This window comes from Megalops cyprinoides, chromosome 17, assembly GCF_013368585.1.
Source record: "Megalops cyprinoides isolate fMegCyp1 chromosome 17, fMegCyp1.pri, whole genome shotgun sequence".
Taxonomy (NCBI): domain Eukaryota; kingdom Metazoa; phylum Chordata; class Actinopteri; order Elopiformes; family Megalopidae; genus Megalops; species Megalops cyprinoides.
In genome coordinates, this window is record NC_050599.1 from 27,771,567 (window position 1) to 27,915,745 (window position 144,179).

Genomic DNA, 144,179 nt, shown 5'->3' on the forward strand with positions numbered 1-144,179 from the left:
TTCCCACTATTATTTTGGAGGCAACAAGGGCTCACTACCTAACAAAGACTGTCACAGTGTGTATTCCAGTTTTTTTTCTGACAAGTAGATGGTGTGCTGGCCATGCAGGCAGAAAAATGTTGCTTAATGCTTTGGATTATGCTATAATGTTCATTTTTGGCCAGGCTTGAGATTCTTGGCAGTGCATGGGAACCAGAATTTCCCAGAATGTTCCAGTCCATGTTCATGACTCCCTCTTAAGAAGAGACACAAACAACCCCAGAATATAGCTCATCTCCTGCCATATTTCACAGTAAACATTTTTCCTCAATAGAGGCTTGTTCTTTTTTTAAAATCAAGTGTAACACTAACCAGAATATCCACAAAGCTCCATTTTAGCTTAAAATTGTCACACCCACTCCCAGTCAGCCAGCTCAGCCACGCCCAGTTCAGCCCGGCTCAACCACACCCACTCATCAAGCGTACCTGTGACTCATTCTTTAATCAAGTCCTGGCTACTTAAGATCTCAGTTTATGTTGTCTCATTGTGAGGTATTGTTTGTTGCAACTCTATCAAGCCTGTACTTTGCCATTCTGTGTTTTGACTGCTGTTTTGACCCCTTGCCTGTTCTTTGGACCTTGTTCACATTTGGATCTGTTTTTGTACTGCTGCTTCTCGATACCGACCAGTGTTTCGTCCCTGACTACAGTTTGCCTTTCGTCCTTAAACTTTGTTGACCGCTTTTGGATCCCAGTCTGTTTTCATTACAGATGTAATCAAAAAGTATGTTTTCTGTTGTCATCCAGGTTGCTTCTGTTTGTGGATTGCCTATAGAAGGTGCTTCTTCCTTGCAACCCAGCCATGAAGGCATCACCTAATAGTCCTTGTTGATACTGTTAGGAGACAGTTTTGTGGAACGGCATGGCGTTTGATCCGGAGACACGCGATGTGTATTCGAATACAAATGCTGGAGACAAGCGATGTGTATTCGAATACAAAGCGATGTCGCTACATCCGACCGGAGCCAAATGGCGCCTCTTGTGAACCCTATGGAGCCAATTAGGTTACAGGGCTCAGGAAATACCCAATTAGAGAGGGAGCTGTTTAGCTATGCACAGCTCCACAAATCAGAAACGGCACCCTTGCTGGTCATCATAACTCGTATGTAAATGTGCCTGCTATTAACTATAAAAAAAGAACGAAATGTTATAGTAGTTGAACTTCTGCTCGATGCTGATGTTCCCACGGCCGGCTGTGCAAATAAACCTACCTGTCTTTTGCTGCGAACATCGGATCTGCTTCTTTATCAGAACAAAACACACTTTGGTAATTGGGACATTTACTAACAATACTATTTAGACGCGGGTGTGTATCTGCTATGCTGATACCCAAAGTATGTGTCAGAATTCATTTTAATATGGTGTGCATAGGCATGTGGTGGAAAGCGCTTGTGGGCTGGGACTACCCCTCTAATGAGGAGCAGGTGTGACAAAGGAGTGTTTGAGGCCGTCTGCTGGAATGTTAAATCTGCTTGAATTTACTAGAATAATATTAGATCAAAATGCTGACATGCTGTGCATAGCTGCTTATTAAACGGGTAGCCACATATTAACAAAATTTGCATTTCATTCTTAGGTATCCATTCTCTGATTTGGGAGCAGCTGGTTCATGATTTTCAGCTGCTTCATGAGAAAAAGTAATGTTAGCTTCAATGCACCACCTCTCTCCAACACTGCTGGCATTGTTTCCTTCTACTGAAAAGAAGATGTTAATGGTGGGAAATTCGCGAATAAATTCTTCCCTTGACTCTGTCTTCTGCTTCAATTTTCAATCCAGTTTTTAGGGCAGAACATAGGCCTACACCACTTGCAGTAGGCACGCCATCAGCTGATGCGGAATGTGGACATACTGTATACGTGAATTGTGATTGCTCAAGGGCAAATTGAAATTTGTCAATTTTTGTCACAAACAAATTGATTTATGTCGCTAATTTACTCAAATAGCTTTCTTGGCATGTTTAACCTGTTGACTTGGGGGTAATTATGATCATATAAATGTGGAATGTCATGTAATGTCTTGTAGTGGTAAGGAGTATGGCTCATAACCCAAAGGTTGCTGGTTCAATTCCCCAATTACCACAGCTGTTGTACCCTTGGGTGATGCACTTCACTCACAATGGCCTCAGCAAATATCAAGCTCTATAAATGGATAACGTAAGAATTATGATGTATGTGAGCTGCCCTGAATAAGAGCACCTGCTAAGTAACTAAATGTCATGAAATGTAAATTATATAATATGTTTGATTTGGTTTCCAAAACCCCTTGGTAAACTATGGTGCAATAGTGTGCTATGTAAAGAGTTTTAGTCAGATTCTTATATGCTCTAGATATTCAGATCTAGGCAAATGTAGGCTCTCTAAGCTTAGTGATGCTTAAAGTGACGGGGGGCCTCTTGGACACAGGCCAGAATGGAGGTGAAACATCATTTCCTACTTCTACAGGCTAACTTCAAAACGAGCATCACTCTTTAACAGTTTCCATAAATGCAGAAGTACAACTACTGAACCAAAATATTCAACTTAGGTCCACAGACTGAAGGTATGAAACAACGTTCATTTAGATGTAAGCCTGATTTAAGTTTTCGGTTAATCCAGCAAGTCAATATTTTTTCATGTCATATTTCTAATAAGATTTGCTATGGAGAAAATCTATGTCTTAATTTCTAGTGTTTTCTTTCTGTGAAATCAGGGAACAAGTCATTTTCCACTGAAATCTTCATCATCCATCTACCAATTCTTCCTTTTTTTCATCATAAATGCCTCCTCCAGGCTCTTCATTGCTTGTTCTTTGGTTATAGATTTCCATTTTGGTGGAAGGTCAGCAGGCTGTGCATCATACTCCTTTGCAAACTGTGTGTTGAACTTGGCAAACACATATTTCCAGTAGGCTGAGGCTTGGATGCTGGTGTCAGGCTGGATACGCCAATCAGGGTAAAATTTCTGATAATCCTTGTATGGATGAAACTTGCCATTTGTTTCAGCACTGCGGAATGTAATTTCACTGGCGACAAGAGAGGAACATATGTCTGGAACTAGTTTCCTCGAGCGCTTCCATTTGTACTGTCTAAGCCCTTCAGGACGATGGATTGAGGTGAAGTGCTCTGTGTGACCTTTCCCCCCAGCTTCACATGGAGCGAAGCAAAATGGGCACTGCTTCCCACAGCCAATCACCCTGTTGAAGAGCTCATCCTGTGGTTTAAAGGGCATTGTGGTCAGCCTGGTTCTCACATCCTTATGACTGTGGAACTCTGTGCTCAGGGATGCTTCCATTTCATCTATGGAGGACAGCAGCCAGTCAAAAAACTGCTCAGTCTTGGCATGGTTTAGAACCATGACTGCATCCAGATCATCTTTTGGGATAGCCAGTGTCTCACTCAATTTACCACAGATGTCCTTGATGAACTGGTGGATACTCATCTCCTCTTCACTCCTCACTGCTACTTTTGCGCTCATAACTGCTTCCTTTATGTTCCTGATGATCTTCTTCAGGTAGTAGTTCTCCATAACTGCAATTCTGTTTGATTTACTTAAGGCCCCCACAATCCAATTAAATATCCACTTCTTAACAAAGTTCTCATAGTTCATGATGTAGCCAGCGAAGTTCTCAAATTTGTCCTCTGCAAGCAGCTTTTTGAGAATGGAGAACTGGAAGAAGGAGCGGGTGCTGAAATCAATGGCTTTATTCCCTGTAATCATTTCATCCACTATGTCTGGTCCCAGGGCTTTACTGACATACTCTCTGACTGCAGGCTTCAGACATTGTGTACTGAACTCCTGTGCCTTCCTGTGACACAGGTCTCTTTTATAGAAGAGATCCTTGAAGTCAGTGTAGTACTGTTGTTTGAATTTCTGCAGACACTGCTGAGGGTCATTGTCCCTTATGAAAGCATCATGCATTTGTTGGAATTTTCTGGCTGCATGCCCACAGATGTGGATCTTCAGTGAGGCCTCGATGTGGGCAGTGAATTGTAGGTTTCTGTGTGCCTCCAGATGCTCATCTATCATTCTCAGCAGCTCCACAATGTATGTTTTCTGGAAATCTGTTCTTGTTTCCAACTTATCTTCAGTGAATTGCGAGCTGAGTTGTATGATGCAGTCAGACATTTCTTGTATTTTTTGTATCCATTCATGCATAAAGGCACTCTGGGGACACCTCACAGCGTACTTTTTGTCATCATTACTAACAATAAATTGTTCCTTCCCACATCTGTCCAGATGTGTGATCTGGGACAGCATTTCATGGACTGACCCTCCTTTTGTCTCCAGGTTGGACTTTAATAGGTTATAAACTTCTTGAACAATATTTAGTCTCTTCAGGCCCTTGAAGGACAGCATCTTTGTGGTCTTTGTCCACATCTTCTCAAATTCCTGCTCCAGCTGCTGGTCTAAAATTGGAGTCTGTGATGTCCTGCACAATTTGACTAATTTCTGCACCTGACCCTCCATGATGGCTTTGTGTTTTTTCTTGATGCTCTCCACAATAGCCATCCCCTTCTTTATGTTCATGGCTGTCTCAAGTTTCATAATCAATGTGGTTTGCAATTCTCTCTTCAGGCTCTTAACACTGTTCATGAAATCCTCCCTGTATTTCTCCACTAGGTACATATGGTCCTCCTTTCTCTGGTAATATTTTGTTAAACTCTCTGTGATTTGTTTTTCCCCTTTGTCAAGCTCACGAGAAACTTCATTTTCCAGAACACTCAATAAGTCATCCAGGCTAAATGCTTTCTGAGCTGCCAAGGCAGCTGTGCAAAAGTTTGACACGCTTGTTTCAGCCCCTGACACCCATGTGTACATGTGTTTTCTAAATTCCCACTCCCATTTGTTAAATTCTGTGCACAGCTTGGTATAAGCATCAGCCGCTAGACTGTTCTGGAAGCTGAAGATGAAGTTCTCGTACTTCACTGCCTTCCACAAGCTCTTGGTCCACTCCAGAAGCTCCGGAATCGTGTGTGCAGGTCTGGTGCCTTTGAGCTCTTCTAATGTGTCGACCATCCTGCTCTTGAACTCATTCACAGCCTCGCTGTAACCAGCACTTACTGCTGCCATGGGGGGGTTGCCATGCCAAAGGCCAGGGATGTACCATGTATTCCTCTCAGGGTCATAATCCATCACATCTGTAAATGTCATGGTCTCTTCCTTTTTCTCCATCCTGGCAGCGACTTGGGTCACCTCGTCCAGCTGTTCCAGGAGAAGCTGCCTGTCCCTCAGGTTGTTGTCATGGGCGGAGACGTCTGCCACATTCTGGTGGACGAACTGACAGCAGGGTTTCTTCCCCACCTCCTTCATGCGCAGGAAGGTGTGCACCACAATCTGCAGGATGTCTTTCATTTCTGCTGAGTTCTCCATGGCGATGTTGATGATTGTGATGTCACTCAGCCCCACCACCAGGGTGGCCAGTTCATTATCATGCTCATAACTGTCAGTCAGCTGGGCCAGTTCTGGGGACTTCAGCCCTTCTGTGTCAATGACCATGAGAAAGTCACAGCCAAGCTGCTCTCTGAAATCCTCCTTGACTCCAATGAGCAGCATGAAGGCACCCCTCGTGCACCTGCCACTGCTGACAGCAAACTGCACCCCAAACATGGTGTTGAGCAGAGTGGACTTCCCAGTACTCTGGACGCCCAGCACGGTAACCACACGGATCTTACTGTTGCAGTTCACATGGCTATGGAGTTCAGACAGTACTTTAGATACCCACTTTATAGGGATATTTGATGCATCTCCATCCACAAGCTCAAGAGGGAAACCATCCAGAAGCATCTGAGCGCACAGTCTAGGCAGCTTCTCCAGTCGCTTTCTTGTTGAGCTGTTTTCTGGGAGGGAACAAGAAGATTCGTACAGCTGTCCCATTTCACGAAGGAAGTGTTCAATTCCTAAGGAACTGTTTGAAATTTGTCTATCAAGATCCGCAATCATCTGTTTATTTCTGACAGACTTTTGACAATGCTCTCTATATTTTTCCCGCAAATCAGAGAGACTCTTACATGACAGATTATCCAAATTAATTCTCATCCACTTCAGGAAATAGGATCGTTCTATCCTTGAGCTTGCCATTCCAGCTATGAAGCAATCCATGGCTTTTGTCATTGTGAAACCACATTGCCTTTCTCTCAGTTCCTTTTCTTTTCTCTCAAGTGAGCTCTTGTAATGTTCAATCTCCTGGTTTCCTGCCTGTTTTAGTCTACACCTCTCCTTCTCTATCTGAGAAAGTTCTTTCCAGATCTCACCTTGTAAAGGCAACTGATCCTCCTTGAACTTCAGAGTGTTCTCAATGTTGCCTGTGAGTTCATCAGCCCTCTTCTCGGCTCTCAAGCATTCATTGCAATTCTCATCCACCTGAATGCCTAACTCAAGGGCAACACCATACAGGTCCTTCACGCTCATTTTCTGTGGACTTTTCTCAATGACTTCTCTCACTGTGCTGCTCAGTTTTCTCACAAAGTCTGCATCATTCTGGTTGGTCTTCATGATAATGTTACTTCTTTCAATGTTACAGTCTGCTGCAACTTTTTGCAATGTGTCTGGACTGATTGTTTTCCCCTGAGAATTGATGATCAGAAACAGTTGAGCTTTGACATTCTTGACCGTCCAGTACTTGAGATCGAGCTTCAGGTTGTCGAAGAAAACAAAAATGGCCGCCGACGTGTGACACAGGAAGCTGTACTGAGTCTCAAAGGACCTGACGTCCCCTCTACAGTTAGCCACAGCCATGGGCTCTGAGAAGACGTCTATGTTTTTGTTTCCGCAGGGCAGGTACCAGGTGATTTCAACCAAGCCATTCGATATCCTCCGGGGGCGATCGCCGCATTCCATGTCGCGGTGGACAAAGGTATCATGGTACTGCTGAGGATTGCTAAGCAGCTTGTTCAAAATCTGAGACTTAGACATGCTGATCTCACCCAGCCTGATGAAGGACACCATGGGGAGGTTGGTGAGAGCGATGTTGTTCTCTGTGGAGGCTTTTGGGTAGGCCAGGGAGTGGGGTCTGAACTTCTTCACAACACCTCTCATGGCCCACAGCATTAAAGTGCATTTCTGCTTGTCACAGTGTGGAAGCAGGAGGGGCACAGCAAACTGACACATGGACATTTTCACAACCAGCTCCTGCTGAAGGAAATTATCAGAGCAGAGCAAGATGGCAGTGATGATGTCGAGAGGGTTAATGGCATTTCTGTTATCCAGGTCTTTAACCAAGTTGCCCCAGTCAGAGTCCGGTCCAGCGGCTGGTGCCTCATGATCAGAAGGGGTGTACTTTACACTTCTGGCAGTGACATTCACCATCATTAGTCTGTTCAAAACATATCCTGGAAGTGCCTCTAGAGACAGAGCTGGCTCTTCTGACGCACTTCTGTCCCCTATCTCAAGTGCCTTACTGAGTGTCAGCTTCATTTTAAAGAGGTCTTTCAGTCCCAAATCAGAAAGAAGCTCTTCAAGATTTCTTCCTGCGAATAAAACAGACAGTTATTACATTACTTTATTAAAAGACAGCTGTGTTGAACACACTTTACAATCAACAGTTGCTGTCCTATTTTTATATTTAAATAGCTTTTTAAAATAATTTGATATGATTCTAAAAGAGCCATCAAAGGTTGAAGTGACCAGGTTGATTCTTTGTAAGTGCAATGGCTTGTAGGTCTCTGTTGTAAGTTGTAAGTAAGTAAGTTTTTTCTTGTAATTTTTCAAGTTTTTCAGGCATACAGTTGAATGATTACTCAAAATCACAAGGCTTTAACTGAGGACAGGCGAAAATGCATTGCAGAACCGCTTCGCCCACATACATGAAACGCGTTGCAAAAGGCGCTTGGCATGGCAAATTATCTGCGGGATTTCATCCCAGACCATGCTAGTGTCACAATGCCCATATACACCCTACTGAAAGGGAAAACCAAGTCGTCGGATGTTCTGGAGTGGTAGAGTGGAAGGACGAACACAAACAAGCCTTCACAGAATTAAAACATAAGCTATGTTCAGTGCCGGCTCTAGGTTTGCCCAATCGATCAAAGCCTTTCCATATGCAACCTGACTGGGATAATTTTGATTAATAAAATTATTAGTCTTAACATCTGTTTGTGATTTCTCATTTGACCATTTTAATGATGCATGCAGCAGGATTTGAGGTTTTTCAGTAAGTTCTTGCCGTACCGCTCGAAATCCATTGATACTTGCGCTCGGTCAGTCTTAAGTATTGCACTATTCTGACGAGTCTTCAGTCCCTAGATGGGCCGCCTAACATATATTCTATGATTTAGAATATAAGACGGCAGCGAGTTATATTAAATGTGCTGGTACGGTATCCTACGTCGTGGACTATGCAGCCTGATCAGCTACAAGCCAAAGCAAACTGACAATTCCTGAGTTGCTAATTAGAATTGGGAATTGGGGAACTAAGACATAGGTTAATAGAAAATGGAGTCAAATTTTAGTTATTAGATAGGCAGATTTTTTCACAACATTACTTCCAAAGACGCAAACGCACACATCTGCCTTCAACAACCACCAATTCCCTCATTGGTTGTGACTGGTTGTCCTACAAAATGTTAAAGTGGATGAATGAATAACATGTAGACACTTTTCGGCTGCACAGAATTTTGGTTTTAATTGCATACATAAAACAAAACAAGGTAAGTCATTTGACCACATCTTGACTTGCACGGAAACCACAACTATTTTACATACTTCTATTCTATTCTATTTTTCATATGTCCCATGATGCACCAGGATAGAGAATGCTAGACTAACGATCAGGGCAGATGTGGTTGCAGGGTACAGACAAGGTGCAATGAAGGAACCCTGGCCAACAAAACCCACCATATCCAGCAGGACGGAGCCAGTTCTGTCCAAACACTACAGACTACTGGCTTTTATTGGTGAATGGAACAGCTTAGACTCACACCTGAATCTGTACACTAGGTAGCTCTAATCTGCACTAGAGCCTGGGCAGCCTTGGGCTCCTGCTCATATTAAGATAAGCTATCACACTGATCATCCTTCGGAGAAGGATATATGTCTTCATATAGTCCTCTGGAGCACTAACAGTCCTCTGAAGCACTAAATGAACACAGTGTATTAAAAACCATCATGTCATTATGACAGAGTTAGACAGCTTTACTGAGATTTTGGACAGACATAGGAATGAATCTCAAAGCATACTTTTTTGCATCTCAGACATTACCCTCTAGCAGACTGGAGTTTTTCAGAACAGTGTTGGACTGCATGTTGCATATTATTGACAGTGACATATGCTTTACATGTAATGACACAGGTGTTAATAATGCTTGTAGCTGTTAGACCAGTGATTTAGCTGCTACTTTCTTGGATGCTAAAGGAACTGTCAACAAATTCTTTCAGCTGGTGAAAGGTAGAAGGGAAAAACAACATGTATCTTGTAACTCCAGTAGGTCAGGAGTGGCACAGAAACAGTGCAGTATAATAACAGTAGCGGGTTTGAGGAGACAGAAGCTTCATGGTTTAAGGAGTACAAATAGTTGTTGCATATATAAGTTTGTTATTGACAGCAATGACTGGGGATTTAAAAGCATCAATAACACTTACGTTTACATTTAGTTGCTTAGCGGATGCTCTTATCCAGAATGACTTACATATGTGATTTATAGAGTAAATGAGTAAATAGAGTAAATGAGAATAATTTTTTTCTGAGGCAATGTGTTGTACTCTGCCCTGCTTTGGATAAAAGCATCTGCCAAATGAATAAATATTAATGTAAATATAATAATGGGTTAAATACCCTGCCAAAGGGCACAAAAGCAGTTCTGCAGCCTTTGGGTTGCCAGCCCTGATCCTAACCACTACCTCACACAGCTGCCCTACTCCTAACCACTACAGCACACTGCTGCCCAGGCTGCTCCTATTCACTGCACCACACTGTTGCCGAGTTCAGTAAATTCCACTGTATTTGCACCAGTAGTGGCAGTGCCATCCAAGACTGTGTTCTACAACATCAGACATCTGAACATCAGTGAACATTTGTTTCATTTTGCGCACATTACAGTCATAAAAACTTAAGTGAAACCACTTGTCAGGTGCCCCATGCAAACTGGACAGACCAGTTTTATAAACCAGTTTTACTCACCTATACATACACACAAAGCAAACAAACAAGATAACCCTTGCTGTAATTAAATCCACAGCATTACATTTTTATACAAATACGTTCCTACCTGCTGTTCTTCCAGAAGTTAGAAGTTGTAGCTCCTCTTCCTGATCATGCAAGGTTTTCCCAGCACACCAGCAGGTCTTTGAAAAGGACAGCAGTGTTTTTCATTATGCTCTATGTTTGTGAAAGAAACGGCTACATAATGTTCAGTGTCTGGTTTTCTAGTGACCTAAAAATATGGGTTGTATCAGTGTTTTTTTTCAAGTAGTATCCAATCAACCTTGTAAGGATTACTGTACTACAGATGTAAATGTTACACTTGTTCAAACACCTGTGTTGGTGTACTGCTCTGCAACTTCCATATAAAAGAACAAACTAAAATGCTAAAAGGAAATGTAACAAAGCAAACCAGAGTCCCCTGAGAAGACACTCAATGTGGTTTAGTTGTTTTGTTTTTGCGTGTCTGACATTCCCTCCCCTCCATCTCTCCCACTCACTCTTGCCTCTGGCAGTACTGGAGAGTACCGGTTTACTAGCAGCACTGGTACTTTCACTTATAACATATACGTATATATTTTCTGCTCAATCCCAAAACATTCTTAAATGAAGGCTAAAAATGACATGACTTTGTGGAAGGATAGCATCAGTTTAAAGGCATTTAGTTTAAAGCAAGTAATTATGACAAAGTACCTACTACTCTGATAAATACTCAGACAGAAAAATTATCTGGATTGCATGTTATCAATACTGGTAGTTGAAAATGTTTTATGAACAGTTTCAGTTTCTTTTTCATCCTCTCAGAATGTTGAGAGAAGGGGTGGCAGTCAGTCTAACACTCACCAGACATTCAAATAGGCACATGAACAAAGATAAAGATAGCAAACTATGATAACATTAAAATTATTAGATAAATATCAGCCAAATTACTGTTGATTTCAGAAATGTTTATTAATATTAGCTAGCTACTAGTGCACAAGGAATAGCACCAGCCATTTGCATGGTGATACTCAAAATGAAATGGAATCATATTTTTATTTTTATTTAATAAAGGGTCATATAGAAATACTTTGCTCCATGTTTGATAGCTAAGAGCATTTATCAGTTGAATTACATTACTTTATTGTCATTTAGCAGTCACTTTTATCCACAGCAACTTGCATAGGTTGCAATTTTACATATTATCCATTTATACCGGTGGATATTCACTGAGGCATTTCTAGGTTAAGCACATTGCCCAAGGGTACAACAGTAGTGGGGAATTCATTCATTCATTCATTCATTCAGTAATACCCCTTAACTATTTTACTATAACAATAATAAAAGTATATTAGTACAACTTAATGTGTTTCTTAATAAGGGTATTTTCTGACATTGAAAAGAATTATTGATACATTTTGTATATTGCACTGGTAAATGTACAATATGCAGAAAACATTACAGATTAAAATCAAAATGCATTAAGACTCTTACCTTGCAAAATGACATCTTGTCATGCTTCAGCTATGTTTATAAGTGTGGTGAAGATGTACACTGTATTTAACCTTAAGGACTGTTCCATCAGTAAAACAGGAGCACCATGAAGGAAAAAATAAAATAGTGAGCTACACATTCCTTTACAAATGGTTTCTCCCAACTGCCTCCACAATGCTCGTCATATCTGACTTTCTTTTTAATTGATGGTGTAATGTAAGTTATACTTGAAAATGTTTTAAATGAATTTGTCCAATACAATGTACTCTGCTTACATAAAATTCAGACTGAATCTGAAAAAAAAATACAAATTGTGCTCAAAAACAGTGTTCCAGTATTAACAGTGTTTAAATAATCTACTTTCAAGAGTCAAGCAATCCACTCATAGGAGTCATTTTGGGGTCACACACATATGACACTCAATCAAGTTTGTTGGCACATAAGTTTAAAAAGCCATTAAGAGCTTGAATGCATTAGTATTTTAAATTCTATCTTGTTCTAATTAGTGAGGTACTTAGCAAGCAGAATATTTTGAATAAAAGACTTAAAGTGCCTGGATGCATTTAGCAAAAGGCAGTCTGTTTCACTAAACACCTACCCATTGACATGCCCATTGATATTGTCAAGAAAAACATAGATGCTTTCTACAGATCAACAAAGCTGCCTATTTTAGTTTTAGGTAGAGATAGAGCCTTACCAAAGAGATGAAGCTGTGAAACTGGAAAGTCCATATCCTACACTGTCTAAGATTCTGAAAGATTATCAGGATGATCTTGAAAAAGGAAATAACATGAATGCAAACCAGACTGGTTTGCTAACACGTAATTGCCTACAGAGTTGATAGCATAGCTTACTGTAGACTGTAGTAGTACACAGTGCCAGTTATCACAGAGATACACAAATATTAGGGTCAGCAAATTATTTTTTAATTTAGTGAAGGACAGTGTCTGATAAATGGCACTGCAGACCACACAGATCTACTAGTTTGCACAGTGATGTCCAAATTATTAATGTGATTCATATTTTTATTTAGATTGATTTTACAAAGAATTACATGAAAACGCTGCACATTTAAACAGGAAAGATTCATGAAAAAGGAAGTAAAATAGACCATCTGATAAAGCACCTCCTGTTAGGCTTTTAAATATTTATTGTCTATATGTTAATGTTCTATACAACAGGAATATAGTAAGAGAAAATACTTGGTTGTTGAATTGGTTGAAGAAATTGGTTGTTGTCATGGTTTATTCGCACACATTCAGTGATGGAATTAAGTAAGCCTTAGGCTTATACAGACTGTAGACATATAGTCTTATACAGAAATAATTAGAAGGAATAAATAAGATGCACATAGTTTCATGCTGAAAGAACTAAGGGTCTGGGGAACCATAATTTTATAGCCACCTATAGCACAGCCTGAGGAACCACAACTCTGTAGTCACCTACAGCACAGCTTGTACAACATAGCTGTATATTCATCAACAGCACAACATGGGTGAACAGAGTTTCACATGGAAACTTTCTTCTTGGTAAACTAAACCTGTAGCAAAACCTTTCATGTGTACCTCTTGCCCATTGATAATAGTGCATTACCACAACAAATGTATATTTTGTTGTGCATTTACAGGTATAAAGTAGAACATACTTTAAAACCCACCACAGGAGGATGGATTGCGGCATTCAAGATATGACAGCACGACAAACCTAACGTATCACCTGACACAGATGCACTACATACCAAACATAATACCTGGCAAATTGTAGGTACAGCTCGTTGCTCATTGTCATTTCCTCCATGCTTTCACATGGAGGAACAAATATAAACATACAAATTTACACTTGGCCTTTTCACAAAGAAATGGCCTCTCATGGCAGAATCTAGAGTTTGAATGACCCAACTGCACGCGCCCAGCTAAAAATGTCATGAGTCAGTAAATCCAGGCAGGGACAGCAATTCATCCCATTCTCCTCTATGTCTGTAGTGTCTGTGTCTGTGTCTGTGGTGTGTTCCTGTTGAATGGGAACTGGGTCTTCACACTCCTGAAACACTGCTGACCCTCACTTTCTCTTATCTGCCATCTCTTCCTTGTCTGTCTACTCAAGTAGGTTTTGTGTGTTTGGAATAATAAGATCACTAACATTTGCATCTAGGTGCAAACATAACTGGTGCCGACATGCAAGTGCATACAAGTGATGGAATGAGAGATGAAAGGTGGGGCCAGTTTCATTCTCATGAAAATGACACACCTTGGCAACATTCAGTGAAGAATACATGTAAATGTATACAGCTGAGCTGCAGGTAGAGAAAAAAAAGTGTGTTGGTAGATTACAGTTGGAGAACACCATGAATCTGTATACGCAATCCACAGGTAGATTACAAGTAGAGAATGCCATCAATCTGCACACCCAGTCCACAGGTAGGTTACAGACAGAGAGAAGTATGCAGTCTGGAGTTTCTCCTCAGATCAGAGACTTGTTACACAGGTGTGTTGGGGGAACCTGGTTGAGGAACACCAGAACCCATTGCAAAAAAGAATGATACTGTGCCACATATCAGGTGTGGGTGTGTGATTAGTTCCACATGATTGTGACATTTCTTATAGTAACTGTTTTGTGTGGAACAAAACTAGCATGGGAATTCCACTCCTAAATTGGCCCATGGGAGGGACTGATGCCCTACCAGCTCAGCAACCTTGCACATATGAGGCACAGGTGTCACTGTCCTTACCTGACTCAGGTACACAGTCACATGGACACAGTGAGAGAGTGTGGTATGGACTTTGAAGAGAGAGAAGACAGCACTGATGCAGCTTCACACTAATGTCCTGTTTTGCAGTCTCTAGTGCTAACAGCTGGCAGTGTAGCATAGCAGTAGCACACAGGACTCTGGAACCAAAAGGTTGCCAGGGTGAATCCCTGCTGGAGCAGAGCGGTTGTAACCTTGGGCAAGGTACTTTACCCAGAATTGCCTCAGTAAATATACAGCTTTATAAATGGGTAATGTGTTCAATGAAATGTGACCTAAGTCGCTATGGATAAGAGCGGCTGTTAAATGCCAATAATGTAACGTCACATGATATTTCAATTATTAAACTATGAGATATAATTCCACTAAATATTATTATAGGAAGAAGTGAACAAGATAATAGGTTCAGTAGTGTGTGTGCTGCCACTCAAACCTGAGATAGGAATTAAGTCAATGCTCTGCTTTCTGAAACAGTGATCTATCTGTCCTGAACTAACTAGCGTTACTGTCATCCAGCTCCATCACATTTAAGCATGTGCAAAAATATGAGCCTAAAGCATTTTTATTTAGTAAGACTGGCCACAGAGCTGCTCAAGTTCATCTGATGTGTTGTGTAAGACTGCTAAAGAAGGTCCGCTCAATTTTAATCTATTGTATCATTCAGTTACATTCTTCAGAATCAATTGAACATTAATGTTGGTCTGAGGATTGTCATTAAATAGCTATCCCTAGTGTAGCAGAGCTGAAAGTGATAGCTTATGTGAGTCCTGCGTGAAGCTGGTAGGGTAGCAGGTAGGAGAGCACTTTCAGAGGTGACATCACTCCTTGTAACTTAGTTAACTAGTATCATTAGTGCTAGAGTGGCGGTTCCCAAGGCTCTGCTGTTGATTAGCTAGGAGCAAATTGCCTTTAGCTCAGCTGGTAACAATGTTTGTCATTAGAGTTTAGTTTTGTGATGAGAACAGGGTTTCTGAGCTCAGTCGCAGAGTTGCAGGCTGTCACAGGCATTACACTAGTTCCATATCTTGGGATCTGAGATATTGCATTCCGTTTCAAAGGAGGATTCAATCTGCACACTGACCACTGGCTTACACCCAAGACAAATGTTTGCTGGTTGGCTTGACTGAAACCCTGTATGAACCATGAAGCCACCATGACCTAAATTTAAAAACTCTAATTTTGTTCCTCCTGTGCAGAGTTAGTGTGGAGGGTATGTCAGAACCAGTAAAGGTAAACATTTCATGGAAAGAAATATTCCTTCAGGTTCATTTCACATTTAGAATTTCAGGATACCAATATAGTTGGCCAGTAGGTCCTGGCCACTCTCTCTTCTAGTGGCTACTCTCTAAACACAGAGTAAGAGTGAGATTCATAAAGATTAGGACTACATGTCACCTGAACAGCTTCTTTCCCCAGGCTGTAATTCTCTCAAATAAGGACCCTTCCCATATCCGTCCCCTGTCCAGTTGCACACTTGCACTTTAATTGCCCATCCCACAGATCCCACAATGGAACTGCAAAACTGTAAAATTATTGCGCAAGTGTACATAACAAAAGGCATTGCACAGTTTCTTTAACGATATTGTATTCTATTGTATTTATTGTATTGTTTTGTATTGTATAGTTCTGTCTGCATTTATGTTTTCAATGTTGACATCTGCACCAAGAGAAATTCCTTGTACATTTGTACTTGGTGAATAAAGTTCTGATTCTCATTCTGAAAATACACCACATTTGAGGTATGTGGATGCTAACAAGTCAACAAATATCTGTAATTGCATGACTTTTACTAGACTAGCTTATTATGTGAGTGTATGATTGGCACTCATTGTTTCAGGATATGGGCTTTCTCTGAATTGAAGAGGCTACATTCCAATGGTGAAAGGAACAAGAAACTGAGGGGTCAGTTTGATTCTGGAGAAAAATCTTAATGCAGAAAGTCTGTAACACCAGTCTGTGATCTTTCAATACTCATAGTGATTTTAACCAACACAATCTCATTGTTATAATTAAAATGATTTAATGTGAATTGAACTGAGGTAACACTATCACCCAATTAAGTGCATAGAAATCAGCTCAAGATGGGTGATTCAAACAAAGAATTGGCCACTATCAGTTTAAAGCTCACTTCTCTACCCTCTCTAATTCTTGATCATTGGATTGCCGCTGTTTTATGGTAATAACAAAATAAAATTACAAAAACATTCAGCAGGAAATAAAACAAAGAAAGAAACTTTGTGTGATTATGTGATTATAAAATCCCATATGAAATAACAGCAAAAGCAGACTCAGATTATGGATAAAAATGTCATTAGTGGGGCACACTGAGCTGCGTAATACACCATCAACCCATTCTCAGTTACCACATTGTCCTGTAGAGGGCAGTAGCGAGCTTCATCTGAACATAGCAGGAACGGCACGCTGCAGTTTTTAACATTTTTAACCGATATCCTCATCTCAGACTCCTGTGTGTGTGTGTGTGTGTGTGTGTGTGTGTGTGTGTGTGTGTGTGTGTGTGTATGTGGATATTATCTTGTTGTGTGTGTGTGTGTTTGCATCTGAGTGTGTGAATGTGATATACAATATGTGTGTGTGTATGTGGATATTATCTTGTTGTGTGTGTGTGTTTGCATCTGAGTGTGTGAATGCGATATACAATATGTGTATGTGTGTGTGTGTATGTGTGTGTGTGGGTGTATGTGTGTATGTGGATATTATCTTGTGTGTGTGTGTGTTTGCATCTGAGTGTGTGAATGTGATATATAATATGTGTGTGTGATATATAATCTGAGTATATGTGTGAGTTTTGTGTCCGTGTGTGTTTGTGTGCATGTTTAAATGTGTCCCTGTTAGGGACTGGCCTCTGTCTCACAGACCCACTTCCGTTCACTGGAGCAATGTGCATCATTCCAGCCTCTCTGACAGTCAGCACAGTCCTCTGACTTGCCATTCCTCCAGTACTGGAAGATAGCATTTTCAGCACAGTCCTCTCCAGTATCAGGATCCTTCTCATCAGTAATACCTCCATTAGAAGGCTGCCCACTCTGCCAGTATCTGAAAACAGCAACATCACTGATAATGAGACACATGCACATTCATCAGGAGGGACAGAGAGAAGGAAGTGAGGACATACTGAGGAGAAAAACAGTTACAGCCCTTATACAGTGATCACTATCTCTCTGTAACAGTGCTGAATCTGCTCTCTACAGAGATCACTGTCTCTCTGCAACAGTTTTGAATCTGCTCTTACTCTGTGGTCAGTGTTGTGCCATCCACCCACTTCCAGGTTCCCTCTGTTTTGCTGTCGGTAAGCCCGATCCAGACATTCTTTCTTAATCCATTGATGAATTCCTGAGGGGGACACATTATAAAGCAAGAAGAATAACAAACATCTTAGTCTAGTCTTTCCTTTCTCTCAGTCCTGATTCTTACTATTTGCATCCCTCTGTCTTGGTCTCTTTTGCTTCTCAGTTTCTCTGTCCCCCTTCCTCTCTTCTCTTCTTTATGTCTCCTTGTCAATTTCCAAAGCATCTCTTTAACTTTTTTCATTGATATCGCAAGCAAACTTTGCAACTCATTGCAATTCATGGCAGACTCAAACCAAACACATATGGGCATTTGTAGGCAAAGGGATTATTTGATTATTTCTGTTTTTTGTTGAATATTTCAACCACAATGTGCCCAATCTGCTGAGCAAAGAGGAGGACTGGAAGTGAACAGAAAATACTAATAGCAGATTACATTCATATAGTGCTGCATGACAGCCCTTTTGTGCCAGAATTTTCACCACACATCAGATGAGGTGGAGAGATAGGGAGTTATTTAGCCAGTTAAATTCGGGGATTATTGTCTGGTCAGATTGAAAGAGCCTCATTGGGACTTTAGCCAGGGCATGGGGGAAACCCTTTGCTCTTTGTGAGAAGTACCGTAGAATCTTTATTGAGCAGAGACAGTCAGGACCTCCGTTTAATGTCTCACCTGAAAAACAGCGCCTCCTACTGTGCTGTGTCTCCATCACTGTGTTGCAACATTGGCCATCCTATTCAGGAAAAGAGCCCCCCCCCCTACTGGTTTCATATGGCTCTGGGGAACTGATTACACATCCCACTTGTTACCAGCTGCATAGCAAGGCTACTCCAAGCTGCAAAAGGCACGACCATCATGAACACTATTACGGCTTTTCACATCAGTGACTTTATGACATGTATTTCAGTATTGTAATGGATCACAAGGAGTGAGGGTCATTGTTTTTAGTGGGGTCAGAGTCATTCGCCCCTTGCGAATTTCAGTGAATTGTAATGATCCACATCTCATGTGCCTGTTTCTCTCTGCACTTAATGTTCACCAGGTCGGCTGCTCTCTCTGTAATCTTTTCCTCTCTGCTAGTAATGATCACCCAGTCAGCTGCTCTCTCTCTCACCTGTTCCTCTCTGCTGTTAATGATCACCAGGTGAGCTCCTCTCTCTCTGCAGTCTTGTTGACTGTCACTCCAGGTCCTTACCCCACTGGAGACGTAGTACAATGTGGAGTTGAACTCCTTCCAATCTTGGGAACAGGATTTTTCTGGTGCACACACAACAGAAGCTGTTTCACTGCTCACACAAACACATTCACATCAAATACACACACACACACACACACACACACACACACAGATCTTTCTTTCTTTGTCACGCACACATTCACACAACACCATGTTTCTGTGTACCCTCACTCTCACACACACAAAGTCTAATACCCACCTCATACTCAGCTCCCACACACACACCCAACTCTCTCACACAGATATATACATACGCACACCTCTGTTTCCCTCCCTCTATACCACACAAAACACACAATTATCTCTTTCTTTCTTTCACATACATGCACACTCATAACCCAGAATACTGTACTCATACATGTCTGACATTGGGGGGTAATTTTATCTTTACTCAGTTTTTCACAGATATTTTACTTACCCACCCACCTCTGAAGCCTGTTTTTCTCACTCTTTATCTGGTCTCTCTGTGCTATAAGGTTGGTATTACTGGTCTTTAACTGGTCTCGCTCGTTTACCACTCCTTTATCTGCAGAGGAAGGGAAATCATCGTGGACTTTACTGAATCACACAGATAGCATGACCTACTCACTGACACAATAACTACACAGACAAGTAAGAGGCAGCAACTGCTAAACAGTGCATACAGAGTGCTGTGATGGTGGTCAGTAGCAGAACACACAGCAGCCCCAGATACTCACAGAGGATAGAGAGCACCGTGATGCCGATCAGTAGCAGAATACACAGCAGCCCCAGACACATTGCAGTCCACCTGAGTATTTTCCCTGTAGATTCAGATTCACACAGACACTTCTATCACTGAGGATTATGGGAAACTAACAAAAAGGGTTTGCAACTATCCTTTTCGACATTATGCAACCAGCAACACTCTTCGGTCAACATCAAATTAACGGCCCCTTCCAAAATGTGGACAAACAGGAAGACTTAGAGCAAAACATTGACGAGTGCTTCAAGAGACCGTGCATAGAGGAGGGTCAGCAGAAATGTACCCGTGAATCCTCCATACACACAGAAGACCTCAGTACCGACAAAGTACAGATTAACATTCTCATACCAAAAACTATCAGCCCTCAAAATGAAATTTTCACTCATCAAAGCACTTTACGAAGAGATGACAGACCTAAGAACAAGTCTAGACTTCAGACAGGAATCAGTCTTTCAGAAAGGAAACAGCAAACTACAGTCAGATCTCTTGCTGTGCAAATACTCAAGTAAAACATACTGATGAAATAAACTCTCCTAGCCATAAAATCCCGTAGCATGCACGCAAAACTGGTCCTCTCGGGAATACCTGAAAACACACCTGAGAACACTTAAACTCCTCTAAAAGAATTTGCACCAGCTGCCTTAAAATTAACACGAGAAACATTTAACAAAATACATTTTCAATAAATAAATTCGTTGCATTCGCTGTTTTGATTTAAAAGTCATCAGCACCAAAGGTCCAACACCTATCATTGCAAAATTTGAATACAACAAACAAAATGACTTGATTAAAATGAAGAAACACAGCTGAATGGAACACATTTTGACCTCAATGACTGAAAATAAATGAAATTTCCAGAAAAGAAAAATGCAAAAAAAAAAAACTACCCTCAAACAAGCTCAGGTGAAGCAGAGCCACACTCTTTTAGCAAAACACTCATTGTGTTTAGGAGACAAGCTGTGCAATGGGGAGTGATACTGTGACAGCAGTGTCTCTCCCTGGCTGTTCTACATATCCACCTATGGACATCACACTTTATATCCTTCACTCTCCCATTGCAGTCAAGAAACTAGGCAATATAATCTACATCAAAAATCTAGATAATCAAATATACTGCTGTAATGCAATGTAATTCCCTTAACTAACACCTCTTTACACCAAACCAAGCTGAGATTTACTGTCTTAAGACCGATTTTTGCCTGTACATATGTGTCACTATCCTGTGCATCTGTTTGTGTTCTGGACCATATGTTTATGTCTGCCTTTTCCTGTCCATGCCTCCATTAAGATGTATTCTTTTTATGAAATTTCAACATTGAGAGTGAAAAATATTGCTTTTAAACATTGGCCATTTCTTTATTACTATTTTGCGAAGTATCACAGACCATGCCATATTACTGTTAATGATGATGTGATGATGATGATGCATATGATAATGATGATGCCAACAATGATGTTAATCACAACAGCTATGTTGATAATGATCATCCTTATTTTTATTATAATTTTTATGATTGCACACATACAATTCATTCAGAATAATAGTAAAGACATCAAACCTATGAAATAACACAAATGGAAGCATGCAGTCACCAAAAAAGTGTTAAGCAAATCAAAACTTATATTTTACTTATATTCTTCAAAGTAGTCAAAATATTTTTAAAAAATAGTTTTTGAAAGAAATTCATGCATAGGCATCACCTTCACTACTTATATTTGACTAAGAAACAAATTTCAAGCATTTAAGCATAAGTCTTTCGATCAAAATGTCTTTGAATACGTTTCCCATTAACTTTTGACTGGTACTGTATGTCTCTTACAAGAAGCTCATCTTTCAAAATCTGAGAGTCAAAAATTAAGAATAGGAATTAAGAATCCCATAGATCAAATTAAAAGACTGCACTAAAAGAAACTAAATTTCAACTGACATTATCAATACTAAGAAAAAAAAAACCTGAAATGGAGACGTAACCATTTTCAAATTTTCTAGCACAGAAACTAACTCACAACCAAGGAAAAATATAGAAAAATATGCCATACCAGTGAAAAAGGAATCAGAGGGTAATTCAGAAATCTCAGGACAACAATACCCCTTTCAGACATTTATATAGTAACTTCTGTAAATGAAAGTTAAGAAGCCCTACTTCTGAAAGTAAAGAAGTCCTACATAAAGGGGCTTAGTGGTAGGAGAGAGAGAAAGAAAGACAACCAAAAAAGGAGAATAATTTCAGCAGGAAATATTTAGTTACCATTTCACTGTTTGTTTTTCTTGCTTTGTGGTTGTGTGTATGTACGTCAGTGATGATTTCCTATGTGTTCCTGTGAGGTGAGTTTGTGTATGTGAGAAGATGAAACTCAGCTGATCTTTTGCAATCTACTTCAATTCCTTTTGCAATCTACTTCAATTCCTCAAAAAGTTTCTCAATATTTCAGAAGAATTAGGTCTTTCTAGTTTGTCATCCTAAAAATGTTTATGGTTTTAGGGCAAATTAATATATGTATAGAATACCATACTTTACATGTGGTCCAGTATATCTCTTGTGCATTTCCTGCACAAAATATGTTTAGAGCAGAATGCATTCTGAATCTAAAACACAGACTGGTAACTGGGAGAGCTTTCCAATGAATATCCTTCCTTTTCTATGGTTTGAATTAGTATTACTTTGTTTTAACTCTTAAGACATTGTAGTTGATTGATTCATCTGTTATGGTGTATTTGATTCATTTGTTACAAGAATTATGAGCATTTGTACTTAGTTTTAGAATCATTAGTATTAATAATAACTAGCATTAGTAATAAACAAAATAGTTGGATGGATTTATAAGGAGGTGTTTTTGACCTGACTGAAAACCTATTTGAACCATGAAGCCACCATGACCTAAAATTAAAAATTAAAAATTTTGTGTCATCTTTTATAAGGAGGTGTTTTTGACCTGACTGAAAACCTATTTGAACCATGAAGCCACCATGACCTAAAATTAAAAATTAAAAATTTTGTGTCATCTTTAGATCACTGAACAATTTTTCCACCACATCTTATTCATATTGCATTATACTGGGCATTCATTTTCTGTACTGCAATCTGTGACAGTTTTCAATTCCATATGCGAATGCCTGTGTGTGTGTTCTTACCTGAGAGTTCATCTCCTGGGATATTCTTTGAGTTCTGGTCCACTCTGGTTCTGGAGTCAAAGGACTTGAAGATTTCTGTATTGGCGTACACACTGTCAGATATCTCCATGGTTCAAAGTCTGAACCTGTAACCTGTGTGTGTTTTGTGATTTGTCCCTACTGCACTGTACAGATAGTGGTGTTTTTAATATGCGCTGTACTAAACACAGGAAGCTGTGACAGATGTAGGTGCAGATAAATTAGCATAGCGAAGCCACAGAGACCATGTATGGTTGTAGTTTGCATGCAAAATTGTTTAAAAATGTTTCACCGCTTATTTCAGTGTTGAATCAAATGAACTGCATGGTTTATTCTCACAAGCATAAATTCACAGATATCACCCATGCAAAGTGTTCTTTGAGAATATTTTGTGAAGGACATGAAATCTTACTGAAGTAGAAGGACTGATAGTTTAGACAAAATCTACGAAATTAAAGTTTTTCAGCCTAGAAATTACATGAATAAGTACCTTATTAAAAATACTCAAGTATTTTTGCACTTTTAGATAGCTTTTTTGCTACCTTGTAATCTCTCAAACAACTATTAATTAATATTATATTACAATGATATTGTAATATGAATACATTAATATTATAATAGTAATACAGCTTTGGTTAATAAATGGTTCTACATGTATCATCAAATTAGCATAAGGGTTCCTGTTGATGATGATATCTCCACTGGCACAACTGCCATTCATGCTTTCCAAGCTGAGAAGTTTTTGCAGGTGTGGCCAGGGATGTTCTTCCTCGTAACCCCCTTCCTGTCTTCCATTAATGCCATACCCAGTCATTTTGCAAGCGAAATGAGCCTCCGTAATTCTGTCTTTGGCCAACAGGTACAGGAAAAAATGTAGTTGCTCTACAGTGTCTAGTAAGTTGAGTCACTTAGCCAATAGCATGGCTCCAGTTTTTTTTTTTCTGTGTAGCTGCTGAAACAATATGAAATAAGCATGTGGAGCGTTGCTTTGGATGCACCATGCGCAGCCAAGAAGAATCTTTTATTCATATGTATTTCTGCAAGAGTAAAAGTGTGATTTAAAAGCACTCAAAAAGAACAAATCCTGTGGGAAAAAAAACTAAGCTTAGAGTGAGTTTTCAGGAAGCCTGAATTACAGGTCAGGTCATGACAGCATGCCTCTGAAGACCTTCAACTGAGGACTCGGGTGCTTTAAACCTTTCTCTGTAGAGGAAGCTGTTGCTTATCAGCTTTTAAATTGCTCAGAAATATTCTTCAGAACCATATCTTTCAGCATCTTAGACACTCATGTTGCAAGCAATAATGTGACATATTTATAGAAATTGTAATGAACTTAAATAACTTGCATGTTCATTTCTCCATACAAATTTACTCTCAGAACCATGCTATGTTTTGAGAAAGTTAAATGGAATAAAGGTATATGACATTTCATTGGCTGTAATAACCCTGGGACAGTAGCGTATTCATTTTAGCAATACAAATACAACCTAACAGAGGCTTGCCAAATAGGCTAGCCGTAAAACTTCTACTAAACCCAGAATCTCGCGCCGGTTCCTTTTAGTGGCCAGGGATTCAACCGCATTTAAGTCAATTAACAATGGTCTCTAGATATCTAGCCAGATATCCCCTTTTGATGTTATTTTCATAGAAAATTTCGACAGTGTTTCATTAAGGGGTCTGATATTAAAACTGCTGACCCTCATACCTGCATTCTAATTTAGCAACAGCCTAAGAAGCATTGGTAATTATTCATCTTCCACCGTTCTGGTAGAGCTTCTGTATAGTCTAAAAATGTTGACAATAATTGCGAATAAATATTAACAAGATGCGAATAGCAGCCGTCGCCACCCTCCTTCGTACTCGTGGCGACAGGGCAGCGGACATGCCGCTGGGTCTACAGTGTAACATTGTCAGACTCGAAGCATTCAGCAAGTGGAAGAAACTATGTTTAGAGAAACTACGTGTTGCTGCTAGCATTAACTGTTAAATAGTAAAGATATGGGGTCTTCTTGCTATTTGGACTGGGTGAATCATACATGGGATCGTTTTACTTTCTCTTAAGTATTAATATAAACATAATATAATATAAACAATGAAATATTATACAAAAGCCTTGTTACGCCTCCTTATCTGCAAAACACAAAATTATATGATAGTCCAAGAAAAAAAGACGGGTTCCTCAAACTCTCTCTAGTAGATGATCGGAGACAGAGAAAACATGCAACGGTGAAAATATTTACTTGACCATTTGGTAACCTACTGGTAACTGGTGAATTTGTGCTAAACTGAGGCTCGGTGTCGTTTAGATTAACTTAACAGCACTTGAACTGAAGAGAAAATAATGACATTTCGGTTGTCAGAGAGCTGAGGCCACCTTAAAGATCGAAACGCCGTGCTTTCTTTTCAGTAAAAGAAACCTTCTAGTGTTGTGCTCACAGCGACCAATTTTTCTATTCATGATTTCCCTATTTGTGAGACATTAAACGCGTCTCCAGCAGCAGCCGGTCTTTTACAGACGCCGGGTTCAAAGTCAGAGGCTATATAGACGTTTTGTGGTAGCTTTCTATATTCTTCATCTTTCCTAAAACCGGTTTCAGAATAGTTTAAGCAACTTATTAAAGAAGAAACTAATATTACCAGATCTATCCGATGATACCTTGAAGGGTTCACAGACAGAGTCATCAGATTCTCTGCCTTTTCCTAACGGCAATGGCACTGATTTCCATACATTAATGTCATACCCAGAGAAAGAACTGAATTCACTTAAGCCAATGAGTACTGAAACAGTGCCTCTTCTATTTGTTAACAATACCATTGTACTATATAGCAGAGCATATAATGCAGTTCTGTGGTGTCTAATGGTTTATATATCTGCATCACATCCGCTATCCCTAGTGCTTCTGTGTGGGTGCAGAGCTTTCTGTGGTGGGACAAGCCTAATATGCAGCTGGCGATTTCAGCACACAGGTGCAAAAAGGGGAATGAACATCAAAAGTGTATCATTCCTTCAAAATTAAAAGGTAACAACGGCAGGCTGTGTTTTGTGGCACGCTATTTCGCCCTCTGCTGGCAGAATTAATGTATGATTGACTTCTGAGTTTATTCTCAGAAAATGCCGCAACCATGCCTGCTCTGGAACTCCAAAATATCTGGACTTTTTGTATCGTTTAATCTTTGTATGAACAGGATTTATGTTATGGCTAAAATATACAAAAGCAATCTGGCTGACTATGTCCTGTGGAGCATGTCTTCATCAGTCATGCAAACTGAAGTGCTGCTTGATTGCCGTGCGGCAGATTTCCGCAAACAGAAGCACCTTCAGCTTTCATTTTCCATTCTGAGAAAAAAAATGGCAAAGGTAGATTATGAAATGATGAATCCAAAACTCGCAGAACTGGAAACACCCCGAGTGGGTGTAGTTAAAGGAGGAAGTTCATCACAAGGACCGCATAATAATGGACCAACTGGAACTCGGACTGCCACTTATGTTTCCCGGCTTTTGAGGCTATGGAAACCTCACCCCTGACTCCCTGCCCAGCAACCTAACAGGCAATGTAAGTCAATGCTTCACAGTTCTCACAGCTCAATAAAATAAAATAAAAATAAATAGAAAGCATGGAGCCAGTCATTCTTTGGCCAGAGACCCTGGTTTTAGAATGGCACTGAATGAAGGCTGATGATTTTTGACTGCCACTGTCACCGATTAAAAAAAATCATGAAAGCTGAAAAATTAATTAGCTTAGCTGTAATTTTCTATTAGAAGCCAGACACTGGAGGGGTTCAGCTGTACCTTCTCTCCTGTCTAGGTTTTCCTGGAAAATGATAAACGTAATGCTAGACATTCAGCTGAGAATTTTGTATGTGGTTCCTGTAAGTCATGTGACCTATGTCTTTATTGGTAATAAAATGTATGCTGAACACCTTTCTCTGACTTACAGAATGCAACCGGCAGCTGCAGTTGTAAAAGAGTACCACAGGGTGGCGCCATTGGCTTCAAAATAACTTGACTGCTGCCTGAGCCATTCGGGTTTACACACCGATGAAGCAAGCTGCGGACTGGCTGTGCATTAATTTCATGGGTGCGTACTGTTGCAAGTTCAGAGGAGGGTGAGAACATGCGTCCCCCCAATCCCTCAGGGCCCTCTAGAGTGCAGGGTCACACTTGCATGAGTGAAGCAGAGTGCTTTGCAGTCCCATCTCTCACATTCACATTGCAGGTGAATCACTGCACCGGTCATGGTTAGTGGGAGAGTTTTTAGGGCGAGAGCTTAACCCAGGAACATGTTCATAAAAAAAAAAAAAAAAACAGCATAGTCACTTTTTGCAACAGACCCTGGAACTGAATCAAAATCTGAGGGTTGAGGGTTAACACTGGAGATGGGAAAGCTGATCTTAGGTATTTTCTCAGGGAAGCCTGGAGTCAATTAAAAGTGAACAAATAAATAATAAATAAATAAACTGCATGTTGATATGCCTGAAACATAAAGGCAAGTCAGTCTAACCTGTTCAGAGGCATTTTATTTGTAGCCTACTCCCACCCCTGAGTGTAGAGGTGCACTTACCATCAAATTGGTCCTGCTCGATTGAATGCAGCTTTTAAAAAATGAAGACCCAGAGTGCAGAGAATATGCTGTACTGAGCTGAACAGAGGCCCTATAGAAGTACCATGTGCACCTGGTTCCATCCCTCTGAACCCAGCTGTTTACATCATTACCTCAAACCGCTGTGTCATCCTTATCACATTATGGATGAGACAAAATGGGGAAAAAACAGGTAAATCATCAGTTTTGTAGCTGGCTCCCAGGGAATGAGGGAAAGGATGATTATGACATATTTTCCACTGCCGTCTCAGTGAGAGCTCTATTAGCTGCAGTGCACTGGCTCCCACCCCCACTCTGCTGGCCTAACACAAGGCCTCCTTTTCCCCCAGGTAGATTCTGGCTGCTGCTGGTCAGCCAGTCCACAGGGGGGCATTACACATAGAATTTAAGCACACAGGGGGGGTAACACAGAGCAGTTTTGCTTCTGGAAAAAAGACAGATGTATTTACCAGATTTGCTAAGAGTTGTAGATATCTTCAAAAGGCACATATCAGCTATGTTCAGACTGACATGGTTCACCTAAGTGTTACCTCAGCCATAGATACACTTAGCTGCAAAAAGCAAATGGGTGACTTCAGAATGAAGTAAGAAAAACATCATCTCTGAAACAAACTCAAATATCACATCAAATGAACCAGGTCACTCAGCCCTCAAGACCTTTCCCAAAAGTGAAAATGAGTTCTGAAGAGGACACCACACCGTTCAGTCTGTATTTATGTTCATAAACCAGTGATGGAGAAACTGGCCAAACAGCACCCTCATATGGCTCAGAAAGGCTTCTCTAACAAAAACACCAAAAAAATTGGCTGAATCATCAGCAAAGCTTTTACATTACATTTACATTTTTGCCATTTAGCAGACCCTCTCATCCAGAGCAACTTACATAGGCTACAGTTTCTTCATGTTACCCATGCTATACAGCTGTATATATACTAAGGCAACTGGGGGTACAGCAGCAGTGCCCCAGTGGGGAATCCAACTGACAACCTTTTGGTTACAAGTCCTGCTCCTTACCACTACGCTGCACTGCTCTTACATAAATGGTTGATAAAGTGATCTAAACTGAAACTTTAACCTGTATGTGAAGTCACTGTCACATTAATTGGAACAACTGACACAGCCTACTAGACTTTGAGGTGATGTGAGGATGTCTAGTACGTGTGCTGTGCTATATATCCCCTGCTGTTATGAATGGAGTCAATGTCCCCAGTCACAAAGGCGAAGGTGATGCCAGCTGAACTGCAGCAAAGGATCTGACTCTTAGAGAAAGTGAACACATACACTGCACCCAGGCTGTGCATAAACTATTGAAAATTACAAATTGTTGAGGGATTGCTTTCGCTCTCCTGAGGCTTGATGAGATGTTAGTATTAGTTGTTTGGTCTCCAGTGAAAGACAAGGCCAGGGAAACATGCCAATGGAGCAGGAAGTCAAAAAAGGACACCAACCTGATGCAGGATACCCAACAAGCACTTCATAACAGATTATGATTATAGCAACAGATAAGGCTAACAAACACATTCTGTATACACACTATATATACATCCTGTGGGATTGCTCTGTGTTAAAGAATTGCCAATTTCATACACTTAAATGATCAATGCTGATTGTGGTAATCCCTTGACCCCATAACTGAAAGAAATAAACTGAAAGAACAAGCAGTCCAATAGCGGGGTCCATTCCATGCATTTTACTGCTTTCAAACCAAGGACTTACAGGGATTCTTTCTCTTTGGCCTGGGTCATTCCTTTGGCTTGGTGTGAAGTAGCAATATCAGCCACTGTGGGCCAACACTGGTGGGGACCCGTGAGCAGGTGGCAGGGTGACTGTCCTCATTAAGGACTGTGCCAATTTAAGTAAGGATCACTTGTCAGCTGTCTGTTCCTCCGCCTAATGTCATTACACCTTCATCATAAAGATTGTTTAGTGTGAAGAGAACAGATGTTGCAGTCCATGCTTGACCATGTTTTTTTTTAATGCAAAGTTCACAAAGGTAAGCTGACTGAATTAGATGTAATCGAGTGAAAGGGAATGGTCACAATGGTTATGAAATAAGGGCAAGCGGTTTGCTTCCATCTGCAGCTGGTCTGCCCTTACTGATTACCGTACTTCCCTCTCTCTGCGGCTCATGAAATTTGCGAAGCCGTAAATCCCAAAAAAGCTTGCAATACACAGCTCAAAATGAATCTGCACCCATCTTGTTCTTTTGATGGCCAAAGAAAAACCACACAAAGCATGGGAGAAAAGCAGAACCAGAAAGTGTTTCAGATGGCAGAAACCAATGACTCTTCAAATTCCACTGCCATCAGCAGTCCCCTAGCAAGCACTCATTTTTTCTTTTTATCTGGTGCATGATTCCCGCATACCAGGATTCAACAATTTGTACCTGAGTGCTGTGCTTTATTGACCGTGCTGACATGATTACTCAGACTGGATCAGCTCAACTTTTATCAAGCTTTAGCTCTACTTACTCCAAGTTGAACTCCTGTCAAAGTAAACACCATGTGTGGTTGCTCTGTTCAGCAGACATTAAATGCAGCACTCATTTCTTTTAAAGGTTTAAACAAAAAAACACACACACACACGCCATTGTCTGTGACTCTCAGTCTTTTTCAAGGACCCAGCTGTTCACCCATACAACACAGGGTTGTACAAACCACTGGACACCAGAAGATTCACTTTCAACAGCTGAAATGCCATAACTTTAAATCACTGCACTCCAACATCACTCTGGGGGACCCAGTTATTCAGTATCAGGGCTGGTTTTAACTTAGCCATGTCACCATTTGCAACCACATGCAACACAGTAACCATTTAAGCGTCATGCTTCAATAACTCAGTAACCACTTACAATAAATTACTGGAACCTTCGCACAATGCAAAGTAGAACCCCAGCAGGCATCGGGTGGAGTTAAAAACGGAAGTCTCAAGTGTTGCTGCCAGTTGCATTTCATCATTTCCATGTCACCCCGTTTCCCAGCCATTAGCGCTGGTAGCATTACATGGGGACAGTGACTCAGCAGCTAAAGACAGACAGAAGGCTAATGGAGTGAATCATCGCTTCTCAGGCAATTTCTCCTCTTCTTAATTCAACTTTCCTTCATCGACCTTTAAAATGTTGTGTGAAAGCCAAAGGAGGCGTACCCCTCGTGTTAATACCCTCCTAACTGCAGGTCAGGACAGAGGGGGAGGAGGCCACTTTCTCAGTGGGGGTGGTGGAGTTTGGCCATCCGTGCACACAATTTGAGAAAAAGTTGCAAAGGAGCTGCACACAAATAAGTAATTCATATTCCTCTCTGTTTAAGGAAGGAGTGGGAATGTGTGTTGAGTGTTCAGGACTATGCAACACTGGCACAGGTGGGCAGACGCTGGGGGATAAATGCAGTCGTGAAAAGCTTATGCCAAGCCCATCCATGCAAAACCTTTCACAGAGATGAGGGGTCACATGAAAGACCATAGCAATGGACTCCATCTATTTTGACACCGTTTGTGAAGGAGCTCAGAGAGTTGCCGGTTTTGCATGCAAAGGAGAGCCTGTTATTTTTCAGTCTTCACTTCTGGTAGAGCAACAGGGCGGGTCCCCAGGGGTCACTGGAGGGTCATGATGCACTGCTGGGAAGGAGGATGCTGTGGTGGTGGTACCCATGATAGGGGAACCCAGGGATTCCAAACATACTTTGGTACCACCTGTCATGACCTTTGACCTTATATGTGTATATTCACTAAGAGGTCATAATTATTTCTAGTAATATTTCCATAAGTATGTCAGGAAAACAAGTAACACCTGTATATCCATTTCTCCACTGCAGCAGTCTTCTTCACCTGAATTTGAAAGGGTAGATTTGAATCGCTATGGCTTCTCAGAATGAAAAGTATGGATCAAGCACGCTTTTGGGCATACTTCCTTTTTTGGTTCTTCCATGTACATGAGACCACAACCAGGGAACTTTAATGCGCAATTGTCCTTTTTGAACCCTTAATATGTGACCACAACCTTCAGTACATTTTTACATACTTGCTAGTATTCAAGTACTGGATTTGGAACACAGGCTAAGATTCATCTAAAGCAGGATCAACTGCTTAAAGGGACTGGCTGAAAACACTTCGGACACTATGATGCCCATTAGGCCACATCAGAGCATTGTTCTCAGAATAATGACAGACTCATCTCAGCACGTCACCTTTGACACCGTAAGAAGGGTGAGTAAGGGTGTGCGAGAGTGTGTGTGTGTGTGCGTATCTTCCCCATTTGTAACACAGACCAGCACCTGCTTTGGGAGGCGCTCATCCGCCAGTTGCTGGGAACGGTGGCAGTGCTTCAGTATCTGCGAGCAAGGGAACATCTGAATGGGTTCTGCAATCTGATAAAGACCACAGATCCACTCCCTTCGTCAGCTGTGACCACAGTCAACTTCCAAAAGGTCACCTCCTGTAGTTCCTGTAGACCACAGTGGACGTTTTCAGTGAAGGAGAAGCCATGAAACACGACAGCAGACACAGCCCCTCTGCCTTCCTCGGCCCCTCCAGCACAGGGGCCAAACCCTCTGACCCACACCGCTGTGAACAAAGACTGGCAGTCACAAATCAGCAGGTACATTAAAACTGCTTTAATAGTGTCATATGGAAAAGGTCCTACCATCGAACCTCGAACCTAGCTGTTCCTAGTGGCTGCTACTTAACGTTACATAGAATAGCGTTGCTGATGTTAAGCAAAATCTTTATTAAATCTTGTAATGTTTTTTTTTTTTTTTGTAGTCTGCCGTAGACTTCCTGAGCTTCATATAATTGCTGAGTTCACCTGCCTCGCTCTGCCGGGCCTCCTTACAATTGTGTGAATCCGTAACAATAAGTAAGCAATTCAGCTTCATCTTGGAGATAAGAGCGTTTGATACAAAGATGTCTCCTATACCAACATTTAAGAAAATACATCTGAATGATCTCTTTTATACAACAGAAAGAAAAAAAAAAAACAAAACGAAAACAAAAACCTGCATATTCAAGATTTGTTTTAATATTATTAATATGTATATATTTGTCTGCATTAGAAATATCACTATTTTTCTTTAATGAAGGTGAACTTCCACTAGTGTAATGATCATTTTTGCCCCATCAATCACTGAATTACAATATTTATACATATTATACAGAGTCCATTTTAATCTGAAACAATATTAAAATAAATGTTCAATAGATACAAAGGTTTTAATTCTTTAATATTTTATCCACCTTATAGCTGTCTGGAGTCCTTGCTCACTCAAAATATTGTAAAGCCATTCTGTTCTAGCAAACTATTAAGTGCAAACAATTTTTCTCTTCTCCTTTAAAAAAACTATGATTGCAGCATCCAGCTCTCAGATTCAAAATTTCAAGCCAGGAGAACGTGACTTGCCATTAACCCAAGTGCATCCAGGCCGTCTTCGAACGTCTCACCCTTTTTTTGTTCCATCATACTTATAAAATGAAAAGAACAGCAACAACAAAAAGGAAAAAATAAAGATCAGTGCAAAATACTCAGCTGTGAATTCTAATTTAAATAAAAAAGGTTCAACCTAAAAAAAAAAGTTTTTTTTTTTTTTTTTTTTTCCTCTTCCTACCGAAGCAGAGGGTTTGGGCTTCCATCTCGCCGCACCAGTGGCCCGACTGGCCCGTACTGCATTCTGAGACAGGAAAACACAAGAGGGGGAGGGTGCCGACTTCCCGCTCAGGCTTGAGAAGATGGGGGCACATTGGGGAAGGGGGGGGGCGGTGAGTGGGAGTGTGGGGGGGGGGGGGTCTAGGGTGATGGGAAAACAAATATAAAAAACCCTAACCACCATCCCAAGACCCCCCCCCACCCCACCCCGCCCCGCCCCCCATTCCGAAACCCCCCCTCCCCTCCTCCCCCGCCTTCACATTAAAGACAAAACTGTCTTGACAATTTCAGCAGTCTTCCACAATCACTCCTCACCCTTCCTCTATGCCTCTGAAGGGCTCTACCTGCGCTGGGGGCGTGTTTTTGGGGAGGGAAAAAAGAAAAACAGAATGAGGGAACAAAAAGGAAAAAGAAAGGGCTTTGCGGTGCGCGTGCCGAGTGGAGCTGGGCTCTGGCGATGTCATTGCGTCTCTGTGACCAGGGCTTTTCTTAGCAGCTGAAACACGGTGGCTATACTACAGTCCCGCTGGGAGAGTTGGCTTGGTTTTGGGAGGACAATAAACCCTGCAAAGGAGAACAAGGAGAGCTGTGTTGGGGACCTTTCTGGGGAAAAAACGGCCAGCCTCGCTCGTGTCTGCAGAGAACAGTGACCCTCCATAAACTGTAAAGTGTGCACACGATTGAAAGCAGCCAGTGATCCACACCGGCAGCCAGCATAGAGTGGGTGTTTCTCACCAGTGTGAATGTAAAATGTAAAATACAAGTGGGTAACAGGCCACACCCCTCTCTAGAATTCTTATCTACTTGTACTATTGCTAGTGAGTTGTGGTATATTATGCAATTTATTGGTAGGTGATTTATGGTATTGTATGCATTTGACTTTCTACACTTTCTATGTTGTCTTACTTTCAGATTAGCACAAGTTAAATTATGGTGATGCTGAATGGTGTTGTATGCGCTTGCTGGTCTGGGAGTGTTACTCATAACTCAGGTGGATACAGATCCGTTCTCCTGCACTAGCATGTAGAATTAGGGGGTGGTCCATGCACAGTCAAGGTTTGTATACAGGGCCCGCTGTCCTTACACCACCTCTCTCCCTCACTACCCAACCCCTCTGTGTGTGTGTGGGTGTGGTGTTGTTCTGTGCTGCCTCACCCCAGCACACGGCAGCAACAGGGGTCTCCTGGCACAGCAAAACCCCAGCGCGCACGCACGCACACACGCACGCACACACACACACACACACACGCTCCTCTGCCTGTTACCAAAAGCAACCACAATGGGGCAGCTCTGTGCTCCCTGGGTTTGATTTTGGAAACTGAATGTGGTAAAGAGGGTTAAGAGGAACAGCATCAGTAATGCTGCAGGCTCTTAGAGCTTAATAACATGTCGTGTGAAGGCAAACCCCCATGACTGAGGGGGGGGGGGGGTTTCAAACTGCTGCCTACACTTACTGTTGTGTGCACTCCTCAAAGTGGCAGGGCGGCCGGCCGTGTCACACGGAGAAAACGCGCGCTGGCCAAAAGCCGCCACCCCAAAGGGCGGTGCTCTGCGTTTCCTGAGGCTGAACACTTACCACTTTGCCGGGCCTTGCCCATGTGCAAACAAAGCCCTCCTGGCAGGCTGTGACGAGGCAGTCCTCCAGGAAGATGAGCACGGTGAGTCTCTCGTGCGCAATCTTTTTGCAAATGAGCGGCTCTAGCAAGGGCACGTCCTCCATGCGCGGGCACAGCGCCGTACCCAGGGTCCGGGCGGGGTCGGAGCGGCCTTTGGCCAGCAGGTTGAGCTTGTCGCTGCTCTTGCTGCTGATGTGGCCCATGCTATGGTTGCGCTTGTGGTCCTTGTCGTGGTGCCGCTCCTTGCGGTCATGCAGCGAGAGCGTGGCGAACTTGCTGACGCCCGAGGCGATAGCGCTGTCCATGATGCTGGCTTTGCTGTTGGCGGTGGTGGTGGTGGGGGTAGGGGTGGGGGTGGGGGTGGGGGCAGGTGTGGCCGGCGTGGTGGTGGCAGGCGCCGCATGCGGCAGGCTGTTGGAGCGTGGGAGCGACGTCAAGAGGGAGTTACCAGGAGCGGTGGCCGGGTTGCCGTTGGCGCCGGGGTTGTTGCTGCTTGCCGTGACGCCACTACCCCCGGTGGGGGGGCTGGTGGTGGCATTCATGACGTTGGTGTGTGTCCTCGTTCGGGACAGCGGGAGGTGGGGGAACAGGATGTCCTCCGTCAGGTCCCACAGGCACAGCTGCGTGTCCTGCCCCACTGAGCCGAAGCGGTACGTGACGCTGACCGGCCGGCTGTCCGTGGAGTTGCGCTTGGAGAGCCGTGACTGCGTGCTGTTGGCCCGCTCGCGGCCGAAGTGGATTTGGTCCTGGAAGTCCTCGTCGCTGCCGCTAAATTCTAAGGGGTCGCTCTCCTCCACACTGGTCGTGTAGTGGTCAAACGCCACCACGCTCACCCATGACTTGTGCCCGTGGCCCCGCGCAATCACCCGGCAGTCCGAGAAAGACCAGACGGTCACCAGGTCGTCCTCGCCGCCCGCCACGATATAGCGACCGTCGGGGCTCCAGCAGACACACAGCAGCCCGCCGAAGTAGCTCTTCATGGTGCCGTGCAACTCCACAGCATCGAAGTTAAACACCCGCAGGAAGCCGTCCTGGCTCACGCACGCCAGAAACTTGCCGTCGGGCGAGAAGGCGAACTCGTTGAGCGCGCCCTCGCCCACCGTCCATTTGAGCAGGGGGTTGCGGGCCGACTTGCTCTTGCAGGTGTGCACAGCGTAGCCCTCGCCCTGCTTCAGCAGCTGGTAGTGCGGCGCTGCGGTTCCGCACGCATGCTCCACGTTGTACAGGTACATGCTCCCGCTGGAGTGCGCCACCAGGAAGAGGCTTTCCGAGCCTGGCACCCACTTCACGCAGGTCACCCGCGACTTGTCTATTAGCCTCTGAGGGGAAAGTGGGACAAAATGAGAAAAAAAAGAAAAACACGTGTTAAGCACGTAAAGCCTCGGTTAATTGCATTTTTAATGGAACTGTCACCAGACAGATTAGAGTCAATGTAAGTGACAGTGTCACTGGGTGCTTTTCCACCGTTGTTGCCTGCTTCAGTACTCTGTGCTGCTTGCGAGAACCTAACGCAGGGGGATTCACTCAAAGCCTCAATTAAAATGCACATCGCGACCTCTGTATAACCTGACACTCCAAATTGCAGGCAGCTCTCAGTGGGGCAAGGGGCATGGGGCAAGGGGCGAGGGCCGTGTCGCTACGCGTTTCCAGTGTGTGGATCATCCACCCTGCTGAAGATCGGAATCCCCTGTCTACCAGACCTCCCTATCGGATGTAACCGTTTTATACAGATCCCTATCTGAGAGGGATTTCCCTAGAGTCATGACAGTGATTCATTGGCCTGTCAAACCACAACCACACTATGAGTCATTTCCTAAAGAGCTGGTATCAGCTCTTCTTTACCACCCATTCATATTCTGTGGCATGTGGTAGATGAGTCTCTTCCCAATGCCCTGCCATACAAACCAAATCACTTCAGCATATCCCCATCACTACAATGACAGTAACTGCATAACCTATGCAGAAAATTACATACCGGCTTTATATCTTATTAAACAATTATATCCCCTGTGACAGGACTTAAAAAGTGTCTATAGTAGTTTTATGTGATCATTAAACCAACAGAAAGGGTCTACTTCCTGTAGTGAGCTGGTGTACACTTGGTGCGTCCACCTAAACACTTTCCCTGGGATCCATTTTAAATACTGGGTCTATTTTAGAAAATTTGATTTACTTCCACTGAAATGAGATGCTCTATCAGCCTTAATATAAAGTAGGGCTTTTCCCCAGGATATAGGTTTTAAAAACGCAACTCACGGTCATGTCAAAACCGCTAATGCTAATGCTAAGCGGAGAGACAAGGTGTGACTAAAGCAAGTGAGCTTCAGAGGGGTACCTCTTCATTGAAGAGCTTGCTGGTCTCCTTCTTGATGGGGTCGATGAGCTGCACCTGACCGGCGGAGAAGCCCACCAGCAGAGACACGCTCTCCGCCGTGGCCGTAAGGTGGTTAAAGTCATGGCAGGTGGGCTGTGTTCCCTTGTATATCCTCTTATCAATAGGCTTGCTAAGGTCAGCAGCCTGGAAGACACACACATACAGACACACACACACACACACAGGCAGACAGAGTCACACACATGCAGACACACACACACATATACATGTGTACACACAGATACACAATCCACATGGACACACAGACAGACACACAGATAAGATTCATGTCAGACGAACATTTGTAATTCCAGAAAATTTTAAACACTTAATTCCATGTCTTGCCACTCGCCAAGCCTGGCCGTCTGATACACAATACAACAAGAACCTTTCACAGTAACACAGCATGGATGCTTTTAACAGGGCTGCACCACAAGCTAAGCCAATCAGCTGTGTTTGTGACAGTGCAGCAGGGGTTGCCAGTTCCAGTCCTCTGTGGCAGCTGATGAAAATTGTGACTGACCTTGCAATCAGAACGGGGAGCTCAGTATGAACAAACATCAAAAATGGCCCCAAGATCAGTCAGAACCCATTCAAGGAAAAAACCATCACGGTGTATAAATGGCCTTCAATACCAGCATAAAAACACCACACCATTTGACCAAACAGAAATTCTACATCACTGCCAAATGCAGAGAAAGGAAGGAAAGGCTGGAGGAGTGGACAAAACACAATGACCCATGACTGTTCACACTCCCTTTGATGGGCTTTAAGTCTTAATATTAACAGCTGACACCTTGCTGGGTTCCCCCACACCTCCACCACCACTTCATGTTTCCATTACATCTTAATGCACGCCTTCAAGGACTCTGTGACGGTGACCATACAGGAAATCCAGAAAAACCAGTTGAGAACCACCCCCTTGTCCGGCCCCCTCCACCCACCAACCCTTGTTTACAGTGACACAGATGTCCCCAGGCTCCACAGCAAACAGAGAAACGGTGCCTATGACATCACAGAGGGCTAGGCTTCGAGGCATCATGGAAACATAGCACCTGTGACATCACAGGAGAACAGCAACCCTGTCTCTATGGGGTCTCTGTGCGCTCAAAGCCCCACAGGGCTTAGGAGCTGGGGGGTTACCGTCTAATAAGGATAGCATTACATTTTCAAATGATAAATAACATGCTTCTCCAAACTGCTTTTCCCCACCTGTTTTGGAACTGCCGTTTTCCTGTTGCTCATGGAGAGCGCATTAAACTCTGGGAAAACAGTCTGAGAGACAGACGCGTTCTGTAACAAAGGCCCGACATCCGCTCCCCTTCTTAGCCACTGCGATGACACCCTGCTGTACGGAGCCAGAGAAATGCCTTACTGCGTTTCTGCGGGCAGCTTTTAATCTACCATCTGGTATTTTCCGGAGCGGCTCTGTTCTGCTAATGTGTTTGGAGGTCGCGTCCGTGCCCATATGATCATCGCCTGTGCGCGACCGTGGCGGGCGACGCCACTGTGACCTGGAAGGGGTGGGATGACGTGTCGCCGTTACAGGCCTCCAGAACTATAGCGATACTCCATGCCAGTGCAACACTTCTCCTGGCAACACTTGTACTTCCCCTGGCAACAGCTATCTGCCCACAGCATGAGCACAGAGCCCGACTGCAGAGTTGCCACTGGTACGTTATGAGCACCTGGTCTTCTGCACCATGGTAAAATATGGCCCTCTATGTCGATTAGAAAAAGGTATCAGAAGAAGAAGGGGGGTGCTAATATATGCAATACAGTAATTCTGCCACACTTTTACAGATAAAAAAAGAATGGCAGGGTGACTTATAAGGAGACGTACGTTTTACTCAACCACAAACTCTGGAGAATCTGGGTGTGGTGCTGCCGTGGTCTCTTCTCAGTGGGGAAGGTCAGGGGCATGGTGGCAGCCTGGGTTTGAGGCTTATGACTGAGTATCTGGAGAGCAACACTCTGACCAGGGACTTGAGAAGGGAAGGGGAGGAAAATACACTATATGGACAAAAGTATTCGGACGTCCATTGACCATTACATCGTAATGCCATTGTGTTCAAATATATATACTTTAATATGGAGTTGGTCCCCCTTTTGCAGCTATAACAGCTTCCACTCTTCTTGGAAGGCTTTCCACAAGATGGAGTGTTTCTGTGGGAATTTGTGCCCATTCATTCTGTAGAGCATTTATGAGGTCAGGCACTGATGTTGGAGGAGAAGGCCTGGCTCGCAATCTCTGTTCCAGTTCATCCCAAAGGTGCTCGATGGGGTTGAGGTCAGGGCTCTGTGCGGGCCAGTCAAGTTCTTCCACACCGAACTCATCAAACCATGTCTTTATAGTCCTTGCTTTGTGCACTGGGGCACAGTCATGTTGGAATAGAAAAGGGCTTTCCCCAAACTGTTGCCACAAAGTTGGAAGCATAGCATTGTCCAAAATGTCTTGGTATGCTGAAGCATTAAGATTGCCCTTCACTGGAGATAAGGGGCCTAGCCCAAACCCTGAAAAACAGGTGTGGCCAAATACTTTTGGCCATATAGTGTATGTCATTTAAAGGACTTTGGGAGGTTATACTTATAGCCTTATAGACAAAATAATAACCCTAGGGCCCTATCAGGTAATAAGAGCTGCAACATTATTTTTATTAGTATTTGAGCCAATGCATTAGCCGATCACTTTTATGCATCTTTCTTTTTACCAAGGACCAACATGGTGTAATCACGTTTGTCCAAATAGAACACAAAATCTGGTGCTGCAGTAGCGTATTGTTGCCAGCAGATAGCAAGTGCGACTATGGCCTCATCTGCTAACTGCCCGAAACAGCCACCACAGAAGAAGTTAGCAGGTATCAACAGAGGATCAGAGAAGGTGAAGTGGAGGTCTCAGCTTATGCATAATGACATAAAAACATTCCACACTTAAAGAATTTCAAAGGCGGCATTCAGTCTTGAAAAGACGGGATAAATACTAAATACTTTTCATATGTTTTCAGAGATGAGGTTACATTTCTCTTCTGGTTTTTCAATGGTGAAAAATCTGAGCATGCTTTTCTCATATTTGTAAATAACCTAGCACAATTCAGAGACTGACAAACAGAAAACTGGCACCTGCCCACTTAATGTTCAGCTCAAAGAAGAGATCCACGGCAGCCAGCTAGCTAGCCAGACTGAAATGTTACAATGAATCACACTGTGACTGCGTCAACAGACCGCTGAAATGCACTGTTGACATTTTCATGACTGTGTTTGTCTAGCTACTGCCAGAGGCACTGCTGAAGCTTACTGAAGACAGAAGCTTACTCTGGAATGTTTCTTAAATAAATGAGAATGTTTTTTAAATGACTTGGAGTGTTTATACCAGAGGGAAAAAAACCTAAAGTTGAGCTATATAGCACAGGTTCAAACCCAGCCACAGATGACTGGGAGCCTGTGATGAGCTCGATTGGTTCCGCCCAGGATAGGGGTGTGTGTATGTCAGCAGGGGTTTCTCCTCTCACCGCTCAGGCAGATTCGACCACCCTCCCTGCGTTTTGCCAGGCGCCCACGACTCGCCTGGATGACGTCAGCTGCAGCACCTATCCTCCAATGACCAGCCACTTCCACTGTAGTGTGCCGGGTGACTTGCAGTGCAAAAAACAGGAACTGGCTGCTTGTAAGTTTGTCACAGGACTGCATCCGTCTTGCAGCAGTCGCAGTGAAACAATCACACCGTACAACAAGCGGCTCCGGAACAAGGTTCCAAAAAATCAGCTCTGTATAAAGAGCTGCGTTACATACACTACACTAACAGGTGCATGCAGGAAATTTTCAGTAAAATACTTGCCGTAGCCAGTCCCAAATTTCAGAAAAACCAGACTGAAAAACCAAAAATAATTAAGAAAAGACAGATCTTTAAAGGTTCAATAGCAGCAGGCCGCTTCTGAAAACGCAATTATAAGACACAAGCGGGCTATCGGTTTTAACCTGTTAACTGAGCCAAAAATTAAAATGGGGCATTAGCTTAACAGACATCAAAACATCAATTCAGCTAGGTGTACAGGTGGGGATAAGAGATGCTCTGCTCCAACAGCAACCGAGGGGTTCAGTAGAATGACAGGATTTATAACATTAGCATCAGGCAATGCCCAAGTTGATCGAAGGGGGAGCTGTGCCCTGAGCCACGTCTCCACGGTCTCTCAGAGTAAACTCTGAATTATGTTTACATGCCCCAACCGCACCCCCCCACCCCCGCACCCCCCCTGGGCTGGCAGAATGGCGATTGTCAGCGGTTAAACAGTGTGCCTCTTACGGGATTCCTCCTTGAATGTACTCCCACTAGGCAGTGAAGCGGAGGAGTGAAAATCTGAGCAACTAAATCCCAGATCGGATTAATAAATGTGTCTTTCACTATGGCTTGCTGTCAGTTAAAGCTCATTCAGCACTGCTGAACTTAAAAACTGGAGATTAATCTTCCTGCAGGCCTTTCCACAGGACCATCCCCGCGCTCCGCACTGTACGAGCGTGGTTATGTTCCATTGTTGCGGAGCGGTTCAGACACCTCGGGAATAATGACAACTCTAAGCCCCCCTCTGTCTCTGCCTGTCACAGGGATCAATACCGAGTGCTTCCTGCTGCAATAATCCCCACTCTACTGGTAAACACCTTCTGAGGAGGCCTGCACTTCTGAACCCGACAGTTCACTTCACACCGAACTTTCATCTTGAGCAGCACATTTTGAATGAGAGCAACTTGTTTAATGTGAGTTGGAGATGCTGGAACCGTGGCGGTGTTTTGCTAAAGGGGCTCCATTGTCCTTTTCCAGAGATTTACTGGAAACCACAAAGTAAACTGGACACCTACCCTGAGGTCTGCGGAGTGGTTGTTTGCTACAGAGCTCAATTTCAAATCCATCTCTTCGATAGAGAGTTAGTAATCAAATGCACCTGATCTCACACTGGCCCCAGTATCCACATCCTAAAAGCAAATGGATGAACATTTGACTGCTACTGTGAGTAAAGTGGCATGAAAAATTATTTGTCCCTTCTTGATATCCTCTATTATTGCCTATTTGGAGCACTGAATGGTTTCAGATCTTCAAACAAAATCTGACATTGCACAAAGGGAACCTAAGTAAACATAAAACAGTATTTTAATGTTTATTTTGCTCATTACATTTGTTCCTTATTGTACACCCATATCACCCCTGTGAAAAGTAGGCCCACTCCTGGCCTACTCTTCTTTGCAGAACTGCTTGACTGGTAGGTCTTCAAGCACAGTTCAGACCCTGCCACATTATCTCTATTCAAGTAAAGACTGACTAGTCCACTTTAAAACTTTAATTTGGCTTCTTTTCAGCCATTAAGACATGGACTTGCTTCTGTGTTGTGGATCATTGTCCTGCTGCATCACCCAATTACACTTTAGCTTCAGCTCACGCACAGATGGTCGGACATTCTCCTTAAGAATTGTCTGGTAAATTCATGCTTCCTTCAATGACAGCAAGTCGTGCAGGTCCTGAGGCAGCAAAACATCCTCATCCCAAAATTCTTGGGGATCACCCACATGCTTTTTAACAAGGGTGAGACAAGCTTTTATGTTTTTCTTGGTGAGCAGTGGCTTCCAAGAAGCCCATTTTTGCATAGTCTCTTTCTAATTGTTGAATCATGAACAAGGCCTTTAGCTTATGCTAGAGAGACCTGCAAGTCTTTGGAAGTTTTTCCTGGGATCTTTTGAGACATCCTGGATGAGGTCTTGCTGTGCTCTTGGCGAAATTTTGGCAGGTCGGCCACTGCTGGGAATATTCAACACTACTCCAAGTCTTTTCCATTTGACGATAATGGCTCGCACTGTGGTCCAGGAACCTTAGAAATGGCTTTGTAACCCTTTCCAGACATACATCTCAACAACTATGAGGCAGCAAATACTTTTTCACACCACTGTATGTGAAAGGGGCTCTACATGACCAAATCCCACTGCCCCGTTTCACCTCCCCTATTTGTACGCACCTGGTCTCAACAACTCTGGTGGCAACGATGCTCTGAACCAAGATAATAGACACATAAAGGTTGAGTAATCAAAACTGCCAGTTAGTCAACCTGCTCAATCATCGTGCAGTAATCATTTCTCATTATGTAATGAACAAGTGGACGGTAAGCAATGCACACCCTTGCCATCACTATGGGCGGTCCACACATTCTTATCTCAGTCAAGCATAGGGCTGTCACCAGACATATGTGAGCCTGTCTGAAGGAGGCACAACTGACACAGGGCAGGTAAGCAAGGAGAATGCTTTAACTCAACGCCTTTCAAATCTACCACCCACCTGACTGAACACACTTTGTCTGACAGGAAAGCTATCCAACAGCTCTATAATTTCCACCTCGATGTAATACACCTACATTCATCTCAACGGCAGCACGGTCTCCTGGCTAACTAATTCCTGAGGAAGAGAGTGCTGTCACCACGGATACAGAGATAACCATTGCAAAAAGTGGAGTAATTGAAACCAAGCAGTGACCTGTGGTATCTGCCGTGACACTTCTCAGTGCCCATCTCGTGGTTCTGCATGCCCGTACAGCTGCGCCTTAATCTCTCCAGCCTGATGGTTTAACATACTGCATTCCCCTGGTGTTTGCAAACGACGGTGGCAGCGGCAGCATGGGCATCTAATTTATAGTAATGACCGCCATTCGCCCAGGACACAGACACATGTGAGCCGACATATGCTCCCCAAATGGAGCGAGCACTCTTGCGAGCCAGGTAATCAATGAGCCGCACTCCACCAGCTCAGATGTGATCTCTGCATTATTGCTCAGCGGAGACTTTAGATCAGGTCCCCCCCCCCCCCCCCCCCCCCGACAAGGGTCATGCGTCATGGCTTTGTTAAGTGGGTCACGTAGGCCTGATGATGCTCGTGGAAGAGCCTGGTTACAGTCAACAGGCATGGCTGTAGAGCAGGTGGGGAGGGTTCAAGCTCTCTGCTCAGTCCCAGGGGAAAGTCAGGGTGAGGCTCAGCACACATTAGCACAGTCTCCCTCCCCTTCTCACAAGAGCGTCCTACTAAAAGGGTAAAAACAAGGAGACTCTGCAGGTCGTGGAGAATGTCAAAGAGGTGAAGGGGGAGACAGACAGAGCAAATCCCCTAAATAACCCTCCTGGAGACACAAGCCTCAGATTGGAGCCTTTTCCTCACATCCAAATCAGACGAGTGTCATTTCTGAGACACAGGGAACAGTTCGGAATATAAAAGGGCTGTTGTTCACGTCCTTATGAATAAACCCCCTTACTTTCAGAATCCTTCTAAAATATCACAGAATGAATGTTTGCTTTTGTACAACCTAATCCAATAAAACAACAAAAGACAATGTCTTATTTGCAAACATACGGGATGTTTGATAGTTTTCATCACAAGCCCACATGGTGCAGTTACAACAGGTCTCATTAATGGGATGCTGTCAGTGTTGAATACCAGTGTCTAAATGTCTTTTCAGTGTGGAGAGTAATCCATATTTCATCTTTCAGTTTAAAGCCTTGATTTCAGTCTACGCAGCAGCAAAGTCATAGTAAAAACTCAGCAAGATCTCACTAACAATCAGTTTCTTGTACAGTTTGATCCAACATAACTCTGATGTTCTTCGTCCTTGATGCTGATCATTTTCATCAAGCGCACTTTCAATTGTTACAGTACATTTTCCATTCCTTTCAACTGTGTGGTGGAGGGTCATTTCAAGAAAAAAATTGCTTCAATTTTCAAAGTTAGAGAGAGAATACACTGCTTTTATACTGGAGTTGAACGTCACACTTAATACCTCCATTGAAATCCATGTCTGCAAGTTGAACATTTTTCATGGATACTTTTTACATATCTTAGCATATTCTGCATACTAAAAACTAATACTTTTACCACAAGCAAACACTGAAGCAGTGAATTAGCCTCATTGGCCTTGACTTGCTATGCACTTTGTACCCTCAGCAAAGCCATTTCCCTTGGGTTCATTCATAAATACTTTTTTCCCCCAAACAGCTTCAGGCTGAGTTTAAGATGGAGTTAGATACACGCCTCACAATGACACCGGGTTAAAGCATGATTGTTTCTCAGTGAACAGCCCTCGGTGCCCTTTAAGCAGCCGAGCACTCTGGTGGAGTTTGTGTTTGCACTGCAGCAATGAGAGCATGACGTTCTAAATGTCAGCTGCGCCTTTATTTATAAATGTTATTCACAAGTGCAAAAGCAGCTCTGTCCCTGTGAAAAAAACAGTTTCCTCTCTTTTCTTGTGGTTATTGAAAACGCAGCACCATGTTACACTATGGCTACATCTGGAGGATGTCAGTGTTGCCTTGCCTTGCACTAACTCAGTATGAAGTGATGAGTTTAAATGAACACAGTAAGTCTTCACTGACTGACATACTCTTACCGGAGAGATGCCGAGATGGTCCAGTGATAAATTATTCAGTGCTTGTTTATGTAAAGAAAAGACTTTTTACAAGAAAGAAAGTCCAGTTTGAGATTTTAGCAGCATCTCCTTTAAAGGACATAACAGGTGATCAGTGAGTTCTGCCATGGAAACAAAGGCCTTAACAGAACATTACGACTCACCTGTGCAAATTGGACAGTAATGGGCAGATAAGGCTGGTAGAAATATCAGCTGAACTACAGCATTCAGCTCTTTGTCTGGAACTGTCCGTCTAACATACACTGCTCACAACCAATCCAGCATCACTGCTCTGATATGATTACCTGCTCACCACCAGCCCAGCATCACTGCTCTGATATGATTACCTGCTCACTACCAATCCAGCATCACTTCTCTGGATGTGATCACCTGCTCACTACCAATCCAGCATCACTGCTCTGATATGATTACCTGCTCACTACCAATCCAGCATCACTGCTCTGATATGATTACCAATCCAGCTTCATAGCTGTGAATGTGACGGTTCTTAGTGAAGTGATGATTTGTGGATGAGCACACGGGAAGAGGAGAAGGAGAAGATTTTCCCCTCAGAAGATCTACATAGAATTCTGAACCTCAAGATGGGTGAATAAACCAACACCACTCACTACTTATTTACACAGAAGCTTCATTCTCATACCTAATTTACACAAAAAAGCAGCCTGGGGCCATACTCCCATTTCATAGCGATTTACCTTAAAATTTATAAACCGTTATGCTTAACGATTTAACACACAGTAGGCCTAATGCTGACTGACATTAAAAACACATCTTTAAGAATGCAAAAAAAAACACATTACCTCCCCTGAGCAGAAGAGGGCGCTATGTGCAAGAGCATGGAGTGTCAACCTGTCTCTGACCTACAGGTCACATGACCGATACGAGCCAAGCCCACGTGTTGCTAATCAAAGGTGAAAGGCAAACAATGCAAAACAGTGTGGAATTATTTCACAAAAATGAACAGCAACACCTTGAAATGGAAGTTAAGTGATACTGTGCTTAAATGCAGTAGCGGCATGATCTGTTTGCACAGCCATTTGAAGAAGAAACACCCAGCCACCTCTTTAGAGGATGACTCTGAGAGAAGCCTTGCGTCTTCTGTGCCGGGCGCAACAGTATGCTGTGTTGCCCAACTCTCAGGAAGAATGACAGAGAGGGTACACAGCATGGTCACCGAGGGCGTGCTGCCTGCTAGCACAGTTGAGGGGAGGGGATTCATTGATCTCATGAATAACGGTGAACCCAAGCCCTACATCCCAGCAATGGACGATGATCGCTTGAAAAGCACCTCCATTAAAAAAAAAAAAAAATCAAAGGAGCTAAAAGTGCCAAGAGGACAGCGCTCACACTCCACCGCTGAACTGTAATAACTGCCCTAAGCTACACTACCATCACATACTGAAAGGGAGTGGCAGACTCAATCAGCTGTACAGCTGATGTGAAGCATGTCAGAGCGACACCCAGCTGGAAACCTGGCTGCCAAACTACCGCACTGGAGTCACAGTCACAGGGACCTTGAAGCCATGTGACGGCAGCCACCATGTTGAGTACGCTGTCACACGTGCAGGTTAATTTGTCAGGTTTTCACAGGATGGGATTTGGTGCCTTGTTTTGCATGCACTTTGCAGGTGGCCGTGGTGGTGGCGGCAGTGGATGTAGCATGTTTGTGTGTTGTGCTGTTGTGGCTGCTGGCTGACTTTGCAACCTATGCAATGCAGAAGACTGAGCTTCTACCACCCTGACACCACCTTATCCAGGCCTGTATAAGTGGATGGGACTCGGTGGGTATGACACATTTGGAAGGCTTAATGAGCAGCGTTACGCAGTCACAGCTGCACTCTCTGAACGTTCAGTCACTATGCTGTCAGACATCAGAACGCCAGTGTGACGAGGCGAACACTGGCAGATCACAGGAGACCGTACAGGTGCTGTCGGCACTGAAAGTGCAACAGCAGTCCTGTCATCGTAGCGGTTTGCCGATTTCACACCTCTACCCCATTCAGCCTCACACAGACACGGCTGAAAAGCAATAAGACCAAGAGGAGAAGGGTTTTGAAATTCCGAACAAAGGTTCGTGACTGTTTGGGGTGGGGCTAGGATGCAGGCGGAAGCTGGTGATCTTATCACCAGACCTGCTCTGATCCCATCAGCGGTGAGCCCTAACCACAAGCACCTCCGATTTGGAAAACCTGTGAAAACTGCAGTGAGCATTAAGCTGCTGTAAGTGGGGTCAGTGGACCTGCAGATGTGCCCCCGGTGACTGGTGAGTCTGATGTGACTGCTGGAAGGGTGCTGCATTTGGCGAGGAGGCCGTTGGGACCGGTAGAGGGGCTGATGCAGGCCGAGGTGCTGTCGTGACTGGTTGTCCTCATAAAAAAAAAAAAAAAAAAAAAAAAAGCATACGACATGAACAGAGAACCCATCCCGCTGCTACTTGGGAACAATTGCAGCCGAGATAACGACAGCGAGGTTTGTCCATCATCTCAAATATACCCGCCGGGCTGGCAGAAGGTCGAGAGCGATCAGTTCCCAAGGTCGTCTGGCAAAGCGGCAAGTGCATTTTCTCAGCCGCTGGCATTACCCTCCTGGACAGCCTGCATACTTGTTTATCTGCTTAGCATGTCCACATGCTCTTATTCTTTAAAAACATTTAGACTGGTTAGTCCAAAAGGCTAAAGAGAAGAGGACCCATTTCGGCCTACTGTCAACAGTGTGTAAAGTAAAGATGCACCACAGTGACCATTACGCTTAACTGGGCCCACTGACCATTCACTACACCACTTGGGGTCTGCCCTTAGCTCCAGGATTGTATGGTGCATCAGTGTTTAGCTGTGGCTGTGGACGCTTTTGATTTGCGCTCACATTTGCATTATGTGGCATGTGACTTAAAGGTATTGCCATGGACAGGAGAGACGGGGCGCTGCAAAGCACAGTGGGAAAAACAGCTAAAAGCTGCATCTCCGTCGAGGCTCAAAGTGCCTCAACTGCTGGCTGCCCATGCAAGATGGACAAGGATCACTTCTGCTGCTGACACAGTCAGACCAACGCATGAATAAGTGGTGTCGGGGCTAAGACAAACCCCCGGGGATGAGTGCAAAGAAAAGCTTTTCCTACAACAACAGATCTGCTTCTCTCACAGCTCAAAGCCTCTTTCTGCAGAGGAACAGACACACTCCTCACGAGCTGAGCTCTGATCATGTAGCACAGGTGGGGCGTGTTTCAAGTAGTGTGCAGGAGCACTGGCCCTTCTTCAGAAAAACACAAAGCTTTCTTAAAAACAAGGAGGTCAAACACTGAATTCTGAGAACAAACTCAACTGACGACCACACAAGTTTTTCTGCTCTGTACCACTATTGGTACTGCATTGAGCAGAAATCTCTGTTCATTTGAAGAGGGTGTTTTTTTTCGCATTTCTGAGGATCTCACACCTGCCAGCATGACCTCTCATGGAGTCCCATTTGGGATACTGTAGCTAATCCAAACCTCTCCAGCCCTCAAAACAGTTCCTCCAAGAACGCAGACTTCCTGTGGCTGTGCCAGACTCTGAGGGAGACAGGAAGTGCAGATTCATATGCTGCCCCGGCCCCATAGACACAGCCAGTGTCACTCAGAGACAGGAGGAAACAAACAAGATCCCAAGAATCATGAATTTCATTACAGACAAGGAGAGGAAAAACTCATGACTTCTGTTTCCAATACTGAGATCTGATCTGCGCGTATGCTCGAAAGCCAACAGATTTTCCAGGATCTCAGAACAACTAAAGAGAAACAATATTTTTAGCGGTGTTTGTCCTGACACTCTAAACATTAGGTGACCTCCCCAAGTGCTTTTTTTTATTCATTATTATTCTTCCTTCTTTTCTACCCAACTATTCACAAACACCATTTCAACATCAAGGCCCCCCCCCCCCTTCCCCCGTCTACCACAACAACAACAACTGTAGCCAAATGGGAGCATGGGGCTAGGCACGTGCAATCCTGATACAAACGCAAAGCAAGTACTTTGCACACTACAAGTCCCACAATGCATCAGGAGGCAGACACATCCCCCCGATTCTGGGTAACCTGCAGACGCCCAAGTGAATCACAAGTGACACACTAACCTTCACCTACCCCTCCCCATCCCCATGTGGAAAAAAGTCAATTTTTCCTGCTGTTGTCGGCTACCGGTGATCTTTGGCAAATGAAATGGCCAGTTTCAAACGCTGGCCATATGGTTCAAGCACTGAGACACTCATAAGGCCAACTTATGTTTTTTATACTGTCTAGCTGAAAAATTGTCAAAAACACTAGAAAAATCCCATTATGTTATCAATACTTTTAACTTAATTTACTCGTCAAAAATTTTTTTTGAATACCTGACGTGTAAATGTCTCAACGTACTCAATGTAGAGCCCCCCCAAGTCCTGGATTTGGATCCAACTTTTCAATCTAATCTGAACAACAAGACTGAAGACCTGTTGATCTAAAATCTGAGTTTAATTCACCTTAATTCATACATCTCTGGCCCTCTAACACTACAAGAACTGCTTCTTCAATGCTTCATTACAGACAAAATCTTCCCATGAAAAACAGTAGCCAAGCTATAGGCTCTGCAGGCTATATCTTTTCATCATAAAACAACTTCTGTGGAACATGAACATGGTCATACTGCTGATAAAGCTTTGTACACACACTCTTTGTAAATTTTCCAATCAAACTTCAGTTACACCTCAACTTACACCACATTTATGCAGTATTACAACTAAAGTAATGTTCACTGATATTCATACATGAGATGTTAACCTTGAAAATAGACAAAATATTATTATTATTTTCCCCTGCAATCAATCTTCTTTGAGCACCCATACACTCTCACCTGTTCAGGCAGATGTTAGAATCGTAATATGAAAAATGTTCCCAAAAGCAACTTTTTAATTCCCCCAGAAACCAATGCTCTAGAACAAACCTCAATTGCCATCTTTCAACAACAACATTTAACCTACTTTTTTCACCAACAGAGATCTCTCAAGGTGAAACTAACATGGCCCGTTCCTTAAGTCATTAGCAAACAAGGGACAAATTTGCAATGCCGTCCTGAAAGAAAGACTGCCTGGATCTCCTCTGAATTTTCCAATTCATGCAAAATAGCCCTCAGGTTTCACCCTTCCTGAAATATGCAAAGGCCACATGTGTGCGCACAGGGCATGTGAGAGAGAGAGAGAGAGAGAGAGAGAGAGAGAGAGAGAGAGAGAGAGAGCAAGAAAGAGAGAGAGAAGGTCAATGATCACACACTAAAGATGACCAATGAGAGGAGACTGGAGATGACGAAACCCTTTCATCCAAGATATACAGTCCTCAATCTTTTACAAAAGCTGGCGGCTGCGAGGGGTGGGGGCAACAGGGGCAGGCGTTCTAGCTCAAGCTGGACCTCTCTGGAGAAATTCTGCCTCTCACTCCCCTGTCAGGGATCAGCGGCAGTGTGCCCCCTCAGGAGCCAGACAGAAACGACTGGGTGACCTGTATACTTCAGTTGACAGTTTCGCCAGGGACAACTGCGACCAAACTGTCAAAACTTCGGGACAACTCCGGTGCACAGAGCTGCGCTAAGGGGCATGATTTGAATCTGATTCATATTAAAGTTTGACTCTGGAAAAAGTACACGCTGAAGGCACTTTGCGGAAGGGAGGAATGAGCCGACCACCTCAACACTCACATCTGACAGAACAACAAATGACCCTCTCTTCCAAAATCGATACTGAATTCTTTAAAAAACATTTTAGATTCAACCAAGTGGTCAAACATCTGATTCATCTGCTGGTCTTACAACTTACAAAAGAGACTGTGATTGGGCCTGAAAGTAAGCTGATAGATAGCGCAGGGTCTGTAACAGTCTGAATGCAGAGCCTAAACTACTGAACATGTCTCCCTGAGCAACGAGGTGCATGCGTGATTCACACAGAGAAAAAATATCCCTCTAATGACACTACAGGTTTCACAGTGTAAGTGATGACTGACTCTTCAGGGAGGGACAGCCGGGACTGACTCTGAAGACTAAACATATACAAATAAAATCCATGGTATAACATTAGCCACTCAGCAGCACATTGTGAATATATTTTTTCTGTAATATGGTCTCTTTTTTCAAGCCCATATTTAGTATGAACACAACCTCAGCCCTCACATGAGGCACGGAGCACATCAAAGTGCACGAGAGATCATTTCAGATGGTGAAAATTGCCTTTGACCCTGAATCACTGACCCCAGATCAGTTTCTCCTTCTTCACACGTTGGCTGGGTGAAAATAAGGGCTGCGTATGGTGAATCCCTGATTCAGCTGCTTTCTGAAAGTAGCTGCAATGCTTTAGAAGAGCAAAAAGAACCAAAAAAGTGTGGGTTTGTTTTGCATTTCACTTCAGCTAAGAAAACTCTATTCAGTGTCTCTACAGCACTGACACATATGAAAAAAGCATCACCACTGATATTTTACATATTATGAGATATTCTTCTCTGTATGCCTCACATCACTAAGAGCTGTTTCCTGCAGTTGCTGAAGCTCTGAATTTCTGAAAAATGCTTGAAGGGGCTAGTGGCATGGTCTAAAACAGCATGCATAGCTAGCATAACAATGGAGACAGCAATCAGAACCTCCTAGACAAGAACCTAGACAAGAATACAGAAAAAGAGAATACCACAGCCGCCCACAGCAACCAAATATTTGGACATAAAACAGAGTACCTGGTATCAGTCTCACCCTATTCCATGCTTTTCCAACCTGTCACTTAGACACACACGGGCGAAATCAGCTAGAGCTGTGAGTCAAGGGAGGCCTGTTCCATTTGCAAATCCACCACCTGCGATTACCTGAGAAGCTGAGGCTCTATGAGCCCAAACTCCCTTCTCACCCAGTACGGACATCCTCAGCACCACAGGCTGTTCGGTACCGGTACACTTATTGATTGTTGTTACACCACATTTGGCTCATTTCATGTCGTCACCTTCACTAAAACATGTCTATGACAGTATGTGGATCACTCCACTGGGTCATACAATAACACTGTTTAAACTGTTCTTTGAATGGTCTTTAGACTGCCAGCAGTACAGTATCACAGTTATTTCTTATGCACAAAGCAATGCACTTTGTAAGTCATTCTGAATAAGACTGTCTGCTAAATGGCTGAATGTAAAAGCAGATCTTGGGAAAGCACAGCTGGAAGGTGACGATACTGCATGACATGCAACTTCACAAATACGTCAGACTTCAGCACATGAATGGGGAGTCAGTAAGACACTAACAAATGGCCGACGCAATATGTATGGCATCTTTGCAAGGCGCAAAGTTTCCACAACAGCAGAACAGACACTCTGCACAAGCACAAGGCAACCATCAACTGAATAATCCACTTTTTTAACTACAGCTAGTTACTGTAAATGTTCCATGCAAAGCACCTGGCATCCGAGTGACAGCGATTGGGTTTATCTTGTGCCAGCATTCACTCCCCATGTGACAAACAGGAGTCAGAATGTGGTCACCCCCCACCACCTCGCTGTATCTTAAGACAGAAGCTGACAGGAAGCTGTCACGGTATGTGAGTAGAAGACTTGAAAAGGGCAAGTTTCCACAACCCCTCAGGGCCAGGGCATATCATACCAGGGCAGTAGGCAGCATGCTACAAATGCTAGATACATTCTGGAAATCAGACACTACAGTTCTACAACCACCTACATTCAATATGAATGGAAGACAACTGAAAATTAGTCTATCACTTTGCTGATACGACACACGTCAGTACTGGCACATCAGTAATTTCATTTTCTAACATTTTACTTTCACAGAATGTGGCTTTACACAAGGATTTGTGGTTGAAATAATGGCTTTTACTGTTATAATCTTAGTCTGTATGCTTATTTCTTCCAAGGATCCTTGAATAGCAAAGCTCCTACCTAACTAGATAGAAACGTATTTGACCAGTTCGCATAAACGTCTGCTATGGTCCCGAGTTCATCCACGAATACCACCTTCAATTAGCTCAATGGTGTAAACACAGCTCTTACACACACCTGTTCCTCTTGCATTAAACACCTTAGATGTTGTTCAAGGTTTAAGTGTCAATAACCGTCTTTATTTCTGTGCTTTGTCGTCAATACTGACACTGCTTTTGCTCAAGGTCTATCGGCTTGTCAAGATAACTCCACACTACCCAACTCCGGCCTCTTTTCGGCGAGCTAAGTCAGCGAGCTAGCTACTCATTCATTCGAGTACAAAGATCATTGGCACTCACGGCGAACGAGGCACATAACAAGCTATACCAGTAAAACTCTCAAGGGTGAGAAAGTTGCGTGCAGTTCCGTGATGATCGTGTAATACGCTGTCAGGTCATGAAACAGCCCACCATGCTGTGTTCAGTGTGTGCATTTTGAAACCTCGATCTCACGCACACAGACAGCTGGCTACAGAGGAACAAAAACACGAGCGTCAACACGATCAACAGCGTCTTATCTGGCGGGTCACCACAGCCCTAAGCGGCCAAAACCGAGCCGGAGAAATATGTCACTAACTGCGTGACCACCACGCTGCGAGTCACGTCCAGTACGGTCAATCGCAGCCGAGCCACGGTCACGCAAGCGAAAGGGCTCACGCGCATATTTATGTAGAACTTGCGGGTTTCCGTGGTCAATGGGAGGGTTTAAGTCCACAGAAGCAGGTGAACTAAGGCCCTTTCACTGGCAGTTGTGCATACCACAACATTTCCACAAGGGACGCACAACTAAACTAAGGGTGGCTGGCTGGGCTAGCTCGCCACCTATGAGCTGCGTCAGTCACAACGAAGCAAAACTAGACAACACTGTTTCTTGGCTTTAAACTCAGTTTTTGCAGTAGTTTACCCCGGGCTTGAAGAATGTTGGGTCCCGTTTACCTTTCTGACGCCTTTGTAGATATAAAAGTATAGCTCCCGGCCCACATTGAAACAGATTCTGTCGCCGTTGCCGGACTGGTCGTTGACGTTGACGAAGGAGACTTTGACCGGGTTGGAGCCCTGGGAGTTGAAAGGCACCCTGTTGGGGCGGCTGTATTCGGAGTGAGTGAGGAGTTTATAGACGCCTTCCCGAGTGGTGAACTGAGTTTTAATTTCGTTCATCTCCTTCCCTCCTCCCTCCGCCGCCATCTTGGAAATTAGCAGTCATCCTGCCCCGAGCCCGGATCTTACGCACAGCGCATGCGCGTTCCTGCTGGAGGAGCCGACGCACTGGCTTCCACCGTCACCTGATTCTGGAAGTCACATGCGGTTTCCGTAGCATTCGAGGTTACGCTTCTGTGGGTAGTCTGGCTTGTTTGAGTAGTTCAGTCCACGGCATGCATGAATACAAATACTCCAATTTTGTTTGATTTCAGATATGACTGCAAAGTGATCGTGCAGCTAAATCAGCTACCGTACCACTGTCGTCCTTACTGTACCCATCAGCTGTCTAATGTAACTTTCAAAAAGGATCAGTTGCAATCCTGTCTCGTTAGTTAGGATGTTGAAGCCCCATACAAACCATACAAAATTTTAAAGCAGTATAGATTGAAAACAGTCCCTTCCACATTCTTATCTACTTAAAATATAGACAGTGTTAGTCTAGATATTGATGCAGTCAGTGTGGCTGGCTATATATCTAGTTATTAAATGTTTACATGTTCAGTAAAAACTGATGTTCATGTGTCAAGCAAGACTGCCGTTTATCGACCGCGTCAGGTTAGAGCAGGTGCAGCCCAGAAATGTTGAAACATTAGTCTAATCGTACGTGTCCACACTAACATCTACACGAAATAAAGAAAACGGTTTTTGTGTTGACGACTAAAGATCGTGGTCAATAAAACAGCGATGTTAAAGTGGACACAAAACAAAACGTTGGTTCCATAGCGAAGCAACCATATTTACCCACAGGGTTTTTATTCCTCATTATTTTCACATTAAAGACGGTGCCTGTCTTTGCTCAGTGAAAGCGCGTTGTGAAGACTTGTCTGCACTTGGTATAGAAGGCTACACTAAGAGGGCGCGGCCTTAGCTACAGTGTCAAATAGTTCCAAATGATCGCTTATGTCACTAATTATTCAAAAGCTTAAGTGTCAGTAAATGTACTCGAAATCACTGCAGTTCTCTGTATCACTTTCGTAACAACTAATACTAGTGTCATTTTATGGGACCCGAAGAAACAAATCTGCCGCTGTCCGTGCGTTATTTCATGAACAATAGCTCCGCTTCATGGACTGCTGAGGTATTGCATAATACAGTTTACACTTGTCCAGTAATTTCCAACCTTTCCTGTTACGTATTCCTTGACCACTTTTCTTATCGCATTGCGTACCAGTGCAGGACAAGCAACGATACACAGTTTGCCCAATGTGCAATTAACAATAGTATCTACTTGACAGAAATATCTCAAAGGTGTTTTTCTTGGCGGTATGATGGGTTTATCGTTGGTACATCATTGATATTTAGCCATAACGCTATTATCATTATTATCTGTAAAACCTTAAAACATACACAACTAAATAATTGTGTTAGGTACTGAGTAAAATTCGCCAGAATAAAATGTATCCCGAAAAATACCTAGTCTCCATGGCTTAGTCCTGGACGCTATATAAACCTGCAAATCACAATTTTACTGCTGTTAAGAGAAAATTCATTTTAATGCCTGAACGAGAGGTTTGAGCCAAGAGCTTGAATAAGACACAGTGATTAAGTTTTGCAAACAGGAAACGTTTCATTCCGAACACTTGTCACGACGGCAGCCGCATGCAGGGCAACACGCCGCTGGTGGCTGTCAAATGAAATACCTGTCTTCTGGCTTAAACATTGCGAAACGGATGCGTGTTCAGTGAGGAACGTAGCGAGTGCAAATAAACAACTGTTTTCACCGACTAAATTATTCAAAGTTGTCATTGTCCTCATATCTATCACCAGTGTCAAGAGCGTAACTCGCCGTCAAGAGATTTCCAAATTTCTAGAAAAGCACACACTTCCAGCACACTCTAGAAGCAGAGGACAGCATGCCGCAGATGTCAGCTGTGTAAGCCGATTTTATTTGTAGAAGCAGTGTCCTCTCGTGGTAACAGAGAGTACGACAAGCGTGGGAGAAATTTCGCGTGCTTCCAGCACATTCTCACCCCACACAGCTCACTTCAAGCCTTCCAAGGAAAACACTGAGTCCTGTTCTTTTTAGACGACTTTAGCATGACTCCAGGATAGTAAGCATAAAACACTATCAGTGTAAATGAAACTTTTAAACATAATAAAGTGTGAAAGAAAATTGTCTGACATGAGATTGACAAATACTTGTCACACATTTTTTTGTGCTCTCTGTAGTGCAGATTTGATGATCATTCAAGCATTTGGATAATTTTCTAGCAAGGCTGTAGGTTTCATGAAGAAAACTTTATTTATCATAAATAAGTGAAACATGGCCATCGTAAGCATCCACCACTGCACTGCAATGTTTCATGAATTTGGCATTAACTACTAAAACTATTGATAGATAAGATATGACTGTTATTGGAAATGGGCATAAGCTACTAAAAATAAAAATTAGGCAGGATATAATCGTCAATGTTCCAGCTTAACTTACAATAAGTCTTACCGGAAGTCTCACAAGTTAACTTGTGGTGGGACTTGAATGGTGTTATGCTCACATTCACTGGTCTGGGAGTGTTGTTAACCTGGTCTGATACTATTGCTCATTTAACTTGGATGGATACACTTATGTTATATTGTACTGGAAGTTGCTCTGGATAAGAGCATCTGCTAAATGCATGTAATGTAACAGAAAATAACCATTTTGCATATGTTTCTTGCACCATGAGCAATATACTGTGATTGCAGCACAGACGGGCTGTGGAAAATTGAATCAGACAGAGGTGTGGATTTAAATAGTACCACATATGACAACTGCATGTGTCTGCTCTACCTGGGGACAATGCAAGAGAAGGCATGTAGGTGTTATCTTTGAGGGGCCTGTCATACCTCGAATGTGTTTCAGAAAGGTCCCAGGATCAGGTGGTGGTGAATGTCCATACACAGCTGTGACATCGTCACAGCGGTGACGACTGGGACAGGATGAGGGAGGGTGATTGGCAGGCCCACCTGTGACGCCTCCCTAAAAGGAGTGCCCCTGGCAGCTGTGCATGCGCACCCCCGCCCCCTGCCACTTCTCTGTGGGCCTCCCCCCCTCTGTAGGGGACATGCTTTCTGGAACTTTCTCAGAGAGGTCTTCGAGAAAGCCAGCCCCGGTTATAAAAGCCGCCATCGGGCCACAGGACCCTCAGAATACTCGAAGAACCTTCACCTGAACCAGGAGAGGTATCGCAAAAGAGCGAGCAAGCAACCCTCAGCACATTGAAACTCATTCTTAAACTTTCAGCAAGGTGAGTGCGATGCCGAATGGGAGTCAAATATGGCGTATTCACTAATTTGGATGCTAGAGGCTAAATAGACAAGTAAATGAAGTGAGATTTTTTTTACATATGGTATGGCAGTGAATTTGAGGGCATTAGGGCTTCTGCTTCTTTTGACCTACTTGTCATTCGCAGTACACAAATTTGTTGGTGAGGGAAGTTTTACTGGGAGTTTTACAGGTCAGAATGGCTCAGTTCTGCTCTAGGCTGTAGTCAGCATGAGGACTGGTGGAGAGATTTTTGGTTACATGCAATTTGACTTGTGATCTGATCTATGTCTTACTGTGAGTGGTTTAGTGGGCAATCGTTTGCATGGCTCTCTGCATGCAAGAGGAGCAGGCAACTGACTGTGGATTCTACTACAGAGCGGTGGAGAGGAAAAGATGGCAGATAGAGCACACTGCTGTGTGACCAGGGTAGGCAGAACAGTTTAAGCAGATTTTACAGTGTCAGTCAAGTTAGTGAAATTATTGACCAATCTAATATTCAGGATAGTAAAACATCCTCCTAATTACAAATTGACACCAACTGCAATTAAAACCTATAAAGTCTCAAATATTAGTGTGGAAAAAAGGTAGTTGATTGGATTTGCATATAATATAACATATAAAGCCAGTTTTATTTACTACTATATATTGTTCTATTCTGTATTTCAGTACTTTATTTATGTAGCCTTATGATATTTCTCACCATCAAAAGCAATGAATGAGTCACCTTTTTAAAATTAGCTGTGCCTCTTAAAGAGTGGGTGGGAGGCGCACTCTCTTATCTCAAGTGGATAAGATCATTGCATCTTTTAAAATTCTTTAACGTGGGAAAGAGCCGCACTGAATCGCACTGAAAAGCAGGCCAGAAAATCCAGAAGAATAGCACATTGGAAAGCATGTGGTGGTTTTGGTCGTGACAGTGGGGGGGGGGGGGGGGGGGGGGTGGTTGGGGGTTGGGGGTCGTGACGGTGGGGGTGGTTGGGGTTATATGACATTGGTGCAGCTGTTGGGGATTGAAGCAGGAGGTTGAAAGTAACACCCCACCCACCCCCACCCTCCAAAAAACAGGGTTTGACACCTGTGACATTTGCAGCTGCTGTGTGTAGTTCATTTTTTATCACTTGCTCAGTTAGTTACCATGAGGCTTCCATTGGTGATTATTACCAGAGCCCGTGTAAAACCTTAACACAAGTAGACACAATTTCATGTATCAACACATGATAAAAAGTTATTTATCATCTCACTATCTATGCAGTAGTTTTAGGAAACAACTTAATTATTTTTAGTACCTTTAGTACTTTAGTACTGTTAAAATTGAAATTCTGTTTTGAAACTCAGATCTTCACCATTACAAAAGCATTGTTTTTCTCTCTCTTGGTTTTATAAATGTATAATGCAGAAAACTGTAGGCTATGTAATTTAACCCAGAGAAAAAAAAAAACGTCTGCTGTGTGGCAGTAAATGTCATCCACACATTTCTTGACAGTTGAATGGTTGAGCAGATCAGTGGCATGCAGCTGAAGTGGGAAGTTTTACCTTCACTGAAAAATTGTTGGGTGTCAAATCGCTGAATATGCATCCAGGTGGTGAAAAGAAACAGACAATGGGGAAGAGGTATTAGCCAGCAGCTACGTGTAGGTAACGCGGCTGACACCTGTCGTTCCAGATGCCAGAGAACGCCAGCATGCACACAGAGGAGGAGGTGGAGACCTTTGCCTTCCAGGCGGAGATCGCCCAGCTGATGTCCCTGATCATCAACACCTTCTACTCTAACAAAGAGATCTTCCTCAGGGAGCTCATCTCCAACTCCTCAGATGTGAGTTTGCCTCAGTGTGAACTGAGCTATTTTAATAATCGATCACATTATTAGAACAATGACATTGTATACTTACTTCCAAAAACTTTTGGATTGACTGCAATGGGATATAGTTTATGATAGTGATGTGCCTTCGATATTTTTATGTTTGGATAGACTATGGCACTCAGAATTATTTAAAAATTTTAAATTATTTAAAATTTTTTTAATGATCATGTGTACTTTATGAAAGTTCCCTTGTGTATATAAAGTCACAGCAACGAGCTCTGTATCTCTGTATTTACTCAATGTTTAAGCCATTAAATTATCATTCATTGAGTCATTTTATGGAGGTTTTCTTTCAGGCATGAATATTGATAATACAATTATACCTTCAGATTTTTTTTGTTAATTTACAAACATTCAAATGCTGATCTAATTAATCAGTGATCTTGTGGTTTCCTTCCAAGTTTATAGTATCATGTACAATTGTCCTCCATTCCCTCAGGCTCTGGACAAGATCAGATATGAGAGCTTGACGGACCCCAGTAAACTGGAGTCCTGCAAGCAGCTGAAGATTGAGATCATTCCTGACCAACTAAACCGCACACTGACCCTCATCGACACTGGCATTGGGATGACCAAGGCCGACCTGATCAACAACCTAGGCACCATTGCCAAGTCAGGCACCAAGGCCTTCATGGAGGCCCTGCAGGCTGGGGCTGATATCTCCATGATTGGCCAGTTCGGTGTGGGCTTCTACTCTGCCTACCTAGTGGCTGAGAAGGTGACTGTCATCACCAAGCACAATGATGACGAACAGTACATCTGGGAGTCTGCTGCTGGAGGCTCCTTCACTGTCAAACCAGACAATGGTGAGCAAATTAAGATACCGCTGATATAATACATGGAGAAGTCTAACGGTGGACAAAGTATGCATTAATGGATATTAAGGGTTAGTGCTCATACACACTTCATACAAGCATGACTAATAAGATATTACTGTAAGACACTGTACATGTTAATGGTTTCATTTGTTAAAAAAAAAAACATCTGAATAATCATCATATGATTTCTGTGTGTATATTTATTAGTTCTGCAGTCAGGCTTAACTGTTAACTGTTTGTGCTGTGCCATTTGCAGGTGAGCCTCTTGGCCGTGGTACTAAAGTCATCCTGCATCTCAAGGAAGATCAGTCAGAGTACGTAGAAGAGAAACGCATCAAAGAAATTGTGAAGAAGCACTCCCAGTTCATTGGCTACCCCATCACCCTCTTTGTAAGTACTTGGAGAGCATTCCCTTGGAAGGGCTGATAAGTTGAAAGCTTATGAGCAGATCTTAAACTTCAGTGGAGTTGTGCTATCAAGCTGTTTCCTCTCTGTCTCTTCCAAGGTGGAGAAGCAGCGAGAGAAGGAGGTAGATTTGGACGAGGGTGAAAAGGAAGAGGAGGCGGACAAGGACGCCGCAGCTGCAGACAAGGACAAGCCCAAGATCGAGGACGTTGGCTCAGACGAGGACGAGGACACAAAAGAGGGGAAGAACAAGAGGAAGAAGAAGGTCAAGGAGAAGTACATTGATGCCCAGGAGCTGAACAAGACCAAGCCCATCTGGACCCGAAACCCTGATGACATCACCAATGAGGAGTACGGCGAGTTCTACAAGAGCCTGACCAACGACTGGGAGGACCACCTGGCTGTAAAGGTAATAGTTCCTCCAATTTGTAACTGAATGCCAATTAACAAAAAATGCACTAGTCCCATATCAGCCAGAGTCTCATTTCAGTTATATCTGACAATTTAATCCCATTAGTGGGCACGTGAAAATGTATAATATTTACAGCAGCTATGGGTGGACTATGGAGGGCTAACAAGGCTTACAACTACTTTTGACATCACAATACTTCTGTCACCTGCAGCACTTCTCAGTGGAGGGCCAGCTGGAGTTCCGTGCCCTGCTCTTCGTCCCCAGGAGGGCTTCTTTTGACCTGTTTGAGAGCAAGAAGAAGCGGAACAACATCAAGCTGTACGTGCGCAGAGTCTTCATCATGGACAACTGTGAGGAGCTTATGCCCGAGTATCTGAGTGAGTAACTTAGCCCTCTTTCTTCTACAGCATCTCCTGTTACTGTAGCACTACTGGCTAACATCTAACTGCCATTCCTCCTCTTTGGTCAGACTTCATCAAGGGCGTGGTGGACTCCGAGGACCTTCCCCTGAACATCTCTAGAGAGATGCTGCAGCAAAGCAAGATCCTGAAGGTGATCCGCAAGAACCTGGTGAAGAAGTGCCTGGAGCTCTTCACTGAGCTGTCCGAGGATAAGGACAACTACAAAAAGTACTACGAGCAGTTCTCCAAGAACATCAAGGTAAGCATTTATTCGTGTACTTCTGTATGAATACACAACTATGCCTTGAATGTTTTAGAAAATTGACATGTATGAATTATTTGATTTTTGCCTTTAGTTGGGCATCCATGAGGACTCTCAGAACCGTAAAAAGCTGTCTGAGCTGCTACGTTACTACACCTCCACCTCTTCAGATGAAATGGTATCACTGAAGGACTATGTGTCCCGCATGAAGGAGAACCAGAAGCACATCTACTACATCACAGGTGGGTGATCTTCAAATTAGTCATCCTTATTAATAAGGCACAATATGTCTCAGTAATTATAACTGGAGGAAAATAACTCGTACAAATGACACTACATTCCATGCATTCACATACAAACTAAGGCTGTGTTTTCCTCCATAACAGGGGAGACAAAGGAGCAGGTGGCTAACTCAGCTTTTGTGGAGCGCCTTCGTAAGGCTGGCCTGGAGGTGATCTACATGATTGAGCCCATTGATGAGTACTGCGTACAGCAGCTGAAGGAGTTTGATGGGAAGAACTTGGTGTCTGTGACCAAAGAGGGCCTGGAGCTGCCAGAGGATGAGGAGGAGAAGAAGAAGCAGGAGGAGCTCAAGACTAAATTTGAGAACCTCTGCAAGATCATGAAGGACATCCTGGATAAGAAGATTGAGAAGGTATAGCACTAATGATTCCAGGCTTAATATGGGACTTAAAGGTGATAGCTGTGTGGAATTTTAAATCTCGATCCGGGACTCCCCCAGAAGGCTCCCAAACCAAAGATCACCTGCAATGACTCATTTACGATGGCCATAGTTGTTGCTATTTGCATCCACACAAAAATCCCATTGCTCAAGCAACTTTGGGTGGGTCCACAAGTGCTAAATGGATCTCCATCCTGTTAGGTTAGAAATTACAAAGAAACATGACAGATATAAAACCAACCAATCAACCAATAGGCAATTGTATATCAGGGAGAAAGTCATGTCGCAACAGAGGGAATTTTTAGGAAAAAATCATTGGCTATAATGGAACTTGATTTTTTTGAGGGAGTACAGTTGATTAATTTGTATTGTCTCTTTCCTTACTGCTACCAGGTCACAGTTTCCAACCGCCTGGTGTCTTCCCCCTGCTGCATTGTCACCAGCACCTATGGCTGGACCGCAAACATGGAGAGGATCATGAAATCTCAGGCCCTCAGAGACAACTCCACCATGGGCTACATGACTGCGAAGAAGCACCTGGAGATCAACCCACAGCACCCAATCGTTGAGATGCTTAGAGTTAAGGCAGAAGCTGACAAGAATGACAAGGCAGTGAAGGACCTGGTCATCCTGCTCTTTGAGACCGCCCTGCTGTCCTCTGGCTTCACGCTGGAGGACCCCCAGACACACGCTAACCGCATCTACAGGATGATTAAGCTTGGTCTAGGTGAGTCGCACCAGCTATTCTTGTGTGTTATTAGTAGTTCCTCATTTAATACAGGGATTCAGTTCAGTATATTAATTTTAAAAGGAATGTATGGTAATATGTCACTAGTAATTTCTTTGGATATTTCATGAAACAATAGATTGGTCATAATTTTCAAATGTTTTTTTTTTCCTTTTGTCCTGTGTAGGAATTGATGATGATGATGCTATAGTGGAGGATATCATTCAGCCTTGCGATGAGGACATGCCTGTTTTGGAGGGTGATGATGACACATCACGGATGGAGGAAGTTGACTGAAAACACTCAGAAAGTATTTTTTTTTTTTTTTTACTTTTTAGTTTGTGAAACTTTTTCTTGAACATTCTTTTTTATTTATTTAATTTACTGTCAATATCAAAGGACTAAAACAGAGAGAGTCTACATGATAATTTGTTGTTATTGTAAGATATTACTACTCTGTTTAGATTTAATGTGTTGGTTTGTATTTTACCCTTACACAATTTTGAGACACATGCTACGACGCTATAAATGTCTAAGAAAGCAGTAACTGACTAATAGGGAATTGACCTACTTGACTTGTCAACATTTTTTAAATTGTGAAGCATTTTTCTATGCAAATATGTCATGAGTATTTATAATAAATTAATTTTAAAATGAAACATTTCTTTTCATTAACTGGTTCCAATTTTAATTTAAAATGAAATCGCTTTTATGTTTTCTGTTGATCTGAAGTGAATCAGATTTTGCAAGCGAAACATGACGAAAAAACACCTACACAAAATAAAAGGAGATAGGAAATGCTCCTTAACCGGTCTCTGCTTAAAGATGCACTAGACTAGTGTACCCAAACAGAATGTTCAAAAATCGACATCACGAACTCGATATTTGAATAATCAAGCTTGTTTGGCCTTCCTTTATTGTTTCGCGCCGTACAATATTCAAACCGAGACGCTTGGAATTAATCAAAACTATGCATCTGATGAAACTTAAGCAGTGATCGTTTTAACCATTGATTAACACATGTAAACACACGAATATAAACTCGTTGCGGATGATGAGTTCCCAGTTTCAGTTCTGCACGTTCAGATGCATTGCAGATCTTGTACATGACTAAGAGGTACATCATCACTTTCTTTTCCACCTGGTCTTCGCTTCGATTTACCCAAAGGTTCCTCTTCCTCTCAGAAAACCTTGTCAGATGGCAAAGGTAGACGTCTTTCAGGTGGGATCTGAGTCGTTCTGACCGTGTCTCCGACCCCGCCTTTTCCCATCGGTTCTGAATGCCGGTGGGCGTGCACCGACAAGCGGCACGACCGGCGGAGCGTCGTGATTGGCCTTCCATGGCGCCTCGTCGGTCACGGAGGAGGGAGCAGCTAAGAAGCTTCGAGACGTTTCTGGAAGCCGCGGGATGCTTTTCCACCTCGCGCTTCTCGAACCATCCTTAGCTGTATAAAAACAGCCGCGAGAAGCTGCTTCCCTGGATTCAACGGAAAGCGCAGGCAAACATAGTAGCGAGCCAGGGAGAAGACAGCATCGCGATTAGCTGCACTCCGAAGCCACTCAATAACACTCACAACATTAGACATATTTCTCGCAAACTTCAAAGAGAGGAGACAAGGTAAGCACAGAAACTGAAATGCACGAAATTCATCACCATCTTGCCAATTACGGTCAGCATTTCGCTTGCATTTTGATTATACAGCGAACAGTCCACTGATATGGTAGCTAGCTAGTTGTGCATCGACTAAAAAGAGGTGTTTAACATATTTTTAAATAGAATTAAAGTACCTTTAATTCTCTATAAAAAAATAGCGGGAGTTAACTAGCTGTCAATCCCAGTAACACAGATGGAAGCTTACGTTACCGCATTGTTTTCGAGGCGTAGCTAACATTAGCTGATAAGGAACAATTACCATAGCTAGCTAACGTTAGCCGTGACACCACCCTTGACACTGCAGGGACACCATCAGTGTTGCTTTGCATGAATTTTCAAATGCGACATAACCTTACACGGTAAAGAACCTATTAAGAATCTGCTCTGTAAGGTCTTAGTTACCCGTACCCAGGTAGCCCGGTTATTTCTGATATTTTTAGTAGTATCATTACTGTAACGCGTCAGTGTAAAATACGGTGGGGCAGTGGAGAAATTCCCTCATTAGCTATCGTTAGCTTTCTAGCTGGAAAGCGAGCTCTCCATTATCCGCTGTCATTCGGTTAATCCTGATTAGGTAGCTGATGGCAAACAATTTGTTCTCTCGACGCAGTGCAAAACCTTTCATGTACCCCTTTAATTTACTGGTCATTTAGATTCAACATTACGATGCCTATTTAATCTGGACAACTTAATCCTTGTTTTATGAATCTGTTAATTAGAGACATTACAACGGCACGATGGTAAATTGGCTAAGTGGTTGCCAGTAGTTGGAGATTACTGGCTAACATTGGTAGTTTCTAGAAGCTTGCTGTGCTCTGTCTGTGCCGGCAGGTGGCGCAACAGTGTCGCAGGAGCTCGAAACCACGTGGCCGCTCAAAGAGGTTTAGGGTAACCGGATTTCTAGAAAAATCCATGCACCTGGATACCATTCAAGCACGAAACGTACAGTTCCGAGCAAGTTATAAGCATTTTTTTCCAGAGACTTCCTTAATGCTGTAAGGATACTACATACAGTTTTGATGTGTGACAATAGTGGACCCTCACACGCTTGCTTTTAGATATATTTAAGTGTCAAAAACATCAAATTGCCAAAATGTTTGCCAGTGTAGTCACACAATTTAGTAGATGGCTGCAAGTAAGCCTACACATCGTCAGTTGTTGAATCTGCATCCATTGGAAATGCCTGCATGCATATGCTGGCACTGAATCAATCTATACATTGATGGTAAATTGTATAAAACTGACATCGATGTTACTTATTGTACAGTTATTAGCAACAAAACATATCAGCATCTATTTTAATGACCGTAGTCATAATAAGTGTAAAACCAATACCACAGTTGTCCTTCTTAGGCTGTTAAATCCAAGATGTAATCCTCATGCAATGGCCTTTAGAGAGATTACAGATGAACAGTGTTATGCAAAGCAGTATATCTAAAGATATACTGGAAAAAAAGATTGCTTTGAGATCGACAGTGAACACCTTCACTCTTGTACATGATGGTCAAGTACACACACAAGTTTTAAGTAGCAAGCTCTATTTGAAGTTTTGCTTAGGCTGAGGAGAAAAGATTTCACAAGCTTTGATGTTTCTGGAGATGTTTCTTTGCCCTCCACATGCTACTGTTGTGGTTGCAGGAACCCGGATGGTTATGCTTTGTACCACACTGGCATGTAGCAATGTCACAGTAGCTCAACCACAGACATGTTCCACACATTGTTGCACAGAGTTTGCTTTGGTTTATTCAGAAGTCCTCTAAGTGGAACAAGCAGAGCTTTTTGAAAGGCAGCGACTTATCTAATGTCAGACTCTTCAGACAGAATTAATCATGTGGTTTTAGTGGTTTGCACAATTTGTAATCTTAGGAGTTCAGCCCCTTGAACCTGCTACTCCTGTAAATGTGTTGAACTAACCCTCTTTGGGACTGTCATACTGACAATATAAGTGGTTTATATGAGTTGTCTTTTGCAAAGGGAGAGATTGGAGGCAGGCTGTGTTAGTGTGTAGTATAATACTGTAGTGTCACGATTGGTGGGAGTTTCATGATGACATTCAGTTACATAATTGCTCTCAAGAGCACAGAGTGGTGCAGAGCTGTGATGGGAAACCCAGCAAAGCTCACAGGATTCTGCATTAGTTGTGGGAAAGTGATGGGAAAACAGCTGTTTGTGCATCTGTCACAGACAACATGCTCAGCAGGCTCTAGTGATGGGGAAAGATGGACTTCATGAATCCAAAATGGGTGGGGATTGCCAGAATTCAGTATTACCACAGTATGGGCATACTGCATCTAAAAACAATTTGAGGAAAGCACAATAGTCACAAGAATGGTTCAGAGAAGTCAGTGGTAGCAACATCCATTGCAGGGTGTATCCAAAACTGCATGTTTCAAGCCTGAGAGCACAAGGCCTCCTTATTGTGAAGTCAATGATCATCTTACCAAGACCTCAATGGGGGTGAATGGATACAATATTGCTCTCTTGAGACACATCATCAACAGTGACACCCATTATATCAAGCACTGTAATTTTAATGGTGTTATCAACCACTACCATTGATAGTTATGGATAGAGGAAGAGGCTTAATCCAGAGTTCCAAATTGATTCAGGGAATGTAATTACAAATTAAACAGGGATTTTTAAAGTAGCACTCCAGCCCATGCACACAGCAGTCCTTCAGAGACAGGATTTAGGTGATGCAAATTTAGATGCGTGTCTGTGTGAATTGGCAATTTGCTCAGTGTGCCCTCTGTGTGTGCCCCCCCCCCCCCCCCCCAGATGCCTGAAGCGCACGACCAGCCCATGGAGGAGGAGGTGGAGACCTTTGCCTTCCAGGCGGAGATCGCCCAGCTGATGTCCCTGATCATCAACACCTTCTACTCCAACAAAGAGATCTTCCTCAGGGAGCTCATCTCTAACTCTTCAGATGTGAGTTCGCTGCTCATTGTGTTACTGGCATGACGAGAAGAAGTGACACTAACATATGGATAACTATTTGGTGAAAAGCTGAACGTGATTGCCTTTGAGGCGTAATTATCGTATTAATTTGCTAAGATCTCAAATACAATTGAAACTGTACATGATGTTATCTTGTGGATAGTCATAAGGTTAAAATATTTCTAGTAGTTGTCATTTGCATTTATATGTATGCGTGCTCATAATACATGTCATGTTTTTCCCCCTCAGGCCCTTGACAAAATCCGCTATGAGAGTCTCACAGACCCAAGCAAGCTGGACTCGGGAAAAGACCTGAAGATTGAGATCATTCCAAACAAACAGGAGCGCACCCTCACCCTCATTGACACTGGCATTGGGATGACCAAGGCCGACCTGATCAACAACCTGGGCACCATTGCCAAGTCAGGCACCAAGGCCTTCATGGAGGCCCTGCAGGCTGGGGCTGACATCTCCATGATTGGCCAGTTTGGCGTGGGCTTCTACTCTGCCTACCTGGTGGCCGAGAAGGTGACTGTCATCACCAAGCACAATGATGACGAGCAGTACGCCTGGGAATCGTCTGCCGGGGGCTCCTTCACCGTCAGAGTGGATAACTGTAAGGACACACCTCTGGTCTCTGAATTTAGGGAGGAGCCTGAATATTTAATAAGGAGAATATTGAACCGTGAGGTTACATACTACACCCCCAGGTCAGCATACAGATGCACACTAGCAGTGTTGCACAAAAGAACAGGATTTTGTGAATGAACTCTTTGCAGCAAGTCATTACTTATTCATAATGAGCTGGAGTTTCACACAATGCATAGGTGAAAAGTGCAGGGTTTAATTATTCAAGTGTATATTCATGTGTATCCATAGTAGATTTGATTGATGTTATTCGAAGGGATTATCTCTTGTAGGATGCTTAGTGTATAAGACTACTCACCTTTTTCTCCAAATGCTTTTTCTCCCCCCAGCTGAACCAACATGCCGTGGGACCAAGGTGATCCTCCACCTGAAGGAGGACCAGACAGAGTACCTCGAAGAGCGGAGAGTGAAAGAAATTGTCAAGAAGCATTCCCAGTTCATTGGGTACCCCATCACTCTCTATGTGGAGAAGGAGCGCGACAAGGAGGTGAGCGACGATGAGGCAGAGGAGGAGGACAAAGAGAAGGAGGAGAAGGAGGAGGATGACAAGGGTGATGAGGACAAGCCCGAGATCGAGGACGTGGGCTCCGATGACGAGGACCATGACAAGTGTGGGGACAAGAAGAAGAAGAAGAAGAAGATCAAGGAGAAGTACATTGACAAGGAGGAGCTGAACAAGACCAAGCCTCTCTGGACCCGCAACCCCGACGACATCACCAACGAGGAGTACGGCGAGTTCTACAAGAGCCTGACCAACGACTGGGAGGACCACCTGGCTGTGAAGGTGAGTGCCCGCAGAAGCACTTCCTACACATTGTAAATGCCACAACACCTATTTATGGCATGGCAATGCTGACTGATTTTCTTACAAAGAAGAAATGATCAAGTTCTGGGAACTTCTTACACAGTAACGTGATAAGAAATGCGATCACAGCCATTGACACTGTATGGGTAGTCATTTAGGCCTAGGTAGTCAAATTGTAGTTAAGAGGTGTAGGTGTGGTAGGGCTCCCAGCTGATGCAGCAGAAAATAGTGATTTGCTCCTCTCCCATTGCAGCACTTCTCTGTGGAGGGCCAGCTGGAGTTCAGGGCCCTGCTGTTCGTTCCACGACGCGCTCCCTTCGACCTCTTTGAGAACAAGAAGAAGAAGAACAACATCAAGCTCTACGTGCGCAGAGTCTTCATCATGGACAACTGTGATGAGCTCATCCCAGAGTACCTCAGTGAGTGCCCCCTGTTGTCAGCGCATGTCAAGCAAATGTCTGTAGTGAGGGAATGGGAGATTCCCTTGCAGGAAAATAGCATTGCAACATGACTGTATTAGTAGTTTGGAAGATATTTGACTTGTACTTATATTGATATATTTAAAAGGAGAGCTCTTCAGATAAGATTTGCGGTGATAGGTGTTAAATACTGTTATAATAAAACAAATAAATTACTACTTCACAGTATGGTTTTAAGAGCATTATACTTCTATTGTACAAAAGAAAACAAGGTCTTGCAGTGATCTGCAAACACTGCTCTTTGGTTTGTGTTTACATGGCACCAGATGATCCAAAAAGACAACTTTGAATTGCAATATTGACTTTTTTTAACGGCTGCCATAAATTTCCCCCTCAACAGACTTCATCAAGGGCGTGGTGGACTCCGAGGACCTTCCCCTGAACATCTCCAGAGAGATGCTGCAGCAGAGCAAGATCCTGAAGGTGATCCGCAAGAACCTGGTGAAGAAGTGCCTGGAGCTCTTCACCGAGCTGTCCGAGGATAAGGACAACTACAAGAAGTACTACGAGCAGTTCTCCAAGAACATCAAGGTAAGCGTCCTTTCCCTGATAACACCAGCTCCCACATGTATATTTCGCCAGGGCATGACCACGTCCCCCTAATCTTCAGAGTGGTAAAGACAACGCTAACATCCATTCTTGTGTGGTTGAAACCTGTGTTGACTTGCGTTAAGATCGATGAAGAGGTTGAAGTCCTTTTCCCCCTGCCTCTCCAGCTCGGCATTCATGAAGATTCCCAGAACCGCAAGAAGCTGTCGGAGCTGCTGAGATACTACACCTCTGCCTCCGGGGATGAGATGGTATCCCTCAAAGACTACGTGACACGCATGAAGGATACCCAGAAGCACATCTACTACATCACAGGTGAGTGGTGGCTGTAACCTCAGACCAGCGTCCTCAGACTTGAGTATCAGGAGTCAAATGAGGCGTCCCAGAGCTGCATTAACTTGGCTTGTCCTCGAAGGTGGATGCACTCAGACATCTGTGTCATCCTCTTGCAGGTGAAACGAAGGAGCAGGTGGCCAACTCAGCTTTTGTGGAGCGTCTGCGCAAGGCTGGCCTGGAGGTGATCTACATGATTGAGCCCATTGATGAGTACTGTGTCCAGCAGCTGAAGGAGTTTGAGGGGAAGAACTTGGTGTCTGTGACCAAAGAGGGCCTGGAGCTACCAGAGGATGAGGAGGAAAAGAAGAGGCAGGAGGAGAAGAAGGCCCAGTTCGAGAACCTCTGCAAGATCATGAAGGACATCCTAGAGAAGAAGGTGGAGAAGGTAAGGCGAACTCTTTACGTGTACAGCTGAATCCTCAACCTACACGTAAAAAGGCTTTGACCACTAAAATTGACAGGCCGGACAAGTTGAACAAGCTTGATGCCTTGTGTCACATTGTACCTGTTAAGTTGGCTGAGGATACTAATGTATGATGTTTGTTTGGACCAGGTCACAGTCTCCAACCGCCTGGTGTCTTCCCCCTGCTGCATCGTCACCAGCACCTATGGCTGGACCGCCAACATGGAGAGGATCATGAAGGCCCAGGCCCTCAGAGACAACTCCACCATGGGCTACATGGCTGCCAAAAAGCACCTGGAGATCAACCCTGACCACCCCATTGTCGAGACACTAAGGCAGAAAGCCGAGGCGGACAAGAATGACAAGTCTGTGAAGGACCTGGTCATCCTGCTCTTTGAGACCGCCCTGCTGTCTTCGGGCTTCACGCTGGATGACCCCCAGACACACTCAAACCGCATCTACAGGATGATCAAGCTCGGTCTAGGTGGGTAATGCAGAATGGCCTGTTTTTGGGTTTCACATATCTGTACTGTTAAAATGGCAAACAATTCATCAAAAAAGCTCTATAGGAGCCAGATTGAGGATTTGTATTTGAGAAGCCCTTGGGATTTCGGTGAAGTCAGTGAAAGTCTTACAGATCCTAGGTACCCAGCTCGTATGGAAGCAACTCACTGTAGAACTCTGTAATGAATGTAATGTTATGAAACCTGATTGTCTTTCCCCTCTCAGGTATCGACGAAGACGATTTGTCCACAGAGGAGACCAGCACTGCCCCCATCGAAGACATGCCCCCACTGGAAGGGGATGAGGACACATCCAGGATGGAGGAAGTAGACTAGATTGAAGAAGAACTTCTACAGTGTAGATGTGACCTGAGTTCCAACTAGTTGGTGTAAATAATTGCCGGGTTGAATTTTTGACTGTATTGTTAAATGAATGTGGAATGCACATTTCTCCTTGTTACCCCCAGGAACCAGTGGTTCTGATCATTCCTCTAGGCCTTGCTTTGCCTGCAAGTTCTGTTTCCCTTGCTGTTTTTTTTATTTTTTTTTTTTTATTTTGATGTTTCACTGCGCTTTTGTATTTATGCGAACATGTTCCATTCCTCATGTGTGAAATACTTGATATGTAAATATCTACAGAATTAAATACTGTAACTTGAATCTACAATAAAACTTTACTTTGTCAGTCTATGAAATGTTCTTTCCTCTTTTGTAACTTGCATTTGTCATGGAGATTGGTTCCAAATTGACTATGTTCTGCATGAGCATGAAGTGTTTTCTGGTTCAGCATACAATGTGAATTATGTGGAACTTTACCTTTGTGCTGAACTGTTTAAAGGGGACAATTTGATTAAATTTATGTGCACAGCATCATTGAATATGTACAGTGACTCAAGTTTGATTTCAGAACAATCGATTAATCATTTGTAAAACATTCTCAGCATATTGCATTATTTTAGAAAACTTGACATGGAGAGTCTGATGTGAAGTAGGTAGGATACAGGTAACTTCCACTTAAATAAGATTTTTTTGGACTCCATCAAAAGGATAACTAAGAAATGTCATCTGTGGTGTTAAACGTCAGAAACTCGTTGATGCCTATGTGTTAAAGGACCGTCGCCAAAACGTTAGAAGTTAGCTGACCACTTGAGGAGAACTGCTGTAACTGGTTATGAATTGGTTATTTAAATCAAATCCATTAAAATAAATGAGTTACTCATACAGTCGCCAGATGGCGGTACTGTTCTTCAAAAGTTCCTCGAAAGTAACAGAAAGTAAGCATGCAAATCATTACTCAAATGTTGAGACGGCAGACGTTGGCACGATTTTTGAAAAGCACGTTTTCCCCATCGTGGTCAAAACAGTCAAAATATTTTCATATGTAGAAATTTGTCATGGGCAAATCCTTGTCTGCCTGGGACTACTTCAAAATATCTATCTTCTGATGTTGCTTTGCAATATTAAAGCAATTCGTAATCCCAGAGTTCGTTTAGGAAGTAAATATTACTCACGATAGACTACTTTATACATATATTTTAAAAAATAATAATAATATTCTATTGTCACAGTTCCATGCGTCTTGATAGTCAAGCAACATGACAGCATCGACCGCTTGTTTAGGCGATTCAGTTAATTCCTGTAACTTCCAAGATTATTTTTCTTTGTGAACAAGCAATCCTACACTCCAACATCAATCCATTAAAGTGATTAAGAATTTTAAAATTTAAAGTGTGTGTGTGTGAGAGAGAGCGTGTGTGAGTGTGCGCGTTACACCACATGACCGACAGCAACCTATCAAATCAGATGGAGACCAGGCGAACAGCTGCAGCGACGGATAACTCAAGCAGTCGCAGGAGTGTTTCCAATAGGGGGTGACGGGGGAGCTATATTTCTGCAATGCCGAATAAACTGAAAAAAGAGAAGGTGAGATCGGTCTTTATGAAGAACGGTGTCGCATTGTTTTAGCTGTATAAAACGCGTAAACCCAGAGGCCTAGGCCATATTGATGGATGCTTCTCAACAGCAACGTGTGTTGAAGTGAGCCAAGTTAGCAGGGCAGTTGAGTGTTGCTTGGTAGCTGGACTATCAAACAAGCTAGCCGTGTTCAGGACAGTAAGAGCTAGCTGCTTTGCTTTGTAGTGAGAGCTTGATTTCACTTTTGATTACAGTCATCTTAATAATTACGATTTAATTATTTTCTGTTCACGGCAGTTGAAAAGTTGGTTTTATGCTCGTTTGATTGGTAATTGGCTGGCTAGATTGGAAATATAGCAAGCAAGCTAGACCAGCTAGCCTAACTAACAAAGTTGGTTGGGACCTTAGCCTAGAGTGCGTACAACTAACGCCCCCACAATTACAGCTTGCTTAAGCTGGCTGACTGGTTAGCCGGCTAACTATACCTTCTCTTTAATGCACTTGCTAATATGTTGCGGTGAGTTCAGTATGAAATTAATTTCACCAGCTAGTGTCTAGCTAACGTCAGCTATAGCACTTTCTGTTTTCTTTTAGACCTTAGTTATTTTTAACGTTAGTTAACTTAGCTCACCGCAACGTAAGCTAACGTTAGTCTTGTCTGCTTGTCAGTCGCTAACCAGCTAAACGCGTGCTTCTGCTTTTTAACGAAAGGACATATCCATCCAATAAAGAACGTGACAAAACGTGACTGTTTTGTGAAAGAATTTAGGTACTTAGATATGTGATCAGCTAGTTACATGAAATAGATGGCTAACAGTTACTTATCAACAGGGAAATTCATATAAAATAGCTAGCCAGCAAAGTAAACTACAAAGACCTGAGGTAGTGTCATTGCTGCGCAATTAATTTCATTCTCACCGCCGGCTACCTTGTAGCGAAGTTTCACAAATGTTCTGTTTGTTAGGAATCTCCAAAATCTGGAAAAGTTGGCAAAACTGGGGGGAAAGATGGACAGGAGAACTCTGAACACGAGGTAAGTGAGATGGCCAAATGATACTGCAATTGAATGAACACTATGCTGTGAATAAATGAACATAATGGTACATTGTCAAAAATTATGAAATGTCGTTATTCTAAAAAAATTAACTTTGCAAAGTGTTTCCTTGCTTGTCAATGTTAGCAATTCAAGACTATTTACTATTGTCTAAGAAGTTTTACAATTAGAGTTACATTAGTGGTTTTGTTTCTAGGTATTCATTTGTAGTTTAAGTATCAGACTCCGTAAGTACATAAATCCAGATCATAGTTTCTTTTAAAGCCTTCTGTGAATGGTTACAACCTCAATTAAGGAACCTTTCTTTTCACTTTTGAAATCCCCTTGACCTATGAACTGGTCGCATTTTCAGCATGTCGCAAGGTAAGAATGATACAAAAAACTGCCGATGAATTCAGAAGCGGCTGCTGTTGTCCCCGGAGTGCTGACCTTTCGGCTGAATGCGGACTGGTTATGAAGTGACAGCACACTGTTACTGTTGGCAAGTGCGGCTTGCGGTACTTGTTTTCATTAGACAATCGCGAGCCACGGCAAAATGTCCAGCCTGTTTGTATAATTCTGCTGCAACTTAAAGCAACGGGCTGTTATGTGCTGAGTTTTTTTCATGTGCAAATGGTGCCTTTTCCTTTGCTAATTGCAACACTTTGATGTCGCCTGCATGGATGGACGCGCTGTAAGTGAAGACAATTCTAACGATACTCTGGTCTGTGTGAGGTGCATGTTAAATATGTGCTGCACCTGTGTCAGCTGGCATATATGAGCGAGCTGAGCTTTGATTTTGCATGTTCATCATTCAACTGATGGGAATTTGTCCAGTGTATGCATTATGCAATATTGGTATTAAGTATTGTTGGTCAGGAAAGCTCCACTTTATCAACTGGAAGTTTTTTTTTTTTGTTTATTTAAAGGCATGAGGAAGGAAGGGTGTGATTGGGTAGTTTAAATTCTTGTCCTCAGTTGGCCTGTTACTACACGCGTTTCCGTTATTTTGACAGAAAGTTTGTGAGGTGTACCTCTCGGCCACTTCCTTGGTCCTCAGTGTGCTGCCACAGCCACTGTTCAGCGGGGAGCAGGGGCAGCTGATCCAGAGCCAGCCTCTGCTTGTCGTAACCATCCTGGTTATCTATTGAGGACTCATGCTTGTAATACAAATGCATCAATGTGTCCTATGCTCAAGTTGGCAGCCTGCAAGCGGGCATTACAGGTTGCCTTTCCCCGCTCCTCTGTAAAGCACTTTCTGCTCTTCCTGTCAGGGACCAAATGGTCATAACAGAGCTCTAAGCACAGGATCAGAGTGGTTTCAAAGGCTGGGTTTTATCCCCTTAGTGGTTGTTGAGCTCCATTAGGGGAAGTAATTGTTGCTTCAGTGGTTTTGAAAGACCTGTTGCCTCATTGGTGGGCATTTTAAAAGAAGTTGCTTGTTGGGGAAGGTAAAAGTTAAAGAGCTGTGCATTTCAAAAATTAACCTAATTTCTTCAATTCTGGCCTATAGTTGATAGGGTCTAGGCCTGTGGAGCTGTTCCTTGTTTGATCAGGAGTCATGAGCATGTTGTGGGGTGGTGGATGACGCTGCCTTTTCAGTCTGCACTGGCCTGTTTACTAGGGAGTCTCAGTGGACTGTACAATCGGTGTGACATCATGCCCCACAGCTTGGGATGTGGGTAATGCAGTGGAAAATCAATGTGTGTGCCTGGGGACTCAGCTTTGGATCTCCCTGGTGCCAGCTTGGTTCCAGCTCTACAGTGGGAAAAGGGCATAATGGGCCAGCCTGGTTCCAGCTCTACAGTGTAAAATGAGTATGATGGTGCAGCTTGGTTCCATTTCTATAGTGGATAAAGGGTCATTGTCTGTCTTGCTTCTGCTCAGTGCTCTGCTGCTGCTCAACACTTTTCATGCAGTCATGTAAAGCCCATACTTTGATTTGTGCATTGATGTCTAATATTTATAATAAGCGCTATTGTGGAGCTGAGTGTTTTGGGCAGTACATTCATCTTAATGGTGAATGGCAGATTAAATATCTGGACTACTCAAACCAGTGGATTTGATAGGGCAGAAGTAGCTTGTGCTGCTCTCCAAGAGCTGAGCTGGGCTCCTTTTTGGACTTCTGGTCCTGAGATTTTACCATTTAAAGGGTGACTTATGATTGTGTTCTTGTGTTTGAAGTTGGTGTACGTTCATTAGTTTTCCTTTAACATTGTCATCGTTTTGGGTGAAGTACTTAATGAGAATGTGCCTCTTGTGCTGGATCGTGTTGGAGTTCTAGGATAAATTGTACTCAGCCCAAAATGGATGAATGAAAATGGCTGCGTGAAGCACACGCTCCAGGGTTGCATGATCCAGGTGACCATATAACCAAGTTTCATCTCCCTTCAAGGGAACAACGGCCCTTTTGGGAGCAAAACCTTTCAAATTTCTGTGGCATTGACTCAACCAGCTGGGTGCAGCCGTAAACCAGGTTATTCTGTGGGAACCCAAATGGTGCCACTGGGTTTCCCCTGGCAGCTCATTCAAACATTTTTTTCTTTTTTTTCAAAGAGATTTTTTTCCTCTTTGCAGTGGTCTGAGGGGAGTTGCAGTAGCTGCGTGGCCAGCATGGGGACCGGGTGCTCCAACTCTAGCCACTCTTGGAAGGTGGTCAAGAATGTGAGCCTTGCTGCTTCTGAGGACTGTTCCATATGTTCCCTTCTAGTCAGTGGGTGTCTGAAGCCCCTCCTTCCCCTTTGTTCCCTCGTGGCAGCACCCCTTTGTGGGCCACCTGAGAGTGGCACTAGGGGTGCAGCGGAAATGCAACATCCACATGCCTGTGCGCACATGTAGGCGAGGCATGCTGAGCCCAGAGACTGAGCAGAAAAGCACCTTTCTGGTCGGAGCTGCCGTCTGCCTTTCCGTTGTAGACTGCTCGAGAGTTGAGAGTGGTTGCGGCACCAGGGGAATTCCTGGTGCGCACGTGAACACATGCTTGGTTTTGGGTTAAGCTCAGGGCAGTCTAGCAGGTTTTGCTGCGCTCTCTAAGAATGGGGAAGTTCAGCAGCTGAGTTTCGACTCTCTCCACTGCGATTCCCAGAGATCACAAAAACCCAAAAAGAGGCAGGTTTAGCGAGGCAGGAGGTGGGCTTAGCAGGGGAGGAGGCAGGGAGCCTAAAGAGGAATGTGGACCAATTTCGTCAGAGCTCAGCAGTCGGAGGAGAGGGAACAAACAGTCGAAGGGCCACCATTTGACCGCATGAGGCATTTTGGGGTCAAGTGTATACCATGAGTGTAGACCTCATCCACAGAGATGTGGAGTGGCAATGGCTGTCAGATGCTGTGTGAGACGTGGAGGAATTGGCAAATTTTTTTTTTTTTTTTTTTTTTTTTTTTTTTTTCTTTCTGCTGATGCCTTTTGTCCACTGGGGTGAGACACCCAAAGTGCAAAGTAGGTAATCTGAAAAATCTTTCTCTGGAGCTGCCTATCGGAGTGACAACTCTGGTAACAGGGGCCGCCAGAGGTACCATGACTAATGCCATTCTCCTGAGAGGTCTGACTGTTGTGGGCTGTCTGAACCAATCTAGCTCCTCAGCATCCTGTGATCCTTGTAATCTCTTTGATGGAGAGTCTATTCGTTAACATTTGCAGCAAAACCATGGTCCTTTGAAAGCCGTATTAGCTGCCCCCTGTCAATTGCCAGCCTATAAATGCATTTAATTTGCCCATAAGCTTGTAATTTGCTCACTCTCCAAAAATGGAAAAAATTTGCCTGGTGCAGCAGATTTGTAAGCATTTTGTACGTCCTTGTACGTAACTTAGGGATTGTGTGAGTAAATGAGGCAGGGCTTGCCATAATCCTCTGGGTCAGGGAAGTATCTCTGTCTTTTTTCTTCAGTTGTGCACACAGTGCTCTATGCCAGGTCTTGGCCTGTTTCTGCATGTGTTCAATTTTGGATGCTTAAACTGGGGTCCATGGCTGCATCCCAAAGCACTGCTTCGAGCCCCACTCATCTCAGATCAGCACTCGGGGTGACTTGAGAACTCTTTGCTTGCCTGCTACTGATCTAGGTTCAGTCAATATCAGGGCCTGAGACGTAGCCCTACTCCAGAGCCTGGGGGTTCATTGGATGGGGGTGAAGTGCAGGAACACAGAGCAGTAACAGTAACCCCCCCCCTCTCTCCCACCCCCCATCCCAAAGGCCTCCAACAGGAAGAACAGTGGAAGCAACGCCCCGCCCACCACGCAGCTGCTGAAGGGGAAGCAGCCGGGTCCCCAGGCACCCGTCAAGAAGGAGAAGAGGCAGAGCTCCTCCCACTTCGGCCTCAGCAACAACCGGGAGTTGCAGAAGCTGGAGGCCTTCAAAGGTAGACAGTGCATCATGTGACATCACCCAACATCACATGACCATATGTGATATCCCACGGCCTCACATGACCAAACTACATGGCACTCATCTGCTATGCAGCAAAAGTAGACACCAAGGCACATCACATGACATCACACAATGTCCTGCAACCACATTGCACATTAGAGATCAGCTGTGTGGCAGACACTGACATCATATCAGGTGACAACACTGCATGTTACCCATCTGCAGTGCACTGTGGTAATGGTTTTGTATTGAGTGTGTTCAGTAAACGTGGTGCCCAGTGTTTTTCTTTTCTCCCCATCCCTGGAGTAATTTGATGTATCACAGAAACTGCAGGGCTGACTTTACTATTTTGGGAGAGATGGGTTGTGTTGCTGATCTTGTCTTGCTCAAATGTGGCATTCATGCTAAACATTATTCTGGAGTTTGAGTAGTACTTTTATTTGGTAAATTTTGATGCATTTTAATATATGCAATTCAGGCTCCCATTGCATGAATATACTATATTGGTAAATTTTATGGAAACAGGTCAGCCTGTTACTAGTAGTTGATCATATAAAGGTGCCACAGTCAGGTGAATCGCTTGACAACAAATGAACTTGTACCTGACCGGTTAAAGAACTAGTTCAAACCCTCCTGAGAAGAGTAGCAATAACTGTAGCAAGTTTAAACACATGTAACCAGGCACGCCACCACAAAAACTGTGAAGAAATTACCTTGAATGGTGGTAATAATGAAGCAGTCGTTGGGGTCACTTTCTAAACAATTCTTTTAAATGTGAATCTTCCAATAGTAAAATGCATCTAACCAATCAGCACCCTTATAGAAACCGGAAGAGAGCTTTTGAAAAGACCTAGATGACAGACGTGTTGAAGGGAAAGAGCATTCTCTGTGCTAGCTGCTAGCTGACAGGTGATCACTGTCGTTGTGTTTTATAGTTCTTCTCACTGTGAGCAGTGAGCAGTGAAATTGGTTATGGGTTTGTCCCTGCAGGCTGACTACTTGTGTCATTGTCGATGCTGCAATCACCACATTCCTGTCAGCAAAGAGACATTACTTTCTGTTTTTCTTTGGAATTTGACTCGCTGGAATGTGTAGAACTTTTTATCCCAGACCCTTTCGGCATAGTCAAACATGTTTCCTCTGCCAGTGAAACCTGAAATGTAGTAAACTGAAGTGGAGTTTGGTACTCTCCACCTGACTTGGTGACCAGTGCCTCATTGGAAACGGTTGGCTTTCAGCCGTCCTCCTGCCTGTGTGGAGCGGTTGGGCCTTCCGAAGGTGATTAAAGTTTCATGCTCGCGGCGGCTTCCAGCAGCCGGCCCTTTAATGCCCAGCAGGTGCCTCTGCTGCATAATGTATGGGGCAAGCCTCTCTCCGCAGCCCCCGCAGGGAATGCCCGCCTTAGCTCACTTACACAAACTTTCAGCAGCCACCTGTTCAGTGAACACTGGGTCTGTGGGCAGCAGAGGGGCTGGGTGTTCCTCCTTACCCACCAAGGGGGACATGGGCTCCTTCGCGCCATCCGCAAAAGCTGAGGCATCCCGCCAGCCCCAGACCCCTCTGCGGCTCATTTCAGCCAGATGGTTTCAGTCTAGGATTTTTCCCTAGACAGGGACGCTGAGTGCAAAGCTGGAAAAGCATTTTTTTTTTTAATATGACATAATAATGTGACATTTGATAACGGACAAATTAATCATGCCCCTCCATCGATAGAGGTGCATTGCGTCCAAGCTTGCTGGGCTATGAGAACAGCGTTTCCTCTTTTTACAACCCCAGGAAAAGGTTTTGGTTGGACACACACATGCATGTAAGGCTATGCTATTCTTTAAGGCCCATCAACTCTGTCTGTGCAACCCTTTTCCCTGTAGTTCTTTTGTGAAATATGTAGAATATAGATTTTTTTGTTTCCAAAAGACTTCAGTTATTTAAACCTCTAATTAGTTGCATGTCTTAAATGGGAATTGTTCATGTGTAATAGCCCTTGGTGGCTTTTGAAATCCTGTGGGAGCTGCTTAATGACTCCTCACTTGTAGCTGCCTGGGAAGAAACTCCAGAAGGAACCAATTTTGGACTGTAGGGGGTGTATCTTTACTGTCATTTGGTCATATGGGTATGTTATACAGTCTCCACAGGACTGTGACACCCCCTGCTCCCCTCCACTTACTGCGTTTGTACTAACCCATCTCAGCGGTTTCTACAGCAAGCTGGCCCAGGTGGAGTTTTTAACCAGCCGCTGATACGCCTGCCTGCCTCACGCTTGTAACGATGCTCCGCGTTAGAGCTCTGTTTCAGAATGCCACTCGACAAGCTGAACTAGCAGCAGAGGCGAACAGGAACAGTGAACTCGAAGGGAAGTTGGATGCGCTCCAACATCTATATTTGGGGTAATCCCGAGACAGTGGTTAAATGCTTTTTTGTCCTTGCCGCGGGGTGAGCTGAGCAGCGTGCTGAACCATGCCGTATTGGCTGACTGGGAACGACTCAGTCAAAACGCAGACTGGCCACTCCTCCGCTATGGCAAACTCCTCTTCAGTGGCTAAACATGTCTGCATGCAGAGCTTACAGTTCTGCTACATCTCACCAGTGTGTCTCGTTCATTTTTGCCCAAAGTACCACCTGCAACTGAGATATCCCTTTCGGGATTTGAAGCTGTATCTCTCCAAGCATGAACATGTACGTGCCTCTCTTTACACGTAGAGATGGCAATGGTCCCTCAGCATTGTGTGGTTTCACTGTGGAGTCCAGTCGTCAGTCCCATTTGAGCTAGCGACCAGTAGTGTGTTCCCCCCCTGGTTGCTCAGATAGTGAAATTGCAGAACAAAACGGTTGTTACTTAGTGCTGCTGTTCTGCAGATTGTATGTGATGTTGCAGTCATGGAGCAAGCAGCAAGATCAGTTTAAGTCCCCATGAGTACACGGGTTATTTCCCCTCTGCAAATGTGAAAGCTGAAGTCATCAGTATGACACTGACTGCTGATGTTCAAGCCGTTTCTTGATTGTGTTGACTGATTGTAGCTCAGGTTTACTGCCACCTGTGTTGGTGAAATGTTTTATTTTTCCTCCCTGATAATCTGCTGCCATCTGTTGGGCACAGGATGGAAAATCAAGGTGCTAACCATAGGCATCAGTGACACTTTGACTTTGTGCTCTTTTCTCCGGTCAGTGCTGTAGGCAGGTGCTTGGGAGATATTAATGATTCATGATTTTTTTAAATATTTATTGTTCATTTTATCCACATGTGTCCTCATATCCTCTGAGGGTGGAAATTCTGTTTTGAATTGTCATGTAATTGTGCTCTGAAAAGAGGTGGAAATCCTTATTACAGTTTAATTTGGTTATGATTGGAGTGGTAATGATTTGCCAGCTGCAGCGTTCACCAGCTGTGAAGCCGTTTCATGCTAAGTAGACTCCACTGTGTGGAGCATGATCAATAAACCATTTACATTTACATTTATTTATTTAGCAGACGCTTTTATCCAAAGCGACTTACAAAAGGTCATACAGCAAGTATAGCGACAGTACGGGGACAGGATGTGTACAGTTCCACAATGAGACAGTTCTCAGCTGAGAGCAGCGTCTGTTTGAGGACACAGTACTATTAGATTTGTACAATTACAGCCTATAGGGCAACTAATACGATACACTTTCAAACTTTCATTTAAATTACTTTATTACTCTTTATTTTCTTTGCAGATGTCCGTATTGAAGCTGAGTGGCTTGGCTGACAACATACATATAATCAGTTTGCAGTGATGTGAAGGTGTGATAAAATATCAGAATCTTTTTCACCTGTCATGCATAACTTGGCTCAAGAGGAAGTGTAGATCTAGAGCAATTATGCTGAAGGTGTAAATGTGGCTGCCAAGTACAACAGAACGAGAGTGCCTCAGGTACTGTTCCACATTTGTGGGTTTGACAGAGCTCAGGGTGTACTGTACCTGTGCATAGACAAACCTCCATTATTCTGCTTTAAAAGGGTTGACTCAGCTGCCCTCAGTCCTTCTACAAAATCCACATATCCGCGTTTCTGGGAGCGTCTGGAACTTCACTGGTACAAAAGTTGAGTCAGATGTGGGCTACGGTGATTAAGAGATTGCTCTGTATATCTGCCCAAAATAGGTTAATCATGAGATTGAGAGGCTACTTAAAGATCTGACTTGTCTCCATACCTGATGTGTCCCCACAGCGTTGCTGTGACCTCAGCTTTAGGCGCTGATCTTAAAGGGGACACTTGCCACCTCGCTACATGCCTGTTGACTGTTTCAGTTGTCGGGGAGTCACTGCAGTTGAACCTTGGACCGACCACCTCTGCTCCCCCTCACATGGAGCTTATGCCTCAGGAAGGATGTTAGTGCTATGGTGTTAGCATCTACGTCCTTGACTCAGCAGGTTCTTGATTACTGGTGTGTTTTGGGTCTGCTGTTATAGCACTACTGTGTTTGGCTCATTACATGTCTCCTGTTCCCTTCATTGACACTTTCCAAGTGTAAGAATGATATTTGTGTCTGTATTTCTGATCATCTGTTATGCAGTATATAAGATGCTCTGGATAAGAAGAATAAAATGTAATGTAAAATGTACTGTAAATAAGTATGTTCTCATTTCTCTTTTTATTTGCCTGTATACACCTGTACTGCTTACTCCCTTTAATCGCATTTTGCATAGTAGCATGCTCCATTTTATTGCACAGTGAGCACATTTTGCAGGGGTCGATGCATAACATAACAGTCCTGCACCCATGCAGCTGGTGTCAGAAAGGCCTCCTCTGAGCTTCCCCCACTACAGTCAGTGCTGAGTCTGTGAAGCATTGAGGCTTTCAGGCTGTACCATCTTCCAAATGAGGGGAGAGAACACGGAACCCCCCAGCAGCCAGCCAGAGAGTGTCTCCCCCTCCACCCCCCCCCCCCGATGGGAGGGTTGTTAGCATGGCCCACAACCATAGCAACCTCCCTGCTGACGCAGCTCTGTGGTTGCCATGGGTACGTAATGTCATGGCAGTTGCGGCAGGGAGCTGGTCATGGGCAACCTGAATGTAGGAGTTGTAGAATAAGGGAATGAGGAGTTTCTCCAAACTCACACCCACACCACAGGAGATTCACCGGCCTTCCAGCTCATGTGAAGGTGGTCGTTTTTCCTCCAGCGCAGTTACACATGACAGTGACAACTGTCAGTGGTGAGTCAATCACCAGTTTCGGTTCTCAGAAGTCGCCACAGGAGAGGCACCAACTGACCCCTCCAGTTATGGGGGATATGGTATGCTTTGGCTGCATGACACATTCTCATGGTTGTGGGGGGCAGGGTTCAAGTTTGGTCATGTCTTGCCGTATTAGGCACCAATAGGCATGTGCTGTACTCTTGCTATATAGGATGTCTCACTAGGAAAACCAGGCTCTGCATTAGGGCGATGGGAGGAAGTCATGATCCGTCCCTCCTTGTCCATCTACTCTGGCCCTGTGTGTCCATAGAGGAGCCCCTCTGCTGTGGCAGCTCCTGTTCCACAACAGCACATGCGTGTATTTTAAGACTGCTCTGTCTCATGACATTTCTGTCCCGGTGGGGGAGGGGTGATTGGTTCCTCCAGGCAGAAGGCTGGGGCTATGGCAAAATCAGAATGAGCAAGGGAGGTGAGTAAACGAGTCCACACTTCCTGTGATATCACAAGTACGTGCTGGAGGGCCAAGAGGAAGGGTGTTATGTGGAATGTATTTGGGGCACAGTTCACTGGTATAGTTCTTGTGTTGTGGCCCATGACGTTGTCCCGAGAAACCATGGCAATGGTAGCAGCGTCAGTCTCTGGAAATCACATGGGAATTAAAAAGCTAACATTGCTGATATGTATTAAATGCAAATCTGAGAATGGGTATTAGTGGTACATGTTTTATAAAAAAAAATTATATATGTGTTGTTTTGGACATCGCCTTTTTTTTCCAGGTTAGTACAAGTTAACTTGTAGTGATGCTTGAATGGTGGTGTGGGTGCACTTGCTAGTCTGAGAGTGTTGTTAATATGCTCTGTTACTGTTGCTTGTATAACTTGGGTGATTACACTTCTGATCTCTTGTGCTGAAAGTCGCTCTGTATAAGAGCATCTGCTAAATGCATGTCATACAATGTTGGTGTCTAAGGTGAATTTTTTTTGTCTTTGGTGAACCATTTCCTATAACTTCAACATGCTATTACTAAATACAGCTGCATATCATTTTAACAGTTTACAAATTGGTTGGAATTAGTACAGTGTGATTACAAAATGGGATGTAGAGAGGGATGTAAGGGGTACCCTGAATGTGTCCGTGTATATACCTGCATGGTCATATACATTCATGCGCACACACACAAACGCAAAACAGATACATTTCATGTGTACACCTTTCAGAATAAGTTAGTGGTAACTTCTCTTACATCTTCCAGAATTGTAGACCATTAAAAAACTGTTTGAGACGTTGCATGGTTTGAAGTAAAAGAAGGTAAATGGGGAAGGTTTGTGTTTGGTGGGCAGTCTGTTCATGCTGAAGCGCGCGTGCCCGCGGTCAGCCCTTAGGAGCGCTGTGTTTTAGCTGTGTGTTGTCGGCAGATGGTGTAGCGCTTTCCCGGTGAGTCAGCGAACATAGATGCGTGGGACGCGATGGTGGTCTTCTCCCACGCTGGCCCAGAGACCGACCCACAAGCGCTGCTGGCACCCAGCTAATGAGAGAGAGAGAGAGCCACCTGCAGGCAGTGAAGGGCCATTCTTTAAACACATTTTCGGATTAGTCATCTCACCAATGTTTCTTCTCACTCACTTTGTGTGTGTGTGTGTGTGTGTGTGTGTGAGGATACTCTTAAAAACACTGCATAATGAATTTGTTCAGTGGAGTGTGTGACTATGGAACGTTCCAGCTGCATCTTATCTCTTCCTCTGTGGTGGGAAGCAGCTGATGTGAAAGCATCCTGCTGAGCGGGCCACCAGCCTGTCACAGTGCCTTTATTTTACCCATAATCCATCTCTCTCAGTGCTGAGAGGAGTGCTGAGCAGAGAAGCTGGGAGCACCATTTTTTTTTCCTTTAGTCTTTGCTGTGTCAGCCTTCCAGGTCTTGAATGGTCCCTCTGGCCATGGTTCCATGCATTTGGCATTTCAAATTGGCAAAGCCTCTCTGCAATAGCAAATATTTGCAAAATAATCAGGAAGGGGCTTTCAGGCAGGGTGTAGCACTGACAGGGCGGAGCATCGGCCATGTCTCGCGAGCAGGGGACAGACTCCACATGGCAGTGGGCTGGTGGGGTCAGAGTTAGGGTGCGTCTCTGTTTGGCTCTGCCCCCTTACAGCTTGCAGGCTCTACATGCTGCTGTCACAGGGTTGAAGAGCTTGCAGAAACGCACCGGCACCCTGCCAAGGCACTCCCTAAATGCTGTTTAATGCTCCGCAGCCCGGGAATCATGGACTTTGCCTTGGCTGTGTTCGATCTCTGTCATTTTCACTCTGCACTCGTATCTTTGAAATGTCTGGAAGCAACACTGGATAAGGTTGGATAACACTGGAAATGGTTCATTACAATCAAGTTTTTTTTTTGTAATTTTGCTGCTCAGATTATTTATGTCCAGAACAACATCTTAGAAGTAAAACATTTTTGTGTTGTTCGAACCATAAATAATAGTAACAGAAATATTTGCAGTCATATTATACTGAAGGTTATGGGTTATGTCAGAATCCAGGATCTTTGTAGAGCAGTAGGATCAGTGACCGGGGGAGATTTCAGATGTATGTCATGCTTAATCTGTATATTATTATTTCCTGCAGAGATGGTCTAATTTTAGGCAATTTACACATCTTACACTGAGTTGCATTGCAGCTTGTTTTGTGTGTTGTCCGTTTCAGTAGCAAGATATTAGCTGTGGAATAGAATGAGCAGTTCAGTGCTTCCTGCCCAGAGCAGAAAGAGACTGGATTCACCCGATCCCTACTTTCAGAGCAGCCAATCACTGCCATGCACAGCTGAGCAGGGGGAGGGGCTCTCCAGTTCATATTTAAAGCCCCACCTCCCCTCCTCCCTCTCCCAGCCAATCACCCACCCCCACCTCCCCTCCTCTCCTGCTCGCAGTCTGACGGAGCCCTCCCACGTGGCCGCAGCCGGCCAATCGGGTCCCCTCCCCTGGCCGATGACATCACCCAGCAGCCAGTTTCCCTCCAGCGGCAGGGAGAACTTCATTTTTTCCTGAGCTGCTGCCTGCGCTAAAATGGAGGCCCACGGCAGGCCTTAGAGCACAGACCTCCCAGCCGATGCTGACATGTAACTCCCCGGGAAGCACGATGGTGGTCGACGCGCCCAGCTCCAACGGGCCCTTCCAGCCCGTGGCGCTCTTGCACTTCCGAGGTGAGCCCCCCTCCCCTCCCCGGTTCCGTTCGCCTGGCTATCTATAGGAGAGAGCGGGGGGGGGGGGGGGGGCATGCAGGAGAGAAGGAGAACACCGCTGTGTTTTATGGTCGCGATCAGAAAGGCGCTCAGTTTGGGGAGATAACATTTTCCGGGTGTGTGTGTGTGTGTGTGTGTGTGTGTGTGTGTGTGTGTGTGTGTGTGTGTGTGTGGGGGGGGGGGGGGGGTTGGTGTTGTGTTTCATAAGGAGAGAGGGCTGTGTTTGCGCTGCTGGTGTGGAGCACTGCTCAGCTCCGCTCAGCAGAAGGGGGGGTTGTGGGGAGGGGAGGGGGAGGGGGGGTTACTCCTCTCTGTCCTGACATTCCCATCCCCCACTAAGCCTGCCCATGTCAAAGAAAGTCTCAATGCTGGGCAGGGTGTGTGTGAGTGCATACGGGTAACGCTTGTGTGTTTGTTTGTGAGCGCGCGTAAAGGGGGCCATTCCTGCCCTCGTGCTCTCTCTCTCTTTCCCTTTCTCTCTCTCCTCTGGCTCTTGCCACACAGTGCAGATCGCCTGAAGCAAGCAGGCAGCCACTGCAGCAACACTGGCGCGCGTGTGTGTGTGTGTGCGCGCACACGTGTGTGTGTGTGAGTGAGAGACATCAGAGAGAGCTGAAGGGTCGTGCTTCTCTCCCTGTTAAACGAGGGGGAGCGCCCAGTGCATTTCACACACTACGCGTGAGGGTAGACGAGGCTAAAGGGATGACATCACAAGGGATTGGTGTGTGTGTGTTAGCTTCTGTGCCTGGGTTTAAATTTGCTAAGACTGAATGAAAACACATCAAAAAACTGAAAATGCTTAATGTTGAAATGGCCACTTAGAGACTCGACAGAAGCACATTTCTCTGTTATAGTCATCTCGTCATAATTGAGAGTAGGATCATTTCTTCCCTCCTTATTAAGGGAGCTACATTGTGTTGCGTTTGCCCAGATGGGGCAAATGCAGCCTTCCTCATCATATTTCTTGGGTAACTTGCCACTATTGGCCACATAAGTCAAGGTGAATTTATCAAACTTCAGACTAAAGGTGCTTCACATACTGCTATGCCCTCCCATGGAATGCTGTTTTGGAAGCACCTTCATCGCAGTAGCCCTTAGGGGTAAATACCACAAACAGCACCTGTAGCTTTCCGGCGGCATTGCGCAATCTGAGACTGAATATTTTAGGACCATGCTGAAACTTCATCACCGTTGTGTAATGTGATCAGTCATAAGGCAGGCACGGCGAACAGGTGGAACACACACAAACGTGAGCGAAGGAACCGGTTCTGGAACGAGGGAGCAAGCTCACAAACGAGGGAAGGAGCTTTGGAACAAGGGAGCAAGCTTTGGAAGGAGGAAGCAGGCCTCAGCACGCAGAGTCTGGCCCCGGCTGTGTCATCTCATCTCTGTCGCAGAAGGTCACGTGACCGACCTGCTTCCCCTTGTCTTTCTGTACCTAATTGGTTTGGCATGTGCTCTTACTCTGGCTTACAGGCACTGGTCACACACACCTCTCTCTGTCTTGACAGCCGTAGCAATAGATCAAACTCGCAGCTTTTGCTTTTGCACACTTACTACATGAGCAGCTATACTCGTGTGGCTTGTACGCAGTGTAAAAAAAAAAAAAAAAAAAAAAGAAACTCGTACACTTGGATGGTTGTGATAGCTGTTCCAGTTGAGTGCATGCGTCTGGATGCATTTTTGATGCACACATCTACCAAAGGCGGGAAACCCGATCATACCTTTGTGGGCCGTGTCCTCGGGCGTTTATCAGACAGAAACCTCCACAGCACAGGCCCCGACAAGGAGGCACGTTACTTCACCGTGATGTTACGGTTCCTCCCAATCCCCCCGTTAGCTGGGGCTGTATGTGCCAGCTCTCAAAGCACACCGGCTCAGCAGGGGTGCGAGCCGTCCCCGAAATGTGCCGCCGGCGCCTGGCTCTGGGGAAAGGAGGCTGGTTAGGTAACGGTTTGCGTGAGCCAAGTGGTTGAATGGTCGGTACAAAAGCCCACAGGCACCATGGCCCTTGAATAGCTCAGCAGCCACCGCTGCCCTCCAGAATCAACAGGGATGCTTCAGAAGAGCATTGAAGGACATACACCTACATCAGTTCTCTTAGCTCTGGCCATGGGGTCATCCTTTGCATGCTGGCTGTTCTGTAAGCTGTGAGTTTGGCAGGAGTGGTCAGGGTGCAGCACCTGCTTACATGCTGTTTATTTTTCTGTGACACCATGTGCAAATTCATTGGCAGAAATGAAGCATTGTGCGATAAAACTGGACACAGATGTGCTTCTGGGTCAGGTTAGGACAGTTTCCCTCTGCAGGGGAAACTGCAGCTTTCCCCTCCCATCAACCACTTATTATAATAAGTCCAGGCCAGACCAGTTGCAACGGACAGGCTGAGTGCGTTGCCCCCTTTGTTTTGACCAGCCCTGCATTTGCGCTGTTTGTTTGCTCTGAATGTCTTCAAGCTCCTCAGCTTTGGCTGAAGCACAATTTGAACTGCACAGAGGTAAATGGAGGGAAGGCAATGTTGACTGCAGAGTGGAAGTGAAAGGTCAAGAAAAGGAGCTGGTCTAGTAACAACATCCCATTTTCTATTCCCCAGTGGGGCACTCCCATTGAACACATGCTACAGTGTATATATCTAAAATGATATCTGTTGAGGGCTCAGGCCTTTGATGGAAGTGGCCATGAGAAGGTGGGTGTGATCATGTATGTAATGAAAGTGACCCCTAAAGGATATGTATGTTCTTTTCTGTAAGGAAAGTGACTTTGAGAAGGTTGATAAGATCTTGTCAATGGCAAAAGTTTAAATAATTGCGTCCGTAACTAAAGGGAGCTGAAGAGTCTCTGCTCCCTGAGAGCAGAGCCTCGTCGTGTCTCCGCTCCCTCAGAGCGGCAGCGGCTCGTCGGGTCTCTGCTTCTTTCAAATTGTCTCTGGTGGAGAAAACCCCTCTAGCAGCAGAGTGCCACTTCTCATTTGGGTTCTGTAACATGATGTGTTAATCATGTAAACACAAGGAGGTGGAACAAAGTGACTATTACGGAGCGCAAGTGCTGCTTGTGGTTATCTTGTTGTGAGCCAAATAGTGTTTGTGAGCCGAGGGCCACGCTGAATCAAGCGCGCTCTCAGCCACCACAGACATCACCTGCCAGGGAGCTCGCTCTAAATTTGACAATGGTTGATGCTCTGGAAGTTGGCGACACCGTGGCACTTGGCAAATACATTGCTGCTTGCCAGAGCTGACCTACAACAAGCGAGCCACCATCTCAGACATGCTGTGTACATTTGGTGCACTTTTGGTACTGTACCCCCGGTATGGTGCCCTCTGAGGAATTCTATCTCTCAAGCCATGACATGTCTCAACCTCTAAAGCTGATGATGAAACCGGCATAGGTGAAAAGGGCAGTCAGTTCCTTTTTTTCCCTCCAAGCAGGTGTCAATCTAATGCTAAAGGAACGTTTTACATCCGCACAGAGATCAGGGACTTGTCAGGAACCCTTTGGCTGCTGGTTAGACAATCCAGACGGCAGATACTGCATGCTCAGGTTTTGCAACTGATGATGTTCATTCAGCCTTTGCGGTGCACCAGATCACTGCCTTCGTGCCCTCTTGAGGATGCTGAGTGGTACTGATGGCTGGTGAGACCTTTTGAATTCCCTTCAGCACCATCCGCCACACTAACCCCGGCAGCTTTCGTTGCAAATGGGATAAAGACACATCTCCGTTAAGGCTGATTTTAGATAATCCCCCTAATCCTTTCTCTTGAATAATATTTTTTGGGAGGGGAGCGTTGCAGAAACAGATTATGCCATTGCCTTTTTACTCTGTATGCTGCCTCTGAAAACCCCAAGACACCGTTTTAATTTGAGTAGATGTATGTGCCTTCACTGAGAATGGCTCTGAACACAATGAATCCGTGCTAACATATTTTATGTAATCATCTGTAATTGCATGTCTGTTTCCTCACGGGGCTCGGGGTGAGATGGAACATTGTGTCGACTCTTGTCCTTTTGTCCTTCATTTTCAGCTGACAAAGCCAAGGTTTTGTCATCTACCCACATCTACCCCCCCCCCCCCCCCATCCTCACCTGCTTTGAGCTGACCAGCTCGGGGGACCTACACATTTTTGGCAGACGTTGGTGGAGTTTTAGCTGCCTTTGGAGTAACCAATACACCTGTGTTTATGTTTGCTTTGCTATAGGAGTCAGTGCCGTATGGAGTGGTTTCTGTGGGATTACTTTCTGACCTCTCCACTGTTGTATCTTCACTGGCTATTCTAGCAGTACTCCCAGCCAGTGTGAAACAGTAGAAAAGGAGAGCACGATGCCAGCAGCCCTTCAGAGTAAATGGCTTTTGTCTTTTTTTTTTTTTTTTTCCTCTCTCATTGTACCTGTATGCAGGTGTGTCCGTGTGTTCATGTGTAAATGGGAGGTAGCTTATAGTGCATGCAGGCTCCCCCTCCCATCTCTAGAATGAGTGCTTTTAAAACTCCTCTCCGCCTCGTAGCATAGATCCCACCAGTAATCTAACGGTGTTCCTGCTCCAGTAGGTGTGTCTCTTCCTCTGCTCTGAGAAACTGTAGGTCGCATAGGAGAAATCCCAAAGGAGCAGCCATTTTTATTAGCTCTGGACCTCTGCGGCACTGGTGGCCTGTCCACCCCCCATGCAGGGCAGGTGTGCTGCTCAGCTGCTGTGCCTGCTGATTTTTGGAGCGTTCCATTCTCAGGTGGCGGGGAGGGGGGTGTTGAGTGGATTTTCAGTGAAATGGGGCTTGCAGCAGAGCATTTTTCAAACAAGCAATGTCAGTGTTTTTGGTTGTGAAATCAGTTGTGTCATTTCTGAAATTGGTTAAGCCAGTTTTAGATGTCTAAAAGTTTAAATGATAAAAATGTGGGGCTGAGGAAAGGAGTGCATTAAAAGGTTTCCTTTAAATGGAGGACACAGAGATTATGGCACACTGCAGTCAGTGTTTTGTCAGCCTTTACGTTTTGTCTTTACACTTAAAAGTTCTACAGTAACAGTGTTTACGAAGTATATCTGGAAATAGTGTGGTGTGACCCTTTCCACGTTCCCTTGGCCCCTCTCCGCTTCCCCTTGGCCCCTCTCCACTGCCTCAACGCTCACTCATGCCAGCTGGATCTTCAGCTATATTGAACTGGCTCTCTGGAGCTCCCTTGGTCGGCAGCAGGATGCTTACTGCTCGTCCTTCATTTGTCCTTTATCTGTCCAAATGAAGTTTCATGCATTGGAGTGCTTTAGTCAGTGAGTTAAACAAGCACTTTCTGAAATCATGGTGTCTGTTAGTATTTATATGTTTATGTAAATTGATAAATTGTATTAATGTGTTTATGGCAACTCCAGAAATAGTAACAAATGGTAAAATCTTGAGTATTTGCATGAAAATCAAGTTTTTGCTTCCTTTATACCCGTTGCCTGGTAACAGTGTTTTGTCAAATGTGTGGCAGAGGTGCCAGTTTGAATATGATTTTTTTTTTTTTAATGTTCGCAGCTGATAACAGATGCCCGATGGTGGTATTGCACTGCTTGTGGCTCGGCAGTCTTTCTTCTCCAGTGACACCAGCTCACGCTCTCTCCCCCCATCCTAGATGTCCCGCCTGCAGAACAGGAGAAGCTGTTCATTCAGAAGCTGAGGCAGTGCTGCGTGCTCTTTGACTTCTTGTCCGACCCGCTCAGCGACCTCAAATGGAAGGAGGTGAAGAGAGCAGCGCTCAGCGAGATGGTGGAGTACATCACGCACAACCGCAACGTCATCACTGAGCCCATCTACCCGGAGGTGGTGCACATGGTGAGTGCCGTGGCGATGGGGTGGGGCCTGCCAGGGCTTCAGTTGGGAACAGTACAGACTGTAGCCATCCTCATGGTGAGTGACAGAGCCTGCTGGGGCGACAGGCTCTCTTGGCCCACCTGTAGCTTGGGGGTTACCATAGCCACATGCACAAGGGAGAGGCTTATTGGAAGTCATACCGGACTGTTAATTGGCTGCTCCCAGTTTCAGCTAAGCTCTTTTAGTTCAGCTAGCGTGTTTTTTGTTAATGGAGCCAGCCCCTCGAGTAGGAGGGGCTCAAAGAGGTTTGTTAACGATATGGGATGTGTGATTCCTGCACCTCCACATTCAGTGAGGCTGAAACGTGCCTTTGATTCCTTGTTTCGTTCGGCGCTTTCATTAATCAAAGTGGACCCCGGCGCAGAGCTGCAGCTGAGGCCATTCAGGGTGCAGATGCGGCCGTTCTTTACAGATGAGCTCCGCTCATCACCCTGCTCCTCGCCCCGCCCTCCCCGCCACTCACCGCGCGGCCACGCTTTGAAGTGTGCCCACTTTCATCATCAAAGGCGCGAGACGGCCGGCATGCTAATGACCTGCATTGTCATGTTTATGCCCCTTGGCCACCGTGGCCGCCGTGTCGAAGGGCCTCTTGTGAAGTGAATATTGCGTCTTCAAAGCTTGGTTTTGGTCAAACATCTGCTGCGTCTTCACAATCCCCCCCCGGAGGGGCGCGGTGGGTGTCGCAGTTTCTGTCCCAGTGTCCTTGTGAGTGAGACGCTGTTGAAGGAAGTGTCCAGGTTGGTCGGCTGAAATGGCTCAACTAAATTGAGCTAGCGCAGAGCGGAGCCTGTGTGTCATAAAATGTGACTGTCACCAGCCTCCTGCACCCACGCTGTAGAAGGACCGATAGTGACATAAAACGGTCAGTCATCTAGTCGGGTCAGCCAATAGGAGTCGACTGTGTCTCACTCTGAGTCAGCCAGTAGGAGTCAGTCATATCTCACCCTGAGTCAGCCATTATGAATTGGCCATTTATTGCCTCTGATGTCAGACTTGTGGTGTGTTCCTCTGAAATATTCCTCAGTGTAGTACAGTGCATGCAGCATATGTAGTGCTGTAAATGTAAACCTACATGTGATAAATAGGGATGCACCGATTGTGAAATTCTGGGCCAGTACCGATACTGATGTTTAAAATAACAATTTGGCCGATAGCTGATGCCGATGCTGATGTTTTTAAAATTTTTTTTTGTTTTTGTTGTCATTTATTCCCCCTTTTAACTATAATGTTAATTTGGAAGCTAGCTAGCTAGCAGTACTAAAGTTGTCAGAACAGGTTGCTTGCAGTGTCTGTGGTAAAATCAAGTATGTGGTCAGAAGGGACTCTTAGTAATATGACAGCTGAGCAAAGTGTGTGAAAGCCAAATTAGCTAGCAAGCTATCTGCTTTGTTTTTATTGTAGGTAGCTAGCTATGTGTTTGTTTGCAAGGTGATATTTGTATTTGTTAGCGGAATGCGATAGTGACTAGCTAGTTACATTTATTGTTTTGTTTGTATTGTAGCTAGCTAGCTAGCTAGATTTGTCTTTGTAAGGTGGTATTTATACTTTTCAACTGAATGTGCAAGTAGCTAGCTAGCTAGCTAATTTGGCTTTCACACACTTTGCTAGCTATCAAACCACTACAGCTTCATCATGGCTCTTATGAACAAATAGTTAATTTTAACATTTGTACTACAAGCCAAGGTATTGACTTCTGATCTTAAATACCGTTTCCTAGCTAGCTAGCAACTTAATGTTAGTTAGCTAAATAGCTACCGTTAAGTGTGCCAGGTCATTCATTCATTGGTGGATATAACTTTAAATCCAGTAACTATCTCTTTTGAATTCTTTTAGGGATCTTTGCTGACCCATCTGGCCATTTTTGTTTTATTTCTTCAAAAGGTAGATACAGACACATGTCAAACTTTTGGTCCACTTTGCCATAGATGCTGACTGAAAGAGTTACCCTGAGCATGACGTAAGAGCAAAATGACCGCCATGTGAATAAGGCTAATGATAGTACCACCTATTGGATCTTCTCTGAATCTGCAGCTGGGTAGGCTACTGTTGTCCAAGTCACACCGCAAATAACCAACAGATAAACATCGGCCACTGCCATCCGTGAATGTCAGCTTATTTTCCGATGGGCCGATGTCAGTCAACACAGCGAATATCGGCCGATACCGATGTATGGCCGATAAATCGGTGCATCCCTAGTGATAAAGAAATTTGAGTCGAGTGAAAGAAACAAGCTCATGCAAAGATAGAGACTTGGTAACATTGGTATCTCTGAAGTTTATGTATCAGCTTCCAGTAAAATCAGACAGGTGTCCTTCCAATGCTGACCCGCAACCTTTTCTCCAGACGTCACCAATACTGGGTCAGAAAAGATGAGTAAAGGTAAAGATGAGTTTTACGTTTATTCATTTAGCAGATGCTTTTATCCAAAGCGACGTACAAAAGTGCATATAGTGGGCAAACAGGCACAAGCGCAAGATGTGTACAGGTCATACAATGCAGATAGTGCTGAAGCTGAGCACAAGGTCAGTGTAGCGAGCCAGAGCTATTCTGATCTAAGGCAACATATATTGAATACAATCACTGGGACAGTATAGTACAACTATACTACTTAAGCAAAAACATGCTACAAATACAAGGTATGCCCACGTCTGAAGGGTTGGGTTATTGGTTATTGGGTATTGGTTGTATAGCACCAATATGGGAATCACTTGCCACAATGAGTGCTACTATAAGGTGTGCAACCATAGACCAATGCCGTCTACTTTTGTGTTTGTGTAGTCTGGATGATGATTGAAATGCCAGTTTCTGCTAATCTGTCCATTTACCCATAATCCTCTTTGCCTCTGACACGCCACAGTTTGCGGTGAACATGTTCCGGACACTTCCACCGTCCTCCAACCCCACTGGAGCAGAGTTCGATCCTGAGGAGGACGAGCCTACACTTGAAGCCTCGTGGCCACACCTACAGGTAGGACCAATCGACAGCCATCCAGCATTTGCCTGTTTGAATCCCAGTTAAGACACCATTGAGCCATTGCCACTGTAAATGTACAGCTCTAGAAATGGACAGAACATACAAAGACAAGAGAGACAAGTCACCCAGATGGTGGGCGTCTGCTAAGCAACCAAATGTGCTAATTGCGGTTTGAGGGATTTGGCTCCTGCATTTTCTGTTCATACTCAGCGCCTATGATGGTCCACTCAGAGTACATTATGTGCTATTGGCCCTGCAGTTGCAGCTCTAAAACACTCTGACTTGCTGCTGTGTATGTGTTTAAATTGGGTAATAGATGGATGAGGTGTGGGCCAGGCTGCCTTCAATGGAAGCACTCACTGAGCTCACTGAGGCTTTGGAGTGGCAAAAAAGCCAGTTTCCTGTGTGCTTGAGTGACTTGCATGTCACCCTTGGGGTTAAATTTGTCACTTTGAAGCATCAGCAAATTGTATCAGCATAACTGAAGCAGTCAGTATCTCGCTGTCCTGGGGCTGGGTTTCTTTACTTGTGACTGGGTTTCATGTCATCGATGAGTAACGTTCCACACAAATTGGAGATGCTTAAGTCTCACTTGTCTTTTATCCTTTTTATTCCAGCTTGTCTATGAGTTTTTTCTTAGGTTCTTAGAGTCGCCAGACTTCCAACCAAACATAGCAAAGAAGTACATCGACCAGAAGTTTGTGATGCAGGTAAATGGGGGGTCGTTTTTGCCTCTAAGTTGGTTTTATTGCTGTGGGAACTGAGCAGAAGTGGAGTAATACCCCTGTGTGTGATTTTAGCTTTTAGAACTGTTTGACAGTGAAGACCCTCGGGAGAGAGACTTCCTGAAAACCACTCTGCACCGAATTTATGGCAAATTCTTGGGACTGAGGGCCTACATCCGGAAACAGATCAATAATATATTCTATAGGTGAGTGGGCAGACAGCTATGTTACAGACACGATGGTTAACTATGCTTTTGTACACAAGTGGTCTCGCTGTAGTCATATGTGTGCTTTTGCGCACCAAACCTTTCAGGTTAAATTGTGTTCAGTGTTTGTGAAATTGTAAGAAGCTTGTTTTCTCACAGATGTTAGACTTGTAACACCTTTGTATTGCAAAATCGATTCAAAATGTATGTTTTTCTCTTGCTCTTCCCAGATTCATTTATGAAACGGAACACCATAATGGAATAGCAGAACTACTCGAGATATTAGGAAGGTATTCTATTTATAATTCTATATGTTCTATGTTCAGTGGAAGTTTTAAAATGGTATAATTCTGCTATAAATATCTGCACCTGTTGGTGGTGTTCAGATCTGGAGGGGCCCTCATACCTGAATGCAATCATGGATTTTGTTTGTAAAAGCAAACTGGAACCCCCTGATGGAAGCCCATTGGGTTTAGATTACTCCTCCCTGGAGCTGGAGCTGCTGTGTATTCAAAGGGATGCAAAACTGAGATTGTTCTCCTCTACAGGCACTGCAAAGCCCTCTCAACAGTCCCTGGATAGAGTTAGGGTTAGACATAATGTTAGGCTCAAAGTTAGGGTTATGGATGTGGTTATGTTGCAGGTTGAGGTTAGGGTTAGGGATTCTGTTAGGGTTATGTTGGAGGCAGGGCTTAAGGACACTTTTATAGTTAATATTATGGTTAGGGTTATGTTTATGTTGCAGGTTAAGGTTAGAATTGGGGATAAAGTTAGGGTTATTTTAGTCTCATTTTTTAGGGATACCTTTAGGGTTAACTTTAGGGTTAGGGTTATGGTGTTATGTCCGAGAGTAAGGTTAGGGTTTGCCTTATCCCATGACAAATCACGTGACAGAGTTAAATCAGTTGGCGCTGTGACACATTCTCTTGTAAAAGCATGTTCAAGACTCTGCCTTTCACTGCCAGAGTTGTTAGAGCTGTCAGAAGTTTCATGGTTTTATTTTGGGAGATGGTCAAGGTTAGGGTTAGGGTTACGGTTACTCAGATTTTCCTTTCTCCCTCAGACAGCCATAAGAAAGCATGTGGCTTTTCCCACAGTAGATATGCCCTGCAGTCACCATTTTTCCTTTGTCTAAGTGGAAACTGGGTGCCTCATGTCTCACATGGCTCAGTCTTCCCCTGCTGAAAGATCCTCCAAACCTGACTCATGGTTTCTGTCCTCTCACCTTTCGGCAGCATAATCAATGGCTTCGCCTTACCGTTAAAAGAAGAACACAAGATTTTCCTGCTGAAGGTTTTGCTGCCATTACACAAAGTCAAGTCCCTCAGCGTCTACCATCCACAGGTACACCAAGAGCATTTCCATCGGCTGGTCCACAGGCACAGCGATCATTTTCATTGGCTGGAGGAGGTGTCTGTTGAGAACTGAGGGTTCTCGAGTGTCTCCCTTTAAAATGACTTGGTCACGACTGCACAATATGGTACTTGGTTGCCATGGGAACAGCATTTTCTGCCTCTGGTCGACACATCAGAGGTCTGTGGGGTTACAGGAGCCAGATTCAGTCCCAAAATCTGACGTCTGATAGCATTGCAAATGTAAAGGCATCAGGAAGTGTAACATTCATTTTTATTCTATACATTTTATTAGAAATATTATTGGAAGATTTTAATCTCCCATTCAGAACTGTCATGACTTTTAATTGAAAATACCTCATGTTAAGAGTGGTTTTAGGGAAGAAGAATATCAAAGCTTTTCACTGCATGAGAATGTTCGTAAAATTGGTTGAGTACATGCTTATTGTAATGACTAATCTTAGAATTAATTTTAGATGCTTCCTAATTATAAAAATAATCATGTTCAAACTTAAGCTTAGCTTGGTCTCTAGCACTGGTGTCACCATGCATTTACTCAGTTACAGTTTGAACTGAATAGTTGTGTAGCTGTCAGTCAGAGATGTGGTAAACCCAGAGACCATGCTTTTAACCCCTGGAGCCCACAGGTTCCTGGCTGTCTCACGAACCCCAATCTGCCCATATGCCTTTTCGTGTGGTAGCCTGGTGTAGCATCTGACATAGACCTCTTTCCTTTCAGCTGGCGTACTGCGTGGTGCAGTTTCTAGAAAAGGACAGCACACTTACTGAGCCGGTGAGTCATTCATCCACTCTCTTCATGCCCCCCCCCCCCCCCCCATCCATTCAAATTTGCTGAGTGTTGAGGGAGAGCTGCCTCAGATGCAGCGTAGGTCTGGAAATGAGGCCTGCTCTGCGCCAGAATGCTGTAGCTTTTCAATGGCTGCTGGCACAACACAAATAGGGCTAATTTTGCACACTGTCCTGAAGCTGTTATTGACCGCCCATTACATAAGTGCATTGGACCATTGGACCGTCCTTGTCCTATGGTCTGAGGTGACCCAATAAATGTTGGATGGTTCCTTAGCCCAGCAGTAAATGTTGGACAATCCCTTAGCGACAGAATGCATGCAGCTGCTTATTGTGTAAAGCAGCAAGAGAAGAAAAACCTCAGCTCTGTTTCTCAACCTCATGCCTCTCTACTGGTCCCTAAAGCCCCATACAGCCCTTGCTCCAGGTTTGTCAGTTTCCCCAGGAACTTGGAAAGAAGAGGATTTCTGTAAATTCTTGCCAAGTCATGTAAATGAGTAACCTTAGTTCCCTCCCTTTTAGTGAATTTGAGGGCATCAGGTATTTCGGAATTTTAGTCATTAGGTACATTGTATGTGTAGACATGGATCTGTGGATGACTGACAGACAGCACACCCAGACACTTCCACTCACACACACGCGCAGACACACACACACACGCACGCACACTCTCACTTGTACACTCATGCACAGTGGCTTCTGTTACAAACTCGCTACTTCCCCGGCTCGTGGTTATGTAGTGTGTACGGGAAGTAGGGCTGCAACCTGACGTGAGTGTAAATGTGCACAAAAAAAAACAAATTCAAAATAAAACTGGCACTGGACGGCCCTCGGAAGGGATGGAGCCTACCTGTTGCCTTCAGATCCATGTTCTCGGTGTCAGTCTGGGCCAGCTTGGTCTTTACCCTGCGGTGGCGGCCAGCTCCGCGGTCGTCATAGGCGTTCAGGTTTTGTTTTTATTATTTATTTATTTTTAGTTTTCTTTTTTTTTTTTTCTAAAAGGGTTAGCACCCACCGTGCAGAATGCAAATAGAAATCCCTCATCCTGTGGGAGGACGTGGATGGCGTTGGCGTCTGTCGCGGTGTGGTTCACTGGCGTGCCGTCATTATTTTTTTTATTTTACCAACCAAAATGCGCATAAACCTAAATTACTTTCATCGCTAGCTCACACACTGATTCGGCTTCATGCCCACGAGTTGATCAAGCTCGGACCCTCCTTTTCTTTGGAGGCAAACCACATGCTCGTTTCAAACTTGCCGCCATTCCCACGCCAAACTCCACACCTCTGATCACCTGGAGCTCCTATGAAGGCAACCAGAGGTAGCCCCACCCCCCGAGGGTCCATCAGCTGCGTGATGACATAGCAGCAGGTGCCAAAAGAAAAAACCCAAAACAAAAGAATACGTGTGTAGGTGTGTGAGTGAGACACTACCCCCCCGTAACACCTCTCACCTGGCGTGTCGTGTGTAGGTGGTCATGGCGCTGTTGAAGTACTGGCCAAAGACTCACAGCCCGAAGGAGGTGATGTTCCTGAATGAGCTGGAGGAGATCCTGGACGTCATTGAACCATCAGAGTTCGTCAAGGTCATGGAGCCGCTCTTCCGACAGCTGGCAAAGTGTGTGTCCAGCCCACACTTTCAGGTGAGTGGCTGCACTCTGTGAGGGAGGGGGGCACACTTTGTAAGAAAAGGGATGCGCATCCTGTGAGAGGCCCATGCTGACTGATGCTTTACACACAGGTTGCTGAGAGAGCGCTGTATTACTGGAATAACGAGTATATCATGAGCCTCATCAGTGACAATGCGGCCAAGATCCTCCCCATCATGTTCCCAGCACTGTACCGCAACTCCAAGACCCACTGGAACAAGTAAGAGCGCCACCTGCTGTCATTCCATGGCAAAAAGAAGAGTCATACAAGCAGCACCCTGTGCAATATGTGTATAAACTGTTAAAGTTCTAATGAACACTACTGCTCACACAAGCAACCATGAATGAAAATGACCTCATGGGAAAACACCCATAGCTGTCAGTGGAATTGTTTTCAGAGCATTTATTTTAAAAATGATATTCCAGTAATGGTATTCCTCTGAAGAAATCAGTGCTATTATGAAAATTGAACTAGAGGGCATGGCAGGGATCCTTGATTCCTTTAACTGATTGACAGGTATGTTGTACAGGAAATGTTCCTGGTATAACAGTGAGTGGAGGATAGAGTAAACACTGTTTATAATTATTATCAGCCTCACTGAACTGGGCCTAAAGCCCTCTCCCTGTGGCCTTCTGAGCCCTTCTCCTAGTCTGTTTAGAGTAAACATAACATGACTGTGGTGCTGTAACAGTTCATTGACTTAAGCATACTGAGGAGCTCCTGAGCAATCTAGGGACTCAAAATTTAGAAATTAGAAGCACGGAAACAAAGTTTTTTCCAATTAACATAGTTCGCATAGACCAAGTGTGTCATAGTTCACCAGCAATTTGTCATTTGCAGTTTACAATAACATTTTTGTGCATTGATGGTGTTTTTGTGCTTGTACCTGTACCTGAGATAGAGCTGAGTTATTCTTTTTGATACCGTTCCTCCCCATACTGTCTCTTAGCCCATTTCTCCTTACCTGTGCTTAATAGTTTAATGTGTTAAATTTGTGGTCTTGTTTTTTAACCACCTGATTGGAGTTGTCTTTGTGGTGTCCTCTTGACCTGACCTGGTCTCTACCCTTCAGGACCATCCACGGTCTGATCTACAACGCCCTGAAGCTGTTCATGGAGATGAACCAGAAGCTGTTTGACGACTGCACCCAGCAGTTCAGGGCAGAGAAGAACAAGTAAGAGCCCCTCTTGTGCCAGACACTGTTCTCTCTCCAAAACGAGGCACTGGCACTGGGTGCAAGGGCATAGTTTTGTGAAAAATATCCCTTAGTAGCTGATCTGTAAGAAGAAAAAACCCAGGGAAAGTGATCATTTGGACTTGCCACAAGGTGCTTTGGGTAGGAATGTGATTGGCGCATACCTCTCTACATTTCCCCTTTGGTTTCATCTCAGAGGATTATTTGCTTTTGCTAGAAAACATTACACCATTTACAGACTTCATTTAGAGCATATCCAATAATGATTGTTTGGAAAAACCATTGAATTGTCACACCTGTGACCTGAGCATTCTAGGTGGCCACGAGGCATCTGTCAGCATCTCTCTAAATGCCATGAAAAGGTGGAGTCTGTAAGATCGTCAGAAAATGGTGGTGTTACGAATAAAGGAAATGGCAGGTCATCTGTCCTCATTTCCAGTGAGTGAAGCTGTCTGAAAGGAGGAGAGAGATGATTTTCCTCTCTTCTGTCCCCCTAGAGAGAAGGCCAAATCGAAGGAACGGGAGGAGGCCTGGGTGAAGATCGAGAACCTCGCCAAATCTAACCCGCAGGTGAGGGCCCACCTGCCTGTTCCAGGAGTGATTACCCAGTCCGTGTCTAGACCCCCACCCCTTTTGTGCAAATGCAGGTCGCTGATCCAGGATCACTGCTTGACAGCAGAGTGCATTTCAGCTCTTGACCACAAACTGCCACATTCATTGAAGGGGATATATTGTACTACCTTTAATTTCTCCAACTCCTTTTTTTAACAACGTTTCCACATTTTGAACTTGTGGTGCCATAACATGAATGTCATGAGGGGAGAGTACTCATCAGTGTGTTTTCCCCTTGCCAAAGCTTGCAGCTGAATGAAGAGAAAGGCGGTTTTAACTGAGTGCTGTTCTCAGTCCACCCTTGTCATCTCTCATCTGCTGTCATACCCTTGGGCAAGGTGCTTAAGCCCAATTGCTTAGTAATTATCCAGCTGTAAAATAATGGATAACATGTGAAAGCTGTAAGCTTTCCTTGGATGAGGGCAGAGCGGATGACTGTGGGAGTACGTGGGGCCGTGTATGTCCGTGTCTTACTCTGCTCTGAGGGGCGGGCCTGTGACCCGGCATCATCGCTGGACTGTGTGTGTGTGTGTGTGTGTGTGTGTGTGTGTGTGTGTGTGTGTGTGTGTGTGTGTGTGTGTGTGTGTGTGTGTGTGTCGCATTTCCCGTCGCCTGCACTGACCTTTGGAGGAGTGGTAGCAGCCTTTACCAAGCGGCGGAAAATTGCAGATGGGTTAGCACTGGCTCGTAAACTGCTGTGCTGCAGAAAGTGGAAGGGACAAAAGGAACTGTGTTCAACATTTTGGTTTTTGTGGACAGCCAATCAGAGGATGAGGAAGGATATTTTGGCTCTTCCAAAGGATGTTTTGGCTCTTAACCCCAACCTATCAAATGAGGGAATATTTGCTTTCTTTTGGGAAGGGAGTGTCCAGTGATCCAATCGGTAGGGTTGCTTCCTGTGCTGCGGCGATCTCCGCATGACCCCCTGCCCCATCACCTCCAGCGGTCTTAGCAGTGGGTGATGGATTGGGGCCCTCAGTGGATCTGATGGAACGGAATTGATTTCTGCCTGTGGAATGCTGTTCGGCGCCGGGGCTCCTCTTCTCCTCACTGTCCTGAGAATGTTCACGCAGCTTTTCATTCCCGTTATCCATTTTGGTGAAATCTAGTTTTAAGGTTCTGCCAAGCTTCGGATGCTGAAGTGCACTGCAGACATGGCTGGCTCCTAATTGCCCCTGTGTGAACGATGAGACTGCCTCACTTCATGTTACAATCCTTCAGGACACTCCACCTCAAAACACTTCCATATACGGGGGAAAATGGTTCTTCCTTTTGTGTGTGTGTTGTTTTTTACAGTCTTTATCCATTGTAGTTTCTCTAATAGCAAACTGAGGCATCATAAACAATAATGGGTGTACTCACTTCTTGCTGTAAAACATTATGCTTGGCCTACTTATGTGAGTTATCGATGGCACGTTACCACCTGATAGGCTTTCTGTCTTTTGTCCTCTGGTTGACCATTCGTCTCTGTTTGGCTTAACAGAAGGACTCATGTTTGTGTGTCTCTGTCCTGTGTCAGTTCCTCTTCTATGTGGACTCCAACAGCCTCTGCAGTCCTGTCGAGATGGAGACAGACGGACCCTTGATAGATGTCTTGACACTTAAAAAGACCATGGAGGAAGAGGCGACTCAGGTGAACTTTCATTTTGTACAAATTTAATTATCCTTTTTGCTTGTCCTTAATCGGCCTGTATTCATAGACCCTTAAGGGTTTCACACAAAGGCGTGCCCTGAAATGGTGTGGAGTGGGTTCTGGGGTCTGTAATGGCGGGAGGGGGGCTCCTTGTTTTCCCCCCACTCTTTTCATGTGTCTAAACTTCTCCTCTCACAAGCACGTTGATGGAGATCAGGCCTGTTTAAAAAGCCAATATAAAAACCCAGGGAAGTGCTTCTGATCGCAGCTTGTGGGAAACACATCTATGGTTGTGTCATTGTGCGCAACAAATGGCATCCTGGGAGGGAAAAAAACCCCCAACAGGTCAAAGATGTCAGCAAGTTTAAGGAGCTTTTGTTGTGTAAACATATATCCGGATTCCTTAACAAAGAATCTGAAATTGACATCCAGATGTGGTCCATAAACTGTGAATTTTTATAAGTATAGAATGCCTAAGTAGACATGTACAAAGCTGTCAAAAAATCGGGCATTGTGTTCTACATACATTCAAATTAATCAGCAACATGTATGTGGGACTCAGCACCTTTTCACTTCTCCATACACTGATGAATTTAAACAGGTGTCACTTTTCTCCCTGTAAAATAGATGTATAACAGTAATAATTTCAGTTGAAATCCCTAAAAGATGGAAGTCTGGTGTTTGCTGACATGTTCACACTGCGCATTACTAGCAGGAGCGATGCCAAATCCAGGCGTCGACCCGCCTGTGAGTTGCTAATCGCACCCAAAATGACTGCCTCAGATGAAGATCAATAGTAAGCTAGTTAGTCTGTCTTTTTTTTTTCTGGTTACGCAGTGCTATACAACAACATCCAGGGGCAGACTGGCAAAAAAAAGCAGCCTGGGAATTTGCTGTCAAGCGGCCCAAATTTGATAGACCAAATTTTAACTGACGACATGTTTGTCGATTAACGAATCATTCATTAAAAAAACTGCGCTTCTAGGGGGGTGTGAGACATTTTTAAATATCACGGCTCCGTAAGGAGAGAATGCGATTTGAAATGAAACAAGACAGCCCGCGATCACCGAGCTTGTGCTTTGGGATTCGAACGGAGGTACTAATGGTTTTGACTGACCCCCTAGCTAGGTTTCTCACCCGGGGCGGATGCTAGCTGTGTGCTGCTAAGCTTTTTTCTGCTACCAGAGTGGCATGAGAAAAAATTTTAATTAACTCTGCTCCAGAAGCAGAGACGGCAATGGGAAATAAAACAAGACAGCCCGCAATCGCCTAGTTCCTGCTGTGGGACTCAAGCTGAGGGCGTAATTTTTGTGTTTGTACACTTACACAACAACACTGGACAGCGAATAACATTTTCTGTAACTTTATTGTGTCTCTGCTCATTCAAAATAAATATCGCAGCTCCATGAAGAGAGAACGGAGGGCCTAATGGTTTCGACCGACCCCTAGTTAGGTTTCTCACCTTGTGAGGATGCTAGTTCTGTGCTGCTAAGCAGAGGAGGGGAGTGAGACCATTTTTATATGTATATATGCACCAAGTAATTTAAAAATGGGCTCTCACCCTTATACTCACACACACACACACACACACATATATATGCAATTATATATATATATATATAATATATATATATCGGCAATTGGCCAAAATGAGTTTGAAAATATTGGCATATCGAACATCGGAAAAAATCCAACATCGTGCATCCCTAGTCTGCACCATATTGAATTGCATAGCATAATATTCATTGAATCGCATTGTGTTGAGTCAAATCGTGTCGAATCGCACTGCATCGCAATACGGGTGAATCATATCGTATCGCATTAGTAGTTGCTTCATAAGTAGCTTTAATGTATGGGATCGTTGGCAATGCATCGACATGTGTATCGCGTCGGCCTCAGTGATGGAGATGCACATCCCTACTATCCATGTTTCTGCAACGAGTGCTAGATATTTTACCAGTGCTAGATACTGACTGCCCGAGTGCTTAGTACTTTCAGTTGTGATGGCAACTAGGATGACCTGCAGCTAAGATGACCTGTTGAATATCTGTATATCGACTATATAATACCAGGGTTGGGGAAAAAAGACTGGCCCTCACAAGACCAGCCCACCGCGAAAATTCCCGAACTTCCAGATAGCCGGTCCGCGCCTGACAACATCTATTGCAAAAAGTATACATAAATACAGTTTGCTTGACTGATTGAGCAGGGACTGTTTGTGCTGGTTTGAGGTTTGGAGTTGAGTGCGGCATGCGTGAGCAGGCAGTCTGACGGTTTAACTTGTTTTGCCCCCCCCTCCCTCCCCCAGCTGAACCGGGAGCAGCGTAAGGAGAGGCCCCTGGTGCGGCGTAAGTCAGAGCTGCCTCAGGACATCTACACCGTCAAAGCCTTGGAGTCCCACCGCCGGGCCGAGGACGTGCTGGACCACCCGTGACGGCTGTCAGGCTGCACCCCTCCCCTGGGACATGGACTGCGGCCCCCTCCACAGGCCCCGCCCAGCCTCCAGGCCCCGCCCCGCCCCTCTGCCGCCCTTCTGACTGTAGAATGCAGTGCACTGAAAGAATTGGTGCAGGATGTGGGCAGGGCCTGTCTCTCTCTCCCGTCCCACCATCCCTCCCTCTGGTCATCACGGTTTCTGCTTTCTCAGGTTTTTTTTTCCCCCCCATTTTTTCTTTTCTTTCCCAATTCCTGAATGTGGCGTGCTTGCATCAGACTTTTTCTCTTGTTATTTCAAAAAACGGAGACACTCAACACAGAGCTCCCTCGTCACATGACTGGGTCAACTGCAGATGGGCCCTGGGGGGGAGGTGCTTGCTTGCATTTTTGTCTTTACTTTCAAAGGGAACAAACCAGGAAAAGTGACATTTCTGGGACAAACTTCTTTTCATTGATCTGTCCTTCCGTCCAGGGACAGCTGCCTGTGCCAAGAGCGGAGTTTGTTTTTCACTACACATTACTGTATTTTTATTTTATCAAACTGGAAACTGGTGGACAGGGCATCCGTGGAGGTTTTGGGTTTTTGACTTGAGGCTTCGTATGAAAACGTTTCCTTTTAATCTGACGAGATGGTCAGCCCCGCAGAAATGGCAGTTCCTGTGAACCGCGTTTCCAGGAGGAAGTATACTCACTTTTTTCCCTCCACAGGACTTTATTCTTCAGTAGAATATGCTTCATTTTGTGCCATGCCAGTTGCTTCTAACTTATTTTTTTAACTTTTTTTAACTTTTGTTCTTAAGCAGTTGGGTTCCAAAAGGCAATACTTTTACCCAGAATGCAGTGCAAGTGTTTGGTGGTTCAAACAATGGTAAATTTCTTTTAGGAGAGCTACACATTTGGGCCCATTTCGGCCAGATTACACAGCGGGTCCACTTAGCACGTGTTTCTTTGTATAAATAAAAAAGCAGAAAAAGGCATGTTTTCTTTTATGATTTTAGAGTGCTCTTTTAACTTTACTTTTGTGATGACAGTTTTGCTTTAATTTTGTACCACTGAAAGTGTCAGCATTTGCTGTGGGCTCATAGGGTGTCAAGGAATGGGCGGGGCCTGCCCCTTCTCAGGACAGCAGTGTCAAGTCTGCACCAGAGGAGAAATTCGCAAGTGGTCCCATCTCATTGCCAAACTTGCAGTTTCCTTCTCATTTCCGGCAACAGCACTACAGAATAGATCTCTCCATGGGTGGAATCCATGTTTACCGTTAACTTAGCCCTAACCCCCCTAACAGAGGAAACGAGTAGTAGTTGAGACGGACAACACGAACAAGACGGAGGACACAGGTATTTTCAAATTACATCCAGTGTCCTCTTTTGCCCCCTAACTTTAGTTATTTATGTGTTTGTTCGTTTGTGTAAAGCTTTTCTATCCTGAGGTGCTTACTCTTAAGCTAGGAACGGACTTCAGTTTTGTTTGGAAAATTGAAGTACAGCGCCTTTCTTTTCCGAGTGCCTTTATTATTAGAAAGATGGTCCTAAATAAGAGAATGGCAGCACTTATACAAGGCTGGACTGTAACTATTGTGAAATTTTCTTTCCACTTGAACCTGCACACACGAATACACTTAAGAAAAACACACACACATTCACAAGTAATATACTGATGGGATATTGCCGTTTGCCTCATTCCCATTTTGAATCTTGCTTCAGTACAAGCCGGTGCATTTGTGACTGTAATATAAAGTACTACATTACTACACATGTCCAGCTACCAACAGTATAAGCACCTCCTATCAGACTTGAAGAATGACCTTTGACGACAGATCCCGGGTAACGCAGTCTTGCTGACAGCCACCACCTGTCTGCACACTTCCGAATGGAGGCTATCCCAGCATGCATCGAAAGGGAAGAGGGAGGAATGCTTTTGGCTTGATTTCTCCCTTCCTCTGAATGCATGTCTCTCTCTACCATTGTTTGAACCTCCATCTCTGCGAACTGGCCATTTCCTCTGTAGACCTGAGCTGTTTCAGGTGTTCAGTGCGTCCGTGTTAAGTACTTCTGAAGGCTTTTAAGGTTTTCATTTCCCCAATTCAAACTGTCAGTCAATGTTTGGTTGAATGTGTTTGGTGTAAAATGTACTACATGCTACCATTTTCAGCACTTTATTTTCTGGTTTTTGTCTGAAGGAATAAAACCTGCCAACCTTCTGGCCCCCTTCATACGAACCCTTTGCAGCCATGGTTATGGTTTAAAAGGTTGAATTCCAGTGTATTCTCCCCATAGGCCACAGTGACCTCTTTGTACAACAGCAGTGGCACAAATGACTGAAATCGTATATTAAACGAACACAGGAAAAAATAAGCGTTTTGGTGACATATTCTCCATGAAACTGCTTTACTTAAGCGTCCCCTAGAGGGTCTTTTTTGTTTTAACGTGCTTTCCAAAATCCAACATGACAAAGTGTCCTTTGGTTTGCAAACTGTACTAAATGGCTTCATCGGATATTGTACATAGGATGTACTTTGTTTTATGTAGTGTTGTATCTATTAAACAGTAGATTTCATATTTTGTACAAAAGGGTCCTATGTACAGAATAAAAAGTTAACAACTACATATTGTCAGAATGTTCTATTTTTTTTTTACCATTAACAAATTCACTACTTAAATTTTAGCAATATTATTCCCCCACCCCCCCACACCGCCGCCTACATTCAGCTTCCTGTGATAAAGGCCTTCAAACGTTAGCACTTAAATGGTTACACTGCCGCCTCCTCGCTTGGTATACCTCTGAATGCAGTCATTGAAAAGAAAGTGGATTTTAGATTTTCAGATCTAAAGATTATGGGGTGATTTTTAATTTGAGTGCCCTCTACAACAGGCAGTATTGATTATGGTTTATGACAGCTGGCCATGTATTAGATTTATGAGGATAGCTCTTCGATGCTGTGAGATGGAACGGTTAAACTGGTTATACAAGGACCGTTTAAGTGCCTGGTTGGAGCAGTAGCTGTCTGACTGGATCCTAGTATTAGTACGTGGCCTCTAGAGGGCGCCCACGAAGCAGTGACTACATAGTCTGAATTATACCAAGAAATGAGTTTCTTGCCAAATGCTTCTTTTGTGTTTTAATTTAAAAAAACTGTGGTGATCTGTGATAATAGTTAGCTGTCATTCCCCTCCACCAAAACTCCATTTGATTTCAAAAAAAAAAAAAAAAATCGAAGTGATCATATAAGTTGTTCTCCCTTTTTAAATTTAGGTGTGAATGTAAGCCTTCTATTTACCTTGTCAAATAAATAAAATAAAATGACTTTTTATTTTATATTAATATATGGTTTATATAGGTATTGTGTAGCAATGGGGAATTTCTGAAGTCCCATCCATGATGGAGCGTGTCCTCTTGTTTCCTCTAGTTTTGGTCCTTATTGAGTTTACCACTGGGCAGGTCTATAAGACTGTTTTATTAGGCTGTAATACTAGGGTTGGATCAGAACAAAAAGCTTTTTAAAATCCATGTCATACCCCAGTGTCATCAAAATCACAGGACTGTCACCGTGCTTTTTGTGGTAGTTGGTTGTTGATAAACAATTGTCAGACCTTCATATGGCGGCAGTGTAGCGTAGTGGTAAGGAGCAGGGCTCGTAGCTAAAAAACAGTTGCTGGTTCGATTCCCCACTATGGCACTGCTACTGTACCCTTAGGCAGGTTACCCAGAATTGCCTCAGTAAATATACTGCTGTGTAAATGGATTATGTAAAAATTGTAACCCATGTAAGTCGCTCTGGATATGAGCGTCTGCTAAATGACAATAATGTAATGTAATATGATAGTTTTTGATTCACTGGTGCATAACTGTTGTTTAATTTGTAGTAATACAAGCTGGAAAATGGATAAGCAAAGTTTAAATCACTTTGTAAACTGCCCCAGTGGAGGACACCTGTCAAGCGAAAATTGATTATGTTTGCACTGAACTGTAAGTCTCTTGTTCTAGTTCACACAGAATGAGTTCTGTCTGCAATCCTTTGAATAACCATTACTTTCCAAAAGGGTCACAAACCCCATTACGTAAATTTAACACTGCCTGAAATACATGTGAATTTAGACGCTTGGAGGTTTGATTTCATGTTAGACAAAACAAATGAGCCCCCTCCTTGTCTGGTATTTCTTAACCAGTAAACAGACTGGAAAAAATGTTAACCAAAAAACTTGGTGAGGTGAGAGGAGTAGATAAATTTACATTTACATTTATTCATTTAGCAGACGCTTTTATCCAAAGCGACGTTCAAAAGTGCATATAGTGGGCAAACAGGCACAAGGGCAACATGTGTACAGGTCATACAATGCAGATAGTGCTGAAGCTGAGCACAAGGTCGGTGTAGCGAGACGGAACTAATCTGATCCAAGGTTACATATATTGAATACAATTACTGGGACAATAAAGTACCGCTGTGCTACCTAGGCTAAAATGTGCTACAAATACAAGGTAAGAGAGAGAGCTACAAGTATGAGCCAAGAATCTTAGATTTACAAGGTCGCAATGGCAAGGGTGTCAGTCCAGGTAGAGTCTGAAGAGGTGTGTCTTCAGCCCACATCTGAAGGGTTGGAGTGAAGGGGTTGTTCTAGGGTGGGGAGTTCATTCCACCACTGGGGGGGATGACGGAAAAGCAACTTTGTGAGGAGTGTGGGCCTTTCGTTCTGGTGGTGGGAGGAGAGGGGCGTCCGGATGTAGCAGAGCGAAGTTGTTGAGTGGGTGTGTAGGGTTGGATGGGGTCCTGGAGGTATCTCGGGCAGTCTTTTTTGCAGCAGAAAAGGTGAGAGACAAGGTTTTGAAGCGGATCCTGGCTGTGATTGGGAGCCAGTGGAGGGATCTCAGTAAGGGGGTGATGCGGGAGAACTTTGGGAGATTGTAGATCAGCCTAGCAGCTGCATTTTGGATGAGCTGCAGCGGCTGAATGGTGCAGGCTGGGAGGCCTGCAAGGAGGGCGTTGCAGTAGTCCAAGCGGGGGAGCACGCTGGCCTAGACAAGCAGCTGGGTAGAGTAGGTAGTCAAAAAAGGGCGACTCTTCCTAATGTTGAAGAGGAGGAATTGACAGGAACGTGTTGTCTGTGAGATGTAGTCTGTGAAGTCCTGCCTGTTGTCGAGGGTGACACCCAGGCTCTTCACAGAAGTTACTGTGGTGCCGTTGAGAGTAACTGAGATTTCTTGAAGAGGAGAGGGCTTGGCTGGGATGAACAACAGATCAGTCTTGTCCAGGTTAAGCTTGAGGTGGTTGGAGGCCATCCATCTGGAGATTTCAGCCAGGTATGCAGAGATCTTTTCATTGACCTGGGGGTTGGAGGGAGGAAGAGAGAAGATTAAGTTGGGTGTCATCAGCATAGCAGTGCTAGGAGAAACCATGTGAGTTAATGATTGAACCAAGTGAGTTGGTGTAGATGTAGAAGAGGAGGGGTCGCAGTACAGAGCCCTGGGGGACACCTGTAGTGAGGGGAGTGGGTGTGGAGGTGGAACCTTTCCAGTAGACCTGGGAAGATCTACTGGTCAGGTAGGATCTGAACCAAGAAAGGGCGGTCCCAGAGATGCCAATCTCTGAGAGACTGGCGATGAACAGCTGGTGATTGACAGTATCAAATGCAGTGGAGAGGTCGGCAGAGACAGGTTGGAGGCTCTAGCTGTGTGGAGGTCACCGCCTCTGTCACCGCCAAGAGTGCCAATAAATGTCCATCTGTTTTGGTTTCTTGTATTATAGTTAAATGTAGAAAGAAATCAGAATAAGAACTTAAGCCATTTAAGCTGCAAGTGTAACAATTCGTTCTGTTAAATCGACAAACCTTGATTTATTTTATCTCTCTTGGTGCAAACTTTCTTCTTGTTTACAATCTGGCGTTCACGTTTTTGCCGTAATATGCTTTAATCCATCATAAAAGTGACCTGGCCGGAATAAAACGAGCTAATTTATTTAACATCCAGAGTGTATTGGCTCTGCAAACAATGACAGAATTTAGGGTTTACAGGAGACATTGAATGTGAATTATTTTGCTTTTATGTGACAAAGATCACATCTTTCACAGCGTGGCATTTCTGACTAAACGGTGTCCTCGAAGCTCTTTTTCAAATGATTATACTTTTTACAGAAAACGCACATTTTCGAGCCCTAATCAGATATAAATCTGGAAAGATTATTCAAAAGCCGACCGAATGCATTGTTTTTATTATTATTATTATTATTTATTTATTTTATTATTTTTTTTTTTTTTGAGAAGAGCCGTAGGCAACCTTTTACATTATCAGTTAGGACATCAAAGTGGAGCACTGTGCACCAAACGAGCGAGCACCTTCTACAGTAACCGTGGTAATGGCTTATTCAAACCGATCTTTTAGCCTTTCGTATTAACAGCATCAGGGCGACCACTGTTCATTTAAAGTCAACTGCAGCAGAACTGTATTACGTTACATGCCCTTGAACACAGAAAGTCTGAATGAAAACGGTAGAGAAATATTTTAAATGCATTTACAATCCACAAACGACATTCATTTTCTCCCTCGGAACATTGTCTGAAGTGATTCCCTGTGCTGCACTCACAGATGGAAATAGAGGCTGTGCTGGATGGGTTGGTTTGTGCGTGCGTTAATGCATTGGGAGCCTTTGATGAGAAGAATGAGAAGAGGGGAGATCAGAGAGGCTAATCTCTCTCTCTCTCTCTCTCGCGTGCATTACCTTGAAAGCCCGGCTCTGTGAAGGCGGAGGTGTCTGCAAGGCGAGACATGGCGTGCGGGATTTGCAGTAGTCTATCAGAGTCGAGTCTATTACGTCGCCGTGCGCTTCCTCCCGTCACCAAAGCTGCTGTGCAGGAGCTTGCATAACTAGGCTTATTTTGGCAGCGGCGAGGTCTGACGCACGTCGGGCGGGTACACAAAACGGCCTAATATACCAGTGTAGTAGGTCGTGCCGTGTGTTCTCGCTGGACAGACAAGGCCAATTGGTTTCAGAATCAAATGATGCTTCCCCTTGCATAAAACCGGTGATCCCACGGGAATACCCAACTACACTTTCCTTTGTAGTGTTCAAAGTGTCACTTGTAGTGTACCGTGCTTGCGCACCCTAATCCATCCATTACAAATGATGTTTTACGTCGCGAGTCAGACTTGAAGAAAAGGAACTGCTTCCTTTCCATCCTGGATCTGAGGTGTTGGCTCAGCCATAGTCAAATAGATAGTCAAACTGTAGAGTTTCTATAATGACCGTATATGCTGGAGTTGCATTCTTTGCAGTCATTTGTACAGGGGGTTCCAGTAATGTGTTCGTTCTTATGCCGACAATGGATGGTAAATTTTAGACCACCCCCCATTCAAGAATGTTCACAATAAGTTAGACAATCCGAATACTTGCAGCTTCGACTGCTTCAGTGATGGAAGAGACGGAAATATCAACATGGAACGCATCAAGCTATCTGAACCATGTATAAAGTATCTGCGATCAAACTGTTGTTATTCCAACGAGTTTGGACACCCTAGGGTCTGGCCGGTGTTTTCAAACCTTTACTCTTATTAGAGTACAAGTACCAAAAGCAGAAGTTACAGACTTCATCAATGATTGATTTTTGTTTTAGCTGTTTCGGGGTAAATTAGTTGTAACTCAAAGTAAGTGGATGCCTTAAGTAGCCTAGTCGGTCTCCAGTAGCCTACTGTTCCACCCTGACTGTGGTCACTCACGACCATGAAATGCTAATCTGAACCATGTTTCACACAACTAATTAGAGAACCCCCTTTTATTTAACACTGTGCGGGGAAATTGCGGCATCTAGTGGTCAAACAAAGACCTTAATTCAATGACTTGCTCTTCATATTGCACTTGTCAGTACTTCGGCCCCCTAGCTGTTGTTTTTGTGTTTTTCCCTGTCTGTCAGTGTCGTCCATGTGCTTTTGTTTACAGTTCCCTAGTGTTCCGGCCCTGCCCCACTCTCCGCCCTGTCCTGCCCACCTGATTTCCAGATCACCTCCACCTGCCTCCCTGCCCACCTGCATCCCATCTCCTCGTCAACCAAGCCCTTTATATACCCTACGTGGCTCAGTGTTTTCTCTGTTATGTACCCGTCTTGTTTCTTGTGTTATTGATCTCGTGCTGACTTCTGCCTGACTGCCTACCTCATCCCTACCTGCCACTCCGCCTTGGTTGCCTGATCTGCCTGCCTGCCTGGTTTTGATCCAGCCTGTTTCTGTTTTTGATCCCTGCTCCTTGTTTGATCTGCCTCAGTCTGCCTTCCTGGTTTTAGTCCTTGCCTGTTCTGCCACCACGAACTTGCCCTGTGATTCTAAATAAACCCCTTGGAACCTGAGTACGCCTGGTCTGCGTTTGAGTCGGTGCCTGTGCCCTGACAGCACTACATTATTGTCATTTAGCAGATACTCTTATCCAGAGCAACTCACGTAGGTTACAGTTTTTACATATCCAATTATGAAGCTGGATATTTACTAAGGCAACTCTGGATTAAATACCTTGCCCAAAGATACAGCAGCAGTGCCCCAGCAGGGAACTGAACAGCAACCGTTTGTTTACAAGCCCTGCTCCTTACCACTTTGATTCATAACATGTGGCATAACTGTCAGCAGGGGATCGGTTTAGTATAAAATTGACTAAAATAAGTCCACAAACCCACATTAAAATTGATCTCAGCAATGGACTGTTACTGGACTGGTATATAACTGTATATATAACTGTACATATGTTTGGACCATTGATGTGACAGCTGGACCCACAGCTGAGGTCAATTTTGATGTACCATACAAATTAATATGTGATAATGTGTACACATTACATAATGATTATTATATAATAATGAACCGTTTAATTATGGTTCTCACACTCCATTTTTAAATCTCTTTAAACCCTGGTGCCACAGACAGATACTTTCTCAACAATCAGATCAGACTTGAAAAGATGCTGTTATCTATCTCAGATGTATGTAAGCAAGCATTTGACAGCACTTCATTGTGACTTTGAGGCAAATGGTTTGTGGAACTACCACAATGCATATAATATCAATGCTAATTAATACCGTTCAGCTGTGGAAAAAACATCTGGAGATAACTACATTTGGGGAAATATTTTTCCAAAAACCTTGTATGGATATCATTCTTCAGATTCTTCCCTCTCAAGGAGACTGGTTAGTGGGTGATACTGAAAGGAAGGTTCAGGCTGATCTCACGAAATCTACTGATTTCTCAGGGCGAGCGTTAGCAGTATGGTAGTGCTCCGTTAAAATGGAGAGCAACCCCCCCCCCCCCCACCCCCCACCCCCCAGCTGTGATGGGACACAGATGTCATCAACAGATGAAAGGAGGGAGTGGTTTTTCTTGGCAATGTATTACACAAAACGAACTACAGTGCATCAGTCAAATAGCTTTTAGCCATGTAGCATAAGTGTCACAGCTTTTAGCCAGGCAGCATGTAGCTTTTCTGAAGGGAACGTTCACAGTCCACAGGACCGAGGCCTCTGTTAGGCTGAACGCTCTGAAGTGATTCTTTTTTACTGATGTTCCTTGCAGGCAGGTCCTTATTCAGGCCCCCTTGCTTGCATTTTAAATGGCGTCTGCCTCCACAGCTGAATATTTGTAAGAGTTCAAGAACTGTTCACAAGTCGAAAGGCACTGCCCGCCCCACCAGCCTCCAGCTGGGAATCAAGCCTGCAACCATTTTCTGCAAAATGCCGCATGGCAGCATTTGTGGGGAGTATGTTCTGACGTTGATGTGTTTACGTTGCCCATGTCACCTCGCAGCTGCTCCTGTTGATGAACCGGAGGGAAACAAAGGAAGGCACTCAGTGGTGTTATGGGATTACTGTGAGCATTTGTAACTTCTGATAATGGCCTATTCCTTCCTTCACAGATGATGAGGGAGGGGGAGAACCTGTTGTCTTGCCATCCAGAGGAACTAGATCGGCTGTGTTTGTGTTGGTGTCGGCTCAAGCCAGGGGCACAGTGGGGGAGTGGCCGCGGGGATACGTGTTTTGGATTTGTGTGAATTTGAGTCACGGGTTGGGGGGGGGTGGGGGTTGATAGGGGGTTTGGGGGTAAAAATGATTATAAATAAGGATAAAAATTCTGGAGACTAGTCAGAATGTGTTTGGCTGATTGAATTTTGAATCTGAAGGAAAAACAGCTCACTTTGGCATGTGGAAAATCAGTCACATGCACTTTATTAGGAGGAAGAGGGGCAGCTCCTGAGGCTGGCCCCACTTAACCCCTGGTCCCTGTCCCCACCCCCTCCCCCTTACTCCCCCCCTAATGCTCTCTACGGTCTACGGAAATGTGAAAAGGTATATAAAAACAGACACCGGGCAGAAAATAGAGGAGGAACAGAAGTAGTGCTGGACTGGTGATTCAGTAGGAGTGCCATCAGTCCAATGTCAGATAAACAGTCCTGCTTTCCACCCCTCCCTCTCTCCCTCCACCCTCTTGAAATACATGCCAGCCCGGCCCAGTGAAACAAAGATTTCCACCAAACATCAATCATTAAACGCCTCAAACTTACGGGGCCTGCAGGCTCTGGGCTTTGGCATTCAGAGACATCCTCTGTAAAATGTCCAGCATCAGAATCACATGAAGCCTTCCTATGCTGTGCATGACAGTCATACACACATTCATACACACTTACGCCAACTGACAGACTGCCAGGTGTGCTGTGTCACCATCTGTATCATCCTAAACTCTGACATTTACGGGCATTGTGATTTAGCACTATATGTCAGTTGACATGGATGGTAACACAGTACACCTTGTGACACTTTATGCAAGTTGGAATAAGTGTCAAGGAATGTTTATTCAGTGCATATGAAACCTTAATATAGTTATTCCTGAAGGACTGTTCACAGAGTGTGTTATCGAAACAGAAAGGGGAGACAAGTCAACAAACTCACTGCTTGTGCCAGAAAGATCCAGAGAAGCAGGGCTTCTTCTGTCTGTGGATTATGACACAATTCACTCTGTTAGCTATTTGTCAAATTAGGAGGCTAAAAATATGCTTGGTGAGACCTGAGTTCGCTTTATGAGCCTCAAGTTCAGTGGAATCTTCCTTGAAAGGATGAGAGGAAGGCCTGTCTCAATGCAAGGAGTGCCCAGGAAGGCTTATTATAGGGGAGGTGGCTAAGGGCCAGAACTGCGGTTAAGCACAAACACATTCAAGGAATCAGTACAACAGGAGCACTTACTTACTCTGAGCCACTTTCACACTGCACACTGCAATGAAGATCTCATTTCCTCCTTTTCAGATTTTAGACTGGAGCGTAGGGGTATCTTCCTAATTTGAGAAAAATAGTCATGTGGCTTAATTATTGGTTTTTTTTTTTTTGTTAAGACTGAGATGTAATAGTGAGGCCACAATTTTACATGGGCGAATCATTAAGAAGAATCCTTTTTGTTTCAGAGAAATGAGAACCACATGAGAGCCCTCCGCCTGGCAGCTTGGCCTGCTGATAATACAGTTACCTAGCAAACCCTGCCCCGTTCGGAGAACTTCGCCCCTCGCGACCTTCTTGGAATGATCCTGCTTTGAGTGGTCTGGCCAGGCAGGGACTGGGTGACATAACTAACACATGCTGTGTGGTTTTGACCTGTGTGGCACATTCTGAGGGTCACAGGGTTCGGCACTGGGTTGTTGCTGGCACCTTTGAGCAAGCTGGTCACGCTAGTGCTAGTAAAGGATGTACATAATGCAAAGTGGCAAACTTTGTGAGCTGCCCTGAGTAAGAGCAGCTGAGTGTGTATTTATATGTATATGTGTGTATATATGTATGTACATAAGTAAGGGTGGGTAATAGATGGTAAATATGGTAAATAGATAAATATAGTAGCACATCAGTCGAAGGAGAAAAAGACCTTCAGAAAGAAGTCTGATCATAGGTGTTAATAAATGTTATCTATGTGATCAAACTGTCATAGGGTAACACACAAGGGTATGGCGGATAATATTTTGGATTTGGAATTTTAAGGTAATTTAGACTACACACCCAACTTGGATTTTTTGAAAATGATCATGGTTTAGACTATATTCACAGAGTATATCATTAAAACTAGATATGTTGTCATGAACACATGCGAAGACTATGTAACAAAAATATTCATTATCATTTTTCCCATTCTTTCATTGACTAATAAAATGGAAATATATAGAAAACGGGATTTCTGTCACAATTTTGGTTATATTTGGCCTCAGTGGTGCCCCCTAAACATTTCCTGTACATGCTTGATACTTGTGTACATGTGTGCTACTGGGCATATTTGATCTATGACTCTTTGAAAATGGCTTTGAATGGTATCCAGCTTAGCCTTGTTTGTCACCCTATGATTGTTTGATCTAGCATGGATAACAGTACTAATATCTATACCTAATAGCTCATGATGGCTCATCTACTAGAGAATGTGCAGAATGTTAGGCTCTGCTGGTGCAGAATATACAGGAAAAATCTTTCATAAGTGAAATCTTTGCATCCTACTCTACCCATCATCCTTTTCACAGAGACCCTAATGTGAAGCAAATCCAGACTCAGAGTGATTTCATATCATACAGCTATATCCACAAATAGTACGGTGTAGCTCAGTAGAAATGCTTTCTAAATGCAGTCAATCGTAAATCAAGCATCATCATCCATTACTGTTCTCCTTTTAATCCCATTGACTTCAGTTGCTCCTTTTGAGGTGTATGACATCTCCCTTGTCCTGAGCCTAAACAGTTATCAAGAGCTGATTGTTATGCAACTATGTTTCTGCTCTCACACATAAACTCTGATATCAGCTGCCTATCCAGACATTACTGAGTACATGCAAGTACAATAATTGTAGATTTTGATGATGATGATGATGATCGCTACATTTGAAATGCTGTCTGCGATTCTGTCACGGCCATTTTTACGATCATTCATTGGACTGAAAGAAAATGTATGAGAACAGGATGCTATTTCAGCTAATGCATTCTGTCTCTGCCAGTAAGCCTGTCCCATGGAACTAAAGGGATGATGGTCATATATGTGCCTAGCGTCAGGATCATGTGACCTCAGGACAAACTGCGGCCCAGTTAGGGCTTTGATGCAGTCCCGTCTGAATTTCTCATGAATTTATTACTCCTCAGGGTGCTTGGTTCATATGAAGGATAATTTATGTTTATGTAGTAATGTGGTACCTATGCAGTAACAAAGCCAGTGGGTGGCAGTGATCGCCAATGTTAAAAAGGAAAATTAGGTCAGTTATAGTGTTTAAGGTTAAAGGAGGTCAGGTGTGTTAAAGGTATTCGGCCAGTTGACTGATAGTGGAGCTCCTGAGGTAAGCGGTTGTGTCTTCTTAGTAGTCTTACCCAACACAGTTGGGAGATAAGTAGCTCGCTCAGACTTTGGCTTCTCTCAACCAAGACAACACAGTAATACAGACTGTTTGCTAAATCAGACCGGTGGTTAGCAATGATGTTCCATCATGCCTCCTGGCTCAAAAGAAAATGCTGTGGTGATTTTTCAATGTTTGCTTGTTACTGTAATGGAGCAGTTCAAGCACAGTTTTAAAGGATAAGTTTCCGTTCAGTTAGTCAGTTTTACACGTATTATCATTTTCTCCCAAGCTGTGTGTTGTGCTTGCTGGTGTCGTGCACACTTAACCTGAAGGCTTCTAACCAGCTTACTCTGGCCGTTGAATTCCCAATCACTTCTATATGGAAAACACAAGAACTTCTGTTATCTAGCATTACCTATTTGTGGTTCAGGTATTATAAAGTGATTATCCAGTATGTGAATTTGGAAAAAAATCTTCATATTAAAATTGATACTGCAGGGTTTGTGTTTAATATTCACACTTCACACTTTAAATGTGAAGAAATAAATATGCGCTGTCCATAGGCTATGACTGCTATGCGGGACTTTTTGCCCTCTGGTGGAGGTACTGCAGGTCCCTTGTGGGAAAGGACGTTCACGTTCATCTCCTCCTGGCACGGAGAGTGGCATGTTCAGAAGCCCCCCGCCCCCATCTCGGGCAGGACATGGGGACAAATGCTCATCAGTGTGGCGTTCCCACGGCGCCGGCACGTCCAGTCCTTCCTGCCCGTCCGGCTTGCCCTGACGTGACCGGCTAATTCTCCCCTGGCAGCAGCCGTGCCGGCAGAGATGATGTTTCTAAAGCACCCTGCTGAATTTGCGCACGTCGGTGGGCCATGCAGTTATGCAGCCGTTTAAAGGTTACCGAGAAGCAGGAGATGCATTAACACGCGCACGTCACCGCGTGCCCAGATGGCGCCCAGCTAAATAGTCAGGGCTGCACATATTATTTTATGCAGGGCGTCCCCTCCCTCGGATAAGAGGGGATTATCTGCTCCATTTAAATGAGGGAGGACGCGCAGCGGGCGTGCATGAATAAAAACACAGGAGGACAGCGACCTGGGGGAATATTCAGAGTGCCGGCGCACGTCACAGCGCGTTATGTGATGGAAGGAACCCGTGTGACCGTGTGGCCAGGAGTCCCAGCAACGCAAGCAATCCCTGATCTGATCTCCCTGGGGGAATCAGGGGGGTTATCAGACCACGGCAAGCGCATCACTCCCCCCCCCCCCCCCCCCCCCCCCCCCCCAGTATCCTGGAGACATCCCAGACACCAGATGAGCTGCGCAGGCGTTGCAATGGGGTCTCTTTTTTCCCCCGTCATCAGATTCTGCCACAGCAGCTGAACACGATGCTCTGAGTTTTAATCCCTGTCTAAATGGCAACGCCACAAGCTGTGTCTTCAAAGACAGCAGGCGAACATTGATATGTGAACCTCATCAAATGTTACATGCGCATGCTGGACAAGGAGTGGACCAAAAAAAACAGAGCTTATTTTCCTTACCCCCCACCCCCCCGGCCTCTCAGAAGCGGGATTCCTGGCCCTGGGCCTTACGCCACGCGGGGTAAAATTGGCTTAAATGCAGTGAGCCAAACCAGGCGGCATGTCCGCGGTTAGTGTGGTGGGGGGGGTTGGCAGGGCCCACGGACTCCTGTCCTCGCATGTCGCCTCTCCACAGCTCCACAGCTGATCTTGTTACGGCCCCGGCAGAGTGGTCACCTGACCGAATTGATTCGTCTCCCTTCCCCTGCTTGACGTCTTTGCCGAGGGGACAAGGACCTCAGAAGGCTCCGAGCACACATGACACGGCCAGCGATGTTTACGCACCCCGCTGGTTGCAAAACACAGTAATCCACACCTCATTAAGAGGCCCGGCGACATCCTCCAAGGGGGGAAAAAAGAGAAGAAACCGTACATGGCTGTACAAATGGCTTTTAACATGAAAGGATGCTTAAGATCTTGGCCATAATTATCTTCTAACAGAATGCATAAGAGCTTTTGGTCCCATTTCTAAGCCTTCACTCGGAGGACAGAAGGCCTTTAAACCATTCCCTTTGAAAACAGTCGGCTGCTGATCTTATTGTTTCCACACCCCCTGTCTTTAGAATTATCAGTCACCATTGGCCAAAAGCGCAGGATCTTAAGTTACTTTTCAATCCTACTTTTTACTGATTGGCTCAAGAGCCAACATGTTTGGAAGGCATGCAGTATAGCAGCTGTGGAGTGCCTAGGGCAGCTCTCTGAACTGTATACTGTATACATATGACAAGTGCTTTCATTTAGCGCTTTCTCATTTTAAATCCAGTGTGTGATTCAGAATGCCCCCCAGCACAGACTTTAACCATGACAGCAGGAGATACTGATACCATTCAACTCACACAGTGATATGTAGCCCCTGAAATTACAGACAGCAAAAGTTTAATATTTTTCTATTCCCGATATAAATGACATTTGCACAATTAAAAATTCCCGAGCTCACGCCCCTTGGCAAAACACATTTTCTTCTGTTTGGACTCGCGTCCATTATACCAAAGGCAATTAAAAGCCAAGGGGCTTTCAACAATAAGATGAGAGCAGACAAACAGTTTGACACAAACACAGACAACCTGTGGCAAAGGAAAAAAAGCTGCTTGCATGATTGCAAAAGATCAACGTTTCTCTTCTTTCCCACAGTCTCTCTTTTGTTCTTCAGATATCTTGCGTGGCTAGTTTTTGCAGAAGAAAGCCCACCCTTGTTCCAGCAGAGCCCGCAGTATGAACTTACCACTGAGTATCGACAACGCATTAGAGAAGCACTGAAAGCTCACATGCTGTTAGGTTGCTCCAGTCTTACTGTAACATATAAGGTGATCGTTTTGAAAGCATTAACTTTTGGTGGAGCTTTGGCAGAGGCAAATGTGCACATTTTATTAAGCAGTACATAAGCAATACACAAGACAGTATAAACATTCATAACTGCTTATTGCAACTTACCTTTGTTGACAGTGGTAAAAAACAGTGGTGTATGTTTATAAACATCAACCAGTCTTATGAATGGTAATAAATGGGTGAGAATGCTGATCTTTAGCACTTAATAAGGCATCATGCACACCTTTGTGAAACCTTGGGAACACATCTGTCTGAGGCCATGCATTGGGGCCCTTGCACCTGGCTGCAGTGCATGCACTGAGTGACTGATAGTGGCATTGTGACAGTCAAAAGCAGCATCTTGGCAGTCGAGTGGCAGTCGACCACCAGACCATGTGACCCGTATCGGTTTGACACAGGGCAGACTCAAAAATGAGGTGCACTTGTCCACTGTGCCTTCCATTGGGCCTCCTTACAGTTCTGTTCCCTCACACTGGACCCACTAAAGCAGCTTAACATGGCCTTTACAGCTCACGTCCTCCAGCCTCTGTGGGAATGGTGTTACTGTGATATAGGTGACACATCACCTTATCTTTTTAACAATAGCAAGGATGACTGAAATTTTAAAAATAGCCATTTTACAACCATCATTTAAATTTTAGCAGCAGTATGACTGAAATATGACCAGTCATTCTCATAGCTTGTCTCAGTGATGAAATATACAGCACTCAATATCCTGGACTTGGGCATCTTATATTGTGTGATCAGTTCCCAAAACTCACTGGAACTTTAAACCTCTGTGCTGAAATCCATTCTACTCTTAGATTTGATTTATGAAATCTAATAAACTTAGTCCAAGTAACCACCCAACATGTGGATCTTGTTTCAAAATGGTGTCTATGTGATACGGGGTAATATGAAAATCTGATATTAACAGTTATTAATTATTGGTTGTTCCTTACATTTACTCCTTATATCTGTTTCAGTAAGTAAGGACAGAAGCTTATTTAAAATGGTTTCCTTTGTGGTTCCACAACCTACTTTGGGCTGTCTAGTGCCAATCACAGAACCCACTGTTCCAGCTCTCCTCCTTTCTGCAAATCACGTGCTCTGGCTACTAATTCTTTATTAACCATCCTTCAGTACTTCAAAGCATAGACTCACATACATCCACAGGCTCCACATGTAACCTGCTCTTTGTCTGATAACTAGCTTTGTTGCTTCATAGTACTTTGGACTGGATGCAGAAAGCAATAAAGTGAGAACAATCACACTCTGTGTTACCTCAAATTTTACAACTTAAAAAAATTACAAATGAAAAAAAAAAAAACCTTAGGCAGTTCAGGACTGCCACCTACATATGCTTTGAAGGTTCAAGCAGAGATCACAAAAATCATGGAAATCAAATGTCAATTCCTTGCCTTGTGGGTGGGGAGAATCACTGACGTCAGAGTGTGTCACTGTGGAAATAAACCCGTGTCTCTGCCATGAAACCCATTCCTTGCTTTTTGACAGGCACACCTGCCAAACTGGAAAGTGAGGAATGGCATATTAAATGTTTGGCTTTCAGGTAAGTTGTAACAGAATGCACTGTGCAGACAGACACGCTGTACATTGCTTTTTACTCTGCACTGCTATAGTGTTAGCTATGAACAATGTTGTATTTTTTGTGAACAATTTATAACCATGGACATTTTTCAGATGTCCAGAGAATGCATGATATGTAACAAAGTTTTTATGATCTAGTAAAACTACCACAGTAGCCTTGACTGGCAATAAGGTCATCACCTGTAATGTGTTCGCGCATCATGAACCTGAGAAATGACACACGTGTAGGTGGAACAGGTGCACTAACCCAGTGTCGCCATAAAACTAGAGTTTTATGACTCCAGTCTTTGTGTCAGTAACGAAGAACTGAACCAAACGGCGTGTATCATATTTTATTATAAAATAATCTTCAATATAAAGTATGCATAATTTACAAAATAACTGTTCTGCCATTGATCATTGATGATATTCTTCATCACCGAGTGCTCTAGTATCAAATTACATCAGTATCGGCTTTCTGGTTGTTCAACCCTTTAAAAACCGAACTTCACAACAACACTAGAGTAAACGGTAATAGTCATCAGGACATTTAGACATTTACTCTTACTTTCATGCATATACGTACACACACACGCGCGCGCGCGCACACACACACACACACACAAACAGATTTGAGGAGCGTGCCATTTGAAATTAGAAGCAAAACACAGGGCACAGCGCACGTTCACAACGCACATTCGTTAACTGGTATCTTAACATAAAACTTCTGACAACGAAGAAGCAAAAAGACAAAGACAGAACTGACTTTGCAGCCGTCATTATACACAACCAACACTATGGACCACATAACCCAGTGATGACTGAGCTCGCAGAAAATACTTTTGAAGTGGAAACATATGCTTGCATCGTGTTATCAGCAGCAGGTTTTGGACCTTGGACACTGTGGGGGGCTTACTCGACATTAATAGTTCTAGTTAATTGTGCTACACATGAATTACCACAGTAATGGAATTCTCGAGGCTGTTCCTGTATTGATCAAGCCAGTTTCTAAGCTCAGCAATACTGTAACCCTCCGGGCCTCTCCCGCCCTGATAGACCACTTTCTCGTCTTTGAGTATGTAAAGTCTCTCAAAATACGCTCCGTACGCTGCGTTCGACGAGTTCTCCATGGTATCAGCGACCACAATGCATCCGGGAACCTCGAGATTCAACAGCTGAGCCGCCTTGAGTCTGTCCTCTAGACATTTGTGTTTCGGGATTTGATACGGAGCATCACAGCTCGCCCATCCGTCCGACGGATGGGCTTCCTCAATATAGACCAGAAGAGAGTCTGCAATATCAGCGTATTGGCTGGCCACCCGCTGGAACGCCGTCAGACGTGTCATAAACGGCGGTCAGGAACAGCTCCCGAAGTTCAGGATCAGGGGTCTCTTTCCTTTAGCAAAGTCAAGAATCCGGACCCTCTTCTGCTCCTTGAGCTGCACCACTTCGGTGTTCGGCGCTACATATCCAAGATGCGCCGATTTAAAGAAGTCCAACTTCTGACCATGCCATACGGCCTTGAGCGACTCCAAGGTGAACATTCTATTGGAATCGGAGATACACATCGGGGGATCGTCGGGACCTCCTTCGGAATCTCTCATTTTGAGCAACATCCTCTTTCTTATGCAGAGAAAATCTAGCAACCACAGCATGAGCGCTGCCACGAGAAAACGAGGTAATAGAATAAGGCTGACAACTGCATTTTTCATCGTCTTAACTGTTTGTGAACTGGCAGACGGCTGCATGTCGTCCACCATTTTACTGCCGAGCAGGGCTTGTTTGCCTGTTCTCCCCTGGAAATCCGCGCTGTTTTTATACCCTATGTTAGTGTTCGTTTATATAGGACTACCAGGCTTGAATGAGGAATACCCCGCCTCCAAACTCGTGCCGCCCCGTCACATGGCGGGGATCACCTTCCGTCAACTCCTGCTCGTCTGATGTGTGTGTGTGTGTGTGTGTGTGAGAGAGAGAGAGAGAGAGAGAGAGCGAGAGCGCGACCCCACACTTTTACTATATTGACGGATGCACATTTTGCCAGCAACGATAAAACACATCTCCAACGTGCGCGTTATAAAGTAAATGGAACAATGGCATTAATTTAAAAAGTCAGTTGGTGTCAATGGATGACACTTTGAATGTTTATAGTACAGTCAACTGCTCGATCTTGAAGCACGTTTTTTGACAGTTGTGAGAAGTACCCTTTTTTGTATGTACATATGCAGGTTAGAAAGGCAAACGCAACCTCTTACGGTGCAGAAAGCAAAACATGAACGAAATGCAGTATATGAGTATGTTAATCCATGTTAAAAGTGGCAGGAGACATTAGGTGTGTTCATGATCCACCTTTATAGCCCACTTTCGCTTTTAGTTCCAGCAAGTACATGGCGAAGCAGCACCATTAAGCAGAATAAACTACTCTTGGGAATTTGCCACTGACACAATTCAAATATAACAATATACAATTCACAAAAACAAAATTACATCAATGATAAAAATAATAAATATCATCATCATCATCATCATCATCATAATCATCGTGATTCTCAAAACCATGATTTCAAGAGGTTTAAAGGGGAATTGGAGGCGGTATATTAAAATAATCTCCACTGGAAGGCGCTCGCGCCTACAAGGACGGTGTTTTCCAAGACCACTCTCACGACCACGGCTGTTAGTATAAACTAGGCAAAGATGCGCTGGCGGATCACGCTAACGTTTTCCTCTGTTTAAATGTCAGGAGCGTTGAACTGATCAGAAAACACAGAAATAACAACAGAAATATCCCATACAGGTATCAAACCTTTCGTACAATTTATAGCATGCAATTAGGGTGAAACCTCAACGGTTAACTCATTAGCTAAACCCACTTAGATAGACAAAAGTTATCAAAAAGATAAGGTGACGTGGTGGTAAGCTTTCAACCATTAACATACAAACGCCTGGTTAAAAAATTACTACTCCAGTTGCCTCAAACTCGTGGACGCTAAGTTTAACCGAAAACTGTATTGTTAGCTGACCAAACTTGGTATAATATCCTACAATGGCAGTTTGGTCAACAGGTAACAACCCTCAAAAATATACTTCATTTGCCTAAATAATATTAAAATGCTAGTTGCTCTTAATAAGAGAGTCTACTAAATTATTAAATTGAAAGTTAAACATACAGCCCTTGAATAAAATGATTAAAGGTGCTCATATTTTGCAAGCTTCACTTTAGGCCCCAAAAAGTCACAAAATAATTTTGATTTTCATGTAATATGAGGATGTCACTTTAAATAACATCAAAATCCTTTTATTAATGAAATGGTGTCAACAGGCTGTAACACATAGCTACAAGCGTATGGGTTCTCCATTATCTGTGTGGATCTAGGGGGGTTGAAACTGATTTCTTGTTTTCACAGATTTTATTGAGATAAGTTTACTAGTCTTCAGCAGCCCACCTGGCCTACCTGCCAAAAGGTGTGTGTACTGGCTGAAATGAAGCCTTGCATGCATATGGAAAAGCAATATGTATTGAAAAATCCCTGTCACAGTATTGATCCAGAACTGTGACTTCAATTGGTTCAGTCTGTTTAAGGCTTTGTGTGGAATTGATATCAACACACAGTGTGTGGCAACACAGCGCAGCTGTATTGAAAACACACTCTCATTACACAGATCACAAAGGCCAGCCTATACCATCCAGTCTCATTCATCAAATGAGGGCTTGTTTGGTGGTAAGTCATTTAGTACTTATTATGCCAGTATAGAAATGAAAGGAGTGCAGTCCAAATTAGGGATGATATACCCCATACCTATACAGCACTGAGAATTAGATCCTTTATTGCATGCCCATACAGCACTAATAGGCGCTTTAGCCTATACCTATACAACATTGATAATTATTCCCTTTACTCCATACCTATACAGCACTGTATGCTGTGTACATTACTGTACCTATACAGTGATCTAATTTTGTACATTTGATTGCACAGAGTTCAGAAAATCCCTAAAGCCACACAATAACTGGCTAAACTGGCCATTCTGTGCCTTCTTCTTCATTTAGTGATCCTTGCATATGAACTGTCAGCAACAGTGTAACTATGCAGAATCATGTGTGCTTTCCATTGCTTCTTTTCATCTTTCTTTGCATTTTGGCTGTTATTTTATCACATTTTTGTCATTGGCTTTTTAGCGTGGCACTCAAAGGAGAGGGGAAAGCACAATGACAAACCACATGGCAAAATTACTTGAATATACAGAAAACTGGGGTAGCATTCATTTGTAATAGTGTCCTTTTAGTGTGCATGCCGTAATGTGGGCAAACTTTCTGGGCGTAGGTTACTGGCATACTGACATAAATACTTTGAGTGGATAAGACATTTTTGCATGTATGAAGGCAGCGACTGAGAATGCATGATATGTAACAAACTGCTTTTGACGTACAGAAGGGCCAGGTTATTTACATACACGTGTACATCAGTCTGTAAGTACAAATTTGGAAAAACAGGTTCGACACCCAGAGTTTTGTTATCATGAACAGAAATGGCATCAACTTACAAACATGGCAAAGTACTCACAGGTACAAATCTTGTGTTTATTTTTGTGTCGCATTTAGTGAGAAGCAGTTGTATGCTTTTAAACTTTGAAAAGGTTACAGTGATAGTCTTGACATGACAGCACACTCACTTGTGCAGGCACACGTCTTTGAATGCAATCTTTGTTCACAGCACGGGTGGTCATTTCATCCAATCAGAGGTCAGAATTACAAACCAATGGAATTTGAAAACAAAATGCGTGGTCTTGAATCAGAAGGCATGCACAAGTCACCATTGGGGCAGCATTACATGGAAGCTGAGAAGAGATTGCATTATTGCTAGGGGTGCACTTTCAGGGAGTGACCACTCAAAGATCACATTCAACAGGAAATGATATACGTTTGACAGGTACTACAGAATGGACTTCACAGGATAGTCAAATAAGGTCACATTTTCTCAGAATCTATGTCGTCATTTTTTCACTGCAAATGTGAAAAATTATGTCAAAATCGGGTGATTCAGAGGTATGCTAATGGGCATTACGAAAGGAAAGTTCAGAGAAAGATCTAATAACCTTCACCCTGCATTGTGATTCAGACAGCACTACCCTGACTCTGCTTACAAGCCCATATAAACCACACCAATCACTGTGAAATGATACACTGGTACAGACCAATAAATTCAGTGAAATTCCGAAAGCACGTAGTCCATGGCCAACACCTCACACACACAAACCTGAAATTTATCGCAAACATACAAAACTTCACAGTTCGGGTGCAATTGATAAGTAGTGCTATTTGTTTAGGAAGATTGGCAAAGGCCAAGTGTAAATAACCAAGATTTAACAGGCATTAACATTCTCCTGTAGCCATTCATCTGTAAGCTTGCATGACGTGACATTCAGAGGCGGTCTTGTTTTCTACAGAAAGCCTTTTATTTGTGGAAATATTATTTAAAGATTGCTTGCCAAAGCTAAACACGACCGCCATGTTTTTGGCTGCGACTGGAAAAACCAGCCTTAGAAATAGCACAGGCCCCCATTTCCTGAGAGGCTCCCTCAGTGGTGAGCAGCAGTAGCATTGTTTTACCACTAGAGGGCTGCGAAAAGGCTAGCAACGTAGTCACAGCCCTTAAACAGGAATGTTCCTTATGCAGTGATTTTGGAGACCAACCTGATGAATCAAATAAAGCAAACCTCCAGATGAAGTACATGTCTACCAGAGACAGTAACGGAGCCATCCTGGCCTGCATGGCTGTCATTTAACATTCCCTAGATGCTAAATACAGGAGGCAGGGTTTGTGTGTGTGTGTGTGTGTGTGTGTGTGTGTGTGTGTGTGTGTGTGTGTGTGTGTGTGTGTGTGTGTGTGTGTGTATATGATGAGTATACGCGCGTGTGTGTGTGTGTGTGTGTGTGTGCGTGTGTGTATGTGTGCATTTGTGCGTGCCTGTTTGTGTGCTTGTGGAGCCTCTTCCACTGCTTTTCCTCTAAATTTGTTCTGCCCCCCCCTGTCAGGGATGTGTGCAGAGAGCTAAGATGGTCCCATCTTTGTTTTCTCTTCTCACTCCATTCATTAAATAATACATGACAGATTGAGCTGAAAGCACATCTCAGGAGCTAAGCTAAGCTGTCCCCAGAAGCCTCCCTCTTTGAGAACCGTCGCAGGCATCCTCCCTGTCGTCTTCCCTGTTGTATTGGATGAGGAGGCCAAGAGGACCCATGTGATGGACACATTTGTGCCTGCCGTCCACTCTCCTGCAGAGCTGCTTCAGCCTTGTTCCTAGAGCTCCTTACCTTAGGCCCTAAAATGCACCCTCCTTCAAAAGGTCCCTTTGTCCACCTCTCCAATCCCCCAAAACCCCTGCACTTCTTCAGTCTCTACAGTGCTCTCCCCATTTTGCAGCTACCTGCCTGCTAAGGTTAATGGAACTGCTAGTGCTTACCATCCTTAGGCTGGAGGGTGTGCAGCTGAGAGGGGTTGCTGGCAGCGCACCCGAATGCCTGCTCTAAGCTGAGCCGGGATCTTGGCAGCGGCATGTGGTTCATTCGAGGACAGCTGGGGAGATGGGGAAAACAGCCCGCATCTCCTGCATGCTCACAAGACCCACTCACGTTCAGTAACATCTCCATGCTGGTGTGTCAGAGCACCGCAACGGTAATCTCTGATGATGAAGATGATAATGATGAGGGTGATGTTTGTCCTATTCTGCTACATTTATCCCACACTTCCGAGATATCACTCTCTATCTCCTCTCCTCTCATATACATATATCTATATATATATATATATATATATATATATATATATATATATATATATTCCAATACCAAGATATATCCATTCCAATGTGCTGTTATTTGTATGCTACTATGTAACTGCTATATGACTACAATATACTATAAAACCGTCCACAGCCATTCAACCTGAATTAAGTGACTACTGGGATCTTTGTGGCAGAGCCAGTGTTAGCAAGTGGCACACTGAGGGCACACTGGCTTTGAGTTACAAATCTAAGTAAGCTTTGTGCTTCTATGGCTCCCTCACGGCGTTTATTGTTGATGTCGTTGACTGCTGACCGTTGAAGCTGTGACCACGTGTGAGTGAGTGTAGCAGAGCTGAAGTGATTAGCTCGTGTGAGTCCTGCGTAAAGCCTTAGGTAGCGGGTAGCAGGTAGCCGAGTGGTTGCAGCGGCTACGTCACTCCCCCTGAGACCTGGTTAAGTAGCGTTGTCGCCGACAGGCTAACGGCAATTTGCCTTTAGCTCAACTGGCAACGACGCTGGCTTTAAGGGGTTGGCAGCGAGCAGTAAGAACCTCGGTTCGAAACTCGCTCACTCGCCAACCCACGTAACATCACATTAAAAAAAAAAAAACACAACGCAAGATACCACCCGTTACATGAGGAAAAGAAGTAACACTCACTCAAGTTCCCTCACTCTCTGGAATGCATTGTGGCTGGTTTGTACCATGCCCACAAGTGAACAAAGCATGCGGATGGGATGCAGAATGGGATCCACAGGTTTAACGGAGGCGGAGATTTGTTGTTTTGCTTTTTGCAGATCGTTGTCCTCTTTTGTACCATGCATCCCACTTGATCACAAGTAAAAACAGCAAAGGATTTTGCAATGTAATAAAGACATTAATAATAAAACAAAAACCCTACTACTCAGACTCCACCAGACTGCTTAAAAGGACACATGAGGCCAGGAAACTGCAGCTTTTAACAAAGGCTCCCGGTGTTCTGCTGTAAGCTGTCCAAGGAGGCTAAACTTAAACCTGTTAGTCAAAGTTATTAGGGACAAACCGCAAAGTAGGACGATTGAATTGCCCCCTGGGGCTCCACTGTTCATTGAGATGAATGGGAGGAGTTGTGGGGGCATTTGAGAACTGGGGGCTGCTATGTGTCTTTAATAGTCAGCATCCCCCTCATTTGCAAATCCAGATGTAAGTCAGTCTGTATGAAAATCTTTCAGATGTTTTATGACAGCTTATAAATTTCCTAATGTTATTTTCGGAGCTTTTTCTTAGGTTTTCTTTTTTTCTCCTATCGTACTAATCTCCACTTGAAGCTTGACTGACAACAGAAATGTCTGGCAAAGCTGTTTCCTGTTTATTGTTTACACTTGGCTTGCTGGTGGCCGCGGGTCAGCCAAATGTAGGTACCATAGTTTCCAAAATCTCGATACGCCCGGGGCCATGATCGGCACAATCTCTCAAAAGCAGACCCAGGCCGGTAACAAAAAGTCCGGCTTGGGCTGATCTCCTCTCCCCAGTGTTGGGGGGGAGAGGTGCATATTGAAACTCCTCCATGCTCAAGTTGAGTGCAAATGCTCCTTGATTCCTGCGGTTTCAGGAACATTTTTTTTTTCCTGGAAGTTTTCACAAGCTATCAGACCTACATCTGTGTATTGCCCAAACAGCCATCGGTTTTGGCTTCAGCCTAATTGCGCCTGAGGTATTGACATTGTTGGATTGCGTCCAAGGTGTATTTATATACCTTTTGTATCCCAGCATAATGCTTTGCTCCTGCAACCAGCCTTTATCATGGTATCACTACAGCTGTGTGGGTGTTGCTGAGACACTGATATTATTGAAGTGGTGATATTGTACCATAGTTGTTGTAGTAGTATGTTCATGTAAGATCGGACAGGATGTTTCATCATAGGGTTTTATCACCATGTGGGATAGTCATTTCAAATTCTCTATAGAACTGCAGGACATTTTGGGTAGTGTTTGGCTGTATTTTTTTCCATTAAAGAAGAAACTGTTTGGTAACAGCATCTCATATTTGGCCATTTTGTTAGTATTGGGAGGTGGGGTCCCAAATGGTAAGAGTGCTTGTTTCAGGAGCAGGCTGAGCCCTATAGCCTGGGTTCAAGTCCAGCTGTGACGTTGTTGATGATGACTGCGAGCCCACGGTGGTGGAACACATTGGTCTTATTCTGGAGGGGGATAGGGATGGGGATAGGGATCAGGATAGGGAGTGGGGTATACTGTCCAGACTGCACTCGTAGCTACACCCTGGTCTTACTCAGATCGCATCAGGAGGATGAACCTAACTTCTGATGGCATGGTGCAATAATCAAAATATTAATCTAGGAATAATCAAAATAGTCACCATAGGTGTACACATGAATGGGATTGCATGCACGTCACCCTGCACCCCTCCATTTGTTCAGCTGTTTTATTGCAGTAGTAATCTTAAATGCATAACTGGTAATGACTAAGGTTGGGTGAAAAATGTAAAAACACTAATAACAGCAACAACAAAACAGTCCAATCGCAGCAGTAAAGCAAAAGAGAGCATGACCAAGGCAGCCGATGTCACATGGCTGGATTAGCACAGATATTTGGGGCCTGATTATCTCCCAGAAGGCCGTGCGAGATGTTGGGAGGCCCGATCCAGAACCGACAGGCCTCGACCGTTGCTGAAATGTTCCGTCACAGTTCATTTGAAAGCCCTGTTTGTACTTCGACACAGACAGTAGATCATTGACAAGCGGCTCTCTGTCCTGGCCCTTACAGCGCTCATAAAGCCATGTCTATTGAAAATCCTGAGGGAAACACAATAATACGATTTCCAATCTGATTGCTCAGGGGATTGCTAATAGATTGGTTAATTTGGCCAGGAAGTGGCTAAACTGTGTGTGTGTAAATATCGATGTTAACATAAAATTCATTCAGCATGTAAGCATGAAAAACACTAAAAAATGACTGAAACAACCAACAATCAGTCTGACCTATTTACTGTCTGCAGATATTTATGTATTTGCCAATTCATATATTTTCTATAAGTACGGGAGATGCATGTGAAATATTGGGTGAATACTATGTCAATGCTTGTAATTTGCACTGGGTGTTTGCACCAAACTCTGGGCGTGGTCATGGCAGAAAGGGGGAGGGGCCGCTGGACTGAGCCAGCTCATTGATCCTGATAGGTCGCTGGGAGACCTTAAAAACCCCAGCCACCTCAATCTGCCCCAGCCCCTCCTCTGCACCACTTCCATCTAAAAATAAAAGCCGTTTAGACTTAATTAGATAATGTGGGTCCAAAATAAGCGCCCTCCTTTCAGGCATGCATTTCGGTAAACATGTTGATGGACCTCTGGAATGTTCACAGAGAGACGCAACACAAACAGCCTCCATCCGGAGCTGGGGCTCAAGCCAAGTAGCTGACGGCTTTCTATCAGATACCCCCCACCCCTGTCTCTGCTGCCTGGAGAGCCGCTATTACCTGTGAATTCAGGGGCTGTGAGCTGTCACCTGAATTTAGGGCAGAGTAACGCAGGGCTGGATTGTTTCTAACTTGCTTTTCTGCATGTGCCTCCATGAAGCTAGTCATCTCAGTTCGTAGAATATATCGTATGTGCCAGAAATGTCTGCATTGGTGAGTCAGGCTTTTCTTTTAAGTGCATCAAAGGCTGTGAAGAGAAGAATGGCCAGAGCTGCTCAGTCAATTTAGCATCACAGTGCAAAAAAGGCATCTCTACGAATCTACAGCTTTTAAAAACAAAAGATATTTGTACAAAATGACAAGGAATTGGTCTCTGAAGTAAAAAAAAAGAATGCTTGTTCTTTTTTTTGTCCTTGTCAGTCCAACACATTGACCAAGCTGGTCCTGCGCTCTGGGGTGAAGCCTTTCGGAGAAATCCGTTCCCCTCTGCCTTATTCGTGTGCCCTCCACACGCTCGCTCTCTTGCTGCAGCTCCTCTGTCAGTAATCAGCCGCATCCCTTCGGAGCAGCCGGCTGTGCCTGAGTGCAGCCGGCGGTGCGTTTCCAGCGACAGCTCAGGACAGAGCATCGAAATGCAAGCGCTTCCCTCAAGTGCTCTGCCAGTTTTACCTCAGGAGATGTTGCCATGGAAACCACAGCGCTCACAAGTTTTGCGACTAAAACTGCTTGGGCATACTTTTTTTATCTGTCATTGGTAACATTTACTATCTATAAAGTACATTTTATTCCATAATAGAATTCTGTATCATGCCAGCATTTTAGATATTTCTTGAGACTTAATGTGGGTATGAAGTGTCATAAGAGATTGAATGTAACAGACTGACCAAGGCTGGTACCCTATAATTGCTATGATTTTTTGAAACTGAAATTTGAAATTGCCCACATTTATTAATTCATAACCTCACTGTGCAAGACAGAAGGATAACACTCTTTAGGGAGTGCCCTACATAAGGACTACATTACAGCTTTAGGTGCCTGACAGAAACATAAACACATACAAGCAACTCATATATGGTTATACCATGGCATAATAAACCAAAGTAATGTCAATGTATTCAATAGATGCTTGTCCTATGGCTCATCCTATGACACTTGAGGTCAGTGATATGTGAATGTTCATGTAGTGCGCATAGATCCATTATACAGACCTCATGCAGGTTTCTTCCACTAAACCATCTGCAGAAAAACAAAAACTGAAACGTTGACACTTTTAAAATATCTATGCATTATATATAACTCATGAGCTGAATTTGTTTTCTTTTTGTATTTTTTGTTTTTTATAGTTTTATTACTCTTTTTTCCTCCCAAAAAGTTGGGATTGTTTACTGTAGTTTTAGTAGCCAAAATGTCACATAAGGTTGAATATGCTTCAGTATATAGAGTAACACTTATGTAGTGCCGCTTCAGAGTTGCATGTGACATCCAAAAGGAAGGACCAACCAAAGTAAGAGCCTTTGAAGCCTGTTACCAATTATATTAGTGATACAATTAATCTTTTAGTAGACTGTTCTGCCCTCGCTGGAGTGATAGCTCGTGCTTGGCAGGGGCTGGGGGAGTCCATGGAGAGTGATGGCGGAGTGGCTTCCAAGAGGTTCTGGGAAAGCGCTTGACTCCTCAGCAGGAGCTGGCGGGGCTGTACCCCCATGCTGTTCTCCACCGTAGTGCTGACCTTGAGGCGGGGCCGCACAGCAGTGTGGGAGTCTCTGGTGGTGCGGGTTTGAATGCGTCGCTGTCAGCTGAGGTTGGCCAGGTGATCCCAGACCTCCATGGCTAGAGGACAGACCCAACTGTAGGTACTAAGAGCCTGTGACAGATTCAGGGGTGAGGTGGCTAACAGGCCACTGCAGTGTTGCAAATCATAGATATAAATAGAAAGCAGTGTGGCACTGCTTGTAACCCAAAGTTTGCTGGTTCGAATCCCCATTAGGGAACTGCCATTGTACTTTTGGGCAAAGTACCTAACCAAGAAGGGACTTAACCTCTTAAGAAACTACTTAAAGACATTAAATATCCAGCTGTATAAACAGATTTGTAACCTAATGTAAGTTGCTTTGGGGTGGGGTCTGTGTTTGTGGACCCCCTTTGGCTATGAAATGAGGGCAGAGGGAAGCAGAGTTTTCCCTTTGTGATGCTGGCAATGTTGTGGGTACACTGCTGGTCTGTGCCTTTGGTCCCCAGTTATTTACCAATAGTTTAGGCTTACGCAACATTCACACCTCAGTCGGGACTCATGTCCCTCCCTGGGGGGGCGAGGCACGACAAGCCTGGGTGGAGCCCCAAAAGCTGACTGAGGTCACACTGTTTCCGGGTGAAATGTTGCTCACTGTACTCGTAGCGATGTCACCTACAGTACAAGGATGTGCTAAACCCACAGTCTGGCACATTCCCAATAGGTTCCTCTGCCTTGGACAGAGGGTTTTGTTGGTACATCCTTGTTGGTTTCAGGCCTTCTTGGGCCATCCACGTTGTGTCTCTTTGAAAACGGCTTGTCTCACATGATCAGCAGCGTAAGAGCTGAGAGCTGGGCAGGCAGGCTCCTCATAAAGTATGCGACATGTGCGTTGCATTGTTAAACTGCCTTCAAATGACTCAGTCTTGGCACACACACATTATTGAGATAAAAGGAACACTGATGGTGATTACTCACTCTCCAGTATTTGCGGAACACAATGTTCCAGTATTCGCCTAAACAAAATTATGCAGTTCTGTGTTTTGACAGATCTAACATAATAACTGTGTTTTGGTATTATTTCTGGTAACGCTGGACCGGGGGGGTTCATCTCAGGTCTCGCTTGCAGGCTTTTTCACCCAGCTATGCGTTTCCAAGGCAAACAGTGACCTTGACTCCGAGGTCACGTTCTTTTTCCCTGTCTGATTTCTGCTTCTGGCCGAGATTTTCGTTGGCTTATTCAGCTGTCTGATCAAAAACAAAAACCCAGGTCTGTTCTGGGACACGTATGTTCCACTCCATGTCTGGCAGACTGTTACAGACTTCTGTGTTCTGTACTCTTAGTGCAAATGTGTTTTTTCTTCATCTCTACCTTAAATGTTCTTTGCCTTCGTTTGCCTCCAGTTATCTTTTTTTTTGCTATTTCTGTTCGTAGGAGAGGATCCAGTTTTATTTTATTTTATTTATGGATTTATTTATTTATTAGTTTTATGTAATTGGATATATTGAAGTTTACCTGCATGTGTGTAGTATATGTTAGCATTATATTTGGAATAGAGTGCCTGAGTTGTACTTATTGTTTTGTGCTTACATGTCAGTCCAGGACAAATTTGTGATCTCAGCGCTACATTCAGCCCTATAGCTTGTACAATCAGCTACCAATCGAGAGGCAAAGTGAACCCTGGGCTCCAGAGGGACTCAGCCAGCAGTGTTCCAGTCCGGATCCAGCCGTGTTATTTGCCGATGGTGGCCGAGAGCCCTCAGTGGTCGAACTAATTGGCTTTGCCTGGCTGGGGATAGGTGGATGGGTAGGTCAGCCAGGGTCACCTCGTCCCAGTCAGTGGAGTAGAGCCTATTCTCCAATGAGCACCCACCACACTGCAGTGCACTAAATGGGAACCTAAGGTGTAACCTTCAGTTTATATGTCTGGTTCCTCAGTAAGTCATTGCTAAATAATTTTGTAACATTAACAAACATTTTTTACATTAGCAAATACCCCTCCCCAGCTTAAAGCATGAGCTTGATTAGATTTTGTGGAAAGTAATTTCTGTAGTGAATTAACACACTCATTTGGTGCACAGCTTTGTCTTGTGTTTTGTTCACAGGGAGGAGAGCATTGTGGGAGTATGGAGTACTATGGAGCTGATGTGTGCTTGGTTAAAGCCAGCCTCCTGTCTGCTCTATGATATACTGGTCTTGTTACCTATCATCTGTTGCCATATATTTTGTTCTCATCTGCAATTCCAGTTGTAAACTCTGACTTTAATGAAGCAAGAATGCATTTAAAAATTTTGTTGCTTTACACATTGTACTTGTGTGTGTGTGTAAGATTGTATCATACATGTTTTTTCTTTTTTTCATATAATACCTCAGATGTTCCTGTGTGTTATGGGCTATATTTTTATGATACATTGTACAGTTATGACAATGGTATTCATTTATATATTGTTCAATATTTTGACATAATGGAAGTATGTTCCATCTCCTTATCTCATTTTCATAAATGAAGAAAATATAAAAGCCTCTAATAATATACTGTATGAGTGCTTGTTCATCTGTCTCAGAGTGTACATCTTGAGAAAGGGTTTCCTATGTCAGCTGGAACAAACGCAACACGTTTTTTAAAATCCAGCTGAAGTGACTGTTTACTCCTGAAATGGAATGGAAACAAAAGGGAATAGACTGATTTTACCTTTCACATTTCACTCTGAGGACTGAGTGTTTCGAATGACATAAGCAAGTATCACTTTGATGTCTGGCAGAGAAGATTCTTTTCAAGGCCAGGGTTTTTTGATGTAGCACCTGATGACAAAAGGTCTTCTTGGTTGGTGAGGTGTTGGGATCATGCACTGAAAATATTTAAAGGTCTTTTGTAAACATTTACTCAGCCTCATTGTAAACACGTACGTTATTGTGTCCCACGTCCTGACAACAGATTTGAACTTAATGGCATTATTCATTTTGGTGTGTAGCCATAATGTGTGTGTGTGTGTATGTGTGTGTGTGTTTTAAGTAGACATGCATCCAATGAGTGATCAGGATGCAGTTAAATATGTGGTATTCTATGTGCTCTATTGCTGACAGGTTAAAAAAAAAGCACTAAGCTGCAACTGACTTTCAGTATGCAGAAGTAATAGAAACAAAGTCTAATGTTACAGCCAGTGTGGGGTAACATCACAGTAACTGAATACCACCCATAAACAACCAATCACCAGTCACAGTGGTATTCTGTTTCTAGAATTAAAATAACACTTTTAAAATAACAAAAAATCATACTTTAAGATTGCTAAGCTGCTTAGCTAAAGCCTTAACGTGTGCCAACTGCCACACTGGCTTCAGGCCTTTAAGCTGAGTGGCAAATTTTGCGGCTGGATACAACAAATCCATTTATTTGGTAGGAAAAGCCCTTAATTCGGAGTGTTCCTTCCTTAGACACTCTATTCACATTGTAATGCTCACCTCAATTAACCTCATTAGAAAAAAAACAAACTGCAGACACTAAATCAGATTTAGTAGCTATAACCCAGATAATCCTCACCTTTTTTTAAATAACCATTTGAGAAACACACAAGATTAATGGCCTCTAGGCAGTTATGAAATTGAATTTATGTCTTAAAATTCCTGCCTTCATGGGAAACGTGAAGCTGTACCAGAAGTTGCGATTAAAGTTGCGGAACTGAACAGAGCTGTTTCACAAAGTGAGTGTGCAATCTGCCCTACTTTTGACCGATACTGTTTGGTTTTCATAAAAAAAAAAAAAAAAAAAGCCTTACCCAGTTCCTTTCTCTTTCTCTTTCTGCCATTTCTGTTCACTCTTCTTTCACAAGTTTGATTTGATGGTGTATCTGTCTTCAAGCCCAGGATTTGCCAACTGCAGACAGCGTTCCAAAGGGTGAGTTTAATTTCAGCTGTGGCAGAGGCCCTACACATTACCTGTATTTCTATTTTAAAATGTGTAGTGTTATATGGTTGTGTTGTTTATAGAGGTTTTAGGTTTATTTATTATTTAGAGGTGAAACAGAATTCAGTGCTATGCTCTTCTCCCTCTCTAAATTAGAGCCTATAACACAATAACAGAACATCAAACCACAGCATATATGGTAAACACATTCAAAAGACTATAAAAGTAACATTTAATACAGTAAAAACAGCATCACAATCCAACATCCATGGAAAAGTGAGCTGTCAAAATAATTTTTGTATGTTACATTTGTTAGGACCAAACAGACTCAGGAATCCAGATTTAATTGAGGAAATAGATTAGTGATGCCTTCAAATCAGCTGATTATTCATTCCAGGACTGTCCTGCCCATCCAACAAAAGATGTTTTTGAAGACTCATGGTGAACTCATGGAACATACATGTGGTCATTGGTGGCTGATTTAGCAGGATACTGTGTATCTGGTGCACTGGTTTAATGGATTCAGTCAGATAGCCAGGAATGAATTTCTTAATACTTTTATATGCTATAATTGTTCTATTTTAAGACAGTCTATCTGAAAAACTCACCAATTAGCAAAAGCATATGGTTTACAGATGTGACATGTTTGGCTTTCAGTATTACTTTGGCAGCCTTTACTGATATTTTTTTACCTTGTCTTGGAATGGTGTAGCGGTATTTCCCCAAACCATACTAGTGCTAGCAGAATTAAATATTAGCCATCACAACAGTATAGTACAGCACTATTACAAAATGTTTAGGGATGTGATTCATGATTTTACCATGAAATGTTTAATACTGTGTTTTACTCCAAGATATGCTTGAAGCAACAGCAAGCCCAGTTATTTAAAGAAGGATACCTGTTTGACCAGAACTGATTAACACCAACCAGGAGACATTCCAACTGAATTTGTTTGTCTTCAGTGAACAGTAACCCCCACCCACCAGCAAACACACACATAAGAAATTTCAGTAGGCATCCACTTCCTGTCCTAGCCATTTGCCCTTTTTGATCACCAGTTATATGGTTATTATACATCTCAATGAATAGTGCTGTCCTTGTGATACAGGCATCTACAGGATTATTTAAGGCTTGCTCTTCACTTCCTGGAAAAATGGATCAGTGTGTCTGTGTTTGCCTTGGACAAGCACTGTATTCCAAGCACTGTATAGACAACATGGTTATTACTTATACTCAAAGGCACAGTGGGACTGCTCTCAATAATTCTAGTCTGATCATTTACTAGTTGCTGAAAAGCGAGTTCTAATGTCTCACCAGATGCGATAATATCTGTTCTTCAATAGGATTTTAGGTTTGTCGATTCTTGGTTGCCAGCTCAGCACATTCAAATGAGCCACCTGTGGTCCTTTAGCAGTTTTCTGAAGAATGTTTGTCATGTTGTCTCCAAGGCCAGGGATACTCTGAATGTCACCACATGCTATGAGCAAGAGAAAGGAGTGATGGATCGTTCTTCCCTGGGCTGCTGTTATCCATGCTTTTGGTCGATTAACATTCACCATCCAAAGGGCTGATAGTCCGAGCTTGGAGCCTGAGTTGCAAGCAGCTGTAGGTTCCCTTAGAGCCCTTGGACGGTTGTTTAATATGACACAGTATCGATTTATCTTTGGCTTCACTGGCAAGATGTGTCTTGTCAAAAAGCTTGCCAAGACTGTCTTGAACTAGGCTTTTTGTAATGCAGTTGGGTAAAAAAGTAGCATAAAAAGGAAGTGAATAGAAGGAAGAGTAGAAGAAGAGTAAGTCACCTCCAAACCAGTAGAAGAGAGCTTGGGTTTTACATAATATCCCGCAGAGACTTTAATCATTCTGTCTAAACTGTACAACAGAAACAGAAATCATAATTTCCTGCAATTATGATTTTTTTGGCCAAAAAAAGGGTTTTGCAAGTATTCTGTTCCAAAAGGGTAGCATCTCCTAGAATTGGAATAACATTAAAAATTCACATTAAAAAACAGATTCATGTTTTCATTCTGCATTTTTCCATGATATTATAGTATATACCTATTGGTGTGTAAATCTCCAATAAAAACAGTGCCAACACTACAACTGCTCATATTACTATATCTACATCTACTGCTACAAAACAGGCTACTTCCATGCAACAATTCTAATGTTATACTATTACCTCTAGGTCTGGTAGTACCACTGTAATTCAGCATGCACCACTACCACTACAATGGATAATTAATTTGTTTATCAGTGTGGAGGGGAGTATTTTTAGAAACAGATTTGTGTGTTTAAATGTGCCGTCTAATTTGGTACAGGTTGAAAATACACAGTTACACAGACAGTGCAGGGTGGCTGCATGTGGTGATGCCATTTCTTAGAAGCAGCGGCGTGCCTAATCTCTAAATCCACTCAAATCCTTCCACCGCAGGTAAGACTCACTTCCTGATTTCATTTCCACGGTACCGAGAAATGCATGAGAAAGTAACTGAGGTGAAATTCAAATGAGGGCAGTGTTACCGGGGTACTTTCTGAGAAAGGGTTCAAGTTGTCAAGAGATCACATCTGGCACAAGGACACTGCACAAATTTGACTAATTAAAACAGAGGAACACATGCTAATCTAATGGGCCATTAGAGAATTCCATTAATTTTTTTGCCTTTTTTTGGTCAATAATGTTGACCCACAGCAGGCTTCTTCAGTTCCAGTCCTCAAGGCACAGAAAGAGTCAGGATTTCACTGCATGTGAACCATAATTAAATCAATTAGTTGATTAGCCGGATTCAGTTCAACTCTTTCCCCAGCTCTCAAAAAACCTAAAGACATTGAGACCTATGAAAGCTGTTGAATTGCAGCCCTTGAAGTGCAGGCTTTAAAGACCCCTGGCTGTTAGTGTGTGTGGTGTTTAGGAGGCTTTTGAGTGTAGCCTGGGATGTCAGGCAGACTCTTAGTATTGGCTAATTTGGGAGTGAACCAGCATGGAAGATGCTGACGTATATGTACCCTCATATACGTCATATACGTGTTTCTAGCTATTGAAAAGATCCGGGGCAAAGTCAAGTTTGCCTGGGGCTTGTCTTTTTTTTTTTTCGATGTGAGATCGGCATCGGTAGGTTCTACCTTTATAATAAAGAAATATTATCACACCTTCAGATGCTGTAAGTCAAGTTCCGCTCCATTACACAGTCTGTCTACTGTTTTGCTATAAACACCGCCTTTTTCAGGGCGAAAATATTCAGGGCTAGACTTAAAATATTCAGGGCTATAGCCCTGAGAGATCGGACCTAACGACGCCACCCCCCAACACACACACACACACCCCACCTCTCTACTCTTCTAGAAATCTTCCAGGTGATCAGCATATCTGTCTGATTGAAACAAAGGAGAACAGCATGATAACAGAGGAATTGTGTATGAGGGCACGCGTGTATGTGCATGTGCATGTGCATGTGTGTATACATGTGCTTGTGTGCATGTGTGTGCTTGCATGTGAGGTAAATGGATAAAAATTAGGATTATGTTGGGGCTTAATGGGATGTACATAGATTAATCTATTTTACTCATCCTTTGTTATGCTTTTGGCAAGCACACAACAAGAATTTCCATGAAAATAGACAATTAATGCTTATCTTATCTCCACTTATCTTAAGCTCAGACTGATAAGATTTCTTATGCTAACTTTGCTGTGGGAGTGATTCTGCTCTGAAGTT

The 144,179-nt window shown here is 43.8% G+C and overlaps 6 protein-coding genes across 11 annotated transcripts; 2 read left to right on the forward strand and 4 right to left on the reverse strand.

Moving 5' to 3' along the window:
• Positions 1-2,766: 2,766 nt before the first annotated feature.
• On the reverse strand, positions 2,767-8,198 carry LOC118791853 (up-regulator of cell proliferation-like). Its single transcript, XM_036549336.1, has 2 exons — positions 8,180-8,198; positions 2,767-7,484 (listed from the first exon to the last, which is right to left on the reverse strand). Exons 1-2 carry the CDS (start codon positions 8,196-8,198, stop codon positions 2,767-2,769), a joined length of 4,737 nt encoding a protein of 1,578 aa, XP_036405229.1.
• Positions 8,199-17,221: 9,023 nt separating this feature from the next.
• On the reverse strand, positions 17,222-22,888 carry LOC118791855 (CD209 antigen-like protein E). The gene is made up of 5 exons (XM_036549337.1): positions 22,773-22,888; positions 19,334-19,441; positions 18,793-18,935; positions 17,623-17,723; positions 17,222-17,426 (listed from the first exon to the last, which is right to left on the reverse strand). The coding sequence occupies exons 1-5, from the start codon at positions 22,879-22,881 to the stop codon at positions 17,222-17,224; spliced, it is 666 nt and encodes a 221-aa protein (XP_036405230.1). The 5' UTR covers positions 22,882-22,888.
• A 10,479-nt stretch (positions 22,889-33,367) lies between these two features.
• LOC118792638 (WD repeat-containing protein 20-like) lies at positions 33,368-54,627 on the reverse strand. The gene is made up of 4 exons (XM_036550529.1): positions 54,355-54,627; positions 36,975-37,157; positions 34,600-35,958; positions 33,368-33,587 (listed from the first exon to the last, which is right to left on the reverse strand). The coding sequence occupies exons 1-4, from the start codon at positions 54,601-54,603 to the stop codon at positions 33,534-33,536; spliced, it is 1,845 nt and encodes a 614-aa protein (XP_036406422.1). The 5' UTR covers positions 54,604-54,627; the 3' UTR covers positions 33,368-33,533.
• A 3,047-nt stretch (positions 54,628-57,674) lies between these two features.
• LOC118791982 (heat shock protein HSP 90-alpha 1-like) lies at positions 57,675-72,434 on the forward strand. 5 transcript variants are annotated; one of them, XM_036549592.1, is made up of 12 exons: positions 57,675-57,842; positions 58,170-58,288; positions 59,526-59,675; positions 60,163-60,529; positions 60,798-60,931; positions 61,047-61,355; positions 61,570-61,735; positions 61,828-62,018; positions 62,116-62,263; positions 62,408-62,676; positions 63,097-63,430; positions 63,618-64,089. In XM_036549592.1, exons 2-12 carry the CDS (start codon positions 58,256-58,258, stop codon positions 63,725-63,727), a joined length of 2,211 nt encoding a protein of 736 aa, XP_036405485.1. In that variant the 5' UTR covers positions 57,675-57,842; positions 58,170-58,255; the 3' UTR covers positions 63,728-64,089. The 5 variants fall into 5 exon arrangements, with proteins under 5 accessions (XP_036405485.1, XP_036405487.1, XP_036405489.1 ...); XM_036549594.1 differs by lacking the exons at positions 58,170-58,288; positions 60,163-60,529; positions 60,798-60,931; ... (5 more) ...; positions 63,097-63,430; positions 63,618-64,089 and adding exons at positions 67,899-68,012; positions 68,271-68,637; positions 68,999-69,453; ... (4 more) ...; positions 71,392-71,725; positions 71,971-72,434 and having other exon boundaries at positions 59,526-59,561; XM_036549596.1 differs by lacking the exon at positions 58,170-58,288.
• Positions 72,435-73,590: 1,156 nt separating this feature from the next.
• On the forward strand, positions 73,591-107,168 carry LOC118791953 (serine/threonine-protein phosphatase 2A 56 kDa regulatory subunit gamma isoform-like). 2 transcript variants are annotated; one of them, XM_036549538.1, is made up of 16 exons: positions 73,591-73,667; positions 74,623-74,691; positions 78,880-79,045; positions 93,039-93,238; positions 96,135-96,245; positions 96,869-96,961; positions 97,052-97,182; positions 97,413-97,472; positions 98,418-98,526; positions 99,274-99,327; positions 100,813-100,983; positions 101,082-101,209; positions 102,063-102,164; positions 102,683-102,755; positions 104,317-104,430; positions 106,739-107,168. In XM_036549538.1, exons 1-16 carry the CDS (start codon positions 73,641-73,643, stop codon positions 106,862-106,864), a joined length of 1,734 nt encoding a protein of 577 aa, XP_036405431.1. In that variant the 5' UTR covers positions 73,591-73,640; the 3' UTR covers positions 106,865-107,168. The 2 variants fall into 2 exon arrangements, with proteins under 2 accessions (XP_036405431.1, XP_036405432.1); XM_036549539.1 differs by lacking the exons at positions 73,591-73,667; positions 74,623-74,691; positions 78,880-79,045 and adding an exon at positions 87,219-87,401.
• An 18,341-nt stretch (positions 107,169-125,509) lies between these two features.
• On the reverse strand, positions 125,510-126,415 carry LOC118792520 (thyroxine 5-deiodinase-like). The gene has a single exon (XM_036550392.1). The coding sequence runs from the start codon at positions 126,402-126,404 to the stop codon at positions 125,589-125,591; it is 816 nt and encodes a 271-aa protein (XP_036406285.1). The 5' UTR covers positions 126,405-126,415; the 3' UTR covers positions 125,510-125,588.
• Between the last annotated feature and the right edge of the window lie 17,764 nt (positions 126,416-144,179).

Excerpts from the sequence above, each read along its gene's own strand:
- LOC118791982 (XM_036549591.1), top strand. The coding sequence starts at position 58,256 with ATGGCAGATAGAGCACACTGCTGTGTGACCAGG. Across the intron at positions 58,289-59,525 it reads CACACTGCTGTGTGACCAGG|ATGCCAGAGAACGCCAGCAT; the intron begins GTAGGCAGAACA and ends CTGTCGTTCCAG. Across the intron at positions 71,224-71,391 it reads TAGAGAAGAAGGTGGAGAAG|GTCACAGTCTCCAACCGCCT; the intron begins GTAAGGCGAACT and ends TGTTTGGACCAG.
- LOC118791953 (XM_036549538.1), top strand. The coding sequence starts at position 73,641 with ATGCCGAATAAACTGAAAAAAGAGAAG. Across the intron at positions 93,239-96,134 it reads ACCCGGAGGTGGTGCACATG|TTTGCGGTGAACATGTTCCG; the intron begins GTGAGTGCCGTG and ends GACACGCCACAG. Across the intron at positions 96,962-97,051 it reads ACCAGAAGTTTGTGATGCAG|CTTTTAGAACTGTTTGACAG; the intron begins GTAAATGGGGGG and ends GTGTGATTTTAG.
- LOC118791855 (XM_036549337.1), bottom strand. The coding sequence starts at position 22,881 with ATGGAGATATCTGACAGTGTGTACGCCAATACAGAAATCTTCAAGTCC. Across the intron at positions 19,442-22,772 it reads CCCAGGAGATGAACTCTCAG|ATAAAGGAGTGGTAAACGAG; the intron begins GTAAGAACACAC and ends CTTCCTCTGCAG. Across the intron at positions 17,724-18,792 it reads TTAACAGCAGAGAGGAACAG|GAATTCATCAATGGATTAAG; the intron begins GTGAGAGAGAGA and ends TGTCCCCCTCAG.
- LOC118792638 (XM_036550529.1), bottom strand. The coding sequence starts at position 54,603 with ATGGCGGCGGAGGGAGGAGGGAAGGAGATGAACGAAATTAAAACTCAG. Across the intron at positions 37,158-54,354 it reads TCTACAAAGGCGTCAGAAAG|GCTGCTGACCTTAGCAAGCC; the intron begins GTAAACGGGACC and ends TGTGTCTTCCAG. Across the intron at positions 35,959-36,974 it reads GCAAGCTCTTCAATGAAGAG|AGGCTAATAGACAAGTCGCG; the intron begins GTACCCCTCTGA and ends CTTTCCCCTCAG.